Genomic DNA, 144,179 nt, shown 5'->3' with positions numbered 1-144,179 from the left:
CCCTCTTCGATGGCAAACGGACAAAGGCACCGAATTTCTGAACCAAGCTTTCCAAAAAGAATTAAAGAAACGTGACATTCATTTTTTTACCACCGAGAATCCCGAAACCAAAGCCAGCATCGTGGAACGTTTTCAACGCACTTTGAAAGAACGCATGTGGAAATATTTTACGCATCACCACACTCTGAAGTACATCGACATCTTACCGCACCTGGTGCAAGCGTACAACCAATCTTACCATCGAAGCATCGGACGTGCCCCGCAAGACGTGACTCCCGACAACGAAGTGTTGGTGTTTGAGCGCCTGTTTGGTACGTCCCCGACGAGGGCTGTCCCCAAGAAAAGTGGAATGTTGGCCGTAGGAGATTGGGTGCGCATTGGCAAAACCAAACGCACTTTCGACAAAGGTTACTTACCTAACTGGACGACCGAATTGTTTCGCGTCACTGGACGAGTGCATGGCCGTCATCCTGCCGTCTATAAATTGGAAGACATGAACGGAGAAGTGCTCAAAGGAACGTTTTATTTGCCCGAGTTACAACGTGTCACCAAAAAAGAAGACGACGTGTACGACATCGAAAGCATTCTCGAACGCAGAACCCGTAAAGTGGGCAAACGACGTGTCAAAGAAGTCAAAGTACGTTGGAAAGGATATCCACCCAGTTTTGATTCTTGGATCGACGCTTCGCAAGTCATCGACTATAAAAAGAAGTGACCATCATGCCTTTTCACACAGACGCAGCTACGTCGACCACTCCTTCTTCACCTAGTTCTTCTGTGCAAGATTTACAAAAAACAACCCTTGTGGGTGTGGTGTGGAGAACGTGTGCCTAAAACGCAAATCGTCTTTTTCTGCCAAATCTTCGTGGTGTATTGTGTCATCGGGGCAGCCATCGCCAATTTGAGTTTGCAACAAGGAGACAAACAATTGTGGACCATTTTATTGAGCAGTTGCATCGGTTACCTGCTTCCTAATCCCTCCCTGAAATTCACCTCGAACGGGAACCCCGGGAACCTTGTGTCCAGTGCCAGTGCCAGTCACCACTTCAACCACAACCAGAACCCCATTTTAGACGGAGACACACCTCTGACGTCCACTAACCCCTCGGACAGCCACAGAACTCTGGAATTATGAGTCACCAAAGCCAATTTTACTTAACTTTACCCAGTGACAGTTCCATGGAGGTGTTTCCCAAGAACACGTTGTGCTGTTACACGGCCAAATTACCTCAGGCCATCCAGTTAGATCACGAAGCCCATTGGGAAGTGGCTTTAGTAGAAATCATTCACCCGACCCAAGTCCTCAATGTCCTTCCCAATCAAAATTTTTTTGATGTGGAAGTTCATGACGAGCAAATGCAACAGTGGATGGATAGCAATGTCAAATATGACAAGAAAACCCGTACACAAAAGTACACCACCTATCACTTGTTCATTCCCCCAGGCTATTATTTTAGTGGTCAACATTTGGTCAGCACCATAGCCTCCAGGTTTAATGTCGTGTTTCTGAAAGCTTTGGAGCATGTCAACAAAAGTGTCACCATGGAGTACCACAAAGCAGCTCGTCGCTTCTTGATGAAATTTGAACGAAGTAAAATCCTGTCCATTTTATTTTGTCCTGAATTGTTTGACATGTTGGGCGGAGACATGGACATGAGAAAGGCCATGCTCAAGAAAAACGAATTACCCATCGTTTACGACAACGAGTCTTTTAGCACGTTATTTCGTGCCCCGGTAAAACTGAACCAAGGACTGAATTTGATGTTCGTGTATTCGGATGTGGTGGAGTACAACGTGGTGGGACACACCTCCGTACCGTTACTGCGTGTCATTCCTTTCAAAGTGGATTCTGCCACGAACACTGACGAGGAAGGTGGAAACACTTACCACGTCCACCGCGAATTTGTCCATCCTCACTATTTGCCGGTCAGCAAGTCGTATTTGGACACGGTCAACATTGCTATAAAAGGAGATCTGGGACAAAATATTCCATTCACCAAAGGAAAAGTCACGGTGAAACTCCATTTTCGAAAACGGTTCTCTCACGACTCGTAAGTAAGTCATGTATCCAGTGTACCGAGGGGTTGCTCGACAGCGAGGACACGGCTTAGGAGACATGTTAAAATCGGCCTTTCGTTCGGTGGCCCCGGTGTTGAAACCGATGGTGACACGCGGATTGCACGCCTTGAAAGATGCGGCACTGACGCAAGGCAAAGAATTTCTCCAAAATGTCATCATCGACAAACAAAACCCTAAAGAAGCCTTCATGAGGGCAGGCAAAAATGTCTTGCTGCAAACGGGCAAAGACATTTTAGGCCAACGAGAGACACCTATAAATGCCCTGCACGCTACCGAGTCAGGCATTCAGCAAGGACAAGGCAGAAAGAGACGACGAAGAAAACACCCTTTCACCAGACTTCAAGCGAGAAAGGCCAAGAAAAGATGAACCGTTCGAGACTTAGACGTTTTCGATTATTGAGAAAAGAGACAAAAAAAATGATGCACCGAGAATCTTGCGCTTGTTCCAAGACGGAACTGGACCTGTTTGCCATGCCCCCCACGATGATGACGATGCAAGAATCCCAGTGGGTGGAATTTCACCCCGTCTCCTCACTGACCGATTCCGCTCCCATCGAGTTTGAAATCAAAGGACAGCCCGAAGATTACATCGATCTGAATAGCACTTACTTGTACCTGAAAGTCAAAATTCTAGATAAGACTGGAGGTGCTATAGACGATGAAGCAGTAGCTCCCGTCAACAATTTCATGCATTCCTTGTTCAGTGGAGTGGACTTGTACTTGAATAACAAACTAGTCAGTAGCAGCATGGATACTTACCCTTATCGTGCCTACCTGGAAAATGTCTTGACGTACGGAATAGATGCCAAGAACACTCATCTCAGTGCCTGTGTGGTATGGGAAGCTGACGAACCTACCAAGTTTGAAATATTGGAAACTGATGAAAAGAAAGACAACAATGATGGATTTCTAGAACGAAGAAAGAGAATCACGGGAGCCGACACAAGTTTAGAACTGATGGATCGTTTGCATTTGGACATGTGGTTGCAAGAAAAGTATTTGCTGAACGGGGTGGATGTCCGCCTGAGACTGAATCGTAGCAGTACCGCTTTCCATTTATTGGCTGATAGAGCAGCAGGGAAGTTCTACAGACCAGACCCCCAGACCAAAATAAAGCCTCCTACGAGAACTTTCTCCGTAGAAGCCTCAGATTTCAAAAATAAGCCTTCCTACGAAAATTAATTTGCGTAAATTCGTCCCCGAGTGCAATTTTTGTGTGCAAAATCAATGATTCTGGACAAGTAAAAAACGAAGATTTTGGGGGGGGGGGGGAAATTTATTCCGTCGATGAAGTTTGCAAAGTTTGGCTGCAAGTCTCATGAATAAAATTGATCAAGACCGATTCGATATCTACTACGCGGATCATGAAGATTAATCGTGATGAAACCGTGCGGTGTTGCCTGGGCGCGGCTGAAGAAAATTTTGAATTTGTTTATGTCCATATCGCCGTTGCACCAAGTCTGATGAATATTTCTCAACGTGTGAGTATCAACGCCATTGAAAACCGACAAAATATTACAATTGTCTCTAATCACCTTTGGAATTTGCGTATATCGCTGCGTCACGTAAATCACATCGGTGTTCTTGTGTCGGCCACGCGAGAATATCCTAGCCGGATTAGTTTGCTTATCCAGCATAACATCATCGAAAACGACAAGATTATTAACACCGCCATCTAAATTTTCCACGGATGGAGCTTCATTGATGTCTGTGATGAATTCGATTGTGCCTTCGTCGGTATTGTCACTAAATTCCTTTAGTACTTGATAACAACGCTGATCATCAACGGACGGTGCAACCAAATACAATTTGTCCCATTTTAGCCATCGCATTATCAAATTTAGTAACAACTGCGTCTTTCCAGAACCGGACGGGCCAATAATTATCATCCTTATCGAATTCGGTAATACCGCGTTGTGTTTCGCTTGCTCGCGTTTCTTCGTGGCCGAACAATCAATTACATTCATGTTACAAGAATATTATGGATCTATATTGTGTTAAGTGTCGCACGCGCACAGCTACGATAAATCCAACCGAAATCGTCACACGCAATAACAGGAACGCAATTGCAGGAGAATGCGAAGTTTGTAAGACACGCAAGTTTAAATTTGTAAAAAAAAAAATAGAAAAATTGGAGGAGACATTACCGCCTCCTTGAAAAATCTACCTGGGTTGCCCTGGGCGAAATATCCCGGAGAAAAACATTTGCCAGGATACAATTACTGCGGACCCGGCACAAGGCTCGATATAAGACTCAACGATAATAATCAACCAAATCCCGGCGAAGATCCAGTAAACGCTATCGATAACGCGTGTTACTATCACGATCTTGCGTATCGTAGCGGGGATTTACAACAAAGACATCTCGCTGATATTAGGCTAATTCATGCAATAGACGCGATTCCTGACAAAAGTTTCAAAGAAAAATTGGCAACTTGGTTGATAAAAGGCGCGATGAAAGGTAAATTAGTACTCGGCGCTGGTAAATAATAATGGAGCAAATATATTATTCTCCGCGAGGTTTTTGGCGAGGAAAATCAGCAATAGCCAAACTCGCCAAGGCAGCAAAAGTAAAACAATCCACCGCTGAATCGTGGTTATCGAAACAGGCAGTCTGGCAAATTTATCTTCCTCCACCTAAGAAAATATCGTACGCGAGTTTCTCTGTCAGCGTCCCTAATGAAGTTCATCAGGCTGATTTAATGTTTCTTCCTCATGATACCGTTGACGGAGTCACATACAAGTATGTGTTGACGGTTGTTGATATCGCTAGCAGATACAAGGAAGCGGAACCGTTATCGAATAAAACAGCAACAGAGATCGCTAAGGCGTTTAGCGAAATTTATTCACGATCTCCATTAACATGGCCGAAGCTTCTCCAGGTTGATCCAGGTCGAGAATTTTTTGGCGCGGTTACTTCACTGATGAAAAAGAATAATGTTAAAATCCGTCGCGGTATTGTAGGTGTTCATCACAATCAAGCTATCGTCGAAAGATTCAATAAAACGCTTGCAGAACGATTATTCGGATACCAGTACGCGCGTGAATTTATTCAAGATAATCGATCTCATGATTGGGTATCGAGGTTGCCTCATGTGATTAACGCACTAAATAACGAGACAACGAGAACAATAGCAATGAAACCCGCAATTGCGATTACAAGATCGAAAATACCACTAAAGCGAGATTCCACAATTTCGCCTGTGCTAGGTAACGTCACGGTCCGGTATTTATATAAAGAAGGCGAGGCCGAAGGAGGAAGAAAAAGAGCAACCGATCCAAATTGGAGCGTAACAACACACAAAATATCAGCCGTAACAAGATCGTCAGGAAGACCGGCAATTTATTTCCTAGATTCGCTAGCGCCACAACGCGGATTTACCAAGGAGGAATTACAGATAATACCGAAAGATACTCAACTACCGCCAGCGTCATTAATGTGAAACCGAATTCTACCTAACTGAGATAATTTTCTTACCCTCGACACGGCTAAATATACCAAATTTGACCAGGAAATTCTATCATCGACGATCCAAACTTGGCCATCCACGGTTAATCCCTGCGATGAGTGTATCGTTGTTGCGTAGCCTAATTTCCATGGTGATCTTTCTTCGTTTATCGCGTCATTAACAAGATTAATATCAACAAGAATAATATCGTTCAGTACCAAAATCTTTTCCTCTCCGCAGGGTAAGGTAACACTAATATTTTGTTTCCTGGTATCAGCGGGCCTGTAACACAACGGCACCTGCAATGTTGGAAATTTCTCGCAGTGCAACTTGAATAACATTTCCTGAATAACATCGCGAACAATTTTCCTACTAGCAACAATCAAATGATCGGGACGCCACAAATTTAGAAAAATATCCATCGGAGTCTCGTCGATTATTTTTCTCATCACATCGCATTGAATTTTATTCGGTTGTAATCGAATTAATTTCTTAAATTCAGTCAGTAAAATATCATCGGATCTATAATCGGCGTTGATTTCCTCATAATAGTCAACAAAGTTCCTGAGCCATTCGTGAGGAGATTCACCATCAATCGGATCAGGTTGGCCATGATCTCCGCACATTATCACGGCTGTATTTTTCTCCTCCAGCCAGGTTAGGAACGATTTTAATACAACTAAATTTACTGTGCAAATTTCATCAAATATTATGATCTTGTTGATATATTTATTTCCCATACGAGCCGAATCCCATAATCCACCGCTGTATTTGAAATAACTATGATACGTACCAGAATCAACGCCGTGTTGCCTTATTTCTCGCGCTAATCTGTGAGTTGGAGTCAACACTATCATATCAGATTTCGCAAATAAATTTATTGCTCTCGTTGTTTTACCGCTACCACCAGGACCATTCATGTAAACGAATTTGTTACGTGAAATAGGGTCAAATGCGGATGCAGCCGTCGATATTTCCTCAAATTTATCTCGATGAAATTTATCGCAATCTTCGACATCGGCGTCCTCACAGTAATCTAGGATATCCTCGTTTTTTATCCTCCAAGTGCCCCAAGAACCATCGGCGATTAAATTATCCAGCCTATTCTGGTATTTCTTATCGATATAAAACGAGTCCGTTGCGACCCTTACCGCGATATCAGAAAATTTATTTATCATCGATAGCAAATTTATACTCACATAAGCGAGCATCGATGATCTCAAATGCGTATACTGCGCTGATTCTCCATCGAGATAGCTAATTACGGTACCCAACTTTACTCCGTCAATAATAATATTTTCTCTGTTGCAGAATATTCCTCGCGACACTGTATCGGCTATAATAAAGTCCATCTCGGCATCGTTGATAAACAATCTAGCGTGTCGGTGTTTATGATCAACGGATCCTCCTTGAGTAAATTTGCCAATTATTTTTCTTCCGATATCTTTCGCGTTTTCACAATCCGTCGGTAACCACACTTCAGTTTGTTTCCTGTATGATATAATCGCCTCACTCACCGTCAATGATATTAACATTGACGAATCCAGCATATACCTCAACAACACAATAGGGACCCATCTGCGTTGAGATAAATGCCGACCAAACCAAATATAACAAATTTTATGTAAATTTTCAGCAAACTCAAATGAAGTGACACAAGCGAATCCGGTCATGACAAAATCAGGTAACGGCCCGTTAATTGCTACCCTTGTCATTTCGTTGGTGGGATGGCCAAATTTAGCAAAATAATCCGCACAATCACCATATCCGAGGAAACTTCCAGGATAGCACGCGCTCATATCAACGGATATCATATCTTCGAAATAATATTTGGTATTCCACAATCCGCCATGGCCGTATTCGATACAGCTAAGTTGAATATCAGCGAGAAATTCGTTCCTTGTAGGTTTCCATGAGTTTCTTTCTCTGGCTGCATGAGCAGCAACAGACGGAACCGTAAAACAATTTGTCAGTAACTGATCAGGATTTGACGAATATTTCATCGCGATATTTTTCATAGATTCATGTAACTTTTCATCTCGATAAATATCCCCTCGCGGCAAGATAAACTGATCGTATTTTTCTTCGCTCGAGAATAACCAAACCGATATCGGATCAGACGCGGCTAATATTTTGATATATCGGAACATGGCATCAGCGCCTTCCACGGGATAAAATTTAACAACCCGATCTCGCGGGAATATCATTACCGATTGCGACCACGCATGTGAATTATGATCAACAATTTCGATTGGTACTCCTCGAGATTTATATGGCGAAGAATATAATATTTCTCCCGATAGCGTTTTCACCGTGATAGGAAATTTAAGTTTCTTGCTCAACACAGCAACATCGTCAATCGATGCGCCATCAACAACTGTCTTTGCCCATGAATTAATTTTATTCAACCTCAACTGAGTCAGACCAGATCCACGACGAGCATTTTTCATATGCTCGATAACGCGCTCGGCAACGCAATTTATCATCGGAGATTCTTTCATCACAGGTAGATTTTTCATGTCCGGATTATTATTCAACCGATAAATTCCATAAACAACAGCGCTAGATGGATACGCCCTGGCATAATAAGGACCATCGATTCCCAATAATAATCCTGGCTTCGAATTTTTATCAAGAACGACGTTTTTCTTACCGCCACGCACGGGATCTCGTTTATCGCGAATAATCCAAGTGTCGTCAGGCATTTGTGCGATGAATTTTATTCCGAAGATAAATCGCTCTTCCTTGTGTTCGAATTTTATGTGCTCGATTATCTTCTTGGCTCGCTCCAGATTCATCGTAGCGTCAACAGCGTTAGTTTTCCATGTCGACCAAGTGTGAATTGCTCCATCATCTAGGAATTCTCTCTTGGCGCGATCGACCTCAGGAATGATATATTCTGCCTCATCAAGATCAAATGTATCCATTATTATATTTTAGACAAATGTTTAAATTATATAATGCAATGCAAATGGATACCAATCGGATCAACAAAATCATGCGACAAATCCTGCAGAGGCGAATATTGTGGCGCTCACATATATGCGATTCGACGAGGCAGTAAAGGACCACAACGGTGTTTAGTTTGCCAAGTTGGCACTCGAGGAAAGACACGATTGTGTTTGTCCTGTGGAGGGAAAAATTATCGAGAATTACGGCGATATTATGAAAAAAGATCCTCGTCGGTGATAACCTGCGAAGAAGATTATATTAATCGATTCAAGGCAAATTATGATTTAGACAGATAAATATTATATAATGGAAATGAAATCAACGATTCCTGCAGCAACAATGACATGCGAGTTTAAATCTCACCCAATAATTACTAGATACGAGGCGTCGTCCGATGGTATAGTCAGACATATCAAAACAAAGAATAATGTCGGTAAAGTTGGTAATTCGGGTTATCTATCGCATAATTTTAGTGGGATAAATTATTTTCTTCATAAATTTGTGTTCGAGTGTTTCCATGGACCAATCAAAATTGGCCTTGTTATCGATCACATCGACGGAAATAAAATCAATAATAAACTTTCCAATCTCCGAGCGGTCACTCCGAGTGAAAATTCAAGATTTGGTAATACCGGTGGCGTACGGCGACCAGCCAAGGCAGTCAAATCGATAAATAGAGAAACAAATGAAGAAATTGTATTTACGTCGATGTATGCCGCTGCAAGGTATTTTAGCATTCATCCGAATTCCGTGCGACTTGCAGCAGAAAAAATATATAACGCGACATTTTCTTATAAAATTGGCGAGTGGATTGAGTTTTACTATATTCCGGTAATATCCGAAGAAAAATAATTGAATATTTACAGAATTAATATAACATGAATGAACAAACCATAAATAACATCATCGAAGCCATCGATGATCTGAGAAAGAAAAAGATAAATCTTCCCTCGGAGTTGGACGCGAATAAAATCCGATCCGAATTCGAGACGATTGTTCAGGGGAAACTTGAATACAAATACACGCTGCCGTCAGAGTACAAATTAATAAAAAAGATCCAAATTGCCATGTATCAATCACTTGCGACAGTCAGCGATGATCGCGTCGAGGATTTTGTTAAATTATCGACGCTGGTGGAAAAAGCTAGGTTGATTTTATCAGAAGCATACGAGTCAAAAAAAATTACAAGTTCACGCATCAGACAGCTGAAAAAACTTGTCGATGAGAGCAAGGCCAAGGAAATCGCAGACTCTTGAATTTTCCTGAATATTTTCCGCAAACAACAAAAAAAAACAAAAATTAAAAAAATATATTAATTTTGAAAATTTCCCTGGATTTTATTTATTTTTTTTTTGGCCTGTTTTTCCATGGCGGATGGATTTACGATTTTACCAGCAGATTGATACTTATCGTTTCCCCGCGGATATCAAGCAAATTTCCTTTCTGGTCCGTTAGTTTGAAATTTATCTTCGACAACAATCGATTATGACATTTTAGGTAAAACGGATTCACCGGCTCTTTTATTATCAAATAACCAGGAGAAGCGCTAGGTGAAAACGAATACAAGATAAATCCCTGCTGTGCTTGATTTGACTCTGACGAATCAACATTGTAGCTGCCCTCGACAACATCCGCGTGAAGATAAATCGCGATAACTTCCGTTATATTAACGATACCTGGCGAGATATGCCGCCCGCCTTTGGTCGGATCATTATCGTGTCTGAGTAACAGCGCTAATTGTTTTTTCTCTTCCCATGCGGCGTGTAATTTCGGAAATAACTCATCGATGGTATCAGTGACGGATTTTCTCATTTTATCAACGTCGTAACCGGGGAATTTGAAATTTGGTAATGTCTCCGTGGTTAATTTATGTAATGTCACAAATTTTTTCTTATTACCTGAGTTTTTGATCAATGTGTGGCCGTAGAAATTAAACCCAGCTGATATATCGTCGATGATAGCCCTAATGAACATACCGTGATAATATTCAAGATCGTTCGCGAGTCCATTTAAATATTTCACATATTTGGAAATTAATTCACATGAAATTGATTTATCTGAGATACATTCGTTGAATAATGTTCTCACGTGAGATAGATACATTTTATGTTCCGCGTTAAATTCGTCGATAGTTTTTTTTATATAATCGCCGTATATTATGGTCGGGTGCTTATTTGCACCGATATAGACGATTTGTGTATCCGAGGGTGTGGAGGGGACGGAAATAAATGTTATCGATTCCTCATTAACGGAAGTAAAGGCGATTATTATTTTGCCGGATTTATGTTGATTAATGAAATCAATAGCTGCACTGACTCGATCCAAGTGATATGAGAGAACTTCATACGATACCTCGTCCGTGGTAAAGTCGGATTTTTTTTGGTTCGGGTTGCCTTGATGAATCCTTCGAGGTAAATCCTGGAGTTGTATCGGGGGATGTTTCCAGGAGTGGAATTTCAGGCCAACCTAATATGGTCCTAATCGATGATTGGTAAATATCTACCATATATGGTGATTTCACTTCTATCATCGATGATAGCGTTGGTTCATGCGCAGATATTTTTATTCCCGGAGTAGCATCGCCGGTTATATTTGATATTCTGGTGGTAAATTCCTTATCCAGCTGATCAATTTCGTAACTGCCTGTTGGTATGCCAACGACGATCCAATCTGGCGTTCCATCGGGTTTGTTTTTGTTGGCAAAAACAAGCGAATTATTTGATAATAATCTGCCAAATGATTTCGATCTAACATTAGGCCAACTATTGTAGACACGCAATTGTGTTAACGCAATTTCTTTGACGCTGATTGGTGTTGGAAAATTAATACTAAATTCAGGTTTGGTTGAGCTTAACGATATTAGCGTTGTTGTCGGCGATGTCGTGTTTGTCACGATCTGGGCTAGCTCGGACATTATTAATATTCATTTGTTCAATCTCCGAGTAAATACCGATCATTGCCGAAAATTCTAGATCGGAGATAACGCCATCGTTGAGACTCTCGGAAAGCAGCGATGATAATCTCGAATACGCGTCGTTGACCTTGGATAGTTTATTCTTGTACAATGATAACTTTTCACTCGTGCACGAGGAGATTTTTTTTGCGATGATATTGAGAACACCAGCGATTGTTGTTGTTGACGAGATTATTATCGTTGCAACGATCGGCGCGATTGTTGTTACCGCGGATAAAATTATTCCCGCACCAGCGACTACCGCGGATACCGTGTACACGGCGACGTCAATGATAACTAATCTACGCTGGTATTTCTTTATTTTTGTTTGATACTCGTCGAGGAGTTTTTTTAGCGAATCCTGCCATGACCTCGCCTGATTGTAACGGTAGTCAGATGCGGTCATTTATTAATCTACGATAACAATTACGGATAATATGGCGTATGTTCGTATAAAAATTCGAAAATTACAGAATAATACACTGATCTCATGGTGGTTCTGTCTGGCGGTTCTAGCGTGAATGTTGTTTTGCTATATTCACTTAACGAAATAATAATAAAAAATCCAGGGCAGAGTTCATAAATTTTATTATTCTGATCCGGTTGTACCTTAAATTTTATATCGGAGATAATATGTACTCGATATGTGCCAGCAATTGGCGCGGTAAAGCTAAATGTGTTATTCTCGGGTGTCCAGATAAAATCATTTATGGTTAACACAAATGTTAGATTGTATCGCAAAATTCTGTCTATCAATTTATTTGTCACATATAATTTCTCCAATCTTGGGATATCCAACGATGATATTTTTGTGTTAATATCGTTAATTTTTTTAGTCGCATTGATAAGATCCCCGCTCAATTTTGATACTTCACCGAGGTAAATGAATCCGTCGACCTTTTCATTCACTAATGCGCGTACCACGTTAATTTCATCGTTAATTTTAGTAATATCCTCGTCGATTTTTCTTGTTTTCTCACTGAGGTCGTTATGTGATGTTTTATCGATTTTTTGAAATATTAATGCGCGTGCCGATTCAATATCTTTGTTGATTTGGGCGATATCTTCGTTGATTTTCTTTGTTTTCTCGATGAGGTCGTCGATTGATGTTTTATCGATTTTCTGACCCATCGCGGTATTTATTTTGGTAATATCTTCGTTTATTTTCTTTGTTTTCTCGATGAGATCGCTGTGTGATGTTCTATCGGCTTTTTGAAATATTAATGCACGTGCCGATTCAATCTCTCTGTTGATTTGGGCAATATCTTCGTTTATTTTTCTTGTTTTCTCGATGAGATCGCTGTGTGTAGTTGAGGAAGTTTCGATGAATTTTTTTATATCCTCGTCGAGTTTTTTATTGAGATTTTTTGATGTATCGTCTAGTTTTTTAAGATCGTTAGTTAGCTTGGTAAATCTTTTTATCATTCTGTCCTGAAGATCGTCGTGTAATGCTTTATCGGCCTTTAGAAGCATCGCCGCTGATAGCTCTTTGTCGGATTTTTCCACATCCGCGATATTGGCCTTTAGTGGTAATACCGCGATAATATCAGTAATATCAGCAATAGATTTTAATACCATCTCCGATTGGCGAGTAAACTGACTGATATGATCGCGGTATTCGTCTCGCTTGATTATATCAGTTATTTTCACGTTGCTGGTTTGTAATCTTCCTTCGGTATTTTGAAAAACAGCAACTTCGCCAGGGTCCACCTCTGACAGCGATAGAAGATTGTTAATATCGCTCTTGGTTGCGAACTTTGATAGATCGACGTCAGTCACTTCTGCCTTTTCCTTCCTGTAGATAAATCTACCGTAAATATCAACCATGATATTTATCTACGGCGTATTCAAATACAATTTTGTGATACGGACCGGATGATTTTGAAATTGCATCGAGGACGTTAATTGATTCAGGGCCGCATATTGGTGGATCCGCTAATGTCTGCGTTGGAAGTGTCGAATACCAAACCGGAAGTTTCAGCGAAGACACATAGTTGATAAATTCATTTGGCGGTGCTAATCCGTACGAATCAAAATAAACGACTTCGCGAGGATTAATCGCGTAGGCAACCCAGTGTGTGCCAGGGCCGGTATTTTTATCGAGATTAATTATTCCCGTCTCGGTAGGGTTTGGTTTGTTTGGTAGTTGATCTCGCATAAATACGCCTCTGAAAAATTTTTTTTTTTTTTTCTTTGCTTCGTTGATTAGATCTAAATTTGAATAGGCCGTGCTAATCTTAGGCCGGATCCGTATGGGGGGCGTCTTAGATAAAGGCCGGATCCTTTTTGTCGTTTTTGCAACATTCTCTCGATTAGGGGAGAGAGGGCGGGAAGTAACCCTCCCTTTTTTTTAACGTATCTCCCTCCCACCACTTTCTCTCCTAATTTGGAACCTATGCCTGTTAGCGCGCCTAATCCTACTGTTTTTGCAATCATCGGAAGAGCCATTTTTATCAGAGGAAGAAAAGGAAGAAATCCGCCCGTTTTGACCATGTCTCTGATGGCGCCTATGGAGAGACTCACATGAACACCGGAATTCGCTGATTTGGCCTTGGAAAATCGTTCACGCTGACCTCTAGTTAGCGATAGTTTGTTAGGTCCACCGTGAATTTGATCATTTTTCAAAGTTAATTTCATACCGCATCGCTTTGATATCGCTGATTGGAGCTTTTTCATCTGACCTGGGGTCAGAGTTACACTGACGTGTTCGTATGGCATATTAATAATCGCTTAATCTAAATTTGGAATTTGTCACATGTTCTCGACAGGAGCATCGATCACTCTCATTCTGCCACTGATGCCTTCCAAGATCATTGTTCTATCGCTGAGAATTACCGCGATCACTTTGTGATTAAGTCCAGCTGTGTTAATTCTGGCTTTGAAATGGATATCAACGACGGATTGTTTTACCAGGTCGAGATGCTCCAGGGAAAAGTAATAGATAGGATAATGAGTATTAAAATCTAGCTGCGATATTTGCAATCCCGTATCGATATTTTGATCGCGACCCATGAAACTTAACAAGCGATGATACGCACGAGCCGTCGAATGATTTTGAAAATCAATTGATATTTCCTCCGATGGTTCTTGCTGGCCATTTACTCTCAGTGATACATTTGTCGCTCCAATGCGATCAAATATCATATGACTGTATAATTGATGATATCTATCAGTGCGCAAAAACGCGATAAAGATATGCCTAGGTGCGGAGGTACCTTGCTGCGATGCAATACGCCAGGTAAAATCACCATTAATATTGGTAGTTGTGGAATCTGTTGTTGTTGTCAGCCATGACATGACAGATTTACCGCCTTGGTTCATAAATGACAATAATTTTTCTTCTTCGATTATTGACGGGGTTATCGCTGGCATCCACAAGGTAAATTTTAGTAATCTTACTATGCCGTTATTATTCGCGGCATCATTGGGACCTATCACACCAGTATCGTAATCGACGGCACCTTCTCGCCAGATAGCATCGTTGCTATTTTCCTTTCTGACAAATGTTACGGTGTGTTTTGCTCCGTAGATAATTTTCCTGAAATGTCTGCAAAATCCGAATATATGGGATAACGGGATAGCACAAGCGAATCTTCTGTTACCTGGTGATAGCATGGACTTTCGCGTGGTAAATCCGAGATTATAACCAGAATAAGGTTTAATGATCATATCTTCGATACCAGCGGGAGCAACAGGATTGGCGCGATCGTTAGGTTGTCTGATGTCAAACGGCCTACTTTCGGGACGATTAGTATTATCCTTGGCAAACATCATACTAGGGCCAGCTGATCTAGTAAAATCATCCGAGTATCTAGCTAGGCCTATTATCGTCGTTGCTAAGTCAATATCATTAGTAATTGACTCAATCTCTCTTCCGTCGATCATGTAAGTGGCGCTCTTGAATAATGCCATAATACCGTTATTGACGAATCCGACTCTAAAATCTGCCCCATAATTGGTACCATCCGCTTTAACAATTTCCCCGGTAACTTCGATATATGCCTCAGATGGAAGAAAATATCTTGTTGTATCGTGAACTTGAATTTCCAAGCGATTAGGTGTATTTGGTTCAACTGCATCGTATGAGAAATACAGGCTCGTCCATGTCGAACACTTCATTTGACACTTGTGCGAACATTTATTATTAAGAATATCATCTAAAACGAAGACCACTGCCTGAAATAAAACTTGTATTAGCAACTTCATTTGCGAGATTTGTCTTAGCAACTTCTTGCGCTAGATTTGTCTTAGCAACTTCCTTTGCGAGATCATTTATTTTTTTATTTGCTGCGTCGTTTATGACTTTACTGATCTCGGGTGGCATTTCTCTGGTGCTAGATAATTTGACGGGTTGTTTTTTGCGCATTAAATTTAATATTTTACTTTTGACAACATTGAAGCCTTTACTGGCCAAATTACCGATACCAGAGACAGCAGTCTCGCCGATCTTTCCTATTGCTTTTGACGCGAATTGTTTGATTGTGGGTCCGATTTTAGGTATTACTCGCGTAACGAGACTTCCAATGATATCGCCGAATCCATTGCCGTGTATATATTTGTACACGGGCAATCGAGAGTTTACTATGCGGACCTGTTTGGGTCTGCGCTGATGTTTGTGAACAATCATGTTATTTCAATTATGTTGTTTTAATCGATGAGCTCATCGACAAGTTCCTTGTAAATGTGAGAATTAATAATACCACCGCGGAATAATCGCTGACAAATATCTGAGGCTTCGTTGATTATTTCACGGGAGTTATTTCCGGCTCGTTTTCCTCCGATTAATACCTCGAGGCGAGATACATCGTTGACAACACTGTCAGGGCAAACGGTATATCCGCTTCCTGTCTTTGGTTCTGGACTACTGTCCCACCCCTGAAATATATCTTCCTCTTCTTCCTCTTCTTCCTTTTCTTCTTCTTCTTTTTGTTTTATTTTTTCTAGAAAATTTTGGTATCCCGGGTCATCAAGATTGACGGATTGTTTCTTTGAAGCAAAATATACCGCGGGGGTCCAATTTTCTTCAATAAATTGACCAACGCGTCCAGATTTCATGTATTTGCCTCTTTCACGAAAGCCAATTCTGGCAACGTTGATTAAGGTATCCTCGTCGGTGTTAAAATAATCGATGGCATCTTTTTCAAAATGTTGGTGAGGAAATTTTCCCGAGATATTGGTTCCTCTCTCTGTTGGGGAAAATACCGGAGGCGTATCGGGAGATGTGATTTGGGGTGTTTTCTTTATTTTCAAAGATTGTGGCGTCACCGGAGATTCAGGTTTTTCTTCCACCCTCCGAGGTCGACTAATATTATAAGTAAATCTATCCCGTGCGGATTTTTGAAATCGATGAAAAATCGCGTCGCCCTTAGCTATCCTGGGTAAATTAGTCCTAGCTCGGTATATATTTCTGATCCAAGCATCTCGCGATTTAATTTTTTTTAATCCGTCACTCGTTAAAAATTTCGATCTAGCATAAAAGGAATCCTCGGCAAATGCGTCAAGTTCATCAAGATTATTACCAAATAATTTAAATTGCTTTTCCATTGTTGTCCAACCATCATCAGTAAATTTATCTTTTATTACTTCCCGAGGCTCTCTACTGCTTTCCTCTTCTTTTTCTTCTTCTTCTTCCTCTTGCGCTTGTTCTTCTTGCACTTGTTCTTGCTGCAATTGTTCTCGCAGCGCTTGTGTTCGTGCTTGTATTTGTGCTTTTGTTCGTGCCTGCTGTATTTGTCCCTGTAGCTTTTGTGCTTGTGCTCGCACTCGTGCTTGTGCTTTTTCTTGACGCGTTTGTGTTTGTTCTTGACGAATTTGGTCCAATCTATCCGGAACCACTCGAGTGTGTTCCTCAATGTCTCTCGTCATGGGAATAAGCCCGCGCTTCCTAAGTTCCTTATCTTTCTTTTCGTCGCCGTATGCAACCTGTTCGATTGCTCCAGTGACTGGACTCAACAATTTCGACGATATCTCACCAAGATGATATTGAGAATCTTCGTAATCACGAATTTTTTTCTTAAATAACTGTTTTGTCGGGATAAGCTTCTTTACTGCCGCTAACTCTTCTCGCGCTAATCTGGCAGAATGAGGTTCTCCAACTCTACTAGCTTTCGGACTCATATTATTTTCAACTATATTGTTTTAATGCGAGGTAAAATTAGGATCAGCAGCCAAATCCTGACAAACTTCATCGACACCAGAATAAAATTCCCCCCCCCCCAAAAAAAATCTTTGTCTAGAATCATTGAATTTGCACACAAAAAATTGTAGTCGGGAGTGAATTTACGCAAATTATTTTTCGTAGGAAGGCTTATTTTTGAAATCTGAGGCTTCTACGGAGAAAGTTTGCGTAGGAAGGTTTATTTGGTCTGGAACGTCTGGTCTGTAGAACTTCCCTGCTGCTCTGATAGTGACGGTTACAAAACCAAAATCCAAGAAGCCAGACTCTACGTACGCCGTGTGGAAGTGTTACCTAAAGTGGGAAACGACATCAGTCAGACGTTGAGCAGAACGACTGCCAAGTATCCCATACGACGCGTGAAAGTGAAAACCTTCACCATTCCCAAGGGACAGCGATCCATGATCGAAGATCATCTGTTCCAAGGACAGTTACCCAAACGTTTGATCGTTGGTATCGTCGAGAATACAGCCTTCAACGGAGCTGCCGAAAAAATTCCTTTCTACTTTCAACACTTTGGCGTGTCCAAAATCGAAGTCAGTCGCGATGGCAAGACCTTGTGTACCCGACCTTTCGAACCTGACTTTACCAAGAAGAATTACTTGAGATCGTACTTGTCCCTGTACGAAGCCACCATACAGTTAGGAACCAATACCAGTCACGGTATTACGTACGAGGATTATGCAGGAGGCTACGCTTTGTGGGCTTTCGATTTTGCTCCAGACCAAGGCAGCGACGAGGGACATTTCCACCCTATAAAATCCGGCCAGATTCGTGTGGAAATTCAGTTTAAAGACCGAGACACTGATGAAACGGTGAACGTCATCCTGTATGCAGAATTCGATAATACCATAGAAATCAACAGTTTGAGAGAAGTCATCCTAGATTACTAGAAACCATGGAAGACTGTTATCCCTCTTTACCTAGTGGAGAAACTTTTAGTGTTGGATTATTGTTAAAAAATGTTAGAGTTGTTGTTGTTTAGTGTTAAGTGATTTTTGAATAAAAAATGTTGTGTTTTGAAAAAATTGTTTGATGTTATATTGTTGGATTATTGTTAAAAATGTTAGAGTTGTTGTTTAGTGTTAAGTGATTTTTGAATAAAAAATGTTGTGTTTTGAAAAAAATGCCTTTGTCTTTTGTTTAGCTATAAGAATGTTGGATTGATGCTCTTTCATTTCTTACTATCCCTCTCATGACACTCACTAAACGTTGCGACTCAAAAACCGTGTGGGGGATGTTTTCCTTCACGTCCGCGCTTTGACTTTATGAACCGGGTTGTTTCCAGTCTAACCATCCATTGTCGACTCATCCTCCTACGAAGATGTGCTCCAAACTAGCTAAGCTCAACGAAGCCTACGTGAATTTGCATAGGGTCAGACACAGTCTGATACCGAAGCCAGAAGAAATAGAGAATGTGAGAATGTTAAAAATCACTGAAGACCTGATAGAAGAGCTCTTCAGAGAAGAAATGAACAGGGAAAAAGAAGAATGGACAGAGAAGTACAGACTTCAGAGACAGCAGCAACAGCAGCAACAACAACAACAGCAGCAGCAACCTGAAGCTGACAGAGGCTTTGTCGATTGTCGTATCGACACCAAAGAGTTCTTCTCTTTTCGTAGAAGCAGACCTATCGCCAGAAAGTCTATCCTCAGAGGACATCGCATTCTTAGAAACTAAAAAAGAATGCCATAGCAAACAAAAAAACAGCCCTTTTCAGGGCTACCCAATACTCTAGAAAAGAAATAACAATCCATTTGCCAATGTGTGTAGGTAGAGTAGTGTGAAAATAAACACTAACTCTTTTTTTAAAAAATGTGAGGGTATGTGTTTGTGTGTTTGTGTTTGTAAGTGGTTAAGTACGTTGGTATGGATAGTAGATTAAAATGATGTCTTTTTTTTGGTGTTTGAGGTGTAAATTTGGGGTTAGATTGGATTGCTTTGCGTATGTGGATAGTCTATTGAAGTGATTTATAAAAAATTTTAAAATAGTGATGGGTAGCATAAAAAAGTGAGTGAGTGTTTCTTTTAGGTCCGCGCGTTGTTGTTTTTTTTTGGTTATGATCTAGGTAAGATCAATTTTATGTTTTTAGGGGATGTTTTCCATCACGTCCGCGCTTTCACTATAAATTGAAACTCTCTGGGCAGTCTAGCTACCCTTGTTGATTGATCAACACAAGAATGAATAGCAGAATAAGCGAACTTCTTGAACTCCAGATACATCTGGAATATGTCAGGCGCCTGTTAAATGAACTGGCCGCGGATGCTATAGTAGAAGAGGAAAGAATGAAGAACGAAGAGGAGGAGAGAAGACAGAGGGAAGAGGAGGAAAAGAAACTAGAAGAGAGGATGTCGTACAATATTCCCGAGACAGAGGATTGGGGTGTTGAAGCGAATCATCCTCCCTCTGCGCTCCCCAGAAGAAAGGTGAAAGGAGACTGGGGAAGAAGATGCGTGTGTGGCGCCAGGCCAGGAAGGTGCAACCATTAGATAGGTGCATCTGGAGTTCAAAAAAAAAAACAGCCCTTTTAAGGGCTACCCAATACTCTAGAAAAGAAATAACTATCGATTTGCCAATGTGTGTGTGTGTGTGTGTGTGTGTGTGTGTAGGTAGGTAGAGTAGTGTGATTATAAACATTAACTCTTTTTTCATAGTGCGAGGGTATGTGTTTGTGTGTTTGTGTTTGTAACTGCTCACGTAAGTTTGTGTGAATGGTAGATTATGGGTTTCTTTATTGTTTCTTAGCGTATGTGAAGAGTATAGTTTGGGTTTTGTAAGCGCTCACGTACGATTGTGTGGATAGTAGATTATGGATTTTGTTTATTGTTTCTTAGCGTATGTGGAGAGTATAGTTTGGGTTTTGTAAGCGCTCACGTACGATTGTGTGGATAGTAGATTATGGATTTTGTTTATTGTTTCTTAGCGTATGTGGAGAGTATAGTTTGGGTTTTGTAAGCGCTCACGTACGATTGTGTGGATAGTAGATTATGGATTTTGTTTATTGTTTCTTAGCGTATGTGGAGAGTATAGTTTGGGTTTTGTAAGCGCTCACGTACGATTGTGTAGATAGTAGATTATGGATTTTGTTTTAATGATTTGCGTGTGTAAATAGTAGATTTGGGGTTTGTTTATTGTTGCTTCACTTATGTGGATAGTATATTATATGAAATGAGAAAAGTAGGGATGTTTTCTTTCACGTCTGCACGATGTTAGGTCATGATCTAGGTAATATCAATTTTATGTTTTAAGGGGGATGTTTTCCATCACGTCCGCGCTTTCACTATAAGAACCCACAGTATTCGTCGTTCAAACCATTCTACAAAGAAGATTGCTTCGAACCAAATTGACAAGATGCAAACATTGCAAGACGTTTTAGGAATGATGGAGCAGATGTTAATAAGACTCGTTGAAGACCACTATTCGTATAGTCCCCATCGTGTAAAGATGGAAATTAATAACTTGAGAAAGGTAAAGGACAAGATAAGTGGTGTCATGAAAGAGATAAAGGAGGAGAAGGAGGATGAAGAGGAAAGGATAAGGATGAGAGCATGGAATGAAAAAATTGAAAACGAAGAAGAAAATGAAAAGAGGAAGAGAAGAAGAAAGAAGAGGAGGAGAAAAAAAAAGAAAGAAAAGAAGAGAAAGAGTGTTGGAGATAAAATAAGAAGTTGGTGGAGAAAAAGAAGAAATTAGAAGCAGAAGAAGAAGAAAACCCAAAGGCCCTTTTCAGGGCCAGCCATATTTCTCGAAAAGAGATAGCCTTTCCATTGCCTACCCTTTTTTAAATTTAAATTTAAATTTAAATTTAAAAAAAACTTTTTAAAACTTTTTAAAAAAAAAAATCCCATATTCAATTCCCCCTGTCCCTAGACAAACCCAAACTCTATTCCCATGTTCAATTCCCCTTGGCCCTAGACAAGCCCAAACTCTATGTTAAATTCCCATTGTCCCTAGAGTGACCCACGATTTTTCTCCATGTTAAATTTCCATTGTCCCTAGAGTGGCCCCGGGGTGTTTTTAATGCTAAGTCCCATTGTCCCTAGGGTGGCCCCATTTACTACTATTGCATTTTCAAAAATTCATCTCCTTGTCCGATCACGTGTTGTTTACTTGTAATAACAGTACCACTCAAACTTGGAACTTTATGAATGTCCTTTTTCAGTACTTCCTCAAGCTCTGTAAATGAGCGACTTTGGGTCCTGAGAGCAATGTCATCTGCGTACATAAACAACTTGAGCAACTGTGTTGTAGGCAAGTCATCGTTATAAACATTGAACAGACTGTGGGTGTCCGTTAGTCTGACGTCTCCACAAGCTCATTCTCTCTCGGATGTGCACTCTGAAGCGCCTGTTGCGAAGGAACATTTCGATAGTCTCAGCTATTCAGCGTGGCAATAAGTAGACACGGCAATAACCTGATTGCAAGTGCTTCGACCATGCCTGAACCTGCCTGCTAAACAATTATGATGTCCTCCAAGTCCGGACGGATTCTTTGGAGGATCAGACGCTCCAACATCTTAAAACAGACTGAAAGCATGGATACTGGCCCATAGCTCGCCTCATGATAGAGATCTTTGCCATGCTTTAGGATCGCAATAATCTTTGCCTGGAGCCACAAAGCACTTTTTCGTAACAAGCCGCTTGTATAAGACAGCGATTCCTACCTTTGCCTTCTGCCCAAGTTACTTCAAAAACACTGGCAGCATATTGTCATATCCTGCTGCTTTGCTGATTTGATGCTGCAGATAACCATTTTACGTTCTGCTGATGTAAATGCCTCTTAAGTATTTTGACCTAGTTCACCTGCCTTCAGACGGCAGTATTGTCGCCACTCATCTCATACTTGACGTCGGTGCTGTTTCTCAAGACGTGATTTTGTCACTTGTAGTAAATGGCTAGCAACATCATTTGGTGTGATTACAGGGTGGACTTGAACTGAAGCGCGTGAAGTTGACTGACCCAGTAGTTTCCTCCCATCGAGTGCGCCTGAAAGTGTCCATGGATTCAATCAGGTGATCTGCTATGTCTGGGTGACTGATGAGGATTCTTGTTTAGTATTTCAGGGCACATATACAGATTCACTTTCTTACGAAGAGTGATGATCAGAGTCTGGGTTCAAGGGTGGGCCATTCTCCTGTTTGCCAGCTTTTGTTGCAGATTGTAGCATGCACATTTATTACTGAGGTTCCTCCTGCTTGAACAAGTTCTGCTCTACCCCAGTTGACACTTAGAAAATTACATATTAACAGTACAATGACGATAAATAACGATGATTTCTGATCAGTCAAAAAGGTGTGGGTTAGGATATTGGATAGTATGGGTGGGGATGATGGATATAGGTTTCTGTCTATTGGTCAGTCATAGTATATGTTACACCTATTTACAATGTTAAAATACGATTTCCCTTTGTTTTTATAACCCATAAACATGGCCTTCTAGTAGTGCTTCCCCCCTCTCTACAATCGCGCATGATATTTCAATAATGCAACAACCCTCCATACAGACCCATATTCTAGGAATGTTACGATTCCCATCCAAAATCAATGCATGCCCATTGTTTTTGTCCCCATAATGTCCTATCTGCAGACCCTTGTTTACAATATGATTAGTATAGACGCTAATGTGTCTCACAATACTACTTACAGACGGAAGATTGTTGTTGTTGTTGTTGTGGGGTTTAACGCCATTTTTCAGCACGATAGGCTATACATGGCGGCCAGTATTAATGGTGGAGGAAGAACCCGGAAAACCCCGGAAAGAACCACCGACCCACGAGAAGCTACTGGCAAGCTTTCTCACATGCCCACATTGGCTGAATCTTTGACTCGAACCGCCGCAGACAGAGGTGAGATGGCAGTGATCCGTAACGAAGAGCGCTTTAGACCACTCGGCCACTCGGGGCCCCCAGACGGAAGACAATATCTGCAGTTTCTCAAAACGTGTACGGACAAAGATAAAATACAAAAAATTATCCAAGCGAGTGAAACTCGAGGAAGGTTTATTTCTGTTTTAAAATCAGTATATTGAATCACTTGCACTTTACTTCAGAAATAATTTGAAAGGAATTATTTGTTTAAGTAATGACTCGCTTTATAAAGTGCCCGTTGACTTTTAGACAAAATAACTAATTTTGAATTTTTGAGAACTCATTCAAAGTCATTCTGGATTGTATCATTCTGGTACATCAGGATATTCTTTTGGACTTGTGATAGGCTATTTAAGATTATTTTGGATTTAATTCACAACATTGTAAGTGTCTCTGAAAATTTTGCTTTGTAAATTAGAGAAAAAATATTTCTTGATACTATTAAGTTTTAAAATTAATGTATGAATGGTGGATATTCATCCAGGTAAAAAATAAGAAACGTTATTAGTACATTTCATTAATGGAGCCTAAACGGATATAATAAATTTATGATTGGTTTTTGAACGCCTTTTGTCTTACTGATGCAGAATTGCAGGATTAGATTATTCTCGGAGATCAGGCGTCTGATCTTTGTATAGTGTTTGTTTGGTTGGTATTGGTATCCGGCCTTAAATTTACGTTTGCCCACAACCCGACAATTTTGTTCCATAAATCAATATTGCCAAGAGCAATTTGCCCTTTACTTAGACTACATTCGCTAAATAGAACCATTGTATGGTTTACCAGTATACTTGTTAATTGTTAATGCTCTTTGTTTAATTCGTATATTGACTAATGATCTCCGGCTGGCTACGTGTTGTTATGAGAGATCTTCCAGCTGTATAAACATTGTGAATATGTTACAAAGCAGATAATTCAATTTCTTACAACCTGGTCTTATACCATAACATGCTTGTAAATATATGTTGAAAAGTAGTGGTATGGATAGTGACAGCATGAATGGAATGCGAACTAAGCACCTCGTGATGATGATGCGAGCAAAACAAACTGTCTAGTGAGAAGGCAAGTGTTTTTTTTGGTATTATTATATATTTTGTCTGTAAATTCATTAACTGTGGTTTTGTTGTGCACGTTTCCAGTTGGGAAACTTTGCACTATTGTATTGTATTGTTAGTTTTGCCATTTGTGTTTATTTTGTTCATATTAACTTTGTTGGACGGTCAGCCAAAGGTAGGTTTGAGAAGTACTCAACTCAGCTCAAGGAGATTAGTGCTACTCTACTTCAAGAGACTTACTGTAACACGACCGTCCTAGTATTGAAATTACAATAACTCTATATAAATTGAATCTTTATATAGTGGTGTGGTACCTATTTTTTCAAGGAATTAGGTTATATGAACTTTAATCAAGAGATTTAGGCTTTGTCTTACTACAATGGAAATCATGGAGGAAAGAAATGTAATGACAAGATCTAAACTGAACCAGTACTTCAGAACTAGTGTAGAAGATAGACGACTACTTGTGCATCATCCACCAGGATGTCAGACTTTGGATTTTGAAGGAGCCGCACAAGCACCAAGACAAGCGGAAATACTGATGGCAATGCATGTCATGGGTGTGGAGATCGGGAAGATAGACGCGCTTCAAAATGGAGGACTGAACAAGTATGTGATTTACACAAAAGATCGAACTCCGTTATTAGAAATGACGGAAATAGAAATAAAAGGGATGAGAGCAGTAGTAAAGGAGACAGAACCCTTTATAAGAAATATCGAGCCAAAGTTAACAGAGATTCATATAGTGGGACTTCCATTCGAAGTGGATACAGATCAACTTGTTCTAAAAGTTGAAAAGAAATTCGGAGCGAAGGTCGTAACCCACAAGATGGCAACAATTTGGGGTTTTGCGCCGATCAAATCCGGAAACAGAATTATTTATGTGCAAAAAGAAGATGCAAAGAAAATACCCCTAGTTTTCTATGTCATGGGGTTCAAACTCAGAAGTTGGTATAGAGGAGCAGAGCAAGATCGGAGATGCCACAGATGTTTTCAAACGGGGCATGAACCACGTGATTGCTCAGGCGTAGAACAAACAGCGCAAGGCACAACCAACAGGGATACGTACGCAAGTAGGGTGGCAGCTGCACCACGAAATCGTAACATGCAAGAACCCGATCCGATACTAAAACTCATAAAAGAAGTCAGAACTGAAAAAGAGCAAAATAAGGAAGTAACGGCAAGCTCACTCCCGAATATGGACTTAACAGAAATAAGGGGAGAAGAACAATCGACACTGGAGTGGCAAAAAGTACTTAGCCCAAACAAATCGGGACTTTCAAAAACCCCAAACAACAAAGAGGGACTAACGTTGAGAAATAGGTACGGATGCTTATCAGAGGAAGAGGAACAGGATAACCATACTGGGAATGACTTAATAGGAATTCAACCTCTAACATCTACGCCAATACCAAAGTTGAGAATAAAAAGAAAAGCAGCCACAGGACCGGAATCACCCCAGGAGGGCGAAACAGGAAGAAATGAAGATTATACAATAGAAGAAAGGAAAAATGTGTCAGAGAGGAAGGAAACCATAACTAAAAAGAAAAGGGAGGAAACAATCGAAGAAGAAACAATGGAAACAGAAACAGAAAATGAAACTATATTTGAACAGGAAAATGACTAAGAAACTGGAAATGATGATGATTATGAAACAGGACGTGAATACGAGAGTGAGACGGATGATACGCAAAGAAAAGTAATGGAAGACAATACGACAGAGAACAAGACTGAACAAGCAAGCAAAGGAAATACAAATTCAGCAGAAGAAACCCCACCCACCCTTTTGACGGGGGTGGGGGGAGACTCTGAAGCCAGTGCGCCCGTTGAATAAAAATCAAAAAATATTATGAATAAAAATCAAAATAAAATCAAGTGGCAACCATAAATGCGGTAACCTGGAGGTAACCAGAAATGGAAGGAACGAACTTCCAAGTATACTCAATAAATGTAAATGGAATAAATATAGAAAAACTTGCCAAATTCAATAAAAGCCTAAATTTTGATATTCTTTTTTTACAAGAAACCCATAATGGTTTTAAAAATGATGTGATATCTTTTTGTGAAAGTCACTTAAATGGAATTCTGTTGAAAAATGACTTTGAGGGGAATGATGTGAAAGGGGGTGTGGCAACAATAATTAAAAATAAACCAGGAATCCAATGGGAGAGAATAGAAGAAGGTAAAGATTTTGAAGGGAGACTACTACATGTCAAAATTGGGAAAATACATTTTATTAACCTCTATATGCCGTCCAACAAATATCCAAGACAGGAATTTATTAGAAATCTATCAAAATATCTGGAAAGATATACAATGGAAGACGTAATATTAGGAGGGGACTATAACTGGGTAGGGGATAATATAGATAGGGAGGGGGAACTAACAACCAATGATATAAGATTTAAGATAGAAATGGAAAACTTCATAAATAGGCATACATTTAAAGATGTATATCGACAGTTAAATATACTTAGGAAACAATATACATATGAATATAAAATAAACAAAGGGAGTAGAATAGATAAATTCTTGTGTACAAACTTTAACGAAGAAACACACAAAGAGGCTGGAATTATTGATTTTAAGATCTCTGATCACAAACTTATATACATGACAGTAAATTTTAAAGCTAAAAATAACTGGGGAAAAGGGGGCTGGAAATTTAACAAACAGTTATTGGAGGATCCCAATTTTATAAACGAAATTAAAAATGAAATAAGAAGGTTTATTGAAAGAGGAAACATGGATATTATTAGAGAATGGGATAAATTTAAATTAAAAATAAAAAGTATAGCTATTGAAACTTCAAATATCAGAAGTAAAAAACTTAAAATGGAGAAAGAGGAAATTGAACGGCAGTTAAAGAGGGAAAACACAGCAGATATGGAAAAAAAACTAAACGATAGACTAAACAAAATAATAGAAGAAAGCATCAGGGGTAAAGAAATGAGAGCGGGAAAATTCACACATATATACAGAAAAGCGGAAGGACTGTATAAGCGAGAAGAGATTAGGAGGGGGGGGGGGGGAGAAAAAATTATGGAGACCTTGAAAATTAATGGGGAAAAAACTACTGATAAAAATAAAATACTCAAATACGTTGAGGAATACTACACCCAAATATATACATCTCAAAAAATTGAAGACTACAAAATTGATGACTATCTAAAAAATATTCAGTGTGAGAGGATATCATCAGCACATAAAGACTTATGTGATGAGTTCATCTCGCAAAAAGAAATAGTGGAAAGTATTCGAAGCCTCACCAAAGGAAAATCCCCAGGTGGAGATGGACTCAACACGGACTTCTATGCGAAATTCTGTGGTGAGTTGTCGCTCATCTTAGAATGGTTGTATAATAATATTTTACTTAGAAATGATGTCATGACAGAGAGTATGAGGGAAGGGATAATAACACTACTGTATAAAGGAAAGGGGGATAGGGAAGATCTTAAAAATTGGAGGCCCATCTCCCTCCTAAATACGGACTATAAAATACTAAGCAAAATTTTAGCGAATAGGATAAAAAAGGAAATGGGGAAAATAATAAATATAAATCAAACATGTGGTCCCAAAGGCAGAGATATACAAAATAATATATTAAGTATAAAAACAATTATTGAACATATAAATGATAGTGGACAAAAAGCTGCCATGGTACTTTTTGACCAAGAAAAAGCCTTTGATAGATTAGAACACAACTATATACAAAAAGTTTTAGAGAAATTTGGCTTTGGAAATAGATTTCAAATATGGACCAAAATCCTGTACAAAAAAATAACTTCAAGAGTGCAGGTGAATGGAGCAAAGACGGGTAAATTTGATATTAAAAGATCGGTGAGGCAAGGCTGCCCACTATCTATGCTATTATATGTAATAGCGATTGAAATACTAAGCATGAGCATTAAACTAAATAAAGATATTGAAGGTATTAAAATACCGAATATAAAAGAAGAAGTGAAAATGTTACAACACGCCGACGATTGTACAAACTTTATAAAGGATCATAACTCCTTTAAACACCTGATCCAAGAATTTGACAGATTTAGCAAAGCATCAGGATCACAGATTAATCACGACAAAACGGAAATACTCAAAATAGGAAACTGGAGAGGTAACCACCCAGGTTTACCCCACATTTAATCAAGAAAAGGGTCAAAGTTTTGGGAGTCAATTTTGTAGAAAATGAAGAGAAGGAAAACTGCAGACAAATAAGAGAAGCAATCGAACAGAATGTGAAAATCTGGGCACTAACGCCACTATGCCTAATGGAGAGAGTACAAGTAGCGAAAACATACATGTACGCCCATATTAATTATATCTTAAAATCTATAGATATTAGTAACAAAGCATTAAGCACAAAAGATAATAATATAATAGACTACATTTGGGATTTTAAACTTCATTATATTAATAAAGAAACACTATATAAAGCTAAAGAAAGGGGAGGGGTAGGACTCCCCAGCCCTATACTACTTAAAGCCGTCAATATTTTAAATAGATTTAAGAGGCTAAGACTAGAACCAAAGAGTCCATGGGAAGGTATTTACATATACCGTTATGGATTCTCCATAAGAAATAGGGACGATATTTACAAAAATAATAAGTTAATAAAACAATTAGAAATTCCAAGAAAATTCAAAAACATTAAAGATTTACTAATAAAATATAGAGATAAAAAAGAACTATGGAATAAAGAGGAAACTTTAACATATAACTGGATAAGGGAGGACGTAACAAAAAATATTAAAAGCACGGCAGAAAAAGAAAATTTATACGTTAACTGGGACAGAGCATGGGGGCACTGGACGAAACTAGGCTCCCTTAAAATTCAAAGCCTCTGCTTTAAATACATGCACAATGCATGGTTGACAGGAGAGGCTGCAGTGAGACGGCGCATGGTCAGAGTACCGCCAAAATGTCCACTGTGTAAAAGAGGCCCGTTTTCTAAATTCCATGTGATAATACAATGTGAAAAAACAAAAATAAATAGGGACAAGGTAATAGCTGAAATAAACAAAACAGATAAATATAAACAACAAAGCATTTTATATCTTGATGGGAATTTTACTAAAAATACGCTGTATAAAATTACTGACTATATCGTTACAACAATGATGGCTTGTGGCCAAATAATAGTCATAGGAAAATAAACTAAAGTGAGAGGCATATGTAATGATAACTACCAACGGCAGTTACCCCAATGGGACATTACTCCTGCCTACTCTTGATAGATAATAGTAGAATGTATACCTCTCCATTTCTACTTAAGCAAATGTATATTGAATACTAATACCTTTCTTTTATCTTTGAGAATTATAGGACAGAGACCTACACTCATATGGAGCTAGGAAGGAAGGAACAGACATGAGACATGGAAAAGTAGACATACAACACAAAAGAAACCAATCTATACTGACACCTATACTGTCACTCAACTGTATAGGAAATAAAATCTTTGGCAACCCTTTCCGGAAACATAATAAATAAATAAAGGTAGCCAAGTTCGAGAGAGTGAAGTAAAAACAATAAAGTAAATATGGAGCTCTCTCGAACACAGCTGACCTCAGCAGAATATAGATTTGCGAAGAACGACACACACATAGCACACACTAAAACAATAGTAGTTTTTTTTCCCCTAAAAATATTATTACACCGTTACTTCGCCCAAAATTCAAAATTCTTATTCTAAAAGCTTGGAAATATAAATATGTACAAAATTTAGAAGATCCATGTTATAAGGATCACAGGACAACTGGGGAAGAATTCGATATAGACGGCTGTCCCAACACGAACACAACCATAGCACGAACAAACATATAGCACATTCACACATAGCAAACACGGGACGTAGGCAACCTTTAGCCAAGGTAACAAAGATACTAGGAGAGGGACTCCGAGTCAGGTGATCGAAACCGACTCGGTAGAACAATCCTACAGAATACACTAGGAAATAAATACCCCGTCAAAAATTCATTTAAAATTTTTGATCGAAATTCTGTTTAAATTTAAAAAACAAAGCAACATATCTGGGGGACTCAGTGAAACATAAAAACACTTTTATTCTTTGGCTAGGTGGGGGGGGGGGCATCTGTCTGGTGCCCAAAAAAAAAAAAAAAAAATTGAAAAGTAGTGGATGGGGACAACTTAACACAAGCAACACAAACATGTACATTGTCAGCTCTCTAGTCTCAAAAGTATGTCAATTCAAAATTTCGAACTAAACAAATAAAATCTATTACCTAAACATATTTCAAAAAACTTTTATCGACTATGCTATACAGACGGGAGGCTACAAGATTGTATTCATAATCAATATCTTCAATACATTCGCGCATAAACGCGTGAAACGCCCCAGCATCTATGATGTCGCTGGTGATCGCTGACAAATCCATCCAGCTCATGGATGACTCTTGTACTTTGTTCGGCTGCACGTGCTTACCACTTGTGACCTCTTTTCTTCGGTCTCTTGAGACAGCCCCATAAAGTCTGCAAAACAGTTTTTGCCTTTGTTCACCTGTTCCGTAGTCTCACGTGCTGGCTTCATGAGCGGTGCAAGCGTTTGTTCAAAATATACGAGGTCGTCTCGTGCAGTCTGTGGAGACTGCAACAAATCTTTGAGATATTTTCAGCCGACTCTAACAGTATGCATCATTTCATGGTCTTCACATGCAGGTTAACTGCGTATGTCAGCTTACTTTCACATGATATCATGGCTGACATAGCAAAATTTAATGAATAAATATTATTTGCAAGAGACATACCTTGTTACCACACACACAATCATAGACATATATATATATATATATATATATATATATATATATATATATATTATTGTTGTTGTGGGGTTTAACGCCATTTTTCAGCACACGATAGGCTATCCACGGCGGCCAGTATTAACGGTGGAGATGAACCCGGGGAAAACCCAGGGAAGAACCACCGACCAACGAGAAGCTACTGGCAAGCTTTCTCACATACCCACATTGGCCGAATCCTAGACTCGAACCCACGCAGGCAGAAGTGAGATGGCAGTGATCCGTAACGGAGAGCGCTTTAGACCATATATATATATATATATATATATATATATATATATATATATATATATATATATATATATATATATATGCTTTAATGATTGCTGATGGACATCTATAGTAGGGTATATTATACCTAAATACTCACGAAGTAAATGAGGACTTCATGCTACATTGTGAGTGATTAAATGCAATTTTTAGGTGGCACAGTTTCTGTTCATTATGATATCTAAATTACGCCAAAATATATATCCTCTTCGAATACCATGTACGGTCAATCGGTTTGGTTCATCATAGGTATGGGACTAAGTTTATCGACGACCGTTACCTAAACCAAGATGAGTTAATCCTTGCAAAGTAACAACACAAGAGCTGCTGATGGACACCATGCGTTTATACTAAACAAATATAGTGTAGGTTTTAATAATATCTCCTGTTCTTGCATTCTACGCATTCGATCGTTCATAAGAAAAAAATAATAATATCATCCATTTTTAGATTGTTTCGCTCCTCCTGCGTAATGCCATAACTCTAAAAACATTTGATGAAAACACGATGTCCTTGCAAACAGTCAGTAATTTATGATGGTTGTTCTTGAAGCCTGAATTATGCTGTATTTGGTGAAATAGGTCTATGTTGCGGAACAATTGTGTGATTACAGACTATGACAACAGATGGTAGTGACTGAGTTTCAGGATGGACTGTGCGATTGCAGAGTTGGGTAAAAGTGGAGAGTGTTGAAAGTGCAGGATGGACTGACTGTGCGATTACAAAGTTGGGTAACAGGTGGGTGTTGGAGTTGCAAGAAGGACAGTGATTACAGAATTTGATAACTGAATTGGAATGACAGGAAGGTCTGTGTGACTACAGAGTTTCGCACTAGAGGTACATTTTGGAGTAGCAGGAAGGGCTGTATGATGACAGAGTTTCGAATTCTAATTGGAAGTTGTATCTGGGGATGGGAAATGAGATCTGAATTGTTACTGCTGACAAAAGGTATATCCTTTATAAAGAGTAGCATCACAAGCACATAGAAAAAGGCGCTAGTAGGAATATCACATCAAATGAAACAATTTATCTTTTGTAAAACTTTTTTATCGGTGTAGGAATATATAAATTGTTTTCCTTCTCAAAGCCAATATGATACTATTAGGAAAATCATGATGGTAATATAAGAAAAAAATTGTAAATAGTAGCCACAAATATCAATATTAGCTTATGAAATTGAAAATAAATAAATGAAAAAAATTCACTGTTTTGAAACTTAAAAACTTTTTGTCATTTTTCGTAACTAAATACTCTTTACAACAGGAGTTCTTCCAAAAGGAGTCAACATTCTCTTGGTCAGTTGCGAGAACATAATAGTATTTCTTCACTTTTGTCGTGATAGTTGTATTCTATCGTTTCTCTCAAATCTGTTGTGCATTTAATGCCAAGGATTATGAAAACAAAAACTTTCCAATTTAATGGATTTGTCTATAAAAAATATATTTCTGCTGTCATCTTTCTTTCCAAATCAAATGGCATTAGGTTTATCAATGTTAATGTTCCGGCTGGAGATCTTTGTATACAAAATTCAATATATCTAAGATAACTGCCAAATGTATACAAATTCAATATATCTAAGATAACTGCCAAATGTATACAAATTCAGTATATCTAAGATACTTCCCAACTGTATACAAATTCAATATATCTAAGATAACTGCCAAATGTATACAAATTCAATATATCTAAAATAATTCCCAAATGTATAGAAATTCAATATATCTAAGGTAACTGCCAAATACATTTAAGTGCCATCTAAACTAATAGGGTTATCATCTGCATATTAAAATAAAAGATATTCTCTGAATTTTAATACCTTTAATATTGGGATTAAACCTAATCATAAACCTAATCATACTTCCTATAAGCCCGGTAGATGAACTAAAAATATATGTCGATAAGGGGTCACTATGCCTGCTACTGCTTTGAATAGGAATCGTTGTGAAACTTGACGGTTGAAGGTGATATATAAGCTGTTATCTTGTTACAATGTTTAAATCCATTTTATACCCATTATGCCAAAATGTAATAAAAAGAAAACTTTATTTGTAAATCATTGCTACCGAAATTATAAGTTTTGTCAAAGTCCACAAGGAGAAGACCAGGACTATTATGTTCTTTAACATCTTGCAATATATCTTAAATAGGTTTTACATTTTTCCCTATATATGGACCAGAAATTAAATTCGTTTGATCTGGTGTACACCTTTGGTTAAACGTTTTTAATTTGTTTCGCAATAGTTACAGATGTGTGTAGGTAGTATTTGTCAAAGATATAGGTCTCCAGTTCTTGAGCAGTAATGTATCCCCATTGCCTCTTTGAATACACGTTAACACTCCTTATTTATGAGGAGCAGTTAATACAACCGAATGAAATTATAATTTATATACCTAACAATAAACAAACCTAAATGTTTAGAAAATAACTTTTTAAATCAATTGAGCCTGGACTGTTATATATTTTAATTTTGTAAGACTGAACAGTAGCTCATCATATGCAATTGATGAACAAATTTAACTTTTTCAATTCAGTTTAGTTAATTAAAATTGTGAGTTTAAAACATTCTTTAAACTTGGCTTCTTTTACGTCTCTACATTTATAAAAGAATTTTCAAAATGCCACTTAGTTTTATGATTATTTTCGAACCAAAGCTTTTCTTTAACTGAGGCATGAGTGTTGAGACAATTCTTTTTATTCAAGATGACACATTATTTTCCCTTTTTCTCCTTCCGCTATCCGCGTGGTTGTAATTCTAATTCTGCATCTCTTTACATCTTGTCTCGAATTCCTCAATCATATTTTTATTAGTCTAATTTATATGTAGAATATATCTGGTCTTCCTCCAAACTCCTGTATTGGATCAATTATGTGTTTTTCGTCTATTATTCTTTTCATTATCTTCCTGTTTGAAGAATGACTAAGCAATGATAATGCCTTTCATTTCCATTAATAAAACTTCAAAATAGAACTGGTCATCGACAGTACGACCAAACGCAAGTTCAAAAGGATTAAGATCAAACACAAGTTCAATAAGATTACAACCAAAACAAGTTTATAACAAGGAAGACCAACGCAAGTTGAAAAAGAGCAGGATGGATAAAATATAGGTTGAGAAAGAGTTAGACCGAACACAAATTGGAAAAGTGTAAGACCAAATACAGGCTGAAAACGTGTAAGACCAAACACAAAATCAAAAAGAGTGAGACCAAACCCAAGTTGAGAGTGAGTTGGACCAAACACAAAATGAAAAAGTAAGACTGGACACAAATTGGAAATAAGTAATACCAAATAGAGGCTGAAAAGGAACAAGAACAAATACAGGTTAAAAAAAGAGCAAGACCAAATGCAGGTTGAAATGGAGTAAGACCAAAAACAGGTTGAAAAAAGCAAGACTAAAATAGAAGCTAAAAAGAGTAAAACCAAATATAGATTGAACAAGAGTAAGGACAAATACAGGTTGAAAAAGAGTAAGACCAAATACAGGTTGAAAAAGAGCAAGACCAAAATAGAAGCTGAAAATGTAAGACCAAATACAGGTTGAACAAGAGTAATACCAAATACAGGTTGAAAAAGACTAAGACCAAATATAGGTTGAAAAAGCGTAAGATCAAAATAAAAGCTGAAAAAAGTAAGACCAAATACAGGTTGAAAAAGAGTAAGAACAAATACCGGTTGAAAAAGAGTATGATCAAATACAGGTTAAAAATAGTAAGACCAAATACTGGTTGAAAAAGAGAAAAACCAAAATAGAAGCTGAAAAAGAGTAAGACCAAATACAGGTTAAACAAGAATAATAACAAATACATATTGAAAAAGAGTAGGACCAAATACAGGTTGAAAAAGAGTAAGGCCAAAAAATTAGCTGAAAAAGAGTAAAACCAAATACAGGTTAAAAAGAGTAATACCATAAACAGGTTGAAAAAGAGTAAGACCAAAATAGAAACTGAAAAAGAGTAAGACCAAAGGCAAGTTGACAAATACTGAGACCAAAGGCAAGTTGACAAATACTGAGACCAAAGGCAAGTTGACAAATACTGAGACCAAAGGCAAGTTGACAAATACTGAGACCAAAGGCAAGTTGACAAATACTGAGACCAAAGGCAAGTTGACAAATACTGAGACCAAAGGCAAGTTGACAAATACTGAGACCAAAGGCAAGTTGACAAATACTGAGACCAAAGGCAAGTTGACAAATACTGAGACCAAAGGCAAGTTGACAAATACTGAGACCAAAGGCAAGTTGACAAATACTGAGACCAAACGCACGTTGACAAATACTGAGACCAAACGCACGTTGACAAATACTGAGACCAAAGGCAAGTTGACAAATACTGAGACCAAAGGCAAGTTGACAAATACTGAGACCAAACGCACGTTGACAAATACTGAGACCAAACGCACGTTGACAAATACTGAGACCAAAGGCACGTTGACAAATACTGAGACCAAAGGCACGTTGACAAATACTGAGACCAAACGCACGTTGACAAATACTGAGACCAAAGGCACGTTGACAAATACTGAGACCAAAGGCACGTTGACAAATACTGAGACCAAACGCACGTTGACAAATACTGAGACCAAAGGCACGTTGACAAATACTGAGACCAAAGGCACGTTGACAAATACTGAGACCAAAGGCACGTTGACAAATACTGAGACCAAAGGCAAGTTGACAAATACTGAGACCAAAGGCAAGTTGACAAATACTGAGACCAAAGGCAAGTTGACAAATACTGAGACCAAACGCACGTTGATAAAGACCAGGACCAAAATAATTGCAACTAAGTTTATACAAATATCTATTTTAAATCAATAAACCAAATGGAAGACACAGAGAGAGATTTCATTTCGGTTTCTTTAGTTTTCGTTGTTACATTTCAATATGCGGAATTCAAACATCACGTACGGCTTAAAATGTATTTTCCTGTTTTTGTATTTAAAGAGTCACTCTTTCTCCCAGGCTCTTGATTGATATACAAGTTGAAAAAGAGTAAGACTAAATACAGATTGTAAAAGAGTACTACCAAAAGAACTTGGAATTAACGTATACACATATTTATTTTAACGCACGTGATTGATACAACTATTTAAATTATAATGTCGCTAAAATATGTGTGGTCGTCCTATCAGTGCATGATTTTCATTTTGAAATAGAGAGAAATTCGGCGAAAAATCAGGGTATTGGACATGCTGAACTTTAGAAAAAGTCGGACAAAGGTTTCCGCAAACGTGGGACACAGATTTCCCGAAATTCCGAACAAATGTTTCCCCAGACCAGAATGTCATCGTGAAGTACGCAAGCGAGAAGAAATTGATAATATGTCATAGTTTTGTATGGTATTATTTCCAAACAACAATTTATCAAGCTCGGCTTTGCCTGTATCGCTTTCCGTCTTTTTCGGCATTTTATGGAAGTAATGATTCAGTCTTTACTTCACTTTAATTGTAGTAAGTTTCGTTATATTCCTTTCGGCAGTTTGCGATATGTAGGCTTGCGCATAGTTTGATACTATTTGGGAAAAAGAATATAAGTTTAGAAGTATAATTAACTAGAGAATATGTTTTTACAGATAAAATAACTGGAATTTTAAACAAATGTCTGTACATACAACGTCGACAGTCTCTCGGGTAAACACATTGTACCATGTAAAATTATTGGATGTTTGCCAAGGGTCAAAATATCCCCCGGTCACTCCCCTAACAATGATATATCGGACATGGATGTATAGTTAGTTAATCCTATGTTTGTAGTAAATCAAACAGGCAAGCGGAATCTTTTGAACTAAGCTATCACCAAAACTACTAATGAATAAAATATAGATCCCTCAGCTGCGCAGGTGTAGTGACATGTAACAGATTACGATGCCACGTACCAGGTATCAAGCAGTCAATGTCTCTCTCACTCAGTATTAAGTTTATTATGCATTTAAGTAATCAAACAGGAACCACCTGGGAAAACAAGGTTAAATGATTCAGCGTCATTATCAGAAGAAAGGTCACGCATAATAGTACATATTGCAGATTTCAATTGTTTTACGGTGTTTTTGAGATTTGTATTGCATTCACACAAAAATGAATTAACGTGCAGATTATTACCCCTCCCCCTTCAGCTCGCGGCCCCATCACACCCGAAACCCCGGCTCAACACCACCACTCCCACCCACAACTGCAGAAAATTCAACAAACAACCTTCCTTAAAAAGCCCATATTAAATACGACTCTTTATGTTATGATTTTTTAAAATACTCTGATTGAATAAATTATGAATTTCATTTTTAAAAAATGTATGTCATTGGACATTTTGCTAGTGGCATTATAGATGCTTACCGATAACGTCACTAGCAGACGATATTCTGCCCATTTTGTCTGGAGGATGGGCAACCTGGCAGTTTCTCCTATATGCAAGAACCAACATTGACCATTTTGAACGAGGCACCATGAAAAAAAATTCCTTTATAGAAAGTCTGATTTGTTTTCTGTTTATTTATGCATGCATTGAAACAGTATCTTGAGATTCAGTGAATTTATTTCAACTTCCCAACATCATGTAAACACAGCAGTAAATCAGCTAGTATACCTCAAATACGGCTGCTGATGACTTTCTTCGGGATCTCTCTATTGTATTGAGAGCTCATGCGCATCTATTCTTTGCAGGTATACATTAGTATTTATGTTCGGTTTCGTGTTTTCTGGATAATTTGTGTTAGACACCCCACACAAAGACTAACAAACAGCACATTATTATTATTGTTATTATTATTATTATTATTATCAACTCACCAACCTAAGCATTGTGTGGTAACGTGGTTACTCTTCAGAGATGACGGCGTCTTCGTTAATAGTGTGAATACATACATACATACGAACGTACGTACGTACATACATACATACATACATACATGCATGCATACATGCATTGATTAACTACTGGACTGACATCTCCATCAGATATTTCAACATCTAGAAATAACCTATACTAAAGAGAACATTAGTCAATTTTGTTTTGTAAGGAGCCAGTCAGCCATTTTGAGTTTTTGTAAGTACAATCGTCGTTTTGGACGATTTATTAATGTCGTCCAAAATGACTGCAGCTTCTCAATTAACCTTTGCACTGAATAATTGCTTATGCTAAAAATGACAGCCAGGGAATAAGAAAGAATGCAATATATATTTACGTGTCCCAAAACTGTATGCATATTCAGTAAGTGCAGTTGTGGTAGAAGCTGCGTATTTGGTTGAAATATATGCGTTAAAGACGCAGATAAGCATGTAAGTTTTAGGTGTGGCCTCTCAAACTTTATGATTTGAAGGAGAGACTGCATACTCTGCCCGAGGGCCCCAACCAAGAAACTTCGTGTGCCAAACGAAATTTGTTATGCTGGAATGTCTCTTACATCATGAATACAGCTTATGAAGCATCGAATGCATGCCGATAGGTGCCGCTCCAGAGAATTCCTACTAACGTTATAAATGTTTGTTCACTCGCAGTTTCTCAGACCATCCTACGATCAAAACAATCGTCAAAATAGTCGAGGCGAGCCAAATGGATTGCGGATCTTTATTTGAAATGTTTGATCTCTTTTTTCGCGAAGAAATTTCCGGCGAAAAAAAATGTATTAATTTTCTGCAAAATACTACACCGCCATATATCCTAGTCTTGTGTATGTTTCCAGAAATACTTGCGGTGATCCGAATGTATTCCTGGAGCACGATTGATTTGAATACTTGTATCGATCTAGTTTTAATCATCCACATCTATTGGATGCAATAAACAGCTTATTTACGACAAAAACAAAACTAAGATGGGTTCGATTAGATGAATTTATGTTTTGCTGCTCTCGTTTTAGAATCCTGATGTTGTGCCGATAGGACATTTAATCTTGATCGTAAGGCAGAAGAGACAACTTTGGAATTAATGGTTAAACAGTTCCACAGAATTCAACCACATGTGACAGAATGCCTTCTTGTTTAAAATATGTCAGTCTGTGTTCAGATGATTCCCATTTGCTATAAAAGAGTTTGAGTCTCTGCTCGGTCCAACGTGAGTATAACAGAGAGCTTCCTGGGCTCTTCGAGAAACTTCACCATCAAACATACTGAACCTCATTTATAGCCTATTTTGTGCTGAAACTGGTTTTAAACCAACAAAAACCAAACTAAAAAAGAAAAAACATAAGATGACTTCTCGAAAAAGAACCAGTTTTGTCAATACATGGAAGTCTGGATCTTACTTAAATTTCTCTCGTGTTCTTATTGCCTTTATAAGATTTATCAAAATTGCCTTATAGAAAGATTCTGAGTCTTGTTGCGCATATAATTACATGTTTGTCTAGCATGCTTTGATGCAGAAACGTAAAGTTTCTTGAAATAAACAATGACTGAAATATTTTTGTAATTTTGCCGCGAATATTCATTTGTTATGCCTCAGATTTAATTTCCATCTTTTTGTGTCCTCTTCGTCGTTGTCCTGATAAAAGCAATGAACGAGTCTTGTGCATTTCTTGTACAATGTTTTTCAAAATCTAGCGGAATCACTGGTGTTGGGATTGAACAATGTTCCTTGATTAGCACCGTGGATGACTTCTATTTTTCTGTGACAATTGATGAATCTTAGATTCGTTTATTTTATATCCTACATCCTGGTAATATCCATCTGTACTGTTATTTCCCTAGAATTCAGGTAACAAATCCCTTTTCTATTTCTCTATGAATCAGGTAATATCATTTTTTTATTTCCCTAGCATCAATGTAATATCCCTTAATTTATCTTTTTGTTGTGTCCCTGGCAGAGCGCCCCATCTGAAAACAGTAAACCCAACACAGAAATCGGTGGCTGCTGAGCCTTAGAAAATAAACATTCTCCCTTTCCGCGACATAAATCTTGTCGTCAGCTGGATAAAACGTATCCCTCGAATCTGTACCTTACGTTTGGAAATTATTTTTAAAAATTTGAAAATCTTTTGTTTCAGACGAATACATTTATAAATAGATAAATAACTAAGTTAATATGTACAGAGATAGATAAGTGGGCTGGTGAATATCAAAGTTAATCGTAGAACATAATGAAGGATGGATGGACTAATACACAGGTATATATTGTAGAAAGATTTCCTCTTATTAACAGTAATGGATTTGACATAAGTTGTTTGTATATGTATTTATTCATAAAAACCTTTTCGGTCTCGAACATTGTTACACCATACCATTACTCAATATTACTTTAGCTGCTTGACAAATACGATCGTTACAAAAATGAAACGTGGCCGGAGCCAACTAGCCTTCACCAGCACAATCTAACCCCAAGAATTTGTATATATAAGCTAGATTAAAATAAAGACTAGCCAGACCAATCAGTGTTGCTGTAGAGGCTAGTTAGTTAAAAATGAAGACAGGTGCATTTATTTTCGTCGTCTGTCTCATGCTATATGTCCAGTCAGGTAAGTCTTCAAATACTATTGACGAATTTTGTTGTTCACATTGATATATATATATATATATATATATATATATATATATATATATATATATATATATTATTATTATTATTATTATTATTTGCGAGCGCTTGTAAAATGTACAGTTGAAGCTACCCTGAAACATCGATTCACTGTTAGAGTTAAAAGCCAACGATATTTCCCTTAATCAACGACAAAGGTGAATTAAAATAGTTTTGGAATGGTCGATGGATCCGTATTTACGCATTTAAAGATATTTACACATATAAACATGTAACATTAAACCATTACCTTAATGGCAATATTCAACCAGAATTATTGACATCTTAACATTTTATAAAATACACAATATAAACATATTTGCAATTAATAAAGTAAACATAGGCCTTGTTATTGCAAAAGACCTATTGAAGTCCAATTGAACATGTCATTTCTTTGCCGTTGTCTCGTGCATAGTTTCAAAACTGAAAATAGCAAACTTAGTTTCTTTACCAGCACCAGTCTGTTTGAAATTTGTAGAGATGTATGCATTCTATTAAAAAGATTGAATTTATTCAATATAAACTTTAGAATGAAAATACTTATGAATTAATACAGTAGTAGAGGCAACAGTAGTAATCGTAAACATTATTATTATTATTTTTATTATTATTATTGCACTCATCATTTTGAATATTTGAAGTAATGAATACAATCACCTTTAGAAAAAAGACCATATGACTTATTCATTATTCAATAAATTTTGTAATACGATCTGTGATATTGCAGGATTGTTTCTTTTACCACCCACCCCGTTGAAAAAAGTATTATAGTTAGGTGAGTGAATATTGAGCAAAATAATTTTTTTTTAAAGTGGTTACTGTAAACAAATCATGATAAAATTTTCATGTGGTTCTAAAGTGGTACTGTCAACAAATCATGATAAAATTTTCATGTGGTTCTAAAGTGGTACTGTCAACAAATCATGATAAAATTTGCGTGTCGTTGTCATTTTTAAAGTCTTCTTGTTTTATGTAGCTTGAATTACGAGCTGTTATAGGATTCGTGGTTTCGGAATTTTAGCTGGGGTTGCGAGCAACTGTAACCAACAATTTACAAGGTTGAATTCCATTAGATATAAGTATGTAAACCTTCATAATTTCAACGCTTTTTATTCATTGTTTGTCTTGTCTCTGTTATATATATATATATATATATATATATATATATATATATATATATATATTTATTTATTTATTTATTTATTCTTATGTTGACAAATTCGACGTTATTGATGGATGAGCACTCCATCTCTCAGGCCGTTTCTTCCTTGTTGTGTTTGCTAAGTTTAAACATTGTATTCTGAACCTTTGACGTATATCCGTTTTTCCAGAATCTACCAATTCCGAAATAGTTTGGCTGAAAGATGTGACCACTAGTTTTGGGATAGACAAACGGACACTCAGTGACCCTGACCTCCCTGACGAATTGACCTTTAACATACATCGGGGGTCAGATGATCTGACCTTAAACTTGAAGAGGAATCATGGGATCAATCCAAACGCTGACATATATGTTGTGCGAAAACTTGAGGACGGTCAATCTGTTATGGAGAAATCACGAAATTTGGAAACGGAGGTAATGTTTCAACATATCACGACAAACAGTGTTGGTTTATTTATTGATGCCTTTTATTTTTAAATGTACAATTTTAATAGAATTATACAGCTGGAACTCCTCATACACTGTTAAGATGTATCACAAGAATATTCAATCACAGTCGATAAGAGCGATGGTTTCTGTAACATAATGCTTCGAGTTTTGAAACACTTGAACAATTTCCTAAATACGCCGAGTTAAGATTTCTCAAATATTGGTAAAAATATCTCCAAACTATAATATCGTGCTAATTAAATGTTATTGTTTAGCATGAAAATGACAAAAGGAGGTAAGTTGATAGTATCAAGTACTTCCTAAGTAAGCGTACGTAAGTTATTTCGTGCCGATTTGTTGAAATATTTTTGAGCAAAGATGCTAGACCATATAAAATGTATCGAAATTAAATTCAATATTGGTCTGTCTCAATACTGAACATTACTTGACCCCAAAAGAACTTGCATTAAAATGAACCATAATATGTTGCAAATAACGATAAAAGAACATTATTTAATGAAAAAAAGATTTCTTGACATTTAGGTTATTTACTGATGTCGCATGAATCAAAAAGGATCAACATGTTAACATGTCTTTTCCAACCAGATTTGTTAATTGGCTTCTGTGCATTTCGTTCCATTCCTCTCTACTCCTGCCATTGTTTCATACACATATTTACAGTATGCCAGAACAAGAAAGCAAATCAAATGGATCATAAAATATGCTATCAATATATGCCAATAACTGAAGAAAGATAATAAAATGAATTATACGGGATGTTATCAAGATATCAAAATAAACGAACAAAGAAATTGAAATGAAGCAAATGCTATGTTATCGACGAAAATGTCTATTCAAATAAGTGGATATTGTACAAATAAGTACGCCGCTAGAAAATACATAATGCACGTGGCACAAACCTACAACACGGGTTGTCGTAAATAATAAAACGGAATAAGGGAAATGGACATTTAATTAATGCGTGTGCCTAGAGATTACTGAGTATAAGGAATGGTCTGTAATCGTAAGAATGGTATGACCCTCGTATTCAATAAATCAATATGTTACGACTTCCAATGGCAGATGAGTTCGATAATTAAGTGAGTATTTGTAAAGAAGGCCATCAGAAATATTACATTTTCTGAAAGAGTTTAAAAGTGAAAATATTATCTTCCTTAACAATTAAAATAGTACAAAAAAATTTTAAAATTGTAAAATTAAAAATATATTTTACAAAATTGAAAGTGTTTAAATAAATAAAACAGAACATAAAAAATTCGGAAATAATTTCAAAAGTCGATACCAGTAAATGAAATTTATATTGAAAATAGTTCAAATTTAACAAAGACTTAAAAGATTTGGTTTACGCTTCAAAGTTAGTGAAGAAAATTTAAACTCCATTAATACGCATTAATATTAATAATAATACAAAACAATTTAGACATATATAGGTAAGCAATTTAGACATACATAAGTAAGCGAAACGAGATAAAAATGATTAGAGTATGAATTTGGGATTCATTGAAAAGAAATGTGTCTGAGTGCAGATTCTAAGGTGGTGACAATTAAGATTTGTCTGTATTTGTCATTGTGGCCTAAGTGAAGAAAATATAGATGAAAGACTAGAGAATTTTGTTCTTTGAAATTGCAGCTATGCTTAATGATCTGACTACCGAAACGAAAACTAAACAAGGACTAAAATGAAATTATATGTGTGTATGTGTGTGTTTGTGTGTGTTTGTGTATGTATGTGTGTGTGTATGTGTGAAGAACTATAAAGCTTTGCATTAGTGTACATTATAACAATTGACATTTCTTGATGCAGCAGAATCGCGTTTTAGATCAACGAAATCAAATCCAATAGAATTGTTTAATTGTTGGAAAATGAATTATATTGTTTATTATCAATGTTATTGCAATTTGATTTGAATGCTTTGTCATGAGGAAATTATATCTTTCATGATGATGAACATTTTCGAATTGGAAATATAAAATTTATATCTTATGTTATCTGCTTTCTCTAGGAAATCTCACAACCAGATTTTCCTATCCACACTGTTCATATTAGTTGATTCTGCCTAAATGTCATGTCATCTTGAGATCTGCATATTTTCATAACGTCAACATTACCAATGTTTAAACTATAGTTATAAAAACGATTTAATGGCATGTATGGAAAGAATCGAGTCATCGTTGTGAAAAATTTGTCTTATTACATTAATGTGATAATATTGACTTCGATAACATGCGTTAACCAGTTAGTTTAATACATTAAATTGAGTTGCAGGAGATGGCTGAGGAGTTGGAATTAGTTAAATCTTTTAATCTGGATTACTTTAACAAGGATAAGGTTTTAACTTGAATAACGAGTCTTGAACACTGCAGACACATATTTCGTTCATGACAATGGAATTGGCTCTGTAGACGTTTGTATCCATAAATAGATTTTGTAAGATATCAACTCATTTTCTGGTGTTAGTTGGAGATATTTCGGTAATGTAGTCTTCGTAGTTCTTTTAAACTTTTCAGATTTATGTTTGCTTGTCTGCGTAAGTCGAAATATACTCGGATTTTAATATTTTCAAAATGTTTGAACTTTTTGTTATGAATTCATTTCTGCCATCAAACGATATCTTTGTATGTTTCCTTCATTAAAAAATCTCGTATTGTTTTTACTTTTCTCCAGGAACGTTCTTTGAACTTCTCATCCATCTCTTTTAAAATATATTTTATCCATCTTGGTGTTTTTGTACCCTTTGCATCCCAGTGATATTCAGCTTTCCATGTGTCATCTATGGCTATTTTCTGTGGGAATCTTTCTATTTTACGTGTGTAAGGTACAGGTAAATACTTTAATTAAACCACTCCTTCGAATTCAACGAACATTACTTTAGTCGTGTCTTGTTTGATTGGTTTCCACAAGTAAGTGATGTTTGTGTAACCCACTGTGCATTCAGTAGCGTGGTAAACGCGTAATAAAATACTGTTTCAAACATTTAAAGCAATATCATAACATCCACAGAATATATTTCACTTGTTCTCATGTCATGTACATTTATCTGATAATTTTAATTCACCCCATAAGGGCACTTATATATTTGAATCCAGATCCCTTATGGTGCCTAAGTAAAGTCGTATGTACTTTGTATAGCAAGATGATCTGGGTTGGGGTTAGATTACAGTGAACACACTGAAATGAACTGCGTGAACAAGTTATTTATTTATATTGTCATTGAAAAACTAAATCTGACACCACACTCTTGTGCACGAATTCCAACAAAGGATTTAACAAAAATGATGCACACAGAGCTCAAACGAAAACTAATATTGTTCCTAACTGGAAGAATCATAACATGCAACATAAACAACTAAAGAACAAGAATTAATCAATATAAATTATAAACAAAAGATGATTGTGTTTCCAATTTATGGTCTTAAACTAAATAACAGAAAAGAGCGCAAAACAGCATGTTTTGTAAAATTCAACAAATACTTTATTTCCCTAAAATACAAAGTGAAAATGCAAATGATTTTATAGTATTGTAAATTAAATCCCAAATAATTATACAATTTTTATCGCAAGTCAAAATGCATAGAGTTCCAAATAGATTCTAGTGGCGATCCAAATGAATTCTAATAGTCAATGTGCTGATCTGCACAGAGTCTCGAATTTGCTAATGGTATAGAATGTGGCAATATGTTAACAGTCTTTATTTAACATTATTATTATAATCCAAAAGGTATTTGACTGAATTTACTCTAATTAAAATTAGTCCAAAATGTAATAATGAGCACTTTGTAATTGGAGTGAATAATGTAAATAAATAAATCCACCCTTTTTATTAACTTAGCACAACAATAATGCTAATTCCACGTGGGATGTAAAAATTGGAATGAGTAAATATTCAAAGCAAACAAAATTGATATACAAACTTACGTGTGTGTGGGTCTGATTTGCGTTTTTAACCTAGATTTAACAATGAGATAAAAAGTTAAGACACAATAATAGAGCCAGGATGTAGTTCACTTTTCTTTATTAAACATTTAAATTGTCAACACGTTTAAGATTTTCCAAGTGAAAAACTAATTTTCTAGACTCCGATTCAAGTAAACATGTTTACCTCCAAAAAATAATTGTCTGCATATTTACTCTCTAGTCCTTGAGAAATATTAGCTATGTATTATGTTTTTTACAAAATAAATGTCACTAGTCAGGCAAACTATTGACTTGATTTTGGACTAATATCAATTTCAAAATACATATATACGTAACATATAATCACTGAGGAAACCTAACACAACACAAATTAAATAATAATAAGACATTGACTTATGGATCTATCACCATGAACCAATCATGTTTAGAAATTTTCACAAAATTATCAAATTTCACAACGTGATGATTATCAAACTTTTTGAATAAGGTATGGAATTTGTACAAACCCGTACAAATACATATACTTACATTTTCAGCACAGTTAAAATGACTACAAGCAACTGTATACTGACAGATTGAATGAAATCTTGACAGGCTATTGCAACTTTGTATCACTGGTACTGTGAAAACTGTATTAAAATCTGATGGAAAGTTGGCACCAAACCGTTACGAAGTCCCAGGCTCTTGTAGGCTACTTGGTGCATGATCAGGTTTCTTTTCCTTTTCTCACTCCACGTCACGTTATTATCTCCGTGTGTATGAGAGTGAGAGAAATAGAAATAGAGACAGAGGAAAACAGGCTTGCGATAAAGTTCTACACCATGTTTAATTCATTTAGAAGACGGGGATTATTTTTATTGTTATTTTACTTCAACTCTAATGATTATTTAGTGAAAATTCATCAAGGATTTATAGAAGCGATTGCCTACTGTTGAAATATAACTTATTGTAATATATACGTATTAATCAGCCACGGGCGGATCACAATTTGATATTCCAATAGTACTGGTAATTCAAATATGCTTTATAACAACACTTTACAATTCATGTTACTCCCAGTCTGCCAAAGGTTTTGCTCTCCATCCATCCTTGTTCGCTGCAAACCCATTGGTCCCGAATCTTCGGTCCCTTAGCAAAATATAACCACTATCTTCTCCGAGCCAACGTCATAAACGTCAGCAGCACATGTTATTCAATGCCCCATCGAGGGTCACTACTCTGCGTCGAAGCTATTAGTTCTTCGGCTAAAATCATGCCTCCATACCTTGAAATTCTCCACTAAGCATTCAAGAACTGCAGCGAGAGAGTGTACATCCATACGAGGGCTGACGGCAAGCTGTTCAACATCGCCCGTCTCCGTGCTAAGACTAAAGTCACAAAGGTACTCATCCGTGAATTGCTCTTCACTGACGATGCAGCCTTGACATCACACACGGAAGATGGACTGCATCAGTTGCTATGCCGCCTCTTCCACGCCTGTAAGAAATTTGGACTGATTATCAGTTTGAAGAAACAAATGTCATGGCACAGGACGTAGACTCCCCTCTTTCTGTCACCATCGATGGATACAACTTGGAAGTTGTTGGGAACTTCACATACCTCGGGTCCAACATCTCCATCTCACTCTCCATTGATTCTGAGGTGAACGGCAGGGTTGCCAAAGCAGCAGCAGTGATGGCCAGACTTAACCAGAGGGTCTGGAACAACTCCAACCTCACCGAGAAGACCAAACTAGGCCTGTGTGCTCAGCTCATTCCTCTATAGCAGCAAAACATGGACCACCTATGCGAGACACGAGAAAAAACTCAACAACTTGCACCTGAGATGCCTGCAGAGCATTCTGCACATCCAGTAGCTGGACAAAGTACCCGACACAGAGGTTCTAGAACGCGCCAACATGAACAGCATGTTCTCCATTCTCAGCGAGAGGCACCTTCGCTGGCTCGGCCATATCAAGAGAATGGACGCAGAACACATGCCCAAAGACCTGAAGATTTTTCTCCCGTTAAGTCTAAATTTCCCTGACAAGACTTTCTGTGTTTACATGTTACTGTCAACCTCGAGTATATACGTAGCCTGACTATGTAACATTTCGCCGACAGTGAGATCAAGGTATATCGGGTTTTCTCATTGCAACAACTTTGCTTGTGCAGCATGGTGTGAGCCGAACTCAGAAATTTTAAATATTGTAAAGCGTAAATATACCACTCTCGGGCAAAGCTCTACGCCAAAACGAAACACGAGCACATTTTAGATCAGATATAAGAGGCAAACGTTAAGCATAATCAATTATGTTACACTTTCTCAGATGTTTACATGTTTTGATTTATTATAGTGCATGACGATAACTAGAAAGATATAGAACTACCTAAGTTCTCTCTCTAAATAAAATTCCATATGATCAATCAATCGAAAACTTTATATCTAACCATTAGCCTACCAACCCAAGTTCCCATCCAAATAGCTTCATAAGTAACATTGAAACTGAATTTAAACTGCAAATCAACCTACCTATTCAGCTGCCTATATATCCATATATTTAAGGTTTAGATGTCTATATCATGCCTACATATCCATATATTTAAGGTGTACATGTCTATATCATCCCTACATATCCATATATTTAAGGTGTAGATGTCTAGATCATGCCTACATATCCAAAATATTTAAGGTTTAGATGTCTATACCATGCCTACATATCCATATATCTAAGGTTTAGATGTCTATATCCTGCCTATATATCGAAATATTTAAGGTTTAGATGTCTATATCCTGCCTACATATCCAAATATTTAAGGTGAAGATGTCTATATCATGCTTACATATCCAAATATGTAAGGTTTAGATGTATATATCCTGCCTACATCTCCAAATATGTAACGTTTAGATGGCTACATATCCATATATCTAAGGTGTAGATGTCTATATCATGCCTACATAACCAAATATTTAAGGTGACGATGTCTATATCATGCCTACATATCCAAATATTTAAGGTATAGATGTCTATATCATGCCAACATATCCATAGATTTAAGGTGTAGCTGTCTATAGCATGCCTACATATCTAAATATTTAAGGTGCAGATGTCTATTTCATGCCTACGTATCCAAAATATGTAAGGTTTAGATGTCTATATCATGTCTAAATATCTAAATATTTAAGGTGTAGATGTCTATATCATGCCTACATATCCAAATATTTAAGGTAAAGATGTCTATATCCTGCCTACATATCCATATATTTAAGGTGTAGCTGTCTATATCCTGCCTAAATATCCAAATATTTAAGGTGTAGATGTCTATATCATGCCTACATATCCAAATATTTAAGGTGTACATGTCTATATCCTGCCTACATATCGAAATATTTAAGGTGTAGATGTCTATATCATGCCTAAATATCCAAATATTTAAGGTGTAGATGTCTATATCATGCCTACATATCCAAATATTTAAGGTTTAGATGTCTATATAATGCCTAAATATCCAAATATTTAAGGTTTAGATGTCTATATCATGCCTAAATATCCAAATATTTAAGGTGTAGATGTCTATAACATGCCTACATATCCAAAATATGTACGGTTTAGATGTCTATATCCCGCCTACATATCCAAATATTTAAGGTTTAGATGTCTATATCATGTCTACATATCCATGTATTTAAGGTGTAGATGTCTATATCATGCCTACATATCCAAATATTTAAAGTGTAGATGTGTCTATCATGCCTACATATCCAAATATTTAAGGTATAGATGTCTATATCATGCCAACATATCCATAGATTTAAGGTGTATCTGTCTATAGCATGCCTACATATCTAAATATTTAAGGTTTAGATGTCTATATCATGCCTAAATATCCAAATATTTAAGGTGTAGATGTCTTTATCATGCCTACATATCCAAATATTTAAGGTTTAGATGTCTGTATCATGCCTAACTATCCAAATATTTAAGGTGTAGATGTCTATAACATGCCTACATATCCAAAATATGTATGGTTTAGATGTCTATATCCCGCCTACATATCCAAATATTTAAGGTTTAGATGTCTATATCATGTCTACATATCCATGTATTTAAGGTGTAGATGTCTATATCATGCCTACATATCCAAATATTTAAAGTGTAGATGTGTCTATCATGCTTACATATCCAAATATTTAACGATTAGATGTCTATATCATGTCTACATATCCATGTATTTAATGTGTAGATGTCTATATCATGCTAAATATCCAAATATTTAAGGTTTATATCTCTATATCATGCCTAAATATCCAAATATTTAAGGTTTAGATGTCTATATCATGCCTAAATATCCAAATATTTAAGGTTTAGATGTCTATATCATGCCTACATATCCATATATTTAAGGTGTAGCTGTCTATATCATGCCTAAATATCCAAATATTTAAGGTGTAGATGTCTATATCCTGCCTACATATCCATACATTTTAGGTGTTGATGTCTATATCATGTCTACATATCCATGTATTTAAGGTGTAGATGTCTATACCATGCCTACGTATCTAAAATATGTAAGGTTTAGATATCTATATCATGCCTACATATCCAAATATTTAAGGTTTAGATGTCTATATCCTGCCTACATATCCAAATATGTAAGGTGTATATGTATATATCCTGCCTACATATCCAAATATTTAAGGTTTAGATGTCTATATCATGCCTAAATATCCATATATCTAAGGTGTAGATGTCTATATCACGCCTACATATCCATATATATAAGGTTTAGATGTCTATATCCTGCCTATATATCGAAATATTTAAGGTTTAGATGTCTATATCTTGCCTACATATCCATATATTTAAGGTGTAGATGTCTAACTCCTGTGTCCATACCTTGCAATCTAAAGTTAGACATATTTATTTTCGAATAGGATGTGGCTTACTACCAGGACAGGGAAAATGGGGCATTCATGACTGTCAGATGCGTCAAAAGATCCAATGGACAGTGTGACAGGATCGTCGTGAGTATACCATAAAACTAACAAGTATATTATGTACAGACTGTGAGGCACTTGTGGCTAAAATTAGAGATCAGATTTCTTTCTGTACTGTGTATCATTCAGTGGTGTGGTGAGTTGCTGTTCGTGTGGGTACGGGCCTACACGTAGTTGTACTTGTTAAAAGTCTTTGAAATGAAATATATGGGAGCTCACGAGCGGTATCAATGGGAGCTCACGAGCGGTATCACACACACACACACAAGTCCACAATCACACTTACCTATACACACACTGTACTACACTCCTTGTTCAGTTAATCAGTCACTAATAAGATTGCAAAAGCTTATGTCTGACTGCTATGTAATAGTTTAAATTTGTTAGAGATAAGCCTACTGTGGTTTGCTCCAAATATAGATATCGCGGTGTGTCCCCGTCACGATGATAAAGACGAAAAGGAGACCAACCACCATAGCCTGACTGCAAGTACAATTAAGGACCGAAAATATAAGAGAACAAAAACAAATCTTTGGACTGTGTTTACTTAAGTAGTGCTGGGTGAAATGCTCATCGTACCATATTCCCGAAACATTTCTAAGACAACCGAGCGGACATAGCATTTTATGTCGAAGCTCTGACAAGCTATTTCTCTTACAAAAGTATTAAAATAATTAAGAGAGATTGCAAAGCTTTAGTCAGACAAAATTATTTTTTTTCTTCAAGTCTCAAGTAAGAGAATTTGCCAAGCTTTTCCCGAAGAATAAATGGACTCTTGTTGCGCCTCTTCTTTTAAACTTGCCCAGAATTTTTTTTTTTTTTTTTTTTTTTTTTTTTTTTAAAGAACAGCAAAGTTGGGTGGGCGTATTTCTTCCTGCAACCGGTGAAGAAATGGCGCGTCTGATCAAATTAATAATCACATGAGATATTTATTTCGAATAAAAATAGAATAACTAGTATATACCACGATCCGGGTCTTAAGTGCAGTGTAAACGTATTATTGGTAGAATTAATTTAGGCAAGAATGTCTATGACACAATGAAAAATGATAAGAAATATCGGTTACGTTAGGGCTATGTTTAAATTCACTCGTAACGGGCGTTTGTCATTGTTGATTAGAAATATCCATGTGAAATTCATAGAAACTTTAGAAAACATTATACCCTTTTACCTTAATAAATAGGCTGGAACCCTATAGATAATAAATATCTCCTAAGAAACAGGGAAAAACAACAACACATTATTTTAAGCATCGTAATCGAACAAATCATGGTAGTACTCCAAATAAATTTTTAAAAAAGTTGAACATTATTTATATGTTGTTATAAATATATGAGATACAAAGAAATCAGCTGTGGACAATCTTTCAAGAATGTTGATTAAAGATATACGAATTGTGATTAAAGCTATAAGAATGGTGATTAAAGCTATACGATTGGTGATTAAAGCTATACGATTGGTGATTAAAGTTATACGAATGGTCCTTAAAGCGATACAAATGGTCCTTAAAGCCATACAAATAGTCCTTAAAGCCATAATAATGGTGACTAAAGCCATACAAATGGTCCTTAAAGCCATACAAATGGTCCTTAAAGCCATAATAATTGTCCTTAAAGATATACGAATGGTCCTTAAAGCCATACAAATGGTGATTAAAGCCATACAAATGGTCCTTAAAGCCATACAAGTGGTCCTTAAAGCCATACAAATGGTGATTAAAGCTACACGAATGGTTGTTGTTGTTGTTGTTCTAGGATTTAACGCCATTTTTCAGCACAAGACAGGCTATACATGGCGGCCAGTATAAATGGTGGAGGAAGAACCCTGGAAAACCCAGGGAAGAACCACCGACCCACGAAAAGCTACTGACAGGCTTTCCCACGTACCCACGCTAGCCGATCCTTGGACTCAAACCCACGCAGACAGAGGTGAAATGGCAGAGATCCGGTGAGCGCTTTAGACCACTCAGCCACTCGGGGCCCCCTATACGAATGGTGATTAAAGCTATACGAATGTATACGATTGGTGATTAAAGCTATACGATTGGTCCTTAAAGCCATACAAATGGTCCTTAAAGCCATACAAATGGTCCTTAAAGCCATAAGAATGGTGATTAAAACTATAAAAAATGATGATTAAATACATCAGCTTTTCTTACCTTAGGGAATATATTTTTAACCTAGATATGGTTAGATCAGTTTCATCACATTCAGATACCCATGTGTGAGAATAAATAGAAAAGAGCAAGCCATGTTGAGTGAAACAAAGACATAAGGAAGACTAGAAAGGGGTAATGCACGTAACTCGTGCATAAATGATGCTCAATTTATTGTGTGCTCAAAGAACCTTAGACTTCTACTCTTATTCACATGTGGATGGATCAATATGATTTTATTATTCCCCAGAATTTGAGATTTATAATAATAAGAGAAAAGCATTTGATAGGCGCAAACCAAAGTTATACATTAGAGATAATATCCAGCGGTACAATTTGATTAGTTTTGATTCTTTTACTTTGGTTCTTATGGTAGATATATATAATATACATCAAAATATGTTCTATTCCAGAGACGTCAGGGTCCTGATTTAAGCACTAAATTAATGCACCCTAAATAACAGCTTAACTGGGAACCCTTTGATTCTACACAGACACACACACACACACACATACGCTCGTACGAACACACACACACACACACACACACATATATATATATATATATATATATATATATATATATATATATATATATATAACACACACACACACACACACACACATATATATATTCTTTCTCAATCTCTATAAACCAGAACGGTAACATACGACTAGGAAATACATACTACGATCTTCGACCAGTGAATACTGACATCACATCGAGAAACTTGCTCGGCACACGATATGTTCTACAAGACCAGGCAGCCATCCAAAGAGATACTGCGGTCCAAGATAAAGGTTTCCTATAGCTTTTAGATTTGGAGTATAAAATATTTAGAAACATTTTATGTATTTGTATTACATTTCTTGCTGAAAACAACGACAGTAATACATGAAAGAAGCATGACGCAAATATATGTATGATGCTTATTTTTTCAATATTGTACATCTGATATGATTGAAATTATATAATCTTTACTATCTTTATCATTGTATCAAATATGGAGAAATGGATGTTATACTACCTTGAATTTTTAAAAAAAATCGAGATCGGGAGAAAATAGGGACACATCACTATCATGAAACTTGTTTCTCTCACGAAGGACTTTCTTTTAAATCCCTGCTTGTTTTATTTTAAGATCGATGAGTTAAGAGATACAAGAAACCAATCACAAACATACCTTTAGATTTTTGTATCTGAAAAAGCGTATCTCATTTTGCAGATGCAGCACATTTAGAACAAGAGCTTCTTGATCTTCTCCGACGAAATATAGCAGGTTTACCTGATAGAGAGACAGCAGGTGAGACAGTATTACAAACATTAAAGATAGCACGATACTATAGCATATAAGGAAGGTACGATATTATCACATATCAGGAAGGTATATTATCGCATATTAGGATGATACGATTTTGTCGCATATTAGGATGGTACGATATCGTCGCATATTAGGATGGTACAATATTGTCGCATATTAGGATGGTACGATATTGTCGCATATTAGGATGGTACGATATTGTTACATATTAGTATGGTACAATATTAGGATTGTAAAATATTGTTGTGTAATAGGATGGTAAGCCATTATCAAATCCCTGAACGGTAAGATGTCTGCCAATGAAAATAGTAGAGCTGTCATAGTTGAATTTATTCATGTTATATTGAATCCATTCTAAGGCATTGCATTCCCAGTGAGGATATACATTAACGTGGAAGCATTTACCATTTTATAGGGAACTATTGTGAACACAGATACATCAAAGTATCCTATACTATGCAAAATGCATGTTTTCTTATTCCCATTTCCATTCCCATTTCCATTTCCATTTTCATTCCCATTTTCATTTCCATTTTTATTTTCATTTTCATTTCCATTTCCATTTTCATTTCCATTTTCATTCCCATTTTCATTTCCATTTTCATTTCCATTTCCATTTTCATTTCCATTTCCATCCATAGGTAAAAGAGATAATAGAAAGGATATCTACTGGGTTAAGATGGCCATACTGATAGATCCAACAGTATGGGACTTGTAAGTATTCTCTTGGGATATGTATGTATGTATGTATGTATGTATGTATGTATGTATGTATGTATGTATGTATGTATGTATGTATGTATGTATAGATGGATGGATGTGTTGGTGGAAGAAGAGATGGATGTATACGTAATTCTTTGCTTAAACGAATACATACTGACACACACACACACACACACACACATATATATATATATATATATATATATATATATATATATATATATATATATACGTCTATCCATCTGTCTACCGATCTACCTTACTGCTAACGCTACATCGTGAAGTTATTTATCTACCTATATATTTATCAACATACATCCGTATTCATCTGTCTACCTATATATATATATATATATATATATATATATATATATATATATATATATATATATGTACCTACTGAATATTATATATATATATATATATATATATATATATATATATATATATATATATATATATATATATATATATATACCTCTCATAGTGCTGCAAAATAAACATGTGATTACCAAAGCTGGAACAAGGCATATACCTTTATTATGTGACATAAGTATTCTTGTTGGCCCGCTAAGTTTGTAAGCAGGGTTTCATGTTCGAGTCTCTATTTAATATATACATATACCCCACGAATATTTCTGGTCTATCAAATTTTGGCAAATTTCGGGTTATGGGAAACTTCAAAGTTATTGGAGTGTTCCTAATTCCAAATGAGACTGGATTATGTGATTTAAGAGGAGTACATTGTTATAACGTAAGTTCTATAGTTTATTGAGCTTTTTTTTCTTGCGAATCCGAATGGCGTTGCGAAAGTAAGGAACGACGCAAGCAAAGTGAATTACAATATTTTCTTAAGCAAATAAATGGCTAAAGGTAGTTCTTTCCTGAAAAGAAATTCACTTGTGTACCTTTTACGTCTCACTTGCAAAGCACAGAATCATACACATGTGCACACACAAGCACGTTCGCACGAATTGATACAATATATATTTGTATATGTAATTGCAGATTTTATTCATTGATGGAAACAAACGCTGTCCATGTGAGAGTTGATCTAGTGAAAAGAAAAATAAAAGAATTTTACTCGCATATTATTAACGGTGTAAGTAATGAATACTGACCACATTTATAACACCCACTGCATTTACATACGTCATTTTGTAAAGCGAAGACAAACTGATTTTTAATGGAAAGATGTGTAATCCAGCAAGACCTTCAAATTCAGATTTGTTTGAAAGACTTTCCGGGTTCTTGGATGTCACTCACCAGATTTCATTTCTTCAAAAACAGTCTACAAATTGCAGATGTAATTACAATGAAACTTACTTTAACTGACCTTTATATTACCTATCCCCCTCTGTAGCGAAACCTCCTCTGTAACCATGTTTCCTATTTAACCCTCTGTAACCATGTTTCCTATTTAACCCTCTGTAACCATGTTTCCTATTTAACCCTCTGTAACCATGTTTCCTATCTCACCTTTAAACAGGTTCGTCTGTAGCAGGACGTCCTCTCTAACCCTGTCTCATCCGTAAACTGACTTACATGGTAACCATGTGTCCAAGACAACTTGTGTAAACAGGTTTCCTCTCGAACCCTGTCTCATCCGTAGCCTGACTTACATGGTAACCATGTCTCCAAGACAACTTGTGTAAACAGGTTTCCTCTCTAACCCTGTCTCATCCGTAACCTGACTTACATGGTAACCATGTCTCCAAAACAACTTGTGTAAACAGGTTTCCTCTGTAACCCGATCTCCTCAACTGCCCATCGTCCTCTGTAAATAGGTCCATCTGTAACACCGGGGCAAAATTATTTTTTTCAATGCGGCAGACATAGTTCTAAAAAGACCTTAATATACGGACCAACTCTATGAAACAGTGAAATTTGTTGTATTAATAATGAGCCATTAATAAAAGTTGTATTTATATTTTTGTTATGTATATTTAACTTGTATTTGTGAGTTTTTTCCACGATTATGTGTTATGTATAATTGTACTTTGGACTTGACCTTGTCCAAAACGAAGTTCAGTGTGTATCTGACCAGTGACGTTTATTTTCGCAAACAAATGCAACATAGCTAATATTTTCTTTACGAGATTACGTTAATTATTAGAATCATTATAAATAGAGGCAAAAAATGTTTATTTTGGTGTAGATTAAGGATATTGGTATTCCACATGTACATGGTGTTTACCATTTACTTTATTATAGTTTTAGTAACAAATTGTAACAGTGTACAACTTAGCATTGTCTAGAAATTAACTTGTAACCCTCATCCTAGTTTTACATTTGTGTCTCAGCTTTTTTATGTAATTTGGTTTAGTTGAAAAAGTTCACATTCTGGCTTTAACATCTTTAACAGAATCATTTTTATTGTGTTTTTAGGATTTGATTTCGGTCCAGTTATTTATTTAAATTAGCTTTCACTGGAAATGCAGAGTGCCCTTTCTTGGATAGAAACATTAACTTGAAATTAGAGTGAGTTTAAATAAAGACATCATGGATTATATAATTGTGATTCCTCGAAAAAGACTGTTGGCACATTTCCACGTCACAGACCACTAAGGGCACATCAACACATTCAGTATTGGATCTTAAATATAAAACCACTGGAATTATTAAAACCTGTTTCTTTAAAATTGGTGATTGAATGTCTTTTGACTATTTGGGATTAAGTTCGCATTACTGTACGTTTTTTTTTTTAAATTTTCACTTTGTATTCTAGATAAATAAGTAATTGGTTGAATTTTTTTTAAAAAATTGTTGGTGTTCGCCCGTTTATATTACTTAGTTTAAAACGATATAGTCATAATACTGTAAAATTCATTTTTTTGTCAATGGCAAGAGGGGAAAATGACTTAATTTCATTTTTGTTTCTGATTCTAAAAATGACATGTTGCTTTTCATAGTCTTCTTAAACCAAGTAATGATAATACATCCATTAAAAAGAATTTGAGGAAGACAAAACCCCAGCAGCAACAAAGCAAACCAAAATTAACAAACAATACGGCGTTGAAATTCATTTATTAATCGAAATTTATAATCATTCTTATATTGTTATTTTTTGTAGGTAAGTCAAGTCTATATAATAACATGGAAGATACTCATTCTTATCTTTTCATGTTTCGTAGGTAAGCCTGCTATAAAATAATATAGAATGCTTATCTTTTTGTTTTTCGTAGGTAATCCTGTTTATAATAATATAGAAGATATTCATTATTATAGTTCTGTTTTCAGTAAGTAAGCCTACTGTATATTATTTTAAGCTAAGTAGTGAATTACTTGATTTTCTAATTAAAATAATTTTGACATTTCACTGTAGTGAAAAAATAACAATATTTGTTCACTACAGGAGCTACTTTTTGGGTCAGAAAATACTTACCTCCCTTTGATTTTCTGTCAGTGAACTACTTTTTCCTTATGTACATGTCATTGTCATCTCTGTGGCGTCTGCAAACGAAATTAATAATCCTTGCCTGTTATTCTTGAAACTTGTGTTTGTTATGCTGGAAATATCAGTTACTTTTTATCAATCTGATTTGGAACTAATTTGGTGCGCAGGTACACATACAACAGAAGAACATGTACGGTAAACAGCTGACATTACCGTAAGAAATCTGCTAATTCACTGTGTCACAAACTTTAGGTAGCCAACGTATGTGAGCATAAAATAAAAATAATATTTGCTTGAAACGAGTGAATTACGGATGCATTTCATCTCGTGGGTGAAAAGTTCTAGTATTTTCATCCACTCGATGAAGTATATCCGTTATTCACTCATTTCAAGCAAATATCCTCTATATAATATGGAAGATAGTCAGTCTTATATTTTTATTTTTCGTAAGTAAGCCTGCTGTAAAATAATATAGAAGATAGTCAGTCTTATGTTTTTATTTTTCGTAAGTAAGTCTGCTGTATAATAACATAGAAGATAGTCATTCTTATCTTTTTGTTTTCCTTAGGTAAGCCTGCTGTATAGTAACATAGAAGATAGTCAGATTGAGATTAACATCATCCTCCGTGATTTTTACATTTTTCAGGTAAGAAGATTTTTGAAAGAGTGTTACATATATCTGATTTAATTCATGTTTTTAATTTAATTGTTTGTCAGTATTATAAATTTTTATTCTATTATATGCTATCATAATGTAAATTTATTTTCCAGAAATTAGTTGAATTGAATCATTCTTTCGTAAACACCATGTGTTGATCTAAATCTTGACCTTGTTTCAGAATTTGTAGCAACCTTCGTAAACAAGTTCTATTTTTTTTTAAAATGACGGGTTTTCGTCAGGGTCATTTTTCGTGTACGTGACATAAATACGATCACATGACCCCCATTTAGATTTCGCAATTCCAGTTTTTCCATTACTACGCATTTGTTAGTTTTAATAGAGATGCTTACAGAGAGATTTATTAGTTTTGGGCTTTTTACACTGATGTCAAGTTATTTTGTTGTACCCAGATTTTGAGTTATAATTTTCTTCAGATCAGTTGGATTTCAAAAGGATTAATTCTTCCTTCTCTGGAAATATTTTGAGGAGTGCTCACACAGAAATTTTGGAAAGACATTGCTGACAAATTTAATTAGAATTTCCAACACCTGAGTGTCATTATTTGTATTTCTACAAGGAACTGTATATGAGCAGAGTATTGACTACAGCATACGTCATAGTCATCCATCTTTGATTTCCCATTAGGATTCGAACTTGACATTGTTATAACTTTTATTGCTAGGACTTTTGCAATTTAATTCGTGGATTATTCTTGGATTATTTTTTGAATTTGATTCTTGAAACCGTAAGTCCTTCTCCTTTTTTTCATTTTTACATTTTCCAGGGATATAAATTATTTGGTAAATTTTAGAAAGCTTGTTTGCTTTCACTCTTTTTATGTTACTGTTTATTCGAGCCTAAACACGTAACAAAGAGTGGCCGAGTGGTCTAAAGCTCTCTTCGTTACGGATCACTGCCATCTCACCTCAGTCTGCGTGCGTTCGAGTCTCGGAATCGGCTAATGTGGGTAGGTGAGAAAGCTTGCCAGTAGCTTCTCGTGCCTTGGTGGTTCTTTCCGGGGTTTTTCCCGAGTTCTTTCTCCACCATTAATACTGGCCGCCATGTATAGTCGTCTATCGTGCGCTGACAATTGGCGTTAAACCCTACAACAACAACAAAATCCTCTTTCCCTCTCTCCATATTGCGGTCTCTATCCGGGGTAACAAGCGCTTGTTTAACTGATCACTGCCATCTCACCCTCTGTCCATGTGGGTTCGAATCTCAAGCTTGGCCATTGTGGGTACGTGAGAAGGCTTGCCAATAGCTTCCTGTGGATCGGGGGTTCTTACCTTTGGTTTTCGCGGGTTTTTCCTGCACCAGCTATACTGACCGCCATGCATAATCCAATTATCTTATCGTGTGCTGACAAATTGATTTCTACGCACAACAACAAATATCTGTTCGTCTCTCTGTGTATGTCATCATATACATATAAGGTTGCATGTAGGATTATCTTTGAAGTGCATCTACCCATGTATTGGAGAAATCAGTTAGAGAGAAAGGTATAAAACCTGTTCCCCTTCACATGTGTTCCTATGCGTACTTAATACTAAATTAAGACCCGAACTGACATAATTAATGATCGTGTTTCTATTGTTTCAGTTATTGCTTGTGGAAAGAAACAAAACTGCCCCATTCACATGATTCATTTTCACTTTTTTCCCATTTTCTTAAAGAAAATCGAAGAATTCCCACATAGACATTCATACGTAAAGGTTCGACACGGAATACATCATATTGAAGTTAACAATTTCCTTTCCGACGTTGCACACTGGGATGTGCACGTGGGCTCACAATCGGGAGTAGAATATGACCATGCAATGATGTTTACGAGGTAAGGGTATGTACCGGGGAATAATGATTTTGGTGTCTGTCTGTCTGTCTGTGTGTGTGTGTGTGTGTGTGTGTGTGTGTGTGTGTGTGAGGGTTCGCCTACCTGATTTTTTTCATGTTTCTAAGAAGTAAGCAAGATGTTTACTTAAATGTGAGTTCAAGACTTGACCTTGTTTACAAGCATGTGATTTATTTCTTTAAGAATGGCTTGTTTTCCAGAACATTCTGCTGCGTCATACGTTAGTTGACAGTTTTTTGTATTTAAAGAGATTCGGTTATAATCTTAAGATCAGTCTGTATAATCATTTATTTTATTTTTTTTATAGATATAACATTAGAGGAATATTTTTTTTATAATTATTCATTGGAATTTTACAGTGCTCATTGATTTTTTAATTTTAACACTACTTTGGGATTTTTGATGATTCGTTCAAAGACATTCTTGATTATATCAGGATATGCGAGATTATTGGAACCAATTTTGGAACATTCAATATTTTAGGACTTCAGATAGAACATTTAGGATTATTTGTGATGTAATTAACAATGCCGTAAGTGGCTTTTAAATTTTCAATTTGTATTCAGGAGAAATAAATTATTTGTTGAATTTTACTAAACCTGTTGGTTTTGTTTCTTTTTGTTGAATATTTTCAGACCGTAGATTCCTTACATTAAACATCGGGAATACAAGGTCTACGTTCTAAATATGCCAACATTATGTACAGCATAAGTTTCAAAACGTGTGGCTAAATGATCCGCAAATATGAATGTTTCTCATTGCAACTTAAAATTTTGCATAAGTCTTGTAGCCCACTTAATAATACAGCTACGTTTGTCTCTTAAAATTATTTATTTTGTGACAAGCATGTTGTGATGTTTAAAAGGTCTTGGAAACACTGTTAATATGGATTGCAATAGCTTCTCTCAGAATCCATTTTTATTAACTATATTGTGCAAGTTTTTGAATTTCACTGTGCAACACATCACATTGGTTACGCCAGGAAAACTGTCTAAAGAAAATAGTAGGTTAAACGTATTTTAGTGGCTCTTTAAATTTTCCAAGTTATTCAATAAACCTTTTTAAATATGCTTCACCAATATAGCATATAAACTTCTGGATGTTTAGTGTATATCTTGTTTATATGCCAAAGCCAAGTATTGTCATAATTTAATACTGGTTAATTAAGCACTAATCGAAAGATTCGGTACTCATTTTGTTGTTTTGTTTTAACAGAATTATCGGTGGCAGCGGTTTTTAACGGTGGTAGCACATCCTAAACATTTAATGCAGTAAGGAGATGTTTTTATTTGCTGCTTGAAATGATTAACGTGTATTCATTTCCTTCTGATCTTATTTTGTAGTTTAGGAGAAAAAAAAGCACACAAAAAGAAATACTTTTGCTGGTATAATATTGATCCCCAGGCCAATCCAGGTTGTCTGCCCCACGAAGTCCTTGGGACGACCCAGTCTGCTTTCCCCATTAAGTCCTTGGGACGACCCAGGTCGTCTACTCCACTAAGTCTTTGGGACAACCCAGGTGGCCGTCCCTACTAAGCACTTGGGAAGTTCCAGTTCTTCTACCTCACTAAGTCCTTGGAACAACCTAGGTCATCTGCCTCACTAAGTCCTTCGGCCAACCTTATGATAGAAGACATATGAAGTATGGGGATTTGTTAACTGATCTCAAACTCATAAAATGCAATGCAAGCTCATTATTAACTCTGATAATCTAGCCAGATTAATATTATTATTATTATTATTATTATTATTATTATTATTATTATTATTATTATTATTATTATTTGTTGTTGTTGTTCTAAATGCATTTATTTTGGGGCAAGAAATCATAACAGTAAACTAGGTTTTACTTTTTTCCGAATAACTGATATCTACCGTCAAACGTGTAGGGAACACTTTAAGCGGGAGGGTTTATTTTGACCAGGAGTATATTAAAATCACTATTCAACCATCCCCCAGTTAGACTATAGTGCACATGTGGAGTTCCACTCATAATAAATATGATCTTTCCATTATATATTGTATTCTCTGTTTTCCAGTGTCATCTGGCTTCATGGTCTTATGATATGATATTTGTTTTCAAGAAGTGCCAAGTTACTAAAAAGAGATGCAAATAAATAATTTGTAATTAAGATTTATCTCCTAACTCCATTCCATCCAATGATAGCTTAGATTTGAAAAATATGTACAAAACATAGCCAAGAAAATGTTTCTCATTTGATAATTTGAAGTGATCACTGATTGCTTTTGTCTGTCCCTCTGCTGCTTGAACTGATTCTGTATCATAGACTCCTAAAGTTCTTTCTCTATGTTGGTATTATCCTTACCACAAAGTAGTTTTTGCTGTTTTCTTTCTTGTATCACTGGCATTATTTTTCTACGAGTTATTGTTCATTTTGTCTGATTTTCTCAAGAGCTCCGGATTTTAGTAGTTTTAAAATGGACAGTGTATTTATTAGATGCGATTGATGCTTGGAAACTAGACTGAATTTAGTGATATTTGAGCTACACCTTTTTTCTTATTAGTGTTAAGCCTAAAGGTAAATTAGGAAAAATTAATTATGATACGGGTCCACCAACAGAATTAATCAATGGATGGTTTCCATCGCGTGGAAGATTTGAAAGAGAAAATAATATTTATGGGAGAAGACACTTTAAAATCTTCACGGACCGAAATGAGTTCTTGAGAAAAGGAAAAGCAAAGATTTATATTTATGCACTGACTGAGGTGTAACTCGTACCTAACGGAAATTGTATTGAGGCACAAGTAATAATGTTGAACCAAATTTGAATGGGCTGCAGTTGAAATAGACATCCTTTGGTACATAAGCACGATGATGTCAATTTCATATCATGTGGGATAAATTTATTCCACACGGCTTTCTCATGTTGCATGCTGTGTCAAAACTGTGTAGGAATAAAACCAAAGCTTGTTATTGTATTGATTTAATCCATACAACAATTTGTTCTTTTTTAATGGAAAATGTTAAATTTGTGATCATGTTTAGCTAAAAAGTTTCACATGGTACAGGTTTTTAAGTAGATTTGATCTAATTGTTTGTTAGTTATTTTTTTATTTTATTACACTGTAATGTAATGTAACATTATATGTAGGACTTGACCTGATCCAAAATTGAGTTCATTTCGGCTTGACCCAAATTGAAGTTTTTATTTGATTCTTTGCAAACAACTAATGCATAGCTCAATTATTATCTATATGTATGGGTTTACAATCAGTATTATTATTAATATTAGTAGTAAATATGTTTATTTCAATCAAGGTTTTGGAATTTCTAAGTGAATTATACATAATTCAGGTTATTATTTTGTTAACCTCAGGATTTTTCTAAAATGTTATTTTCCATTACTTAATGTTTTTATTTTTTTTTCATTATTAATTAGAAAATTCTGTTTGTGATCTGAGGTCAAGTAGAGAACTATATAATCTTACAACTGTGAGGACGTGGTCATTCGTGCTTTAATCTTTAGCAGAATCAAGTTGTTTGTTGTGTCCAGTATTGTTTATATTTCGGGCTGGAATCTTTTTCTTCAAATTGTAGAATTCAAGTGATTATTTTCTCTGGAAAAACAAAAGAGCTCTGATATAATTCTTGGATAAAACATTCACTGGAATTTATACTGAATTCAAACATGGAATTATATTACTGTGATTCAACAAAAGACTGTTGACACATCAACACTCTATAAGCTATAAAAGACTCGTCATCGCCTTCAGTGCTTGGATTTCTTCGGGACTTGTTCTGAGTTTTATTCAGGAATTTAAATTATTAGGACTTGTCTCTGTAATTCTTGGATTATGTTGTGATTTAATTCGCAATACCGTAAGTTCTTTTTTTTCTCATTTGCACTTTTCATTCTAATGAAATAACTTAAATTTGTTAAATTTTACAAAGCTTGTTCGCTTTCACTCTTTTCTATTACTCATTGTAAGAGCATATAATTGTAGCAAAGTATAGAGAACGATAATTTCATTTTTAGATATGACCTGTATGACACTTCCATAAGATATAATGATATTCGCGGTAAGTACTCTCTCTCTCTCTCTCTCTCTCTCTCTCTCTCTCATCAGTATTCACAATAAACGTTTTAGATTTCGCTAGCTAAGATAGATCAACGTCTTCTATCACCCATTACTTTAAATGACTTTTACCCGAGCTTCACAAGCGAGTGTACGTGGTATGGCTAAAATTTAGGGAGTAAAAAATAATCCTAAAGCTAGTGTGAATGACCTTTGCGTAGCAAAATCGCCTAGAGTAAAAGGATTTAGCCATGACTAAATGTTGGGAAATACAATTACTACAATTGCTAATTCTATGGAAATGCACAGATACAACTTCAATTCGCTTCAATCTCAGGTGCAGACATTTTCATTCTTGTATATGCTGAATCGTTTTGAGAAGCAAAATCTGCTAGCGTAAACCTCCGTAGCGTAAACCTCCGTAGCGTAAACCTCCGTAGCGTAAATCTCCGTAGCGTAAATCTCTCGATGGAGCCCCAAAATGATATTAGCACGACGCGCCTACATGCGCTGATGTAGCTAAAGACCTCTGTTACTATTGATCACAACTATACTCTGTCAAATATATTATGAGGAGATTGCTTTCCTAGTGTGAAAATATATAGCTAGCAGAATATATCATTATTGATTGTCACTATATTATATATTTAACAGAGAATTTTTCTTTGTGTGAGAATGAGCTTTATGGATTGTGGCTTTATTTCTGTACAATATATTTCTTAGAGGTTATTTCCTTTTACGTGAAAACGTTATTTTGGAGAATTATCACGTTATATTATACAAATGTCGAAAAGTTCACAGATTGATGCGTAGTATTTTGAAAGGTTTATGAGTGTATCTAATGCGGGAACCATATTAAATAGTCCAAGCAAAAGAGTGTTTGTAATGTTACCGAAAAGATTAAATCGCGATATATCGTACAGATGTTATAAAGAGATTTAAGATATGTTCAATGAGTTTTCAATAACGTATTCTTAATTTCTTGAAAATTTATTGACTCAGAGATTAGATTTGGCGGGCCCACGCTGATCTGCCCCACATATACAAATACAAAAACATTCATTAGAATGGGCGGGCGCAGGGTGATCTGCCCCCACATATACAAATACAAAAACATTCATTAGAATGGGCGGGCACAGGCTAATCTGCTTTTACTGAATGATGACTGGTCCAGAGTGGCAATCTCATTACGTGTGGATAATAAATCTTTCACGGTTGCTTAACCGACACAGCAAGCACCATGGTAAAACATTTCCGAGTCAACGTTGGCTGTATTTATTTAGCACGGAACGACTGCTTAACGGCCATGAATTTTGCTGCGATCGAATCAGTAAAACGGCACTGAGTTTTTGAATGATTCGACGCAGCAACTAAGGATATATCAAACCAGAATTGTGTCTACCATCATAACAGCGACAATGGATACCTTTTTTTAATGTTGCCTAGAGTACCCGGATATAATTAACAACACCCTTAACGATTACCCGCTGCCTAGGAAGCATTAGTGATGCCGCACCAGTGGTTATTTCCCCGATCAGTGTAGAATTGTGGGCGAATCCAAACGAAGTATGCAGAATGCATCAATGCTTGTTGCGAATCTTCGGATTAGAAGTAATTATATAGTCCATGTACGAAACCTGCAGATGTATTTATGGCTAGGGGATGCGTATGGATAAAGTCAGCCGTGTGTTAATTTTCGCCAGGGCGCGTGGATGGCAAATACATACAAATTATTACAGACCTGTGTACCACGGAACACAACAAATTTGAGAATAATTTCTTTAAATTCATGAACAATTCTGTGTTCTGCAAAACAATAGAGACTTTAAGGAATAAAATTCTAGCTGACTTTGTATGCCAAACTGAAGACAAGATTCCAAGCCTCATTGATGACCCCGCATTCGAGTCACGAAAAATATTTGACAGCGGAATCGTAGCCCTACAAAGTAAAGAAGGAATCAAATTTGAAGCTAAGAAATTAAGTCTATGTTGAACCTTATGTGCTCCACTGCTAGAAGCTTCAAATTTAAAGCTAAGAAAGTCAGCCTTAGTTGACGCTTATGTGCTGCACTGCTCGAAGCTTCAAATTTAAAGCTAAGAAAGTCAGCCTTAGTTGACGCTTATGTGCTGCACTGCTCGAAGCTTCAAATTTAAAGCTAAGAAAGTCAGCCTTAGTTGACGCTTATGTGCTGCACTGCTCGAAGCTTCAAATTTAAAGCTAAGAAAGTCAGTCTTAGTTGACGCTTATGTGCTGCACTGCTAGAAGCTTCAAATTTAAAGCTAAGAAAGTCAGTCTTAGTTGACGCTTATGTGCTGCACTGCTCGAAGCTTCAAATTTAAAGCTAAGAAAGTCAGCCTTAGTTGACGCTTATGTGCTGCACTGCTCGAAGCTTCAAATTTAAAGCTAAGAAAGTCAGCCTTAGTTGACGCTTATGTGCTGCACTGCTCGACGCTTGCTATGTGTCAGTTTTACAATGATAGGGTAAAACCGTTTGACCAGAACATGGTCAAGATACTCTGCAATGACACCGATCCAGTTCATACGCATATCAACACTGATGATATCTATGCAGGTATGCTAGTGGAATACTTAAAAAGGAATACATCACGGGCAAATACCCGAAAGAACACGCACTGCAAAACAATGTAAGCAAAAGGTGGTCGGTAAATCCAAAGAGAGCTACGGCAAGTCAATCGAACAGTACGTGCAACTGTGTCCCAAAAATGTTAACCTTTTCCTCGCTCGCCAACTTTTCAACGACAGCCTCGCGTTTCCAATACCCATGAGCATTGTAATATATTGCTTTTCCTATTCATATTTATTTGTTTATTATATCAATTTTACTTCAATAAATGAATATTATTCACCACAACGTAGCGAGTTAGCAACAGCCAAGATGCATTTCAGACTTCCTACCTCCTTTGATGATCTATATAGGATGCAAGTCATGGATGAGATCTATAATCGGATTCAAGTCATGGATAGATCTATAATCGGATTCAAGTCATGGATGAGATCTATATCGGATTCAAGTCATGGATGAGATCTATAATCGGATTCAAGTCATGGATAGATCTATATTGGATTCAAGTCATGGATTAGGTTCCATGATAACCAAAGGTTCCGCGGTAGCGTTCAAATGCATGCCTTTAGACCGGCAACAGATAAATAAAGTCGTGGATCGGCTACAAACACTAATGGGACGGCTAGAACGAACTAGACGTCATCCAAGAGGCCGCTTCGATTTGTCGACGTTGCTAACCATCGACATTATGAACCCGTGGACGTTTCGTTTTATTCGTGAACGAAATTATTAAATACATCAATGATATGTATATTGAATATCACTTCATATACTACATACACGACATAAATGCTGCAATGCATCATGTCGTTGCCAATAAAAACCCTACCGTTTACATCGATATTTCTTCTAAACGAAGCCAGAATTCGACGTAACCTTTTAACTCAATCACCCGGGGAGAATCCCTCACACTAATTATCACACCAGCGTAATTATGAGTATTTAATAATTGGCCTAATATCCTTTCTTGCTTTTTTGACGCGGATAGCTTGCTGATATTTTTGCCAGATGGTGGATCAAGTTGGGGCAGTGTAGAATTTCCCACGGCAGAATACTATATGTAATCAATATATGAGATGAGAAGGAAGATTTCATTGATGACCCGTAAAGACTCTAAAATTTACATGCGTGAACACGAACCCAGAATCATCTCCGTCATATCAACTGAACCTCCGTAACATATGGTTAACATTAGTCAGTTGCTGTCGAGAACAGTTTTCGTTACGCCGAAATATATTTTCGAAACGAAACAAATTCTGCGTGCAGGGCCTGGATGGTCTGGATGCCATATCGCGCCAGACATTGGCAGAATTACCTCAAAGAAGTAGACAAATTTAAACTGTAACGCATTTAGTGACAGTTACAAAAACGGAGCTTCTGCAAGCTTAGCCTTGTAGAGGCAAGCGTCGCCGGGTTCCGTACCGATTGCGTTTTCACCAGCTATAGAGCCATGTGATTTGATATCGATTACTATGTGTATCTTCCATGACCCAGTTCTCGCTTGAAATATATATTCATTTTACCATTTAATACAATGACCTTCGTGCATGGATGTGAGATGCTCATATGTGTTCGTAACAAAAGATAACCTGTTTACATGATATATTATGGCTACGACGATTAGGGACACGAGATCCGGTGTAGAACCAAAGATAGTTCCAGTGACTTTACCATCAACAGCAGCAAAGTTCGATGAGTAAAAGTATAAATGAAGCCGCTCAACAACGTATAACATATTAGACGATTGCAAATGCGTCATTAGGATATGGATTTCAGTCGTTGCGGAGAGCAGCCAAGTCATTAAAAAGGTTTTAGACGAAGTCGATAATGTATGAACAATGACAAAATTTGAAGAAGTATCCGATCTCGCTTTTGACATGGAAACTGCTTTGAAGATATACTGGAGAAAAAACGATTTTCAGTGTTATGTATAACGGGCTAAGAACCCTGACTAGTATTGTGGAAACAGGTGATAATCTCTTCAGTGGCTGCAGCGACATGTTTTTTGTCGTTCATGAGTACTGGAAGCATTTAACACACTTACCATAAACTTTTATGAAGAAACATTTAGAGCTTTCATAACAAATAACTACTTACCAAGACATGCATTCAGAGCGTTTCAAAATAGAGTTAAGGGGCGTGTTGGACATACTGTTAATCAAATGTTCATTGACAGACTAGGAGTTTCTGAAGTTTAGATGCTATAACCGTTATCAGCATCCCTCCGAAGAAATTTTACTGGACTTCACAAACAATCATTTCGCACGTGCATATCATAAACGTGCATATCATAAACTGTGGTCATTCATGGGCCGAGACCTAAACGTTGACACAAATCTGCAATTTCCCAACATGACTTTGCTACGTTGTACCCGATTTCATTGTCATTTTCATTGGAATACCTGAACTGATAATCCGCGGACGAAGTGCACTTTCCCGCACATGTAACTGAGATCCAAGTTGGCGATCCCGCCTCCGCTACCCCGTGCCTTGCGAAACACCACATGTTAAAGGTGCGCGAGTCCGGATCATTATCATGAAAGGAACAAAATGTCAGTGCGGTAGAATGGTAATGTTGATAAATAATCATCTAAATTTTGGGGGGGGTTTTTGTCACCAATTCACATATCAATAAAACCAGTTGTTTTGTTCGTTATGAACTTTTCACATATCTAATATCAACATTATTATTCGCCACCGGTGAAATTTAGCCGTCTTTGGCGTTGTGTAAATGACTTTTTGTACATGTAACTTTATGTTGTGCTCTGGGTGTTGGACTTGCTAGCAGCGTATGCTAACATTGAAATCAATCTTATATTGCACTTGTCAAAGAATATCTGTTTGACAGTGGTTTGCCAGATCCACAAACATAATGTAAGAGAAGGAAATATAGAAATCGACCATTGGGACCAAGATTATTATCATTATCGTGCGCAGTGCGTGCTTCGCCATTCAACATCACCATCAGCCAGGTGCAGAGCCTGCAGTCCACCGTGGAAACTTTGTGAGTGGAGAGTTGTTCACAATTAGGACACGATGATGTGGTTCTACCCGTTAGAGACCAGCTTGTAGTCATATGATTAGGAGGTGAAAACGCCCGGGAAAAGATACTTCACAGTCAGGCGTGAAATCAAGCAAAGACTGTCTGCAACGATGAAGTAAAATTCTGAGCCGAATCAAGTCTAGTTACAATCCACGTGGATTATATTAAATCAACATTGACTCAACAAAGAAGTATCAGATATCGACTGTTTTTCAACCTCGGTGACTATCATAGCAACACCAATCAGACTTGTTGGCGGGGTTATATAGATATTGATCTTTGTCAGCGGCGGTGCTGGTAGAATAATTTCAATATGAGTACATTGACATATGCGTATCTGTTCGGAACTCTTTGCTGCAGCGCAGAATAGTTTCCGTATGATAAGTAAACTGTACTTGGACTCAGAACACAATTAATATTAAGATATATTCTCTTCATTTGTTTCTCAGTAATGAACTTTTATCTGTGTGACAATCAATAAAGATCATATGTTAATCTAAAATGCCTTCAAAGATGACTTCACGGTGAAGTTCTTGTCATAAATTCACCCACATTTCTTTGAGAGGCTGGAATGTAAACAAAGCAGCGTGCAATGGAACACTTCACTTCCGGATCATCACCAAGGCCTTATTACTCACTGTGCACTGTCGCCGAAACACATACAGACAAATACACCATAAGCTCATATTCTACAGAATTAACAATTACCTCTGAAACCAAACCAAGAATGCCTAAATCTAAATCTAGCATCACCACCAAAAGGAGACAGGACAACAAATGCTCGAAAAATAGACTCGGACTACATTCGTGGATACTAAACCTGAACTAATAATTGTGTTCTGATTCCACTTGGTGGCTGTCGAGGATAAAATAATTAGCATGGCTGAGTTCGAGGCAGCGATGGCAGAAATGGAAAACGACCGGCGCATATACGGGACCGTGGCTCTATGGACATTAAAGAGATGACTGATCTACAGACGATAAATATTGGGTAACTGTTAGCCATTGTGTAACATTATGTGGTGCACAATTTGCACTAGCACATTTTACAGCGCAAAATCATTAATGTTTCCGAAACGTTTTCACAAGAAACCCTCATATACAAAACCGATATTGTCTGCACCTACGGTGGCTATGTTCTTGCCGATGTCTCCGCGTATTTCCGTAGAATTATTTATTGTAGTAATTTTCTTTCAACAAATAATATATGCTACATTGGTTTCCACTAGCCGATTCACGCCAACGTTAGAATTAGTTTTACTGCCTAAAGTTTAGCCATACAGCATGCACTAGCGTGGTGTCGAGCGGGTAAAAAATTGTAAAATCATGAAGTATAGAAGGAGCTGAATCATCCACCAAAATCTGAAAAAACAATTAGTTATACAATATGTAATATGTATAAAATATGCAGGGACAGATATCTTATTTTGCATTCAATAATCATAAAATCAATAAAGCTTATCGTGTTGTAAATCTTTTCAGACAGTACAACACGTTCAATGTTCATAAGATTATTCTCCTATCACGCAAGCAATCTTACACTGATTGTGTCGGTTACATATACATTCGTTGACAGCTGTAGCTGTCCTTTTAGGGAAAGTTCCATTTTGAAATGATAATTATCATTATTTGTGACTGTTTTACATCTTAGCATGTTTGCAGAGATTCGCAGTAATATCTTTAGAGTACAAGTTAAAGTTAAATTAAATTAAATTTCAATCCGCATTATATATTTAATATGCTCAACATGCATTATAAAATCACATGACATAAGATCATTTAAGGGTTAACGAGCTGTTCCTGTTAAATATAATTCACTTTTGGCATATGCTTTCATTAATTACTTCTAACTGATCCCTCTCTAACAATGAATCAAGTCTGGTAGAATCGCACAATGGAGTATAATCTGGCTGGGAAAGCAATATATCAGACATAGGAAGAGTGATCGAACTACTGGGGCGGTCATAATGATAGAATCAGCTAAACAGTGAATGCATATATATATATATATATATATATATATATATATATATATATATATATAGAGAGAGAGAGAGAGAGAGAGAGAGAGAGAGAGAGAACATTTTACCAAAAATGTAGCACCTATATTACAAACAGAAATTATAGCACTTATTATAATAACTTTTTTTTGAGAGAAATTCAATCAAACGCTTTAGAGAATTAAAATTCGATATAGCCGGAGTTGAATCCAAAATGCACGTATCAACACGTGTCGCCTAGGCCTCATGCAGCAACCCACTAATCCACTCAGCCACGCGCTCTTTCGAAAATATTGATGAATAGAGGTAGAAAGAAAGTTTTCGATGCTCATTGGAACCAGATCGCTAGGATCAGAAAATGTTTCTTCTTATTATTATTATTATTAGTAGTAGTAGTAGTAGTATTACGTTCTTTCCACCACTTTCTGTTGCATTATGAATACATTCATAATTTTAATAGAATGTACCTTGTAAAATTGCATGCAGAGTGTATGCTAATATAACGTTTTACCAGAATATACCTTGTCAAATGGCCTACATGGCACACGCTGAATGACTTCATACCAGAATATACCTTGGCACATACTGACATGATTTCATAGAACAACATACCTTGTAAAAGTGTCTTCATGTCATATACTGACATGACTTCAAAGAACAATATACATTGTAAAGGTGTCTAAATGGCACATACTGACATGACTTCACACTAGAATATACCTTGTGAAATGGCCTACATGCCACACGCTGAATGACTTCATACCAGAATATACCTTGGCACATACTGACATGATTTCATAGAACAACATACCTTGTAAAAGTGTCTTCATGGCACATACTGACATGACTTCATAGAACAATATACATTGTAAAGGTGTCTACATGGCACATACTGACATGACTTCATACCAGAATATACCTTGTGAAATGTCTACACTTTACACATGCACTGTATTCCCTTGGCCTTCTTGTCCCACCGTTTTACTTTCCTCTTGTGCTATTCTTCCATTGGCCTGACCTCTGAGGTGCTTGAATTTGTATGCCACGGAGGTGGAATTTAAGTCATTTTGCCATTCCACATATACTTGTTTCTTATCCCGGATGAGCTGAATGACATGTTCGTTTCATCAAACCAATCCCGATGCTCGCGTGTTTTTGTTTTTAGAATGAATGGCCTCTTTTGTTACCATGACGACTTTCGGGGTCTTGCAGTAACCATTAAATCCATTCCATAGTCACACGCTAAGGTCAGCAAATATCTATATTGGCTTTGGGTGTAGTCACTGTCTTCATATTCGAATACCTGTTGATATCGACGATATGATCTTGGTATTATATTTACATTTCACTCACGTTTACTACGTTATTGCAATGCGTTATGTGAACTTCATGTAGGAAGGCATTTCATTGAAATGATGGCAATAAATTTGCACCATGTCTTAATGGTTTAGTGCCCGTTTTAAATCGGGATGTTTTGCTATTAATCTCAAAATAAGTAAATGGTTTTCAACGTTAACTTTGAAGAATAAAAATATGATATGCAACCGTTTTGTACTTTAGGTCGTACACCACAATCGGGAGTATGTGATGTCGATCGGAGAATTTCAGTTATCGAGAGCAGAGATATGTTTGTGACCGTGTGCACAGCAGCACACGAACTTGGACACAGGTAAGTTGAGTCCTTGCATGTTCAAGGTACCCCGTATTTTGATCTTTGCACTTCTCGATCCACGCTTAGGGTTCCTGATTTTCACATGTTAATGATACCTATCCATGATCGGTGGTTTCCTCCAAGATTTTCCTGTTTCCTATATCTTAAGTACCAAACCACGGGCCGACAAAAATGATGATTTAATTATTATAGAATCAACGTAAGATACGAATATAAAATAATCAACTAACCTCTCGGATTTGAGGACAATCCACAAACCTTCTGTTATCACAGCGGGTTTCATAAATCGTTATTTCTGTATGTTATGTATTTCTGTTTTGCTCTTAACCATGTGTGTAAGTTATACATAGACTAATAGTCATTTGCAAACAACATGTTTAGACAGCTGACCATGTTTGTAAGTTATACATAAGTTGTTTACTAATATCTGAATTCCAGATCTAGTCTTACTTTTTATAAGGTTGTGATCAACGAAATTATTCATTCCTTTTTTAATTTTAGTGAATTGAAATCATTTTTAGCTGTGTTCAGACATAATTAAAGAGAAATCATTATTTAAATCATTCTTTAGAAATACTAAAATTCTTAATGACTGGATTAACAAAAGTTTGGGTTTATTTTGAATTCATTCCAAGATATTCTGATAATATCATTATGATACATCGAGACACTTGATACATCAGCACATTCAAGATTGGATTTCATTCGGAGCACTCTATACTTTTAGACTTATGATAGAACTTTCAGGATTGTTTGGGATTTAACCAGTAATACCGTACATTCCTCTTAAAATGTTCATAGTATATCTGAAAAAGTATTCAACGTATTTGTCGATTTTATAAAAACTTGTTGGCTTTGCTAGTTCTGTTACTTAGTTTAAGACCATAGAGTCATAACACCGTAAAAGTTAATACTGATCGACAGATTAGTATGAAATAAGTTGTGAAACGTTCTTAAAATTTGCTAAATTTAAAAAAAAAAACTTTAACTGCATATGTACGAATGTATAAATCGCATAAGTGACCTGCTGAAGCCACTGACAGGCCGCTTGACAGACCATGCTACTTAGTAGTTGTCAAAGAGAGGACTTACTGCTAGACCGACCATGCGATATGGTATAAACCACAGATGTGACCTACTTAGACCCCTGGCAGACCATTTGGCTGATCCTGCACTTGTAGAAATAAAAATGCAAGTATCTAAGAGTCCTACAAAGCAGAGGGATTACATTGGCCAGCGGTCTTTTAAAGCCATCTTTTTCTTACAACATTCATCTATAAAACATATGTCAATTGGATAGTCTTAATAATATACCCCGCTGAACAATATTACGACTCTATGGTCTCAAACTAAGTAACAGAAAGAAGTACAATCATCAAGTTTAGTAAAATTCAACAGTGCATTTTAGTCCTTAAGTTAAAAGTGATAATTTAAGAGGAATATAAATTATTGTGAATCAGATCCCAAATTATCCTCATTGTTCTATCACAAGTCGAAAATTAATGAATGATCTGATGAATTCAAATTTTCCGGAATGAACTGATGAGCCACACAGATGTAATACTGAATATCCTTGAATGAATACACAATAATTCGAATATTGTGTTTATCCTGTCAATGAGCGTTTTAGTAATTCCAATATATGATTTAAATAACTAATCATGAATTATATCTGGACAGTAGTGTATAGTGGGACGATATAGCCTCGATGGGAATTAGCATTACAGACTCCCCTGGACGATATAGCCTCGATGGGAATTAGCATTACAGACTCCCCTGGACGATATAGCCTCAATGGGAATTAGCATTACAGACTCCCCTGGACGATATAGCCTCGATGGGAATTAGCATTACAGACTCCCCTGGACGATATAGCCACAAGATTTATAGCCTCAATGGGAAAATACATTACAGACCTCCCTGGGACGATATAGCCTAAAACGTTTTTTTAGCATACCCTGGGACGATATAGCCTCACCGCAGTATCTAGCCTCAAGAGAAATTGAATATGGGGACTATTGGGTTTGTAAGGGATAGTGGAGTCTGTATAGCGTCTGACAGCACGGTAGGGGAGATTGGTAACAATGTGGCAACTAGGGAGGTGACGTCACAGTACCAAGCAAAGAGCGGGTGTACAGAGATAACACAGACAAGAGACAAGAGACACACACTTATATAACATTTTTAATTAAAACAATTGGGGGAGGCATGAAAATCAATTCTTTTCTAGGCATATGAGTGGCCTCTCATAATTTAATTTTCACCTCTGTGTGGATAGTAGATATGGGATTTGGTTTTCTTCCCTGCTCTCTGTGTACATAGTGTATCTGGAGCTTGTTTTCCCTCCCCTCTGTGTTGATAATACGTTTGGTGTTTGTTTTCTCTCCTTCCGCGTGTGGATAGTATAGTTTGGAATTTTTTCTATATACTAGTTTTTTTTTCTTCTTCCCATGTGTAGATAGTTTATAAAGGGGTTTGGTTTTTCTCCTTTCCGTGTGGATAGTATATTTTGGGATTTGTTTTTCTCTTTCCCGTGTGTAGATAGTATATATTGGGGTTTGTGGATAGTATTTAATAGGTTTTTCTTCTTCCCTCTATGTGGATAGTATATTTAGGGTTTTGTTTCTCTCCTTCCTTGTGTGGATAGTAGATATTGGGGTTTGTGGACAGTATATAAGAGTTTTTTCTTCTTCCCTCTATGTCGATAGTATATTTGGGGTTTGTTTGTCTCCTTCCCGTGTGTGGATAGTAGATATTGGGGTTTGTGGATAGTATATAATAGTTTTTGCTCCTTCTCGTGTGTGGATAGTATATTTGTGGTTCGTTTTTGCTCCTTCTCGTGTGTGGATAGTAGATTTTGGGTTAGATTTTGTTTCTTCACGTGTGTGGATAGTAGATAATAGGTTAGTTATGGCACCATTCCGTGTGTGGATAGTAGATTATTGGGGCTTTTAAGCGCTCACGAACGTTTGTGTAGATAGTAGAGTGTGTGGTTTATAACTTTCCTTCTGTATTGTTAGTACATTTTGGGTTAGATTTTGCTTCTTCGCGTGTGTGGATAGTAGATTTTGGTTATGCTTTTGCACCTTCCCGTGTGTGGATAGTATATTATGGTTATGTTTATGATTCTTCGCGTGCGTGGATAGTATATTTTGGGTTTGATTTTCTGCTTTTTGTGTGTGGATAGTAAATTTTTGTTTTTTTATTCTTCCTGTGTATGGATAGTATAATTTGTGTTAGATCTTGCTTCTTCGCGTGTGTGGATAGTATATTTTGGTTTCGATTTTGCTTCTTCGTGTGTGTGGATAGTATATTTTGGTTATATATTCGCTCCTTCCCGCGTGTGGATAGTATATTTGTGGTTAGTTTTGCTCCTTCTCGTGTGTAGATAGTACATTTTGGGTTAGATTTTGCTTCTTCGCGTGTGTGGATAGCAGATAATGTGGTTAGTTATGGCACCTTTCTGTGTGTAGATAGTATATTTTGGATATGTTTTGGCTTCTTTGCGTGTGTGGATAGTAGATAATGTGGTTAGTTATTGCACCTTTCCGTGTGTGGATAGTAGATTATTGGTTTTTTAAGCGCTCACGTACGTTTGTGTAGATAGTAGAGTGTGTGGTTTTTAACTTTCTTTCTGTTTGGATAGTAGATTTTAGGTTAGATTTTATTACTTCGCGTGTGTGGATAGTAGATTATGGTTATGCTTTTGCACCTTCCCGTGTGTGGATAGTATATTATGGTTATGTTTATGCTTCTTCGCGTGCGTGGATAGTATATTTGGGGTTTGATTTTCTACTTTTCGTGTGTGGATAGTAAATTTTTGTTTTTTTATTCTTCCCGTGTATGGATAGTATAATTTGTGTCAGATTTTGCTTCTTCGCGCGTGTGGATAGTATATTTTGGTTTTGATTTTGCTTCTTCGTGTGTGTGGATAGTATATTTTGGTTATGTTTTTGCTCCTTCCCGTGTGTGGATAGTATATCTGTGGTTAGTTTTTGCTCCTTCTCGTGTGTGGATAGTAAATTTTTGGTTAGATTTTGCTTCTTCGCGTGTGTGGATAGTAGATAATGTGGTTAGTTATGGCACCTTTCCGTGTGTAGATAGTATATTTTGGTTATGTTTTGGCTTCTTTGCGTGTGTGGATAGTAGATAATGTGGTTAGTTATGGCACCTTTCCGTGTGTGGATAGTAGATTATTGGGGTTTTTAAGCGCTCACGTACGTATAGGTATAGGTAGTAGACTGTGTGGTTTTTAACTTTCCTTCTGTTTGGATAGTAGATTTTGGGTTAGATTTTACTACTTCGCGTGTGTGGATAGTAGATTATCGTTATGTTTTTGCACCTTCCCGTGTGTGGATAGTATATTTGTGGTTAGTTTTTGCTCCTTCTCGTGTGTGGATGGTATATTTTTGTCATGTTTATGCTTCTTCGCGTGTGTGGTTAGTATATTATGGTTGATTTTTGCTTCTTCTCGTGTGTGGATAGTATATTATGGTTATGTTTTTGCTTCTTCGCGTATGTGGATAGTATATTATGGTTATGTTTTTTGCTTCTTCGCGTATGTGGATTGTAGATTTTTTGGTTAGTTTTTGGTCTCATTACCTTTGTGTGGATAGTAGATAATATGAGAAAAGAAAAGTAGGGGATGTTTTCCTTCACTTCCGTGCTTGACAGATAAAACCCAAGCGTCTGTCATTCGCGCCATTCTACGGAATAACCGAAAGAACAAGATTACAGCAGCTTCAGACCTGTTCAACAACTTTAAGGAGAGTTACTATTGGATGATAGATGCTGAATTGCAGTGGAAAGAACTGAAAAAGAATGGAGGATAAGAAACAACCTGGACTTTGCTAACAAACTAAAAGTAGCCAGGGAGAAGATAGAGGAGATAATAGAAGAAGAAGTGAAGAAGTTAAGAGGGTTGATTAATCCACCATATGTCAGAGTGGGAACTTAAAACAGGCTCTGGATAACGTTATCGAAGTAAGGTGTTTTTTGAAAAGTATGGTGCAATGGTCAGAGTGGCCATTTGTCAAAAGGGGTCTGAACAAGCTCAAGAAAGCTGAATAACTTATGAGAAAGGTGATGGAGGTAGAAGACAAGAAGATCAAAGAAAAATGGAGTAAAGAAAGAAAGAACAAGGAAAACTTAAAGAAGAAAGAGGTCTTTGACCAACTGAATAACAATTGGATCAGGATACAAGATAAATTTAGAGCCGTGGGCCATCCCGAATGGGTGCCAGAGACATAGATAACGAAGAAGAAGAAAGGAATGATGGAGAAAGTCAGAAGATGGTTGAAGAATTTAAGAAAATATAAGAACACAATGGCCCTTTTCAGGGCCATTCATATGCCTGGAAAAGAAATTTCTTTCTTGCCTCCCAAATATTTTTTTAAAATGTTGTAGAAGTGTTTGTGTCTTGTTTCTTGTCTGTGTTATCTCTGTACACCCGCTCTTTGCTTGGTACTGTGACGTCACCTCCCTAGTTGCCACATTGTTACCAATCTCCATTTTCCCTTACAACCCAATATTCCCCATGTTCAATTTCCCTTGAGGCTAGATATTGCCTTGAGGCTATATCGTCCCAGGGTACGCTAAAAAAAACGTTTTAGGCTATATCATCCCAGGGAGGTCTGTAATGTATTTTCACATTGAGGCTATAAATCTTGAGACTATATCATCCCAGGGGTTTCTGTAATGCTAATTCCCACTACACTACTTTGGACACAGCAGTAAATAATTCACTGAGTGATCGTAATCTGAATAACTATGTTGACCACAAACTTTGTATAAAAACCTAAGCCACAATAGAATGACCAGGAGGTAGGTCAAAAGTTCGCTTCCAGCACATTCTAAACTTTTTGTTAATAAAGCTAGACCTTGAACAAAAGTATCAGTAATCAACTTATTTAAAGTTTACAAATATAGACAAAAGTTGGTTATCTAAATATGTTCTTTACAAATGACCATTAGCTTAAACTACAATCTACAGTCTAAAAATACCAGTTAAGTACACAATATACAACAATGCATAACAAAAAGAAAACTGAAGATGTTTTTACATGTGACTATCACAACAATAGAATGTAGGAATTCATAATTATTCTTAGGCGTTGAGGAGAATTACTTACTAGATCAGAGGCTAGGGCTAGTATACCACAATCTAAATTTAGATGTTGTAATAGCAATGTACGTATTGAATTCATGGTCATTGAGAAGAAAGTTATCAATATATTGATCTATATATCTATCTATATATCTATTCTATCTATATATTTATCGTGGTGTTATATATATATATATATATATATATATATATATATATATATATATATATATATATATAAGACATAATAATATATATATAGAGAGAAAAATAAATAAATATATAGACAGTAACTTCAAGGATCCATTTTACAAGTATTATACTACTTGAGGCTAAAATATTGTTTTCTTGACAGAAGTTAGATGTAACAGGAAGCCGGTGCAAAGTTATTCATATTGTAATTACTGCCTTTTAAGTACAGGAATCGATTTGTTGTATTTTGTTGTTGAGCTATCTCCTCAATCAGGTTGAAGAAATACACTATTATGCAACCTGAGTATAAGATCAGTTTTGTGTTGGTCTTTTTGGCAAATCACATTCGCCTATAGTGAGCTAACACCGGCACATTATCGTGTGTACAGTCATGCGCATTTCCTGTTTGTTATTTTCAGTCTTGGAGCAATACACGATGGCGAAAGGGAGGCCATATCTTGTCCTGCTGAGGATTCATTTATAATGAGTACCCAAACATCAGATTTCGACCCAGAGAAGCCATACTCAAGAAATCCTTGGCTTTTCTCCAACTGCTCCGTGGAAGCATTCAAGAAGACACTAAAGAACAAGTATGTATTAAATATTAATAACACCCATGACAAGGACGTCTGAAATGAATTTATTATAAAACTTGAATTCTTGTCAGACGTCCTTCGACACGGGTGTTATTTATAGTTAATTTGCAATGTTGTTTAGCTTGTTTTTCAGTGATTAAATTGTTATGAGTATCTGTATTCTGTAATTATCAAGTAATTAGTAAACATGACCAGTGACATTTAATTTGTAAACAACATAATGTATAGTTAATATTTCCCTATAATTTTAGAATAAATATTCAGATAATTATTAATCGCGAATTTATCGACATCAGTTTAAGTTAAATGTACAGTCTTGATTCTGACCTTAGAAAGTTCCAGAAAAGAAATTTTTACTTAGTTTGACGGGGCCTTTCCAGAGAATCGTAAATGCGACCCAGATCAATTGGAGGGGTTTCTAAACTTGTCAACTTAAAATATATTCGTTCGTGCCTTATTATCTGAAGCAGGCTTTGTCTTATTATTGTGTTCAGATTTTAATTTGGATGGATTATTTTTTATTGATTCTAGAGTACAAGCACATCATTGTATTCAGTGTTGGAATTTATTTTGAACGCAACTGAAATTCAGTTGGAACTTAATACATTTAGACTTTGTGATAGAACTATTAGGACTATTAGGATTTAGTTCACAATATTGTAAGATCTTTTTCATCTTTCACTTTCTATTCTAGGGGAAATAAATTATTTATGGAATTTTACAAAACTTATTGGTCTTGCTCTTTTCTTTTACTTAGTTTAAGACCATATAGTCGTAACACGGGTGACTGACAGAACCTTTATCTATATTTGTATGCATATATCAGTCTATCTCAGTTGTTATGTATATTTGATTTAATCTTTATGTGATTTAATTTAATTGTCTGGCTGTTTTAAATTTTTTAATTCCATTACATGCTATTGTAATGTAATTTTATTTACTGGATTTGACATTTTCCAGAAATTAGTTTAACCTGACTATTTGTTTCGTAAACACCTAATAATAGAAATTTTGTATCTGATGATGACCTAGTTCCTGACCTTGATTCAGAAGTCAATGAGTTGAAGTAATCAGCTTTTTTATTCTTTCTTAGAGTAGAATCCATGTTTTTTTTTTGTCGATTCCATACTAAGAGAACGTGATGTTAGGCATGCAAACAATTTATACGTTGTTTGTGAAAGTGATCACATGATCTTCATACGGGAATCTGTTTAGCGTCTTAAATTAGTGTACAACTCTTTCCATAGAGAATTTAGTCAGTTTGGCTATAAATCGTTGACACTTAAAGGTGTTGTGATGTGACCGGTTTGAGTTGAAATTCTATTTTATTTAATTATTAATTCTTTTCTTTGGAAATATTTAAGTGTTCATACAGAATTCTTGGACAAGGACATTTATTGAAATTTTATTCGGAATTCAAAACTGGAATATTAGTTTTTGTGGTTCAACAAGGAACTGTTCACACATCAGGACAACACTGGCTATTGCATACGTCATCATCTTCCATCTTGGATTTTAGGACTTTTATTTCTAGGACTTCTAATTTTTAACTCTTGGATTATTTTTGGATTAGATTCGTAAAACCGTAAGGTCTTTTTCTCCTTTTTTCCTTTTTTTCCTAGGGGAATAAATTATTTGCTAAATTTTACAAAGCTTGGTGGGGGGCCCCGAGTGGCTGAGTGGTCTAACGCGCTCTCCGTTACGGATCACTGCCATCTCACTTCTGTGTGCGTGAGTTAGAGTCTTGGATTCGGCCAATGTGGGTATGTGAGAAAGCTTGCCAGTAGCTTCTCGTGGGTCGGTGGTTCTTTCCGGTGTTTTCTCGGCTTCTTCCTCCACCATTAATACTGGCCGCCATGTATAGCCTATCGTGTGCTGAAAAATGACGTTAAACCCAACAGCAACAACAACAACAACAACAAGCTTGGTGTGCTCACTGTTTCCTTGTTGCTGTTTAAAAGAGCCGAAACACGAAATACTTTTATATGTATGTACGTAGGTAGGTATATTGTTAGGTATGTATATACGTATGCATGTAAGTACGTAAGAAGACTGGTAGGTATGTACCATGCAAGTCAATCTATCTTTCATAATAAATAGTCAATTTTGATTTTTCAGAAATTGTGTGAAGACTATGGGTGCTTTCTTCAACGAGACGGAATGGATGTATTATACGATGAAACTGCCAGGGGAGGCATATAGTCTCAATGAGCAATGTCGGTTTATTTATGGTCCTACCTCTACGTTCTGTCAGGTATGTAAATTTTGAGTTTGTGCATGTGTGTATGCTTGTATTTGTCTGTGAGCTTTTGTTTGAGTGCGTGAGTGCATTTCCATTCCATGCAAGGAGTATGCCATGCAATAAGCGAAACTAACTCCACAATTGACCAAACTCCATCTTTTCTTCTTTAAAATTACATTTCAATTACGACTATGAACTGAGTGGATATGGGTATGTGGTTTAAAGTTATGTTATTTCAATTTTGTATACGAATCTTTAAAGTGAATGAGTAATTCATGTTATACTAGGTCATAGGGCATACCCTTACTATTTATATGTAAAAGTGTACATTTTCTAGTACAAATATATACACGCATATGGCCAAGTGGTCTAACGTATTCCCATTTACAGATCACTACACCTCTGTCTGTGTAGGTTCAAGTCTACGGGTATGATGGTGCGTGTAGGCAAGAATGCTTGATTTTAGCCTCCCGTGGGTCTGTGGTTTCTTCTCGGCGTTTTCCTGGGGTCTTCTTTCGCCAGATATTCTGGACGCCTCGCAAAGGCTATCATTTACTAAAAATGGCGTTAGACCCAGAAGAAGAACAACATCCAGGTACTAGATTTTGGCCTCACATTTACAAAGTAGAGGATCACTTTTGAACTACCTACGGCCACGATGTCCGCGATGATGAAAGTATATACATATGACCATTCTCACAGAATCTCCCGAGGTCTTAGGCTTTAATAGCACCTCACCCTTGGGGGGACACATTTTATCGCTTACTGACATGGTTTATTTATGTTTATACACATATACACCTATCTGTGACAGACCTCATATATATTCGAACGGCATTTGTTAGTAGAAATGCATATGATTATGCAGTGGAATAGATTACATTGATATAGTTAGCTCTGTATATTACATATGAATGAATATAAGAATTAGATGAATTGTATTCGTTGTATTATCGAGATGTCAGATATATCCTCAATGGGATAATTGACATACTGTATATGATGTACGGACTAGTTATGGTAGCGAATTAATATGACCTAGATAATACAAGTCATTATTATTATTATCATTATTATTATCATTACTATTTTTGATCAACAGTAGTTGTTTCATTATAATTATTGATGCACAAACAATGTTTGTAGCGCAGTCTATAACTCCATTGCTAAACCAAGCTAATAACATTGATGCAGTTAATTTCAGTGCTACTCAAAGCTTGTAACATTCATGCAGTTAACTTCAATGCTACTCAAAGCTTGTGACAGTCATGCAGTTAACTTCAATGCTACTCGAGGCTTATGACATTCATGTAGTTAACTTCAATGCTACTCAAAGCTTGTGACATTCATGCAGTTAACTTCAGTGCTACTCAAAACTTGTGACAGTCATGCATTTAACTCCAGTGCTACTTAAAGCTTGTGACATTCATGCAGTTAACTCCAGTGCTACTCAAAGCTTGCGACATCCATTTAGTTAACTTCAGTGCTACTCAAAGCTTGTGACATCCATGCAGTTAACTGCAATGCTAATGAAAGCTTGTGACAGTCATGCATTTAACTCCAGTGCTACTTAAAGCTTGTGACATTCATTTAGTTAACTTCAGTGCTACTCAAAGCTTGTGACTTTCATGCAGTTAACTTCAATGCTGATGAAAGCTTGTGACAGTCATGCATTTAACTCCAGTGCTACTCAAAGCTTGTGACATTCATGGAGTTAACTCCAGTGCTACTCAAAGCTTGTGACATTCAGGCAGTTAACTCCAGTGCTACTCAAAGCTTGTGACATTCATGCAATGAACTTCAGTGCTGCTCAAAGCTTGTGACATTCAGGCAGTTAACTCCAGTGCTACTCAAAGCTTGTGACATTCATGCAATGAACTTCAGTGCTGCTCAAAGCTTGTGACATTCAGGCAGTTAACTCCAGTGCTACTCAAAGCCTGTGACATTCAGGCAGTTAACTTCAGTGCTACCGAAAGCTTGTGACAGTCATGCATTTAACTCTAGTTCTACTCAAAGTTTGTGACCTTCATGCAGTTAACTTCAATGCTACTCAAAGCTTGTGACAGTCATGCAGTTAACTTCAATGCTACTCAAAGCTTGTGATATTCATGCAGTTAACTCCAATGCAACTCAAAGCTTGTGACATTCATGCAGTTAACTCCAGCTTCTATGAATTCACGCGGACAACATATTCTCAAGCACAGTTTCCAAAAATGATTTCCAAAAACTACAAAACTAATATTAACGTCTTTTGTACCAACTCATTATTGTGTAACTACTTGTATTGCTTGATCTCTTTCATGACTTGTAACATTAGGTTTATTAGTGGGGGAGTATGTTATTGGGTGGATGGATATGTTAGGTATATGGTTTTGAAATATCTCAGCTAAATATTGGATAGATAGTACTAATTATAAACAAAATATATGGATTCTAAAAGACGAACTTTCAATGTAAAGATAAAACAAAGATGCAAAAGATCGTTAGTTATAAAGGAGGTGCTTGAATGACACAATCCTTGAGTAGCATTGGTATCCAGAATCAAACACAAAATTTGTTCTCTGTGCTACGTTTCACTGTCGGACTCTAGTCCAACATACATATCCGACCTCACCCATGTGTACACACCAGCAAGATAATTACGCTCCTCTTCTGACAATCGTATACTCATTATTCCCACAATGAAAGCAAAGTCATATGGACAGCGTTCTTTTGCATACCAGGGCCCTGCAACGTGGAATGAATTTCCCACTGAACTTAGACACAAAGACACAGTGATCCCATTCAAGAGTGCTCTCAAAACTCACTTATTTCGACTGCAAGAACAAACTTAAAGACCTAATAATGTTTCCTATCTTAAATATTCTCAGCATGTTTTTTATGTTTTATAATTTCATGGTGTTTGTGTTTGTAATCATATCATTATATGTTTTCTATCTTCTAGGTTTTGGTTAATGTTATAAAGCGCTTAGAGCTTCTAAAGATTAGGCGCTATACAAAGTCCTTATTATTATTATTATTATTATTATTATTATCTATTTCGTTGTCAAAATTACTTTAGTCTAAATTTGTTTTTTTCATCATTTTTTTTACAGTAACTATTGGGGGCTATTAAAAGTCAGCTAGCTGTAAGCTAATTATTGTTGATCGCATTAATTTTGTTCTTTTATATGTAACAATTCGACTACATACCTAAACACTTTTCATGCAGTGATTTGGATTTGTCTGGACTAGTTGCGGCAAAAACTTATCACCTAGATGCTGCAAGACATCATCATCATCATCATCATCATCATCATCATCATCATCTTATTATTATTATATTTTCCGCTCTTCATATTTTCATTGATCCATTTAGTTTGGATCTCATGGATAACATATCTGATATACATAAAGTGAACACAAAAAGAACATAAAGTCCTGAAACGACTGACAATACAATTAAGTCACCTTTTTTTAATGTATTTTATGTTTGTAAGCAATAGAAACCTTTCTGACATATGAAGCAAGTGCATGCAGCATAGAACTTCAGTATTACTCTGCCCTGTGTACAAAATAGTCTCAACAATGTAATGTCATTTTCCTTCTTGTGGCTATAGTTTATTTTTTTCTCAGAGGCACCTGCGACCTTGATCTTTGAACTGTCCTACTCTGTAGAAGTAGCGTCTTGTTTAATTTCAAGGTCATTTATGATAAGGACGCCAAGAAAAGGGTTATTGTTTTATTTCAAGGGCAAGTCATTTATAATAAATAGTCTAAGCAATGTACATTGTATAATTTCAAGGGCATGTCATTTATAATAAATAGTCTAAGCAATGTATATTGTTTAATTTCAAGGGCAAGTCATTTATAATAAGTAGTTTAAGCAATGAATATTGTTTAATTTCAAGGGCAAGTCATTGATGATAACGACGCCAAGAAAAGGGTAATTGTTTTATTTCAAGGGCAAGTCATTTTTCTTAAAGACGTCCAGATGAGGTTATTGTTTTATTTCAACAGCAATTAATTTATCATAAAGAAGCCTGTATATGGTATATTGTCCAGAACAAATACTGTGTGGAAACCAATATGGAAAATCAAGATATATAGTATGGGTTGATGGATAATATGTTTGATTTTCTGAAGCGTTTATTATTTTGGGGGAGGACGAAGCCACTGCATAAAGCGAACTCAAGAACATATTTTTTGCACACACCCTCCCTCCCCCAAGAATACCAAAACATGTAAAATATATCATGTTAGGCATATAATATGCTAATATTATGAAGCCATCTCTCTTTCTAGGACTGAATATTTGTAATTGTTACAAATATAATATTCATTGAATCATGTTGATTTTCTACCAAGAAAACATAATCTATTTTGATCAGAACCCTTTTATATTCAATTTATTGCAAACCTAACTGGCTTTGCTTCACTGGCGTATATGCCCAACGCTCATTCCCAGGTCCCCTTCAGTTTGTAAGTTCACTGGCATATATGCCCAACGCTCATTTCCGGGTCTCCATCAATTTGTAAGTTCTGTCTTCAATATGATGCTGTATTGCTGTCTGTACATGCAGTTTCATGTAATACAATGCTATCGTGCATTTCTTCCGACATCTTGTATGGGAAAAGAACGAGATCCAAAGTAAGGTTATATACTCAGCATTTTTAGCTTTTAAAAAGAAACTACATTTTGAAGGACTGAATATTATACAATTCGCTTTTCATTTTTTATTTCAAGCTCATTCAAAATCAAGTTACACATTTTTCCTCCTTTATGAGTTTCTTGTCATGTTTGGCTATATTTTCCTCACAAAATTTTTATTTCTTGCTTGTATATTTTCTTAACTTGATTGTTTTGTTGTTTATATACATTTGCTGTTTCTGCTGTTTCTGCTGGCAAATTATTTGCAGTTTTCGTAGAGTTCATCATAATATTACATTCACCTAGCTTTTAAAATATAAGAGGGAAATATTTGAAATTCGTAGTCATTACTTAATTAACATATGTAGGTAACTTTTTATTCCTGAAGGAAAACATACAATTACTAAACTGTGTTTTATCCCCATTTGATTCTATCCAACGGCCTGAACTGACTACCACACTCAACAGAGTTAATGCCGTAAAAGAGAGAGAAAAGTATTCCGATTGGTCGCTATTTTAAAGCTTTCATTCATAACAAGAGGATCTCTGTAGTATTTATCCGAATGACATGTATATTTGTGCTACCATAGTGATGTTCTTGATTAATAAATATGCAAAGTATAAAAGAACGTCGAAAAGATATTTAAAAAATACTGAAAAATATCCACATGAACACTGCGGAAAAAACATGGAAAAGCACTGCAATAAATTACACACATTAATAATGAGTATAAATACAAAACTATTGATTTCGTGAACCTTAACATAGACGCTGATACAAAATAGTGGTTTATAATTACTAACGTGTTTCACTGCTATATAAATATGATAGACCAACGATAATGGAAAAAAAAACATATTAAACCAGATATGCGATGAATAATTCATCTAGGAAATACGTACTTATTGTTGAACTAATTACAAATAGGAAATTACTGTGGAGCTAATTCAATCGAGAATATAAGGACTCTAGAGTCTTAAATTATATAACAGTAAGAAGCAAAGCCAGCAATGTTTGTAAAATTCAACAAAATATTGATTTTCTTAAAACAAAAGATGGGAATTAAAAAGTAACTTAGTATTATGAATTAAATCTTAAATGTTCTATCAGAAGTCCAAAAGTATAAAATATTAAGAATGAATTACAGTTGTCTTGGATGTGCTGATGTATCGATAGTCTTGAATGAGTTGGTGTACCATAGTCTTGATGCAGAATGAGGATAAAATCTGGAATGTCTTTGAATGATTCCTCAATAATCCCAAAGTAGTGTTTTAGTCCAAATTTAAGTGAGAACTGTGTAATTCCAATGAATAATAATGAGATACCGGGGCATTTGCCAACGACAAAAGTATCTTTGTTTCTGAATATGAAATCATTGAAATGTTCCAAATTAGTAACTGTTATACGGAATGTGTATTGATGATACATGCATTAGTTCATTTAATGTTCAACCGAAGGAAAAGTATATGCACGTTGATATTTGATAATTTTCGATGGAGGAGAAAGATATCATTACTTTTGGAAATAAAACTATCTTGGCTTTTATGGATGTAAAACGATAAAGCCAAAAACAGAAGAAGAAAAAACTAAAAGAAAATATTGTATTACTATATGACAACAGAAAAACTAACCGAATAAAAATGATTAGATTTCGATGTACAAAATAGTGCAGACATGTTGTTGGATTGAACATCAAAAATAATTATCATTCTGAAGTTAAAGCTACGTGTCATTGATTGAGATTTTGAATGGATTTGGGAAAGAAAAATGAATAAACACGAACTCAAAGTACAGAACTGTGTTGCAAAGATGGGAAAATTGATTTCGTGCGTTTCAATGTGAATTATATCAGTTCATCATGGAATTAGGAAAATCATAGAAACGGTGTAAACACACTTCCAGGGTCCAATATGAATTGTGTCTCGTTTACGCAAGGACTTCGTTACTGATGGAATAGAAAACAGGCTATAAGAAAGTTCTGGAAGATTAAAACAAGTAGAATTGCACAAAGCTCTCTGTTCATGGGGCATGCTGATGAGTAGTTAATTAAACAGTAGGTGACAAAGTTTGCACTGATAATTAGGTACTTTAAAAATTCTCAACCTACATTTAGGCAAAAAGTCATTTAGCCGTATGAGTACCTCAACTATTTTGGTAATTCAGTTAAAAAGTATTGTATCCTGTACAAGCATTGCAGCCGTCATTTGTCCCTTTAAACAGTTCAAAGTAATAGCACTACACACTAATCAAGAGAAGATTTGTCAAGAAGGTTACCCTTAAATGATGTGACATTGACGATGAACCTAATAATGATGTCATCAACACTAAAATCTAAGCCAGACGCGTATGCCTACAGAAAAAAAAAAACTAGACATCATTCGTTATCGACATCTCAAGCTTTACCTTTAATTAGGCTTCAAATTCGAAATAGTATAATGCTTTGTATTCTAAGGACAAATCACAAGGGAGTTAAATACCTGTTAGCAACGATGGATTCTTAGGAGAACTTCTTTAGTTTGAATAATGTGAAAATATATACAGATGAACCTAAATCTGAAAAATTATCGAAAGATATCGTTCCCAAACCGATCTTAGTACATGATGATGTATTCCATTTGAGTATAACAAAGAAAACGGATCAAGCAACGCTACAAGTAGGATTTAAAGTGTAGGATATACATCATTCAACGGGATAAAAATAGATCACAGTCAAGGAAATACATTACCTTTGACCCCAGTACAAAGTTCCATATATATAAACATTGATGTTATACCGAGCCTATTTTGATAAAAATTAGGTCACGGTTTGAAACATCAATTCATTGATACAAACTAGTATGAGGACAAGTTCGAAGATGACGGGCATCAAATCAATCACATTGGAACATTCGATCAAATCGATCACATTGGAACATTCGATCAAATCGATCACATTGGAACATTCGATCAAATCGATCACATTGGAACATTCGATCCTAACATTATTCATGAAGCAGTAAAATCATTCAAGCTTCTGCAAAGCTGCAATAAGCTGATTAATTAATGGCATCAATAGAAGGCTCTTAGGGTAAACAAACATATATTAATACAAGAAAACGTATTATACACAAATGAGTTTGTCTTATACTAGTCTTTACGAGGCTTAAACGGTTCATCTGTCATTTAAAAATGGTCCCTCAATTAATGAAGCTTCCAACAAGTTTAAGTAAAATGGTTGTTATATTGCAATAACTGCTTTTGAGAATACAATATTACATTCTATACTACCTTGCTTGCTTTACGGCAAGATCTGAACATATCATTTTGCATTATTATTGCTCTTTCATTGAAACAACATGCACAAGTTCGATAACCCATGCCGATATTTTAATATGCCTTTGTTCATATATATATATATATATATATATATATATATATATATATATATATATATATATATATATATATAAAAGGAAAATAATTAGAGTTGTGAAGCCTTGAGATTCGCATATATCATGCTCTAACTTTTCAACTGAGTTGTTTTATCCCAAAGCGTCGCCAGCCATTAAGAACTGTTCGAGGAACAAAACATAACATCGTGGTGGTTTAAGTGTTCTAACAGCCCCGAGCCATGCGTGTCTGGTTAATTAATTGTTTTCATTCGCCTCGAGATGTGTTTTTCTTTCTAGGATGATCCTGCAGATATTTGTCTCTACGTGCAATGTACACATCCAGAAACAGGCGAATGCATCGACGAATATTACAATGCAGCTAGGGGAACGGAGTGTGCAGAAAATATGGTAATGTCTCTCTCTCTCTCTCTCTCTCTCTCTCTTCATAAATATGGATGATTTCAGGTTGTAGCAAGCTCATTGTTCAGATGATACGTTCTCATATTCTAGAAGGAATACAATATTTAACTGTGTGTAATGATTTATTATCAGTTGTGATAGGAAAACTGTTGATTATGTTGTGCAAAATATCACAGCTTCATTCAGTCAGTTAGACAGCTATATTTGCTTGCTTGCAAATCAATCAAAATAAGAAGCAGCTGATGCTACGGATGCACAAATTTTCATTATTTTCTTTTCTTACAAATATACACTTTTTTTTGGCAGTGGTGCATAGAAGGAAGGTGTGTCTCTAAAGGTTCGAAATAGGTGAGTACATAACGAATAGTTGGAGCCCAGTGCAACGATTTGCCTGGTGATCATACAGATATTGGTTTAAATCCTACTAAAAGCAGGTAGTGTCAGTCGGAACCATATGTCCATTGAACTTTCGTCATCACATCTGCACAGTATAAACACCCTTCCTATGTATATATTCCTTTAAACACTAAACAGATAGAAGAATACACCTAATGAATTATAACACTAAACAGATACAAGAATACACCTAATCAATTATAACGTAACAAGCCTTTAGCTTAATTATTCATTGTTATCCAGTGAAGTTCTTTCATTGTTATGATGATGATGACGACGACAATGGACATTATGAGGATAACGATAAAATTACTCTACGCACTTAGTTACTTACAACAATAATATGAAACTTCCCACAATTCATCTGATAAATCTATGTGACAGTGAACTAAACCAGACCTTGTGCCAAACTCAACTAAGTACGAAGACTTATATATGAATGAGATAGATAGATAGATAAATAGATAGATAGATCAAACGATCGATCGATCTATCGATCGATAGATAGACAGTCCTACTCTCAAAGCCCTATACTAAGTAACAGAAAGAAACGTAAGCAACAAGTTTAGAAAAGTCATCAAATAATCTACTTTTATAAGTTACAAATTGAAAACTTAAAAGACATTTTTGTGAACTGAGTCCAAATAATCCTAAATGTCATATCACATGACCTAAAGTATAGAATGTTCCGAATGATTCAGTAGTCTATAAATAAACATGTTTCTCTTAGAATGAGAGCTTAATAATCCCAAATTATTGTTTTCATTCAAAACGTCAATGAGCACTTTGTAATTTCACTGAATAATTCAAAACATAATTCTTCTTGAATTCAGTCTCAACACAATTACAAACACATAGATATAAAACGACGTATATGAAACAGGAATGAAAACTTTGTTTATAAAACCTCTATGTATATAAAAACTGTCACGTGAACTATAACGCTACAGAAAACCTTGGAATTCACTAGATAGATCCTTTCTAATGGAAATGTCTATCAAATTATCAACAAGTTCTGTACCATAACATTCTAAGCTCGTAACCAAGGTTGGGTCTTGAACTCCAAATTTAGTAAATTTATTAAAAAGGACAAAATTCAGGTACGCACAACCCTCAACATAACATTCGATAGATAGATCTATCCATTGTAATTTACAATTTTCACACGTTGTTACATATCATTATTTTCAACTAATAATTTATTCTTAGTGAAATTATATTATATTTTATATACTTTTATGTTGTTTTTTTTTAATTTGTATAAATGTTATGCTGTAGTGACTTAATGTATTGTATGACCTTAAGACTAGGATTCTTATGTTACCCTAGGGTTATAATGTTACCCAGGGATATAATGTTACCCGCGTTTACCCGCCTGTTTGACAATACATTCGCCATCAGTCAATCATAGTTTGATTAGTTGTGTGATACTTTAGGTCAGTTTGTCGGACGATAAACTCGATAAACTCGATTAAGTAGTAAGATGGATAGGACATTTCGATTTCTTTACCATGTTGCATGAATTCTCTCATATACCAAAATGCAAGGTGGAACTTAATTTCAATTAGTCCCATAGAGTTTTTTAATACTAAAAATTTAATGTAGAGAAGACTGATTTTTCAGATATTTTCCGTCAATTGTTTCTAAAATTTGAAAACATGACAAAAAGTGAGAAGGCATGATTGGTTTTACATACAAATCCATGACATAAATTATGCTTTTATAATTAGTTCTATTTAAATACATATTGAACGTAATGCACAAAAAGTAAATATCTCCAATATTTGCTCTAAAGAATATAATATTAAAACAATTTTTATTTGAGAGATATATTATGGACGTTTCAGGAGAAGCTGTACATGTAAAAATGCTGTACCATACTAAATAAATGATTCCTTTGAAACGCACAAAACTTATGATGATAGTAGTAAGGTGGGGTACATTAGCGACAATGGGAATTAGCATTACAGAGACCCCTGGGTCAGATTAGCGACAATGGAAATTTAACATGGCGAAAAATCGTGGGTCAGATTAGCGACAAGGGAAATTAACATGGGGAATAAATCGTGGGTCACTCTAGCGACAAGGGGAATTTAACATGGAACTATAGTGTGGGTCTGTCTAGGGACAATGGGAATTTAACATGGGGAATAGATCGTGGGACTGTCTAGGGACAATGGGAAATTTAACATGGGAAATAGATCGTGGGACTGTCTAGGGACAATGGGAAATTTAACATTACGGAAACCCCTGGGGGATATAGCCTCAAGGGAATTTAACATATGGAAATTGAACATGGTGGATCTGAATAGCGTCAAGGGGAATTGAACATGGTGGGACTATCTAGGGACAATGATGGTAGAGGGTCAAACACAACAGAGACAGAAACATACATACACTAGTACAAGCGTGGGATTTATATATAAAGCATTACGAAGACCTGAAATCTTGCTGGGGTGTTCAAAAATTTGCATAATTGTAATGATGCTATAAATAGCTATAATCAAGGAAATACTCAACGACAAAATGGATGTGACTAAAAGTAACGTTAAAATGACGAAATTGTCCCAGAATTTAAAGGAAAATAAACATATCCCCGAAAATTAAGTTGCAATGGTTTAGACTAAAATGGATAAAATTAGTAACTACTTACAATATCAACTTCTGTGACGATCGTGGATAAATACCTATGTATCTATAATCATCTGAAATTCCTATGAAATCCCACTATCTATTTATAGCTCCAACTTGTGGGTTTTTCCTTTGGAAAATCCCACTATCTTTTTATAGCCTCAGCTTGAGTGACGTTCCTGTTTATGAATTCTAGTATATATGTATAGCTACAAAATGTGGAAATCCCCAAGTCGATATTTATAGTCTCAAAACTTCCAGCCTCAGTGACGTCACTGTACTGAACACTAGGGGATAAATGGCAACAGTGTTGCAAGTGGCTGACCTGAATACGCGCTACTGTAGGTAGGTAGGTAGAGTGTATCTGATAGGGAAAAAGTGAGTTTTATAGGGACAAACAGAGACCAATACACACACACACACACACACACACAACATACGCGCGCAGACACACTCACACACACACACACACACACACACACACACAGGGAAGAGGAAAAAACAAAATCCAAATATACTATCAACACAGAAGGGAGATAATACAAACCCCAAATAAACTATCCACACAAACGTACGCGAACGCATACAAACCCCAAATATACTATCCACACTCGGGAGGAAGAAGAAAAAACAACCAAATATACGATCTACACAACGTACGCTAACACACACACACACACACACACACACACACGCGCGCACACCACAGAGGGAAGAAGAAAACCATTATACACTATCCACACGGAGTGAAGAAATAACCCTTTATATATATACTATCAACAGAGAGTGAAGAAAATAACCCATTATATTCCATCAACACAGAGTGAAGAAGAAAAAGTTTTTTGAAAGCACCTAAGCCCTCACCTGCAATGATCAACTCTGCCAAACACCTACACCCCACCCCACCCCCCACTCCCAGCACTACAAAACCCATTTAACCCGTTATTTTATGGCATCAGTGTGTGCTTTAGGAAACATCAAGACACAAAATGATGGATGAATAGACTGACTATTGTTAACGGACTTGCATGCCTAAAGAGCGTGCGTGAAGGAAAACATCCTTCCATTTCAATTCTAACTAAAACATGATCCAGAGGGATAGAGAGGTGAAAGAGCACAATTTCATAAAGTGTGAGTAAAAACAAAACACGCCATCCTTATTATACAATGTCAAGACCAAGAGACACTTACGTTTTCTTTCTGGTCTATTCTCTTTTAGAAGGTAGTATGAAATTTCACATCAGGGCCAACGCATCGGCTCACATTGTCAATTTTTCCATTTCCATGTCTTTACTGGCACAAGTTCTTCATCATCTTCAATTTCTTCTTCTTCTTCTTCTGAATCCCTCTTCTCTGTTTCGTCTTGTTTTTTTTTTCTTCTCTTTTCTCGTAGGGCACTCTGAATTCCAGTGTCCTTTCCCCTGACAACGATATTAGGTATCTTGACTTTTGTCTCTCTTTCTTAGACGAAGCAGGTATTTTGGAGACAAATACCCATTTACCTTTGCAGATATAGCAAACTTCATTAGCACACACTTTCGTATGACTCTCATCAAATCAACGACCAAAAGAGTAAGTTTTGTTGCCACTTTCGCCTGTGAATTATGCTTTCGTATGACTTTTAGCAAATATTCGACCAGCAGGTCGATCTGTGCTGACTCTTCCATCTTCGTGATCGTTTGAGAGCGGAATGAATACTCTGACGCTAAGACACTCTCCTTATATACAGGGACCTGCTGCGTATGAAACCTAGTCAAATGTAATTTTGCAATAAGATGAAACGATTTCATTGAGGAAGTAAAAGGCAATGATGTACCGTATCGCCTCACACAAAACCTGAAGTGTTAGCTTAGATCCGTGTCAGCAATTTCGAAGACATAACTGAGCTTTCATCAATGCTCTCCATTTATATCACAAAACCACGAGTCCTGATTCACGCCAAAAGAAATTTCGTTCGGTCCATAAAAAATAGTATCACATCCGAGAAACGCAAAACCGAACTTCCAGAAAACTGAGAACGACGGCTTACACCTACAACGTGAAATGTATGAGTTCAAGTAGTGCGTAAAACTTAGTCAAATTAAATTTTTATAGTCAAGACGAAACGATCTCTTTTCGAAGAAGAAAGCAGACACCAAGCGACAATGGCGATCCGTGTCACACAACACTTTTCAAAATGTATATGATCAGAGGTTTGTTCTAGCGATCTGCACGGTTAAATTAAATGTTGATGTATTTTGCAATAAGACGGACACAATTTCCATGGGATCGCCCATGGAACCATTGTTCGTGCATTAGTTTAATTTTTTAAAATATTTTTTTATATAAATCGCCTATAGGATAGACCCAGTAAAGCATGGCCATTCTCGTCACTGTGTGAATAGCTACTCAAGTCAATTCGAAGTGAACGCGGTAAGAAAATAAGTATAGCCAATGAAATGGCTTACAACGGGTGATGCATTGTTTTGTTCTAGGACTGTGTGGCATAATAATCCCTATGTTCTTGCGTTGTTACCATTACAGTGCAGACAGACTGAAATGTGAACTTACAAGCCCTCTTTGTGTGTGTGTGTGTTGTACCATTTCTTCTTACCACATCAAAATACTGAGCGTCACAGTATTGGTTCGCGTTTTCAAGCTGACCATTTTTTTATATCTCACTTAAACATTTTAACATAAACACTCACACTCACATCGGTAGAGTCAGAACAGACGTGTTACAGTACTGAGGGGCATGTTATCTTTTTTTTTCTTCAAACTAATAAATTTGGGGTTTGTATGAAGTAAAGAACCGAAAGTACAGTGAAACTCAAGGATGATGACCCAATCTGTCTGTCTATTGATGCGTGTATATACTTAAGAAGAAATATGACCTCTAAAACACAAAGAGATGCGGCAAGCATGACTAGAATGAACATAACGATGTTTTCCTTCACGTCCGTGTAATTTAGAGTTTCAATCCTCTTTGAAAACAAACTTGGTCTCCTTTTGTAGGGCTTGAAATAATAAAAAACCTGAAAAAATCTTAAGCACTTTGCTATAGATAATTTCATCAACAGACTAAACAACATAAATGCCGTTACAACACTAGAAAGCCTTAAATCTTCTATCAAAAAGAAATGCATCAAAAAATTAAAGATTAACGATAACTAACCAATGAAACCGAATTTAACAAAGGCAGTGACATGTGAAGAAATGTCTCTCACTTTGGAAAGGTAGGCGAATGTACTCTGTCATGCACCATCAACTTGAAAAAAAAATTATAAACAGAGAGAAACCTGAATTCAAAATTCAGTTGTTTTTTTTCTTCAAAATTGTTTCGTTTCTTTTTTCTTTTTTTGGAACAAATCTAAGCACTAATATAGAGTGGAAAAGGGAAAATGCACATACAAGCTTTGATATTTCTGAAAAAATGAGGGGATATTCCTAACGTTCATAACCACCTATGGACTTGGACTTGTCTGTGACTTATCCACAAAACAAGATGTACATATTTCTGGTCAAGCTGCAAGTGTGTGCGTGTTTTTGAAAATGGTAAAAATGGGATATACAATTTTCTCGTGATACTTATAAAGTGAAGAGTCTGTGCAAGTGTCAAAAGCCAAAGTCATATAAGTTTTGTATTTTGTACGGCTTGTAAAGATTTCCACTTTAGAAAATGTGAAGTATCACAAGTTATTATCACAAACAGAAGTGGAACATAGGGGCTTGCAAGAAAGAAAATAACCCAGACAGTTGGTGTCATCAAGAGTGCTAGAGACGGTACCCGAACTTGCTTGCTTGCTTACTTGAATTAAAGTGATTTTCGCCCTAATGGAGCATATATCACTGGTTTAATAACGCACCGCGTGATTTTTAATTACTCCTAGGGAAGGAAAGAGAGCCTCATCTCCCAGGTTTTATGTACTCACAGACTACTTTTAAATTTAGCCACTCAGGTGTAGGACTAACTAGTCCTTAACAACCTGACTGAAAGGCTTTAAACATGAGTGGGAATAGTCTCACCACACACTCATATTTCTGTCCGAGCGTGGTAAAGGAGGAAAAAGGTGCTCAAAAAGACAGCCATGGGTGTTAAGTACTCAACAAAACGCTAGCCCGTACTTATTTCAAATCAAGTCCCGTTTTTGCTAATGGACAGTAAAAAGTACCAATAATGTGTTAACCACTTGTGCAATTAGTTCAAATCTAACGAGTCTGTTAAATTTCCTACTTCCTAACATATCTATCTAATATTAGTACTTAGTGTACATAAAAATAGCCATAGTGATCTTATTTAAATTATTATGTCTAAGAGACATATACCAGTTTGGTCACTGTTAGGTTTAAAAAGTTAAATTTGTTGCGGTGTTCCAATGGGTCAAGTTTGTTTCGAGAATAGTTTAGTCAAGGAGGGATACCAAGCCAAATATGGTTCCCTATTTAATAAAAAGCAATCTTTTGGAGCCCTAAAAAAGTTTGTTTTTTCTATTAGAAGGTAACACGTCTCTCTTTTGCTTTCACGTTCTTTCTTGCACTCCTAGTCTCATGATTCTTGATATCAGGAAATGCGTAGCCATGATGGGCGGCAATGTAAGCAGCGGCTTCTACCAGTTGACTGAGGGGGTATCCAGTGTAGGTTTGTCTGTAGAATTGTGGAAGAACTCTGACCCTAATCCCCATTGAGAAGGTCTTGGTTTAAAGGTGTCTAGAGATTTGTAGGCAACGTATTGCATGGCTCTAATAAACTGCCCTGCTTTGTTGACGTCATACAATGCTTGATCTAGTCCCATTTCGGTGTACTTCTCAACGAGGGTCAGCGTCCCCCTCTTCCTCCTCAACCGCCTCAGTTTCCTCTTCTGGTTCTGATACTAATTCTTTAGTTGAGGTAGATAGTTTCAAATCCGCTGCTATGGTGTCTGTCGCTGTTATTGTTGTTGTGGTTGTTCTTTCAGCTGAGATTGCCTGTAGTATCGGAGTGAGAAAAGAACGTTGTTGTTGTTGTAGGGTTTAACGCCATTTTTCAGCACGCGATAGGCTATACATGGCGGCCAGCATTAATGGTGGAGGAAGAACCCGGGAAAAACCCGGAAAGAACCACCGACCCACGAGAAGCTAATGGCAAGTTTTCTCACATACCCACATTAGCCGAATCCGAGACTCGAACCCACGCAGACAAAGGTGAGATGACAGTGATCCGCAACGGAGAGCGCTTTAGACCACTCGGCCACTCTGGGCCCCAGAAAAGAACGTAGTGCCTCCGATAATTACATTTGAGTTTGCCATACCGTTTGTCTAACATAATTGGCCCTTTGTTTTGCCACCACTCTTTCCGGGGCAGGTTGTTTGTTAGGTATAGTCGGCTGTTGACTAGATGTTATTTGTGTTCTCGAGGTGGGTGGAGTGCTAACTGGCTAGGTCTGCATTTCTTGCTTCCGCTACTGTTGCGTATATTTCTTCCCTCCACACCGAGTTCTGGGCCTAATTCTTTTAAATTCGTTGTACCCGAACTTACATTATCCATATTATCACCAACAAAAAAAAAAAAACAAAAACGCACAAACCTAAAAGAAACACTCACTCACTTTTTTACAGAACATTACTATTTTTAAAATTTTGATAAGCGACGGAAACGAAGGACTTAGAGTCGCACTTTCTAACCAAGATAAAGAAATCATGTGCTGATAGACTCACTTCTGTATTTTTTCTTCTAACTGACTAACATATCATAGGCAATGGAATGTTATTTCTTTTCGAGAGTATGGGGTAGCCCTGAAATTTTTTTTTGGAACTTGAAGCTATGGCGATCGCTTAGGTTATGAGATGGCGGCCTTCTCTGACGACAGGCTTTCTCACAGGATAAGGTCTGCTTCTTCGGAAAAGAGAAGAAGAACTCTTTGGTGTCGATACAACTGTTGACAAAGCCTCTGTTAGGTTCATGCTGCTGCTGTTGCTGCTCTCTCTGCTGTTTATGAAGTCTGTACTTCTCCATCCATTCTTCTTTCTCCTTCTTGAATTCCTCCTTGAAGAGTTCTTCTTTCAGGTCTTCAGTGACTTTTAGCATTCTCACATTTTCTATCTCTTCTGGCTTCGGTATCAGACTGTGTCTGACCCTATGTAAATTCACGTAGGCTTCGTTTAGCTTAGCTAGTTTGGAGCACATCTTCGTAGGAGGATGAGTTAACAATGGATGGGCAGACTGGAAACTTCCCCGGTTCTTAAAGTCAAAGCGCGGACGTGAAGGAAAACATTACTACACGGTTTTCTAGCCGGAACGTTCAAATAGTGTTATGGGAGGGATAGAGAGAAGTCAAAGAGCATGAATCAAGATTCCTATAGCCAAATAAACCACAAAGGCATTTTTTTCTTCAAAACACAACATTTTTTATTCATACTAACAAACAACTCTAACATTTTTTTAACAATAATCCAACACTATAACATCAAACATTTTTTTTCAAATACCAAACATTTTTTTTCAATTGACAGTCTACTTTAAACAGGGCTGACAACGTTGTGAATGAAATTGTGATTTCCACTGTCGGAAGTCATTAGGCCATTGATGGACACTACGTTTTCTAGTTAGAGACAAAAGATAAGCATAATGGTCACAAAACCATCGATGTACTTTCACATCGTTTCTAGAAGAATGACGAGCATCAAAATGAGTCACTAAATGTTCTAAAGAATAGCCCAGGCTGCAATCATGCAGAAAATACACACAGTACTGTCCACACACCAAGGAATATGTGCCTTGTTATTTCACGTTATTGAATCGTGTGGTCTGAGCATTTCTTCTCATAAAGTCGATGATATCGTCTTCCAAAGGGGGCAGTCCATAGGAATCAAAGTATTCCACACATCCTTCTTGAGGAAAGTAGACGGCTACCCAGTGGGTTCCTGGGAGATGACTGTCGTCCGTGTTGATCACATAAGCTTGATGGTTTTGAGGTGTGCAATGAGGGAGTTCATCTTTAGCACAGACGACAGGATTCCAAGAAGCAGTGTACAAACTGTGGTCCAAAAGGTAATAAAGTTCTCAGGTATCCATTTTTTGTTTTTTTTCTTCTTCACAGGTAATGATAAGTGGTCAATTCGATCCTGACTTTTTGCTTGAAAATGTCTGACGAATAAACGGTTATTCGTTCTGTTTCCTCACTCTGATTCAGGAGAGCTTCGATGCGATGGATCTCTTGTGTGGTTAATGGTGGACAAGAATGTTCACGCAAGTCTTTATACCACTGGTGCAACACGTCTTTGTTCGAGATGAGACTCCAAGCTTCGTCCAGATACTCGTCCAATTTTTCTTCTTGACTTAACATCAGGCATTTATCGTGTTGAATTTGACTGGGATGATCGTTTTGACATCCATAACAATTTTTCTTGATCAATTCCTTAATTTTGTTCTGTCAAGACTATAGCATAACAGGAAACTAAATGTGATTCTTGTTCTGGCCATCTAGACTTCATCATGATGACTTCTTCGTCTTTGTCTTGGGATTCTCCTTCCTCAGGGATCTTCACATTCCATGTCCAAAGAATCCCTACTATACAAACATTGATAAAAATCCTCCATGACTTCTAATAGTCTAGAATGACTTCTCTCAAACTGTTGGTTTATATCGTATTGTCCAATTCAGCATACAGGATGACGTTCACCGTATTATCTGCGCGTAGATTTTCTGCAAACTGAAATTCCACACGCATCTGGCCGGATTTTATAGGGTGAAAATTTCCCTCCTCGCTGTCTTGACTTACAATTCGTTAGAGAACCGTTTTCGAAAATGGAGTTTCACTGTAACTTTCCCTTTGGAGAATGGAATATTTTGTCCCAGATCTCCTTTTATAGCAATGTTGACAGTGTCTAAATACGACTTACTGACGGGCAAATAGTGAGGATGTACAAATTCGCGGTGTACGTGATAGGTGTTTGCACCTTCCTGGTCATTGTTTGTGGTACTATCCACTTTGAAAGGAATGACACGCAGTAATGGAACAGAGGTGTGTCCCACCACGTTGTACTCCACCACATCGGAATACACAAACATCAAATTAAGTCCTTGGTTCAGTTCTGCCGGGTTTCCAAAAGCTCTGTAAAAATCCATATTACTTTTGATCTTGGGGCTCATATTGTTTGCGACCATTTCTGCATGTCCGCCCAAAATTTCAAACAAACTACCATTGAACCTGAGGGACAATGTGTCCGTATCTTGAAATTTGATCACGAGACGATGAGCCACTTTATTGTACTCAATCTTCACACTTTTTTTGGCTCTGTTCAGTGCTTTGCCAAAGGCTAAGTTGAACTTGTCCGCAATAGTGTCCACCAAATGTTCACCACTAAAATAATAACCTGAAGGAATTTTCAAGGTGTAGATAATGAAGGCTGGATTGCTGGCTGGTCTTGTGTCCCCTAAAAACCCTATTTTGTTGATTTCTTCCTCCAATTGGGCATTCAGGATTTCCACCTCGAAAGTGTCTTGCTTTTCGGTGATGTTTTTGATTTGTGTTAGGTGAATGATTTCTACCAAAGCCACTTCCCAATGGGCTTCGTGATCTAACTGGATGGTCTGAGGTAATTTGACCGTGTAACAGCATAACGTGTTCTTGGGAAACACCTCCATGGAACTGTCACTGGGTAAGGTTAAGTAAAATTGGTTGTTATTGCTCATAATTCCAGAGTTTTGTGGCTCTCCGAGGGGATATTACTGGACGTCAGAGGAGTGTCTCCGCCCAAAATGGGGTTGTTGTTGGAGTGGTGACTGGAACTGACACTGGACACAAGGTTCCCGTTGTTCCCGTTCGAGGAGAATTTCAGGGAGGGATTAGGAAGCAGGTAACCGATGCAACTGCTCAATACAATGGTCCACAATTGTTTGTCTCCTTGTTGCAAACTCAAATTGGCAATGGCCGCCCCGATGACACAATACACCACGAAGATTTGGCAGAAAAAGACGATTTGCGTTTTAGGCACACGTTTTCCACACCACTCCCACAAGGGTTGTGTTTGTAAATCTTGCAGAGAAGAATTGGGTGAAGGAGTGATCGCAGTAGCTGAATCTGTGTGAAAGGGCACGATGGTCACTTCTTTTTATAGTGCGAAGCGTCGATGCAAGAATGAAAACTGGGTGGATATCCTTTCCAACGTACTTTGACTTCTTTGACACGTCGTTTGCCCACTTTACGGTTTCTGCGTTTGAGAATGCCTTTGACGTCGTACACGTCGTCTTTTTTGGTGACACGACTTGATTTGAAATAAGTACGGGCTAGCGTTTTGTTGAGTACTTAACACCCATGGCTGTCTTTTTGAGCACCTTTTTCCTCCTTTACCACGCTCGGACAGAAATATGAGTGTGTGGTGAGACTATTCCCACTCATGTTTAAAGCCTTTCAGTCAGGTTGTTAAGGACTAGTTAGTCCTACACCTGAGTGGCTAAATTTAAAAGTAGTCTGTGAGTACATAAAACCTGGGAGATGAGGCTCTCTTTCCTTCCCTAGGAGTAATTAAAAATCACGCGGTGCGTTATTAAACCAGTGATATATGCTCCATTAGGGCGAAAATCACTTTAATTCAAGTAAGCAAGCAAGCAAGTTCGGGTACCGTCTCTAGCACTCTTGATGACACCAACTGTCTGGGTTATTTTCTTTCTTGCAAGCCCCTATGTTCCACTTCTGTTTGTGATAATAACTTGTGATACTTCACATTTTCTAAAGTGGAAATCTTTACAAGCCGTACAAAATACAAAACTTATATGACTTTGGCTTTTGACACTTGCACAGACTCTTCACTTTATAAGTATCACGAGAAAATTGTATATCCCATTTTTACCATTTTCAAAAACACGCACACACTTGCAGCTTGACCAGAAATATGTACATCTTGTTTTGTGGATAAGTCACAGACAAGTCCAAGTCCATAGGTGGTTATGAACGTTAGGAATATCCCCTCATTTTTTCAGAAATATCAAAGCTTGTATGTGCATTTTCCCTTTTCCACTCTATATTAGTGCTTAGATTTGTTCCAAAAAAAGAAAAAAGAAACGAAACAATTTTGAAGAAAAAAAACAACTGAATTTTGAATTCAGGTTTCTCTCTGTTTATAATTTTTTTTTCAAGTTGATGGTGCATGACAGAGTACATTCGCCTACCTTTCCAAAGTGAGAGACATTTCTTCACATGTCACTGCCTTTGTTAAATTCGGTTTCATTGGTTAGTTATCGTTAATCTTTAATTTTTTGATGCATTTCTTTTTGATAGAAGATTTAAGGCTTTCTAGTGTTGTAACGGCATTTATGTTGTTTAGTCTGTTGATGAAATTATCTATAGCAAAGTGCTTAAGATTTTTTCAGGTTTTTTATTATTTCAAGCCCTACAAAAGGAGACCAAGTTTGTTTTCAAAGAGGATTGAAACTCTAAATTACACGGACGTGAAGGAAAACATCGTTATGTTCATTCTAGTCATGCTTGCCGCATCTCTTTGTGTTTTAGAGGTCATATTTCTTCTTAAGTATATACACGCATCAATAGACAGACAGATTGGGTCATCATCCTTGAGTTTCACTGTACTTTCGGTTCTTTACTTCATACAAACCCCAAATTTATTAGTTTGAAGAAAAAAAAAGATAACATGCCCCTCAGTACTGTAACACGTCTGTTCTGACTCTACCGATGTGAGTGTTTATGTTAAAATGTTTAAGTGAGATATAAAAAAATGGTCAGCTTGAAAACGCGAACCAATACTGTGACGCTCAGTATTTTGATGTGGTAAGAAGAAATGGTACAACACACACACACAAAGAGGGCTTGTAAGTTCACATTTCAGTCTGTCTGCACTGTAATGGTAACAACGCAAGAACATAGGGATTATTATGCCACACAGTCCTAGAACAAAACAATGCATCACCCGTTGTAAGCCATTTCATTGGCTATACTTATTTTCTTACCGCGTTCACTTCGAATTGACTTGAGTAGCTATTCACACAGTGACGAGAATGGCCATGCTTTACTGGGTCTATCCTATAGGCGATTTATATAAAAAAATATTTTAAAAAATTAAACTAATGCACGAACAATGGTTCCATGGGCGATCCCATGGAAATTGTGTCCGTCTTATTGCAAAATACATCAACATTTAATTTAACCGTGCAGATCGCTAGAACAAACCTCTGATCATATACATTTTGAAAAGTGTTGTGTGACACTGATCGCCATTGTCGCTTGGTGTCTGCTTTCTTCTTCGAAAAGAGATCGTTTCGTCTTGACTATAAAAATTTAATTTGACTAAGTTTTACGCACTACTTGAACTCATACATTTCACGTTGTAGGTGTAAGCCGTCGTTCTCAGTTTTCTGGAAGTTCGGTTTTGCGTTTCTCGGATGTGATACTATTTTTTATGGACCGAACGAAATTTCTTTTGGCGTGAATCAGGACTCGTGGTTTTGTGATATAAATGGAGAGCATTGATGAAAGCTCAGTTATGTCTTCGAAATTGCTGACACGGATCTAAGCTAACACTTCAGGTTTTGTGTGAGGCGATACGGTACATCATTGCCTTTTACTTCCTCAATGAAATCGTTTCATCTTATTGCAAAATTACATTTGTCTAGGTTTCATACGCAGCAGGTCCCTGTATATAAGGAGAGTGTCTTAGCGTCAGAGTATTCATTCCGCTCTCAAACGATCACGAAGATGGAAGAGTCAGCACAGATCGACCTGCTGGTCGAATATTTGCTAAAAGTCATACGAAAGCATAATTCACAGGCGAAAGTGGCAACAAAACTTACTCTTTTGGTCGTTGATTTGATGAGAGTCATACGAAAGTGTGTGCTAATGAAGTTTGCTATATCTGCAAAGGTAAATGGGTATTTGTCTCCAAAATACCTGCTTCGTCTAAGAAAGAGAGACAAAAGTCAAGATACCTAATATCGTTGTCAGGGGAAAGGACATTGGAATTCAGAGTGCCCTACGAGAAAAGAGAAGAAAAAAACAAAAACAAGACGAAACAGAGAAGAGGGATTCAGAAGAAGAAGAAGAAGAAATTGAAGATGATGAAGAACTTGTGCCAGTAAAGACATGGAAATGGAAAAATTGACAAGGTGAGCCGATGCGTTGGCCCTGATGTGAAATTTCATACTACCTTCTAAAAGAGAATAGACCAGAAAGAAAACGTAAGTGTCTCTTGGTCTTGACATTGTATAATAAGGATGGCGTGTTTTGTTTTTACTCACACTTTATGAAATTGTGCTCTTTCACCTCTCTATCCCTCTGGATCATGTTTTAGTTAGAATTGAAATGGAAGGATGTTTTCCTTCACGCACGCTCTTTAGGCATGCAAGTCCGTAAACAATAGTCAGTCTATTCATCCATCATTTTGTGTCTTGATGTTTCCTAAAGCACACACTGATGCCATAAAATAACGGGTTAAATGGGTTTTGTAGTGCTGGGAGTGGGGGGTGGGGTGGGGTGTAGGTGTTTGGCAGAGTTGATCATTGCAGGTGAGGGCTTAGGTGCTTTCAAAAAACTTTTTCTTCTTCACTCTGTGTTGATGGAATATAATGGGCTATTTTCTTCACTCTCTGTTGATAGTATATATATAAAGGGTTATTTCTTCACTCCGTGTGGATAGTGTATAATGGTTTTCTTCTTCCCTCTGTGGTGTGCGCGCGCGTGTGTGTGTGTGTGTGTGTGTGTGTGTGTGTGTGTGTGTGTTAGCGTACGTTGTGTAGATCGTATATTTGGTTGTTTTTTCTTCTTCCTCCCGAGTGTGGATAGTATATTTGGGGTTTGTATGCGTTCGCGTACGTTTGTGTGGATAGTTTATTTGGGATTTATATGCGTTCGCGTACGTTTCTGTGGATAGTTTATTTGGGGTTTGTATTATCTCCCTTCTGTGTTGATAGTATATTTGGATTTTGTTTTTTCCTCTTCCCTGTGTGTGTGTGTGTGTGTGTGTGTGTGTGTGTGTGTGTGTGTGTGTTCGCGTACGTTGTGTAGATCGTATATTTGGTTGTTTTATTTCTTCCTCCCGAGTGTAAATAGTATATTTGGGGTTTCTTTTTTCCTCTTCTGTGTGTGTGTGTGTGTGTGTGTGTGTGTGTGTGAGTGTGTCTGCGCGCGTATGTTGTGTGTGTGTGTGTGTGTGTGTGTGTGTGTGTGTGTGTGCATTGGTCTCTGTTTGTCCCTATAAAACTCACTTTTTCCCTATCAGATACACTCTACCTACCTACCTACAGTAGCGCGTATTCAGGTCAGCCACTTGCAACACTGTTGCCATTTATCCCCTAGTGTTCAGTACAGTGACGTCACTGAGGCTGGAAATTTTGAGACTATAAATATCGACTTGGGGATTTCCACATTTTGTAGCTATACAAATATACTAGAATTCATAAACAGAAACGTCACTCAAGCTGAGGCTATAAAAAGATAGTGGGATTTTCCAAAGGAAAAACCCACAAGTTGGAGCTATAAATAGATAGTGGGATTTCATAGGAATTTCAGCTGATTATAGATACATAGGTGTTTATCCACGATCGTCACAGAAGTTGATATTGTAAGTAGTTACTAATTTTATCCATTTTAGTCTAAACCATTGTAACTTAATTTTCGGGGATATGTTTATTTTCCTTTAAATTCTGGGACAATTTCGTCATTTTAACGTTACTTTTAGCCACATCCATTTTGTCGTTGAGCATTTCCTTGATTATAGCTATTTATAGCATCATTACAATTATGCAAATTTTTGAACACCCCAGCAAGATTTCAGGTCTTCGTAATGCTTTATATATAAATCCCACGCCTGTACTAGTGTATGTATGTTTCTGTCTCTGTTGTGTTTGACCCTCTACCATCATTGTCCCTAGATAGTCCCACCATGTTCAATTCCCCTTGACGCTATTCAGATCCACCATGTTCAATTTCCATATGTTAAATTCCCTTGAGGCTATATCCCCCAGGGATTTCCGTAATGTTAAATTTCCCATTGTCCCTAGACAGTCCCACGATCTATTTCCCATGTTAAATTTCCCATTGTCCCTAGACAGTCCCACGATCTATTCCCCATGTTAAATTTCCCATTGTCCCTAGACAGTCCCACGATCTATTCCCCATGTTAAATTCCCATTGTCCCTAGACAGACCCACACTATAGTTCCATGTTAAATTACCCTTGTCGCTAGAGTGACCCACGATTTATTCCCCATGTTAATTTCCCTTGTCGCTAATCTGACCCACGATTTTTCGCCATGTTAAATTTCCATTGTCGCTAATCTGACCCTGGGATCTCTGTAATGCTAATTCCCGTTGTCGCTAATGTACCCCACCTTACTACTGATGATTTATCCAATTATGCACTAAGAAGGATATATTGAAATATATTCATTGTATAGAGTGAATGAAACGTGTAATGAGTTTTAATGATTTATCCAATCTTCCATACTGTACAGTATGTGCAGGTATACTCACTGAATAGAGTGTTGAAACGTATAACACTTTCCAATGATTTATTAACTTTTCCAGTCTGTACGGTATGTTCTGATATACTCTGTGGATAGTGTGAATGAAATAGTGACTCTGAGGTATCAAGTTCGAATCCCGAATGAACACGTTACTATTTACTTGTGTTTAAACTGTCATAACGAACCTTTCTTTGAGTAACGAGTAAGCATTTGCATTTTGAGTTATATAATTTGGTATCGTAGCAACATTATACAAATCAAATTTGAAAGAGTAGCATATCCGTTTTTTCTCTAAAAGAGGAAAAAATTAAATTGTGCTGCGTTGTTAGACACTTTCCCTGGGTTTAAACTGGTGTAACCAGATCTTTGACTAATTCATACACGTTATGTATTTCGGGTCCGCACAGCCGGGTATTGCCAATGCCAAATTCATTCCTAAGGGCATATACATTGATTCATCATCGTTGGGAGATTATAAAGTTTAAGACTTTGAAGATTGACAAAAGGTTTTTAGGATCAGCAAGTAGTAGTTGGTACATTAAAAAAATGGATCACATGAAAACAGCTATGTTTGCTTGGTTCTTGTTTGCACAATAAAATAAAAAAGCACCATTGAGTTCCTAGATAATAATAACATTTCAGAGTTAGACCAAACATATTTTCAGTGGAGCAAAAATACATTGGAGCTCCTAGACCAAATATTAATAATTGAGTGAGTTTTTAGTTTAGCGTAGATATCATTTAAGGATGTTAGACAATTACCATGACACATTATAGATTACACCCAGGTTACAATATGCAACATATGAAGAAAATATTAGTACTGCACTTTACATCCGTGTACTATAGCGATGGTCGATATAAATGTTTTCAAAGTAAATGCAACTTAACTCAGATTACCAGCAGTATTACTTTATTACAGTCATTTCTTCAATGGAATAAGATCATGTGGAAAATTAAGTACCTTATTACGGACATTTATTCAATGGAATTAGATCAGGTGGAAAATTAATTACATTATTACTGTCATTACTTCAATGGAATAAGATCGTGTGGAAAATTAATTGCATTATTACAGTCATTACTTCAATGGAATAAGATCGTGTGGAAAATTAATTACATTATTACAGTCATTTCTCCAATGGAATAAGATCATGTGGAAAATTAAGTACCTTATTACGGACATTTATTCAATGGAATTAGATCAGGTGGAAAATTAATTACATTATTACTGTCATTACTTCAATGGAATAAGATCGTGTGGAAAATTAATTACATTATTACAGTCATTTCTCCAATGGAATAAGATCAGGTGGAAAATTAATTACACTGTTACAGTCATTTCTTCAAAGGAATAAGATCATGTGGAAAATTAATTACATTATTACTGTCATTACTTCAATGGAATAAGATCGTGTGGAAAATTAATTACACTGTTACAGTCATTTCTTCAAAGGAATAAGATCATGTGGAAAATTAATTACATTATTACTGTCACTACTTCAATGGAATAAGATCGTTAATAATTACATAGATATTGATATATTTTGGAAGACAGGTTATAAATAAACTGAACATAAATCAATCTCTAGCAAACTCATTACTTTAGACTAATGAACGTATCGTAATTTTCACTTCCTTAAAAAAATGAACGGAAAGAACAATAAACACATTGGTGAAAAGTGATCTGATATTACCGAAATCTTTATAAAATTAAATCAATCATTTTGAAGAGATTTTTTAAAACAAGAAATTTCTCACAACAAAATAAAATTCTTTAAACTTTGGTGCATTAGGTATCGTATAAAAGTGTTCGGGTAGTAGTAGCTTTCGTTGTTCTTTGAAATAGATACATTAAAGGAAATAATGAAATTCAGCACTCAGTTTCGCATGCAAAGCGTATACGATCTTTCATATCTAGACAAATTTTTCCATCTTCCCTTCTCTACTTAAAGAGTGATTACAAGATCAAATTTTATTATATTTCCCTTATATTTTTGATAGGTCTTTTAACAAATAATGTTCTAATTTAATTCCGTGTTAAAATCCTATTTGTAACAGCTTTCATCGAGTTAGTATTGGATGATTCCCGTGTTTGTAAAAAATGATCGTGAAGTCTTTCCTTAAATATTATATCTGGTCAGGATTTTTAGGGACTCTTTTAATTATCCCAAGATAATAATGGCAATGAGAGGATAATAATGGTACTGAGATAAACTGTATTAAAATAAATCAGCTAAATTTGAGTGAGAAAGAAAAACACATATACTATTATTAGTTTCCGTTAAACTTTCAGGATTTCAATTCATGTACATTATAAACAATATAATGGTTGGGACTTATTATAATATTATTGTAATTATCATGATATACTGATTCCTTTCTGTAATCTTATATTTGACGCATGTCGATAATATGGACTGTGTAATAAGCATGATGTATTTAGTACTCTCTGGAATTAGTATTTTGCATTCAAAATTGGTGTGTACAACACATTTATAATTTATACCTATATATTTATAGTCAAAATAGTATATTGGTTGCTGCTAACTGTATAAAAATCAAGCTTTATATTTTCACTCGGGTGATCTACAATTGAGCTCAGGGTGTTTGTTCCCTCGATATTTTAAAGTCACTGCTTATTTTTTTATGCAGATATGATATCAGTTTCTGAAGTGAGTATCAAACTCAAGCCTCGCATTTTGTTCAGTTGCATTACCTGTACTTGAATGCATGTCCGTCTTTAGTCTCTTGTAATTGTTGAGGCAGATATAATGAGAATATTTCATTAATGGATTCATTGAGAAATATATATTTATCAAGTTTATTGAACTATGAAAGATAGCTAATTATATTAAACCAGTTAAATAGATGTACTGTGCTTTCATGAATCATTAGACAGTATTCTCGATATTGTCTTTATATTTCATTTGTATAACTGTTTCTTACAGAATAAAACTCTGTCAACGTTATTCTTGGTAAGCAAGAGCCGAGGATGATGTTATGTTAACCAATTTATTCTTCAACGTCATACAATATTACAAGTCCTGACGTTATTATCATTTTCCAATCTTTTCAAAACACGGTTTTATGATGAATCGGGGTTAATAATTTCTGTAAACTCTTTGCTTCACAGCTCTAAGTTCAGTGTAAATACGAAAATATCACAATATCAATTAAGCTAATTTGTTTTTATTTCAGGGGTCATGATGATACACGAAAGCCTGTTGACAACAATTTCCTACTCCAAGACATGTCTAGAGTGAATACATTTGAATAATGGGGATAATTAAAATAATAAATATGAAAAGATTCCTGTGAAATAAAAATTATTAGATTCACTGTTTATTTATTGTTTTAAACTAACAAGAAACATACTTGATAGTTTTGCTATGTTTCCTCGCAAAAACAAATAACTTATATATGTTTCTCCCTGTCGATCCATTACACATTTTAAGCAACAAAATATATAAAGAAACTACTGTTAAATAAATTCCAATGATTCATTGCTGCGTTAAACCAATCAATTCTAAGAGAGGTCCAAAACAAACTTACCAGCTCTCCCAGCAAGACAATTGTCATAAAATATAAGTAAACTTGTGAACAGAATTATCATTACTCTACTTAGCGATTTTTTTTTCAAAAGGAATTTAATTGACTACAGATTTCATGGTTGTATCCATCAGACTACTTTTAAGTTTTCAGTGACAATGAATCATACACGATTAAGATCATGATCTGAAATATTAGACAATTGGGCATTGGTCAAGCATACTATGAATTAAAGAACAGCTCCACTAAAGGATTAAACTAAGCAAAAGACCAACGCAAAACAGGCAAAACAAAACACTTTAAACATGCTGAAAAAGGGTGAAATTCACAATGCAATTGTTTGTTTAGTTGCCACTGTACATATCAATTTTATGCTAGAAATAATCAACATACCCGACTGATTTTTGAATGAATTGCATATCTAACATTTCACGTAGATAGTTATTAACTTGCCAGTAAATACTCTAGCACAAATTTGCGTAATTGGGTTAAGCTAAACAGTTTTATCTGTAAACAACGATAATATGCGTTTTTTAATATTAAAATGTTTATCAAATCCACTATGTGTCTCAATGGACCAATCGAAGTACAATTTAGATTTATAAACTAATCGGTCTGACAACGAAAATATCGATAATTGGTAAAATTGAATAAGAGTTTCATATTAATGGAAATGTGTAAAATATTGGACGTAAAATATAGCGGTATCTAGACAAGATACACTAAGCCGGTGTGAATAATGTAAGCAAAATAAATCCTCGACTAGGAACGGAATATTGGCTTGAAGCTCTGTGGGTCAATATCGGCGGAGCCAACAAGGAAGTCTCAGCTCTTGCAATTAGGGTGCAGGAAAGTGTCTGCAAGGAAAAGCAGACAATATGACATGATGATCGCTTCAAGCGATCCTAATAACTATGATGGAAGGTATTATTATATTGTAATAAAACTATAAAATATATGCACACATCATTTGCAGAAATATACCTGCAAATTCTTTTTTTCCTGATTACCAGAATAAAACCTGCCAGAACACCAATGCTTATGCTACAGTGAATGTAATTCAAAAAATATCATGCCAGAAACAATCTTGAAATGTTTTAGAAACATTTTAACAATTATTGAAAGTTCTTTCTCTTGTATATTATGAATTTGAAGTGGTATGTGTATCTACGCATTTTTAAGTCCTGGTACATGTTTCTTTATCTGATGTTTATAATGTTTGTTCATGCCTGTAATGTGTGCAGAATATCTTTATTTCATTATGAATACATGACTTGAATCTGTTAAGTTCATACTATGCCATAGATGTTTAGTTATGTGCTGTCAATTATCAACAACAATCTTAATAATGACACTTAAACGGCGCCATTGACTTAATGTCTCAGTGGCTGATGGGGTTCCGACGTTTTTATAATAATTCTGTAACTCCCATTGGTGGGCTAGATCACATAAATAGGCCAAATCAACGCCAAATGAGTATTGTATTTTGTCACGTGGGGTGTATTGCGAAATACAGTAGCAATATACGGTGTATATAAGGGACGAATTTAGTAATCAGTTTTTTTCCGATATCTGCAGTCATTCACACTTACTGTGTTCCTATTGTAAGTCTGCAGACGTGTTTTATGTTATACTTAGATAGTATTAGGGAGGAAAAATATTTGCTTGTATTGTTCAATCAACAAAGACTGTTCAGTGAAATACAAATGCTCAGTATTTGGTCTATAATATTATTCGCAGGAATTCCTGACAAAGCTCTCTTGACAACGTTACGGTTCATGGAGAACCAGTAGATTTCCGGTTTTGAAATTTATAAGGAAGTTTTCATTTATTTAGGACGTTCTTAGACTTTGATAAGGACTCGATCGGATTCACTTCATAATACTTCAGTATAACCTCACATTTCATTTATCTCTTTGATAATTCAATTATTTGTTAAGTTTTACAACACTTGCTGGTTTTTGCATTTTTTCTTTACTTAGTTTGCGACCAAAGTGTCGTAACAGAAGACACTTTCATGCCTCAAACTTTTATAAGTGCTACATCAAACAGATACATCCTAGACAATGCAAACAACAAAATTCATTCCATAACCGTCTTTGTAAGTTTTGTAACAGTTTATGTTAATTCAGCTTTATAAGTGGATTTAAAATGTTAACAGCTTGATGGCGGCGACATGTATACTTTCATAACCCAAAGTATAACCGTACTCTACGAACCATATTCGAAGACATTCTCAGTACAATTTAGGTTTGCCTTTTTGATTCAAATAACTCGTTTACGTAGCTGTACGATTTTTATCACATAATTTATTAAGTTCTACAAGATCATCATTTATTCTTTTGCTTATTTATAAGGGATTGACCTTTATATATATATCATATTACCTCTCAACTAATCAATATACGGAGAAGAAACAGATCAAACAGACGCATTTTAAAGGCAATACCGTTGTGAAGAATTAGTTTCTTAAATATAAAATAAGTGGAAAAGGATTAACATCCACGTAGACCAACTAAGACGAAGACAATATCCAAAACTGAGTAAACATGATGTGAAAGAAGAAATAAAACAATACAATATTCAAAATATCAAGTAGATGCATCCTACATGTCTGAAATATTAAACAAAAAATAAACTTCAAAATAACGGTCTGTACTATGTGAAATAAAATTATAAGATGTGGAACACTTAATGGAAAATTAAATAATACAGACATTTAGGCATCTCTAAAATTGTATAAAATAAAGAAAGGTTACCAAAATTCACTTTCCGTTTTCCTGGGGCATTTAACATATCAGGTTTCTGTACAAAAAGTATAAAGGCATTATGATGTTGATCATCGGTTGCTTTGGATGACATTTTACACCCTATGTAAGAGGTAACACCGCATAATAATGCCCGTAAATATACAACTCTTGTTACAGTCAGTCTTTAAAGGTTACAAATACAACAGAGCAACACCGACAGAAGAAATTGAAAACTACTTTCATTAGACCATACATGTAAATCGTATGCAGAACCAACAAGATTAAATGAAAGAAATGAAAGGATTAGATAGAAAATTAAATAAATAATATTACGTGATCTATAGACTTATCGTATCTACAAAAGGAGATATTTTATCAATACTTATACAAAGACTTATCTAGGTATGCCATGTTGCTTTTGTAGACGCAAGAGAAACGATTGAGCCTTGTCTTATTGCTGGAACTGCGACTGCATGGTAGCACATTTAAATGGACAAAGATTTACTATACCTAAATTAAATATTTAATACAAACCGTTATAATTTACGAGTTGACGATGATGACTCCATGAATTGATACAGAACACAGTCTGAGGTAAGATTTTGGCAAGAATAGGTAAACTTGGGAATATTCACCATGGCACCATCAATGTGCAACATTCACACTGATCAATAATATACTAATATGTTCAATAAATAGTCCTATCAAAATATACATTTAACTTTTATTGCCAAATTTTGGAAATGCTTAGAAAAATGCAACGTATTTTATCTGAAGATATAACACCCAATAACCATTGATATGAACCAGGTAAATATCATCTGCACCAGATTAGAAAATCTACTATATCATGATTCGATATTCTTTAAGAGAAACTATTAACTATTTTTGGTCAATAATGGACAGTAAATATCTTGTTAGATTTAATGTACAAAAGTGCAGTTAGAGTCTGCTGGTGCCATGGTGTTTTTGTACTGCTGTGTGACATTGCAAAAGATCTTATAATGCAATGAAATTTATTGTCATGCATTGAATCGCTTAAATTTAGATTAACCTGAGCATTAATGCAAAAGTAGATCAGATCAGCGTTTCAGATACTCATAAACAGTCGTCAACATGAACGGAAAAAAATATAACGAAAAAGGAAAATACATGATTGGAATTTAATCATGACTGTTAAACCGTCAGACCTGTCAATGTAATCCGATATTTTAAGTTTTAAATGAGACATGATAAAGTAGGAGCGTGCGCAAAGTGAAACTGCTACATACAAAAATAACAATATTCACATGAAATAAAGAATCATATATATTTATATGTTTGCTTGCAAGGGCTGTTTTATTTAGATGTAGGTCATGGATCATTCATTCGCATTTATTACATATTTGCGTACAGAACTAAGATTCATAAAACAAAATCCATCAATGCCAAGATAAGCAAAATTGCTCAGCTAGGAAAGAGGCAAGCTTCCGAGATATTTTCATAGTCAACTTGTTACACCTCCAATACATTCAGCCAAAACGGCTTTTCGGTAACTTGAACAAATAATTACCAAGAATGTTTTTGTCGCTTTTCATTGAAACAGATATTTAAACTAATGATATTTTCTTCTCTTACTTGCTATTTCTTCTCTGTGGTATTAAACTAAGTAGGGAAAAAGCGAACCCAGCAAAATTAACCAAACAATTTAATTCTCTAAGTTATAAAATGAAAGTTTATGAGTAAATCACAATATTCGGAGTCCTAAAAATTCTATTTCAATTCCAAGGACATTACAATCTTCAATATGCTGCCGTACGAATAACGTTAAATGTGTCGATATACTTGCTTTATCTTAAACTACTCAAACAAAGGCATACAATTTCAATATTGATGAGTTTTGATATTGAACTTAATCTTTTCAATAACTTACCCTTGGAAGTCTTTATCTACACGCTGGTGATAATTAATTTAATCAAAACATATTTATTTAAAACATATACCATTGGGATATTGAAAAATAAGTGGCTCAGGGTGAGACCCACATATACACATGTTACCGTTATTGTGTTTACGAATACTACGAAACTTACAATCAGAAGTTTTGCGCTAGCTACACAGGATCTAAACTGTGCTTAAAACGTGGCACTAGCATAAAATCAAGTAAACATTCTGTCATAGAACAAACACAGACCATGAAAGGCTATAATAAGATAGAGGCTCGCCTTAGGCAAATTAAAACTAATACTCGTTAGACACATGTTACTGTAATTGTGTTTACGAATACTACGAAACTTACAATCAGCAGTTTCGCGCTAGCTACAATGGATCTAAACCGTGCTTGAAACGTGGCATTAGCATAAAATCTAGTAAACATTCTGTCATAGCTGCGGGTCTCAGAACAAACAGTCCATGAAAGACTATAACAAGTTATAAGTTCGCCTTAGGCAAATTAAAACTAATATTCGTTATTTAAGGAATGTCAACCATAAATGAACTTATAGAGTTAAATTCGCAATTAAACATTAGCATTTCTTCATAGAACGAAACGGCTGAAATCGCCAAAATAGTCAGTATCAATGAATGTGCGTGTGATGCGCTAGATGGACTCGAAAAAAATTCCGGCTCTGCTGCGAAGATGTCAATAAACGCCTAAGCAAATATTACAACAACATCTTGGCAAATTTCTAGAACATATTGCCATTATACCAGATAAGTACGAGCATTGCTGCACAGCTGCTGAAAAATATTCCTCCTTGGATAGCAGCAATAATTATTTGTCACACGAGTCATAAAATGGGATTAAGTGAATATTATTCTTGTTTCAGAATTAGTATGCCATGCTTGAACACTGACAAAGAAACAAAAAGGGTTTGTAAATAACTTTAGGAAAACTGACAATTTTATGTTTTTTATTCAGCCGTGGATGACACAGATCAAACCACAAAATAAAAACAATAAATGAACGAGAATTAAATGGATACAATACACATTCAAGTACAGGTCAGCGACTTTTATAGGTTTGAGCGCTCAATCCCAATATCTGAATATATTCAAATGGTCCGTTAGTCTTCAACCGATTCGATTGCCTAATGAGAAACAACAGCAAAAAATAGATCGGATAGTGTTGCAGATAGTGATATCCCTGTGTACCATCACTAGGTGCGGATAAAATAGGATCAAATGGGTTTCCACTGTCACAGAATAAGGCAAGAAATAACTTGGTTTTGCCTTACAACGATTTGACTATCTTTCGTTGCACATGCGTACAACGTTACCTAGGGTGAATAATTGTTTTTTCCAGGTAAGCGACTGTACTAGCATGTATCTCCTCGAAAATTACTTGCGACGAGAGACATTAAAACCACGATATGCACGGGCATGTTACCCTGATTATTGCTCACTCTGATATGGATTTAAGGTAGGTTCCATTTCTAACCGACACTGGTCGTTTTGGATCTTGTCAAGGAGTGAACGTTTTCTATTGTGTTCTCCAGCCATAGGGGTAAGAGTTAAATTCACATTTTATTTGATATGTGAAGCTTATTGAGGTTTTAATGTCATATCGTGTAATGATGCATTTACTACTATGCAGATTTGAAACGTTGTGAACTTTGAATTACAAGTTGCTATTAGAGTTTAATTTATTAGCATATATCTAACGATTTTTCAGAACCCATTATTATGACCAGTTTGGTTTTATTGTAGCTGTTCAGGGCTGTTCAGGGTTGTGTAGAGCTGTCTGAAGTTGTTCAGGGCTGTTTAGAGCTGATTGAAGATGTATAGGGCAGACTGTAGCTGTTTAGGGCTGACTGTAGCTGTTTAGTGTTGCGTGCTGTCTATATGCATGTGTATACGTGTGTCTGTACAGGTGGTGGAGCAACGAATTTAGATGTAGCCAATACAAGGGTGCCGTATGCTGTATGTACGTATGTGTATACGTAAGTCTGTACATGTGGTGGATCCGTGAAGGGTGTGAGCGGCCGATAAATGTGTGGGCCAACCCAAAACCTCGGTGAACTGTGTGGTTCATCAGTTTATGAATCATACGACTGTAGATGTGTCAAGAGGCATATGTGTGTTCCAATTGATGTTTCAATTGAATACTTTTTCAATTGCATATGATTATTTTGAATCTTGTTTGTATTATAGGAGATGTGAAATCTCGCTTACATTGCATAATACAGATTATGTTAATCTCACTTACAGTGCACAATATTATTTGAAACATATTTGAATTCCTTAAGTTTATTTGAATCTTAATAGTATTGCATACGTGATATTATGTGAATCTCTCTTACATTGCATAATACTATTTGAAACATATTTGAATTCCTTGAGATTATTTGAATCTCACTTTCCATACGTAAGATTACATGAATCATAATTTTGTTTTTCAATTTGTGAATGTTTGTGTATAGTGATTGGATCAATCGTATGTTGAGAGCGTGAACGAATCATCGTATCTATAATATATATATGCATTTTTATTAATTGAATTTATAAATTTCCATCGTCCATCACATTGTGTTTGCGTTATTTATTTACTCCAAAACCCACTCGTTTCTACTGTTACATCCACGATGGTCTACCAAAACAATGAATATGAACATAACAATCATTACAATAGCCATGTCGACGCTGCAGGCCATGACGTTGTTACCACTTAAGAATTGCTGCATAAACACGACACTGTACAGAAATTAATTAATGGTTGTCCACAAATACGACACTGTACAGAAATTAATTAATATCCAAAAATACAACGCTGTACAGAAATTAATTAATTGTTGTCCACAAATACGACACTGTACAGAAATTAATTTATATCCAAAAATACAACGCTGTACAGAAATTAATTAATTGTTGTCCACAAATACGACACTGTACAGAAATTAATTAATATATATCCACAAAAGACAATTATGCAAGACCTGGAAAAATATATTATCGTTGTTTTATAATCAAACGTCTACAACTGAAGTGATAGGAAATCCAATTCTATGATTTTTTCCCGGCTTTTCTTAACTATGAAGATTGTATCTTTCTGCGGTATATAAATTACTTATCCTCACGTTCATATTCTCTCCTGTTAAATACTCCAGATTATGCAAAACAAGGTCATGTACAATTGTTTCCCTTTTTCCAGAAATGTATTCTGTATCTCCAGGAAAATAAATGAGCAAAACATAAGACGATGCTAGAAAATTGAAACAGTGTCACCGATTTTTATATTTTGCACTTGCAGTTTTATATGTTGTCATTTTTTAATTCACTTGCTTCAGTTAGAGTCCTATCTATTAACTTGAGATATGTGTTTTCCGTCAATGAGGCTAGGCAATGCATATTTTAATCTTGAATGAAGTATTTTCCAGGTTCTTCTTTACATGGATATATTAAACATCACTATCACACACACTTTCATATCATCAAAAAATAATCCTTCATTATATGTTTGTAGAAAACTTATCAAGTATCATCTTCTCTCGTTTTCACTCACTAAAATTATCTCGCATACCCCATTTTGTCTATATACCCTATTCTTTTTCTATGATTGCATCAACAATGTCAGCCTGCTACTGGTCGGCCATTTGACATAGGCATTCAGCATGAAAAATGTAACACTGGTGACTGCTTCAATTGAACGATTTATATTATAGTGCAGACGTGTTGAATGCGTTTTGATATATGCGTAAAGAATATGTTCTAAGATATTTACTGTTATAATTATTATTACATTTTACGTGTGTGAGTGGTAGTAGAAGGCACCCTACGGTCAATGGGAATTAGAATTACAGAGGGGGTACCTGCACTCAACGGACAATAGGAATTTTGATGGGCTACTCTACGGACAAGAATTATTTATCATTGTGGGCTGCTCTACGGACAAAGGGAAATTAACATGGGAAATGTATAAAGAAAATGTATTGGGCCTGTCTAGGGATAAGGGAATTTGAATATAGGTTGGGTTAAATGAGGGACAAAGAGAAATGTATATAGCATGTCGTGGGACAAAGGGAAATGTATATAGATATATACAGACATAGTCACATAGACAAACAAACAAATACACAATATATGGCAAGAAAAAATAGACATCTTTTCCAGACATATGAGTGGCCCTGAAAAAGGCCTTTGAGTTTCTTCTAATTTTTCTCTTCCCTTCTATTTCTCCACCAACTCCTCATCTTCTCCAGGACATTTTTCTTCTTCTGTTTCTTCTTCTTTTTGTCATACTTCCCTCCATTTATCCTCATTTTGTGGAAAATGTTATTGAAAACCCAGTATATAAATATAGCCTCAACTTGTGTGACGATATCGTTCATAAACAATAGCATCTATTTACAGCTCCAACCTATGGAAACTGCGTTGGAAACACCCAAGTCTAGATTTTAAGCCTCAAATTTTCTAGCCTAAATGACGTCACGGTACTAGACCTTGGGGAACAGTTGGCAACAGTTTTGCAAGTAGCTGACCTCATCTGGGCGGTAAATGAGTAACAGTGTTGCAAGTGGCTAACCTGAATACGTGCTAATGTAGGAAGGTGAAATGAATATTATAGTGCAAGTTTTTATAGGGACAAACACAGTATCGACATATGTATTCTCCCTCTCTCTCACACACACACATACGCACACACACACTAAATTCCTTGTGTTAGCTTAAAATGTAAGGAGATAAAATCTCACACAATATGTATTCCTTACATCACATCGCAGCGATATGACTGAAAAATTGTTAAAGCTACGTTAAAAATCGAAATCACAACACATCAAATTACATCACAAATAATACAATTTATCACACCAACTATATCATTCAACACTCCGTAAACACAATATCCAAAGTGTTAGTGTAGAATTTAAATCTCACATTTAGGCAAGTCAGAAATGTAAAGGACGTTAGTATCTATTTATAGTCGCAACTTGTGGAAATACCTTTTGTAAAATGTTATAATATACTTATTTCACAAAATAAACTATCCCTTACACCACAAGAATACTATTAAGTACATAGACTATACCATCCATTATATCATACTCACTATTCAATCAACCTTTGTTAGCTTAAAATGTAAGAGGAGATAAAATCTTACAAATTGTGTAATCCGTTATATTACAAAAAAAAACAACTATTCAACACACCCACTATACTATCCTACTATATCTTACTCACTATCCAAAAACTTCCTGTGTACGCCTAGAATGTAAGGGAAGGATACGCAATCCCACAAAACACTCACATACCTTATATATTGTCCCTTTCCCCACATTCTATCCAAAAGAGTACTTTTTTAGCTTATAGTAAAAGAAGAGCTGAAGGTATCAAAAATTATAATGTCCCTTATATCTCAACAATCTTATTCATCACACCACCTATACCATTAAAAATCTTTTTACCATCCAACGCCACATATACACATTTTCCTGTGTTAACTTAGAATCTAAGAGGAGATAAAATCTCACAAATTATACTATCCCTTACACTACAAAATATATTATCCATCACACTCAATACACCATCCTACTATATCGTACTCACTATCCAAAAATGTCCTGTGTTTGCTTGGAATATAAGAGAAGGAGATGCAATCTCACAAAACATACTCACACATACCTTATATACCATCCCTTTCCCCACAAACTATAAAAAAATGTCCTGTATTAGCTTGTATTGTAAGAGAAGGAACTGAACGAAAACAAATGAATACCATCCCTTAAACTTCAATATTGTATTCATCACACCAGCTATACCATCAAAAATCCCATTATCATCCAACACCACATACACACGATTACAAGCGGCCTGTGGTAGCTGAGAATGTAAGGAAAGGAGATAAAATGTCATAAAATACACTATCCCTTACATCATAAAAAAATATTCATCATGTCAAATATGTCACTCTACACACGAGCCGAACTGTAAGCTCAGATAAAAGCCAATTATTTCAAAGACGACACGAGTGAGCCTGCATCAGTGTCCTCCACCTCAGTCACAAATTCCAAGATAGTCCTGATACAGCACCAAGGAAATTCGATTTTCTCTCTACAAATATTGTTATATTTGAGAGACACAAATATGCACTTACAGAAAATTAAAACGAAGGCTTACACCTACACTGTCAAATGTAAAATTTTCAAGTAGTTGGTAAAACTTGGTCAAACTAAAGTTTTTAATCAAGATGAAACGATAACACCTTTTCAAGGAGAAAGCAGACACTAAGCGAAAATAGCGATCCGTGTCACACAGTACTTCCCAAATGTGTTAATAGAAGTTTGTGCAATGATATGATTACCTCACATGCAACATCATCTGCATCCACGACAAGGAGAGATACTGTGAGGATGAGAGAAAAAAAGCGATGTTAAATCTGATAGGATAACAGAAGCAACAAGACATGTGAAGAAAGAAATTCGTTTGGTGCCTCAGGAAGATTATGTTTTACAATATAGTAGCCCAAAAGTGACTTGCAGAAAAAATTGAGAACTACGTCAGGCACCTACACGAGGAAATTAAACGATTTAAGTCAATGGTTACATTGTCTTTGTATGTAATGTTCATGTGCAAGTTTGGCATAAATGAAAGCTAACTTTCATACACACACACGCACACGCACGCACACGCGCATACACACACGTGTTAGTGCATTGGGTGACAGTAGATCGGGGACTACTGGTTTGAGAGATGCACAGACAGACTTAACGTTACATTGTAGAGAAAAAGAAAGAATGGAAAAAGGCGAAAATGTGGGACACCATTTATTGCTACTGTTACCTTTTAAAAGTATTATAGGACAATAATAATTAAGAAAACGATGTATCCTATGTGATAAATGTTCATAGACAATTGTTTTCATTCTACGATAACATTGGTTAGATATCCCAGCTTAGGAGATGTAATGTTTAACAGTACACGCTATAAACAATGTGTCAAAGTTTCCAACAAAATTATATGAAACCTCTGAATCCTCGTGCGTTCAGAAAAAAATGTAACAATGTTCGATCTATTTTCTCTCAGTTTGAACTGTCGATAGAACAGGGCGCGTTTTGGTTCTGTCTGCTGCGAAACACATGACATCACTTAAATTTGGAATATACAGTAAATTTTAAGCAGTCAGTCGACAATACATATCACACTAAAAAAAATTAAATTGGTGAACGAATGAAGACATTGAACATATTTCACATAGAATGTATGGGTGTCTTAATGTATGGGTGTCTTAATGTATGGGTGTCTTAATGTATGGGTGTCTTAATTATTTTATCCTATAATACCTCAAAAATAAAAGAACCAAAAATGGTGTCCTACGTTTGTTTTTTTCTTTACCATTCTTTCTTTCTTTCTTTCGTTCTTTCTTTCTGTAACGTTAAGTCTGTCTGCCCATCTCTCAAAACACTCCAGAATAAATTCCCTCCAGTTCTACTGTCACACAATGCAGTAACACTTCTGTGCGTGCGTGTGTGTGTGTGTGTATTTGCTTTCGCATACAGACATATAGTGTCCAAAAATACAATAAACAAAGAAATAGCTACCATTGACGTAAACCACATAACTTCAAAGTGTAGGCGTATCTGACCGTTATAAGTATGTAAGCAAGTCACATTTTGAGCTACTAGGTTGTAAACAATAATCTTCATGAGGTACCAAACGAATTTATGTCTTCGCTGGTCTTGTTGGTTCTATCATCATGTTAGATTTACCACCGTTGTTCTCTCAACCTCTCAGTCTCATTCAATAGTGGATGCAAATGTTGTTGAATATGAGATAATAATATCATCTTCAAGATCACTAGCACAAACTTGTACCAACACATTTTGGAAAATGTTGTGTGACACGGATCGCCGTTGTCGCTTGGTGTCTGCTTTCTCGTTGAAAAATTAATCGTTTCGTCTTGATCAAAAAAATTTAGTTTGACCAAGTTTTACACACTACTTGAGCCCTTTACATTTCACACTGTAGGTGTAAACAGTCGTTCTCAATTTTACGGAAGTTCGTTTTGCGTTTCTCAGATGTGGTAATATTTTTTGGGCCCGATCGAATTCCTTTTGGTGTGAATCATGACTCCTGAGTTTGTGGCCAAAAGTGTAGAGCGTTGATTCAGGCTCACTTATGTCATCTTCAAAATCGCTGGCACAGATTTGAGCTGACACTTCAGCCCGTGTGCTAGGCGACACGGCACGTCGTTGCCTCTTACGTTCTTACTGGAATCGTTTAATCTTATTGAAAAATTTCATTTGACTCAAATTTACATGCAGCTGGTCTCTTTATATAGGGCGAGAGTCTAAGGGTCAGAATAACCATTCAACTCTCAAACGATCAGGATGGAAGAGTAAACACTGCTTACCTTTCTAGTTAAGGATTTAGCACAACAGACCGCTGTTGCTATCAGAAATTTACAGTGAGTCATTGGAATGTTTCCTTCAGAGAAGACGACGGACTACTCATCCTCGAGAGATAGAAGTCAAGATTCTTGCAATATTTCAGGAGAAAGGACATTAGGCCCCAGAATGCTACATCATGAACGCAAAGGAAATATCAGAGAAAAGAGAGAAAGGTCATTATAAATGGTATGTTTGTCAGGATAACGGACCCTGGTCTTCCGAATGCTGTATGAGAAAAGAGAGGAAATAAAAAAGCAAGAGGAAAAAGAAGATCCTAAGGATCAATTTGAATTTTGGATAGAATATTTCAGAAAACTTTGTTTTTCTGAAACTTGGATTCTATTTGCAATTTTTAGTGAAATCGACAAGCTTTCTGCGGTAAAGGCTTCCTTAAAGAAACAAGAAATAAGAAATATTTTAATTCATTATTCGGTAGAAAAGAACGTTTTGGATAAAATTGTTTTGGTTTCCATCAGTAAGTCTGTATCAGACTTTCCAAGATGGAATTGGGGCTTAGGAAGCTGGAACTTCAGAAAGAAGAAGGATAAAAACAAATGATAATGTAATTGCAATTGGAGAAAGAACAAACAAATGAAACTGGAGAAAGAAAAATAACAAATGTCATTAAACAAAATAACAAATAAAGTTGCAATTTGAGAAACAGGAGAGAGACAGACAGAAAAGAGAGCAATAAAAACAAATGCATTTATAAACAGAAGAAAACGAGAAAAAAGACAAATGCAGTTACAAAAAGAACAAATGCAAATGCAAGGAGAGAAGGAAGAGAGGGAATATCAATGTAGAATGGAAAAAATGGAACTGGCAAGTGGAAAGCACATTCATATTTGAAATCCAAATTTAAGTTTTAATCTCGCAAAGAATATTAGAGTAGTGCCCCCTCTCAGAAAAAAAAGTAGACAAATATTTTTCTTACTTTGAAAACGTTGCTAAAAAATTGAAATGGCCAAGGCAGCATTGGACTCAGTTATTATAACGTGTACTCACTGGTAAAGCTAGTTATATTTACCGTTCACTGTCAGTTCAACAAAGTGGTGCCTATGGCACGGTTAAAGAATGCATCTTAAGGGGTTATGAGTTAGACCCTGAAGCTTATCGGCAAAATTTCAGAAACAATAAACAAATAAGCTGGACAAACTCGTCGTATTTGCTATAGAAAAAGAGCAGATATTTGATAAATGGTGCTTAGCCAAGAAAGTTGAACAAGATGATGAAAGTCTCACACAACATATATAACTTGAAGAGTTTAAAAACTGTGTCCACAGTGACATTGATCTTATTTTGACGAGGATCAGATTGAAACGTTGGAAAATGTTACTCAAGCTGCTAATGAGTATTTTTTATTTCATAAAGTTCCTTTTGTAAATAAGATTTTTGCACAACAGTCCTCTGGCAGAAAAGTGTTTCATCCTAATACAAACCTTTCTAAATTTCAAACTGGCACAACTTCTAAAATTCTAACTTCAGAGAAGCTTTATTTAAGATCCTCGTCACTTCCCACGTGAACCTATTACAAGAAAAAAGGACACTTTATTTTTGGTTGCTACAAATTGAAAAATAGACATCATAATCAAGACAGACCTATTCCAGATGCTCTTATTTCTAAGAAGTAAATGTCACGGTCATGTATTTAAAGCAATACATTTGTAGGATCTAATAAACCCTAGCCTGATTTGATTATGGAGAAGTATGAACTGTTCATATCGATGGGTTCTATATCACTCCTAGGTGACTTAGCCAATCCTATCCCTATTAATACTTAAAGGGACACATCAGCATTTCAGAGGTTTTTAGTGTCAGGTACTTTGCCTTTTTTTCTGAGAAGTCTTCTTCTAATAAGAGTGTTCTTATTCAGGGGGTGGAGTGCAGCTTTGTTAATGTTCCTCTCCATTGTGTAAAGTTGCCATCAGACTTGGTCTAATTACCCGTGACGGTCGGAACAGTCTATGTTTTACCCTATCAGGGCATTCTTTTATTACTAGGCAACGACCTAGCTGGAGACATGGTTGTGGTGAATTCACTTGTAACTGACAAGCCTTGCTTGGATCAGAAAGTAGATCCAAGTAAAAAAGAATTCCTTGATTTATTTCCAGCTTATGCAGGTACCAGAGCGCTGGCAAAAAATGCTATTGAGAATGACGTTGATAAAGAAAGATTTCCTTTAGCTGATACGCGTATTGGTCAGGCTTTGGATGAAATCACTTTCACTTCTTTTGTGGATAAATCAGAAGGTATTGATTACAGTGATCCTCTTTTAACGACACATTCTCTTTATTCTAATCAGGATGATAAACGACAATAACCTGTCGTTGAACAGGAAACAGATCCTGAGATATCCTATTTGTTTCAAGGGGCCATTCGTGAAACTGACGCTACTGAAGTTCCTGTCTGTTATTTCATTAAAAATGGAATTCTTATGAAACAATGGAGACCTACCGAGGTACCTGCTGATGACGAATGGTCAGTGAACAATCACATGGTAGTTCTAAACAAAATCTTACAGACAGGAAATACTTGGTCTGGCTCATGAAACTCCATTGGCTGGCCATATATGAATCGATACAACTTATCAAAAGATCTTAACTGACTTCCATCGGCCAACAATCAAAGGTGATGTTAGTAAATACTGTATATCTTGTCAAAATTATCAAATGGTAGGAAAACCAAATTAGAAAATACCTAAGGCTAATCTACAACCTCTTTCTGCCTTTCACGAACCAATTAGTATAGTTATTTTAGATTGTATTGGTTCCTTATCTCAGACCAAGTCAGGTAACCAATACCTGTTGACCATTATGTGTGCATCAACAAGGTTTCCAAAGGCATTTCCTTTGACGAATGTAAAATCTAAAACAATAGTAAAGGCTTTGATAACGTTTTAATACTCAATTTGGCCTTCCAAGTTTGTCCAATCTGATCAAGGCTCAAAGTTCATGTCTGGAATTATCCAGAAAGTTATGTATGAATTAGGCATCCAACAATTCATATCATCTGCCTATCACCCTAAGAATCAATGGGCATTATGAAGATTCTATCAGACTTTGAAAATATGATTATATCGTATTGTTTTGATACGGGTAAAGATTGGAATGAACGCATTCATTTACTATTGTTTGCTGTTAGAGAATCAGTTCAAGAATCTTTAGGTTTCAGTCCCTTCGAACTGGTTTTTCGACACACTGTGCGTGGTCCATTGAAGGCTTGTGAGGACGCTGGAGCAAATCTGAACTCTACTCAATCCAAAATTAAGTCAACATATGATGAAAACTCGAAACAAAAGGGCTCTCAGGCTGGTGATAGAGTCCTGGCTCTCTTGCCCATACCACAAAATCCTCTTCAGGCCAAGTATTATGGTCCCTACACAGTTAATTTAAATAAATGATTTAAATTACATCATAAATACTCCTGGGAGGCTTAAACAAAAGCAACTCTGTCACATACACATGCTAAAATAGTATAATGAAAGAAATAGCCATGTTCAATTTACAATTAATTTAGTTGTACCCGTCCCACTTAGCGAAGATTTACGTGAGGGAATATCTTCGGTTGCTAGTGACATTGGATTGACAAATCTTCGGAATTCAGAAATTATGAAAGATCTTGTCCAGCAACTTTTACATTTGCAAGTGCAAGAAAGAAATGAACTTAAACAGTTATTATTTGAATATGAGCACTTATTTCCAGATGTTCCTAGAAAACGAACAAAACTTTTCATGACGTTGAAATTCTAAATTCCAAACCTGTGAAACAACACCCGTGCAGGATGAACCCTCTCAATCAGGAATACTTGATAAAGGAAATTCAATCTTTGCTGGAGAAAGATTTTATAGAGCCCTGTAAAAGTGACTGGAGCTCACCATGCATACTTGTTCCAAACACAGATAAAACTTTCCGTATGTGTAGTGATTATAGGAAGGTGAATAGTGTGACACAAACAGATTCATCCCCATTAACAAGAATCGATGACTATATTGATAAGATCGGGAATGCCAAGTATGTCACCAAATTTGACCCTCCGAAAGGATATAGGCAGATTCGAACCCACGCAGATAGAGGTGTGATGTCGATGATCTGTAAAGGCGAGCGCCTAAGACTTCTAAGCTACCCGGGGCCCTTGTTCAGTCGATCATCAATAGGTATTAGCCTGATTTAATTTTAATGCTCTGACTACCTCACCTTTTTAACATTTAGAGATTCATAATTTTCTGTTCCCGGGAAACCGAATGGACTTATTCATGACATGCTTTGTAAATTGCCTAATATTTTATTTTCTTTCGTCTCTTCACACTCTGCGAACAAATATTTCTTGACGGCATGCTGCAACAGTCCTCAGTTTCAATTAATTGCACAGAACGTTTCATTCAGTAGGACCTGACTGTGTTGTTAAACAGTCTACTGTCATTTACTGTAAATCGAAAACTGAACTTAAACGACAATCAAATTCCTCTTTAAAACGAAAGTTTCTTTTAACAAAATATACTAACACAAAGCTTGCCTATGACACGGTACATAAATCGTATGCAGCCTTAATTAACCTCTTCCAAGTTGCGATACGCATTTGGTGAAGTCATTTATATACAAATCTAGATATTTTTAATTTTATATTTATAATCTAAGATAGTATGTATGATGCTTAAAATTGTACATTAAACTAGATTATATATAATAAATTACCATGCTCATGAATATTGAGTTTGGCCTGTTGAAGTCGTTTGGCAAGATATGTAAAACTAGACAATAAAACAACATGTTGCATGTATAATATGAAAGTTTCCGTTCATTAATAAACCAAAAGCAAGAAAGTTAATCAGCTGAATTCTAAGGCAGACCAATAATAATTTCCCTTTACGATGACCACCCCTCCTTTTATTTTCTTCTCAATGTTGCGAGCTGACCCCGTGATCGATTCAGTGAAACAAATGGGCAATATAATTGGTTTTATACTTGCTTAAACACAAACTTATTGCAGGATAGTGGCATAATAACTGTCAGTTGTTGAATATTCTAGGTGATTATCACTCAGTAATTAGAACATGACAACTTTACAAAACAAACAATATTTTCTAGCACCCTCCAAAGAAGTTATTTTTGTTTGAAATATTGCACGTTTTCATCACTTAAATATCAAAGAGTTTAAAGATTACCCAAATAACACAACAACAATGCAATACAAAAATCATTTCAATGCATTTATTTCTGGCTTTAATGAAAACGTTTAGTTATCAACACTGTATATTATTATACTGCTCTTATGCTGATCTGGTAATTGATAGCTGTCGCGATGTTTGTCATGTTGGTGTAGGTTTTCAAGTCTCCCTAATGGTTTCCTGACTTGAAGCTCACACATTGGACCGCGTTCTTTAACACACCAGGGCCCAGCAACGTGGAATGAATTGCCCACTGAACTTAGACACAAAGACACAGTGATCACATTCAAGAGGGCTCTTAAAACTCACTTATTTCGACTGCACGAACAAACTTAAAGATCTAATAATGTTTCCTACCTTAAATATGTTTTTGTAATCATATCATTATGTTTTTTAACTTATACGTGTTGTCTAATGTTGTGAAGCGCTTACAGCTTCTAAAGATTAGGCGCTACACAAAGTCCTCATTATTATTATTATACGTTTCAAAGCTTGTAGAAATAAAAGCCCGCAAGTTGGACCTTAGTGTAATTGACAGCTCTTAAAATCGATAGTGCGATTCAGTCTATCCGGTTATTAAACACGGGCGATATTTGAAAGTCTTAGTTTTGAAGTATAACAATTCTATAGAATAAAAAACATTGTAAAAGCAACATCGGATTAAAAATTTAAGGAATCAAAACATGCAGGTCATGTAAATTTGCACTGCTCAGAAAATCAGGAACGCAAAACAAAATCGTCCATCCACTATTGATAGTGCAACGCTGCAAAAAATCTATCAGAGACCAGTCTGAGAAGAGCTGGACATGCCCTCACGGCAAGGAGAGTTAGTTGAGTAGTCCCGTTCGCAAGCTGTATGAAGCTAAATATAATATTTACTGAACGTTTTGAACAGAATCATATATATATAAAAGCACGTGTTCACGGAAAAAACTTCGACGAATTTTCCTTGGTTCAAATTATAAACAGGGTGCACCGAGTGGCCGAGTGGTCTAAAACGCTCACCATTACAGATCACTGCCATCTCACCACTGTCTGCGTGAGTTCGAATCTCGGGCTCGGCTAACGTTGGTACGTGAGAAAGCTTGCCAGTAGCTTCTCGTGGGTCGGTGGTTTTTCCCGGGGTTTTCCAAGGTTCTTCCTCCACCAATTATACTGGCCGCCATGTAAGGCCTATCTTCTGCTGAAAAATGACGTTAATCCCTACAACAACAGCAAAAACAACAACAAATTATAAGCAAGAAACATACATGTATGGCTTTAGTAAGCCATTGCATAAAATAGTGATGAAATCAAACGTTTCGAATTATCACGATTCTTTACTTATATGTCTGATATGATATAGACGGTGTTACGATAATAATAAAAACTGACCACACTGACAATGGCATATACATTGTTGAAATTCAAATATAGAAGAGTCTCAGTACACTCGTAATTGGGACGAAACCTTTTATTGTTGTTGCACATTTTCTATTTATTGCAAATCTTATTATTCTATAAATTCTATGAAATAGTAGGGCGTCGGTAATTGTTCCTGAATATCAGGCAAATATACTTGTATGGATTTCAGTTTAAAAACAGTTTTATTTGAATGAGAATCCATCTGATCCATCACTTGTTTAATTCGCCTTGCCATTAAATCAGTCCTAACGTAAGTTGAGTATGCAAAAATGCTTTATTTATTCAAATGTGAATCCAAAATACGTACGTTCCTAATAGACAGAACATATACAACCGTTAATATCGAAGGCAAACAACTTCCATCCTTCAATACAATTCACAGCAGAAGTCTCCAACTCAAAACACGTATTCCTGGACACAACAACCAGACTTGTAAAAAACAAACTCCAAATAGAAATCTACTCGAAACCAAACGACTAAAACACCAGTGTCTCCTGTCAACCAGCTGTCATCCAAAACACTGCATTAGGAACATCCCATATAGCCAGGCACTGAGAAGAGTTATCTTGGCATTTGATTTACGAGGCTACGCAACCTCCCTCCCCATTAGCGTAAAGTGAGATTACCAGGAAGATCCCCAACAAGGCATTTTATTGTTAACGGCTTCACGCGGAAATCTTACATTAATAATTACATTAAATTATGGCGTCAGAGACGACATAGTAAATCGGTGATTTTCCAATGAACCATTTATATGCACAATCAATGTCGCTGGTGAATAATCGCGGTCAAATCGATGCAAATCATTGTTGACTTCTGGCGAGTTGCACGGCTGCATGTACCTGCCACTTGCGACCTCTTTTCAAGGGTCTTACATTATGTACAAGCCACATAAAGTATGCAAAGATTGCGGTGCTTTAGACAAGTGGTTATTTGGAAATGTATTAAGTATCCGATTGAAGATCGTTGACAGATTTCCACCAGCTTATTTAAACCAAGTAATCAACCTATATAACCACATGTGGTTTGTGTTGTACAATGCTTTCGATTGTACTTTTGACATAGTTTTCAACTGGGGATGGTTATGGTAAGAGCGAACTTTTCGAAATTCGTCTGGCGACCTAGTTCATTAAATAATTGCTTTCGGGATTATCAGCATTGACTAGTACACGGGTGGTAGTTTTCATGGAATATTCTCAAATGCCCCACTTAAATCGTTCTCAGTGGTGCTTTTGAGATCATACTAACAGTCTATCAAATTGCTTGATATCTTCTTTCAGTTTGATAAGTGTTCAATGAATTGTGATGTCCTGTAAATCATTACACTGTTGGTTTCCGAGTCTTTCTTTACTTGTTCCGCGGTCTCATGTTTTCTCTTTATGAGCGTTTCAAGCGTTCGTTTAAAACCTTTTGTATGGTTTTCTCATGCAGTCTGTCGAGACTGCAACATATATTTGAGACGTTGCAGCCGGTTATAACAGTACGCTTTATTTCATAGTGTTCGCGGGAATCTTAAAGTTGTTTGTTAACATACTCTGTTATGATATTACTGCGGCTTTTACATTATAGCATAGTCGTTTAAATAGCTATGTTCATACCAGCGCAATATTACGCAGGTCACCACTGCCGTCGATTGTGAGAAAATTATAGTGGTCCTAGGTGGTTTCAGGAAATATATACTGAAACTTATCTTACGAGTGGTAGGAAACAAATCAGATATAATAAATGTTTCCGTGAACATACCTATCAACACCACGAAATATCATCAATATGATACAGTTGTTTCGCAACACATTATTCACGAAGGCACCCATTAATCCCACTCGGAAACTATTTCATTTGGTATCTGTATGAGCCGGGAGTACCGAAATGTGGGCAATGTTGTGCTTCTTACCCTGTATCATCTGTCGATGCACTTACAATCTCCAACTGACTGATTTTCATGGACAACCAACTGTTTACCGTTTCAAACTGATCTAAACATGGAGGTAAAACTTCCTAGGAGAGAATTTATGCCAGATGGATATCCGCTGGATCTACCGAGATTTATTTTTGGTCTGCTTGTTTCCGTACGCGTAAGTAGTGATTCAATTAGGAACAGTTCAACTCAGTCAAACAGTGCATGTTATTGTGAAATGAACGGAACAGGACGTAGAGTTTACGAGGGCATCATTCACTGCTGACCATACTGAACGTCCTGCGGCGGTTGAATAATGTGTTGGTTATGCAATACTGCCTCTGAGGGCACAGCATGAAAAACATATGGCTCATTAATTATGCTGACACCGTGGTGTCCTAAACATGATGGCCATAATCTGGAATCTGATAAGACTTTTGCACAGGCACTGATCAGTGTAAAGGAAACCTCGTCAGAGATCGCCTTAGTTAATCCTGGGATCTTAGCAACGCATTTTTCATTGTGGCCGCGAGGACACACTGCATGAGGCTTTATTGTGAAGATGTTACGAAATGATCAGGAGAGATATACGCATTTGGCTATCTTTTGATTATGATCTAACAAGTCGTAGTAGCTGAAGCTGCTACACTAGACTCTTTTGCGCCTTCATTTTCTGAATGTATAGTGTGCAGTGGTAAAGGAATGTATTATATTACTATTTTCATGTCATTAATACCGACTATGTTGTTTTGCTGAGGATACTAATATTATCCTTAGTCACTGGAGAATGTGATTACGATGGTGAGGGTAAGAATCCATCCTTATCAGTAAATGTGATAAGTAAAGTTGAACCAGATATATCAATATAAATGTACCTTTACTGAATGTTATAGTTTCATATTGTTCATCGACACCACTCTTCTGAACTTTCTATATTTTCCTTTGTTGTAGGAGTGGGTAATCGGAACCGTAAACAATACCTGATATTTCTATATTTTCCTTTGTTGTGTGTGTGGATATTCGGGAGCATAAACAACTCTTGACCTTGCCATAGATGATTTTTAGCAGTGGATGGTGGTAATTGGGAGCATAACCCCTGATCTTTCTATAGATTTTCCTCTGTTGTGGGTGTAGGAAATCGGGACGGCAAACAACACCTGATGTTTTACAAGATGATCTTTAGCTGTGAGTGTGGGTAATCGTAAGCATAAACAACATCTGATCTTTCTGTAGATTTTCCTTTGTTGTGGGTGTGGGTAATCGTAAGCATAAACAACATCTGATCTTTCTATAGATTTTCCTTTGTTGTGAGTGTGGGTAATCGTAAGCATAAACACCATCTGATCTTTCTATAGATTTTCCTTTGTTGTGAGTGTGGGTAATCGTAAGCATAAACAACATCTGATCTTTCTATAGATTTTCCTTTGTTGTGGGTGTGGGTAATCGTAAGCATAAACAACATCTGATCTTTCTATAGATTTTCCTTTGTTGTGAGTGTGGGTAATCGTAAGCATAAACAACATCTGATCTTTCTATAGATTTTCCTTTGTTGTGGGTGTGGGTAATCGTAAGCATAAACACCATCTGATCTTTCTATAGATTTTCCTTTGTTGTGGGTGTGGGTAATCGTAAGCATAAACACCATGTGATCTTTCTATAGATTTTCCTTTGTTGTGGGTGTGGGTAATCGTAAGCATAAACAACATCTGATCTTTCTATAGATTTTCCTTTGTTATGTATAATCGGGAGCATAAACAGCATTGTTATTGAAACTTCCTGCAAGATGACATTAACCAGTATATTGCTATTTTTCATTTTCTCAAATTACAAACGCCTGATCCGTAATTCCATGTTGCCAAGAAACCAGTTTCCCTAGGTCAATATCCAAATAAATATATAATCAGTTATATAACCTTGTTAATACAGTTTTTTTTCACATTTGTATACAAAACGAATTACTAAAGGATCTTGCAATACTATATAAACGGATTACATTAGGATTCCAGAATACTATATAAACGGATTATATTAGGATTCCAGAATACTATATAAACGGATTACATAACCATTCCACAATACTATATAAACGGATTACATAACCATTCCACAATACTATATAAACGGATTACTAAAGAATTCGACAGTAATATATAAGTGGTGTACATTAGGATTCCATAATACTATTTAAAGGACACACGGTACTCATTATACGGAAGAACTATGAACCAGTCTAGAAATGGGTGAACAAATAATAGAGTATATACGGGTTTGGTGGTCCATAATTAGTTAATAATGAAAATTGAAATTTTAGTAAAAATATCTTTTGAGAGCGTATCCTATCTGTAAATTTTTAAAAATATAGACAAAATTATATTGATGCAATTTTAGTATTTTTACAGGCTTGACTTCGAGTACTCAGTAATGAAAGTAGCACTTGATTCATTTGGTGCAGAATCTATAACATGTGTTTCACGCACATGAAGATTAAAAACATGCCGCGGGTCATATGGTTTTCTCCACACAGAAGCTTCCATCCAAGGATAGTTGTTCATGGAGAAGTATAAGTCTGATCATCAGCACCCAGAAATTTTAAGTTACTGAATTTTGAATATGATGGTATTTCCATATGTTTGCTATGGGAATTGAACTAGTACCGTGACTCCTAAACGGATTTCTAAAGGATTACACGATACAATATAAACGGATTAAATAACGATTCCACAATACTATAAAAACGTATTACTAATGGATTCCACAATACTATATAAACAGATTACTAAAAGATTCCACAATACTATATAAACGGATTAACAAAGAATCGTTCAATACTATATAAAAGAATTATTAAAGAATGGTATGAAGTAATTAAACACCTAATTTTATGTTGGCTGTTGAATGGTTGCCTTTTTCCGCAACTTCATATCGACAAATTGAAATTGTTTTGGACAAGACGTACATACATTTCTACCAGAGAGTGGAGCTCATATGTATAATAGGTGATATATTTTCTCATGTCGGTCGTATATAACCATCCTGTTTGTTCTTTTAAGACTGTCTAAAATTGAGATAGGGACAAACTCTTAGATAGGAACATGTTTTGTGTGTCAGCCATGAAAAATGTTTACGCATGAACAAAATGACTTTCCCTAACTTTATAGGTTTCAACAAAGTCTATGGACTAGTAAAATGATGTCAATGGGCTTAGTTGATTTTTATATCGTTTTATAAGTGCATATGCATATTTTGTCATTGCATAGATACATATGCTTGCTATAAAAATAAAACGCATCAACAAGATTCTAGTCATTATGTTTAGATTCATGGTACTCGTGCAAGGTTTGGGCTAAGTAATTTGCTTATGTACAAAATTGTTATTTTGTAAAGGAAACTCATTCATTTTGTTGATTCATTTTACAACACAAGTAGCACAGAAAGTTAGAATTAATGATTCGTATTCCCTTAAACAGATGATGTCAATCTACACCAAACGTTTGGATGAATTTGTTTAATTTCAAGTATATCTATGTATCCACCCCATTACACCTTGAGCTATGTGCGCCTGATTGGATATTTAAACATTGATTTTTGTGTGCTTGTTTCCGCATGAACCAGAATAAGAAAAAAATATTATCAGTAAATACGCTTTCCTGCAGTACTATAAAATTAGGACCTATCTTCTTCATTCACTGTTTATCTATTTTGCTAACACTGAACGAGAGTGGTCAATGTTTTATCGTAAAGTCTTGTAATTAGACAATGCCACTGAATGAAGAACCACGTATTCGGCTGAGGTTTCTTAAGCCAGAAGTGTGCTACACATTTATTTATCTGTTTGTATTTCGTTATATTGTAGCTACAGGAAAACACTTCATTTAACAATCGTTACACAAACTAATATTCCACCTAATCAGACAACGCACCCAATACATATGCTCTAAATACAAAAAGCGAAAAGTGTTAGCATGAATTTCACCACCCAGTTTTTGATTCTGTCAGCAAGCTGCGAAAAAGTTAACAACTAGAAAAGCAAGTTTACAATAGAGATGACGATTTCTTCTGAATGTGATTAGCTCCGGGATTTTAAACGTTTTGTGCTTAAATGAAACGAGATCTTAAAGAAGTATGTATTATTTGCCAGTACAATGACCGAAGTGTTGTTTACCTTCGTATCAATACAGAAGAGTTTTATCTTTTCTCAAGTTTTACAGTTTTCTCTCTCTCCTCTGTCAACGTTCTCTGTCCTATGTCATGGATGATATCTAGTTACGTCATCATAACATTGACCTTACACACAAAGCTGTTCATGTGGGGCCCAGAACTGACTCATGTGCCGATATGTAACGGTGGTCACATGGACGGTATATACGGCTGTTGCTGCATCTCTGGCGGATTCCGCGTGTCAGAAGGACTCCCACGAACATTCATACGTGTACCACGGGAAAGGCAAAATCATGTGTTCAGAAGATGTGTACTGTTATTTGAATTGCCACTTTATAAATTTAATTTATTAACTGAGTATTTTAATATATTGGGCCAGTGGTCACGTCGCTCAGGTTATTCGTGACTGCGTTGGGTCCATCCTTCTTTAACTAGTCATTAACCATTTAATTATACGGTTTTTTTTTACAGCTATAACACACGTCAATCGACAAGACACTCCCATGGGAACAGAACTCGATATCTCTGACTAACATTTGTACTTGCTTTTGACACTGAGCTATTATAAATATACACTACAGTGTGAAGAAATTATAAATCATCAAAAAGCACTTTTCTTTGAAAATGGAAGTTTAATTAGTTTACAAGTATTTTTACATATGGAATACAGCCAAAGACATCCGTAGTTTATCTTTAAACTAACAGACTTTTATATTTCTTCGGAGTAATGGACTTGTCACTTGCCTTTTGTACAGAATATGACATTATATTCAAGGAATCTGACGTAAAAGACCAAATGTAACAAACTGATTGTTTTATGTAACATTAAAGATGTCTTCTCAATATCTTGTCATTTTTCGAAATCCAGAAGCAATTGATGGAGCTATCCTAGCATATTTGGTATTCTTCAAAGTAAATGTTCGGTATCAAACATACTAGCCTCTTCAGGACCAATGCACGTTTACATTGTCCTTCAAGAATACCTCCAATTCAGTTCGACCTTCTCCTTCAAGGACAAATACCATTTAAAGTCCACCTTGACCTTCAAGGCAAAAAGCCAATTTAGGTTTGAACTTGTCAAGTAGGAGCTAAAATAAGCCATCTATATTGGGTGAGATTGCAAAGAATTCTCAGAGATTTATTCATTAGACATGACAAATCGCATTTGTTAATTGGACTGTTTCAAAAACTGTTGTAAATTAATACAAAGTTAAACCAGTATGGGAGAGACTGACAAAGAATGTCAAGTCAAACAGACAAAAAACAAGGGTAACAAGCAAGGTATGCTTTGTAAACATTTAATCTGGTGAGAATATAAGATAGTATGTCATTAAGGCATCAAATACATATTGTACATAAGAATGCATACTTTTTCGTGACTTTTTAAGAATGCATTATACATTGTTGATTGCAAATCATTACTAGTAAAACCGTTTCAAAACATTATATATATATATATATATATATATATATATATATATATATATATATATATATATATATAAAATACATAGGCAGTTTTCAGAGTATCTCATTGAGCTCGGGAGTGTAGTAATGTTGCTGATTCTCTACTTGGCTTTTGTGACACATTGCAGTATGAACCTGTAAAATACAAAGTTTGTTTTAATAACAATTACCCAATTTACCTTTTGGGGAAAGACTCATTTCAAAATCTTTTAATGAACTAAGAGCATACAATGAAAAATAATCATCACGTCATGATCATCGTCGTCATTTTCACCGTCATCACATCAATGCTCATAACTACAATCAAAAGACATAGAATTATAATGTTTGACTAATGTTTGACTAATGTTATGTATATTTAATTTGTCTTGTGTGATTAGACTTTGCACATAATCGAGGACAGTAGTTTAGGTCTACATGACTTAACAACATGTTTCAAAGCTAATTGTTGCATGTTATTCTATATATATTTTAAGATAATTATTACTTGTAGGTAAACATGTTAACCTGATATCTGAATTTAGGTCATTGCTTTCTCCTCGTGAATTCATAGTCTATCTGATGTTTGTCATATTTGTTAATGAATCTATAATAACAGACCTGATCTTGTTGATGTAAATGAACTTTTGACCCTTATCTTAGACATTTTATTCTGTCAAAAAATTTATATTAAGGCTGTTGACATTAGATTTATTACAAATATCTCATTAACATGCTAGGACTAAGTCACTATTTTAGGATTATTGTGAATTCATTTAAAAACATTTTAAACTATAACATTATAATGCATCAAGACTAATAGTAAATGAGCAATACTCCAAGGTATTGGTACATAAGCACAATCAAGGTTAGAATTCATTCAGAACACCACGGGAATTCATTCAAAATACTCTATACGTTTTGACTTGTTTTACAACTTTATTACTATTTGGTATATAATTCACCATACTGTAAGTTCTTCTCTTTTAATTTTCTCTTCGTATTCAACGGAAATAATTTTTTTGTTGAAAGGTAACAAACTTGTTGCTTTTTCATCTTTTCTGTTATATAGTTTAAGACCATAGATTCAAAACATAATTAAGAACTGAACTGATGGGTATAGTTTCATTCCTAAATAATTCATAAAGGTGTATTTTATTTATATGGTATTTAGAGAAACAATACATGACGGGTTATAACATGCACAAGCAGAAGGAATAACCGAAGTGCTTTGCAGTGTGAACCACCATGGTTGCCTGACTTTGGCTAATCAGGGTTCAAACTTGCATTCATATGATACCGAGTCTTGTAGGAATGTTTTTTATGGCGCAGTGGCTCTGACACTGAGCATGTACTCACCTATTACTGAGTATGTACTCACCTATTACTGAGTATGTACTCACCTATTACTGAGTATGTACTCACCTATTACGAGTATGTACTCACCTATTACTGAGTATGTACTCACCTATTACTGAGTATGTACTCACCTATTACTGAGTATGTACTCACCTATTACTGAGTATGTGCTCACCTATTACTGAGTATGTACTCACCTATTACTGAGTATGTACTCACCTATTACGAAGATTTCGAAACACACTGTCCCTCCTTGCACCACTGCAATAAAAAATGTTTATCTATATTTGAAGAAAAGAAAGCACTAATGAATCATTTTTGCACCAATAGCAACATGCCTGTTCTTAATTTGACTGATTTACAAGGAAGCACATTAAGCTGACTAAATGACCATGTTTAAGTATAAATCGTGGTAAAGAACACTGGACAGTGTTATTAGCAAAACTTAATAGTATTCATAGTACACAGTAATTAATAATATTTATTATGGCAAGTACTTTTTCAGACAAAACGACCCGTGTAATGAGCTTGTTACAACCTTTAAAGGCAGTATGGGAGAGAAAGAGACGGAGTAAGAGATTACCTTATGTGTTCCACACGTTGTTCCTCTATCTGCACTGAAATATGTCGTCATACACTCCTTCTTTACTGGGTCTGTACATTTCATGAAGAGACATATATTGGCGTTTACAACCTTAAAAAGAAAAAAGACGAACAGCTTGGAATGCTTCAGGATTCACTAACCCTACAAGCTAGTCCAAATATTCTCATCGTGTGGGTACGTGTGCATCTTTCAACTAACGATAGCGCATTAATAAAACGCCCCAAACTCCATCATGTCAGTTATACGAATTTTACTTGAAATAAAAACCATGTAAAACACTCACAATATGCTGCATTATTTCCACATAGTTGTATTTGAAGGACATTCCCTTTTTTAAGATAAATGATATAAAGGCACCATAACTTCAAATGCAGTGTAAATGGTTACATTATTATAAGAGAAAACTCGTTTCAGGTTGAAATCAAATAGTTATTAGATAATCCATGGTTAATTCAATTTAGTCAACACAGTTCACCCCACACAGTATCTTTCTGTGATGCCTTAGTTAACCCAATACCATACTTCTGTCATGCCTTTTACAAGTCAACACAGTTCACCCTACACCGTATACTTCTGTGATGCCTTAGTTAACCCGATATCATCCTTCTTTCATGCCTTTAATAGTCAACAAAGTTCACCCAACACCGTATCGTTCTGTGCTGTCTTAGTTAACCCAATACCATCCTTCTTTCATGACTTTTACTAGTCAACACAGTTCACCCTACACCGTATCCTTCTTTGATGCCTTTGTTAACCCAATACCACCCTTCTTTCATGCCTTTTACTAGTCAACACAGTTCACCCTACACCGTATCCTTCTTTGATGCCTTACTTAACCCAATACCATCCTTCTTTCATGCCTTTTACTAGTCAACACAGTTCACCCAACACCGTATACTTCTGTGATGCCTTAGTTAACCCAATTTACTGTGATACATCGAGACTGTTGGCACGATAGCACATTTCAAACTGTTTGCACATCAGCAGATTTAAGATTGAAATGTATTTGCAGCACCACTGCAATTCATTCGAAACACCTGATTCTTTTGGATTTGTGACAACACGTTTAGGACCACATGGGATTAAAATTCAAAATACCGTAAGATCCCTTAAAATATTCACTTTGCATTGCATAGAACGGCATGGGTACAACTTAATGAGAGATTAAAGTTTAGGGAGCGACGACTTACAAAAGCGAAGTTAAACTCGTAAGTACTATAATAAATTGATGCTTTGGTCAGACTAGACTATTTTCTCATTAAAGGTTATTCTCGTTCATTGAGTGATTTATTTGTAACAATTACCCAATCTTGAGGGGCGGGGAGAGTGGTACGGCTTTAGTGCGGTACAGGACAATAGTTTTCCTTAGTTAATTTCACCGATGTTCACCGT

The 144,179-nt window shown here is 36.0% G+C and overlaps 3 protein-coding genes across 3 annotated transcripts in view; 2 read left to right on the top strand and 1 right to left on the bottom strand.

Moving 5' to 3' along the window:
- Window positions 1–40,974: 40,974 nt before the first annotated feature.
- On the top strand, window positions 40,975–44,784 carry LOC149779704 (uncharacterized). Its single transcript, XM_089938458.1, has 3 exons — window positions 40,975–41,062; window positions 42,453–42,697; window positions 44,737–44,784. The coding sequence occupies exons 1-3, from the start codon at window positions 41,008–41,010 to the stop codon at window positions 44,782–44,784; spliced, it is 348 nt and encodes a 115-aa protein (XP_089794584.1). The 5' UTR covers window positions 40,975–41,007.
- Window positions 44,785–51,551: 6,767 nt separating this feature from the next.
- LOC149779703 (metalloprotease mig-17-like) lies at window positions 51,552–113,432 on the top strand. Its single transcript, XM_089938669.1, has 14 exons — window positions 51,552–51,653; window positions 54,441–54,582; window positions 55,008–55,085; window positions 55,745–55,817; window positions 56,835–56,928; window positions 59,792–59,869; window positions 61,561–61,718; window positions 65,736–65,779; window positions 74,964–75,072; window positions 81,793–81,963; window positions 84,088–84,223; window positions 92,511–92,621; window positions 92,940–92,981; window positions 113,293–113,432. Exons 1-13 carry the CDS (start codon window positions 51,603–51,605, stop codon window positions 92,979–92,981), a joined length of 1,287 nt encoding a protein of 428 aa, XP_089794795.1. The 5' UTR covers window positions 51,552–51,602; the 3' UTR covers window positions 113,293–113,432.
- Window positions 113,433–140,859: 27,427 nt separating this feature from the next.
- LOC149779702 (A disintegrin and metalloproteinase with thrombospondin motifs 19-like) overlaps window positions 140,860–144,179 on the bottom strand; it is a 12,562-nt gene continuing 9,242 nt past the window's right edge. The window contains exons 3-5 of the mRNA XM_089938668.1: window positions 142,767–142,877; window positions 142,403–142,444; window positions 140,860–140,980 (exon numbers count right to left, since the gene is read on the bottom strand). Coding sequence (XP_089794794.1) covers window positions 142,406–142,444; window positions 142,767–142,877 — 150 coding nt within the window. The 3' untranslated portion in view covers window positions 140,860–140,980; window positions 142,403–142,405. The remainder of the gene's footprint in view (window positions 140,981–142,402; window positions 142,445–142,766; window positions 142,878–144,179) is intronic.

Source organism: Sinohyriopsis cumingii, chromosome 17, assembly GCF_028554795.1.
Source record: "Sinohyriopsis cumingii isolate HCF-2022 chromosome 17, ASM2855479v2, whole genome shotgun sequence".
Lineage (NCBI taxonomy): Eukaryota > Metazoa > Mollusca > Bivalvia > Unionida > Unionidae > Sinohyriopsis > Sinohyriopsis cumingii.
Note: the sequence above shows the minus strand (reverse complement) of the source record. Positions and strands in the feature narration are given on the sequence as shown.

Coding starts and splice junctions, on each gene's coding strand:
- LOC149779704 (XM_089938458.1), top strand. CDS start 41,008: ATGAAGACAGGTGCATTTATTTTCGTCGTCTGTCTCATGCTATATGTC. Junction 41,063..42,452: donor CATGCTATATGTCCAGTCAG/GTAAGTCTTCAA, acceptor CCGTTTTTCCAG/AATCTACCAATTCCGAAATA. Junction 42,698..44,736: donor CACGAAATTTGGAAACGGAG/GTAATGTTTCAA, acceptor TGCTTTCTCTAG/GAAATCTCACAACCAGATTT.
- LOC149779703 (XM_089938669.1), top strand. CDS start 51,603: ATGACTGTCAGATGCGTCAAAAGATCCAATGGACAGTGTGACAGGATC. Junction 55,818..56,834: donor GATCCAACAGTATGGGACTT/GTAAGTATTCTC, acceptor ATGTAATTGCAG/ATTTTATTCATTGATGGAAA. Junction 59,870..61,560: donor GTGATTTTTACATTTTTCAG/GTAAGAAGATTT, acceptor ATTTTCTTAAAG/AAAATCGAAGAATTCCCACA.